Source organism: Clarias gariepinus, chromosome 3 (genome assembly GCF_024256425.1).
Source record: "Clarias gariepinus isolate MV-2021 ecotype Netherlands chromosome 3, CGAR_prim_01v2, whole genome shotgun sequence".
NCBI lineage: Eukaryota > Metazoa > Chordata > Actinopteri > Siluriformes > Clariidae > Clarias > Clarias gariepinus.
In genome coordinates this window covers 23,960,891-24,104,169 of record NC_071102.1, presented here as the reverse complement: position 1 = coordinate 24,104,169, position 143,279 = coordinate 23,960,891, and the positions used below count along the sequence as shown (strand labels likewise).

General features: G+C 39.8%; 9 protein-coding genes across 18 annotated transcripts; 6 read left to right on the top strand and 3 right to left on the bottom strand.

Moving 5' to 3' along the window:
• The first annotated feature begins 1,869 nt into the window (after nt 1-1,869).
• ubp1 (upstream binding protein 1) lies at nt 1,870-28,792 on the top strand. Its single transcript, XM_053491887.1, has 16 exons — nt 1,870-2,505; nt 14,365-14,516; nt 14,611-14,684; nt 16,438-16,543; nt 16,631-16,737; nt 16,833-16,985; nt 17,078-17,188; nt 17,986-18,099; nt 19,004-19,110; nt 22,339-22,390; nt 22,522-22,615; nt 22,698-22,788; nt 22,877-22,989; nt 24,030-24,172; nt 24,388-24,439; nt 27,344-28,792. The coding sequence occupies exons 1-16, from the start codon at nt 2,390-2,392 to the stop codon at nt 27,379-27,381; spliced, it is 1,623 nt and encodes a 540-aa protein (XP_053347862.1). The 5' UTR covers nt 1,870-2,389; the 3' UTR covers nt 27,382-28,792.
• A 1,360-nt stretch (nt 28,793-30,152) lies between these two features.
• On the top strand, nt 30,153-45,874 carry pdcd6ip (programmed cell death 6 interacting protein). Of its 3 annotated transcripts, none has more exons than XM_053492360.1 (18): nt 30,153-30,460; nt 34,346-34,394; nt 34,496-34,565; nt 34,695-34,822; nt 34,939-35,092; nt 36,452-36,552; nt 36,954-37,070; nt 37,924-38,146; nt 39,402-39,525; nt 39,847-40,024; nt 40,478-40,589; nt 40,748-40,917; nt 41,033-41,281; nt 41,474-41,608; nt 42,084-42,178; nt 42,781-42,901; nt 42,988-43,196; nt 45,134-45,874. In XM_053492360.1, the coding sequence occupies exons 1-18, from the start codon at nt 30,255-30,257 to the stop codon at nt 45,303-45,305; spliced, it is 2,613 nt and encodes an 870-aa protein (XP_053348335.1). In that variant the 5' UTR covers nt 30,153-30,254; the 3' UTR covers nt 45,306-45,874. The 3 variants fall into 3 exon arrangements, with proteins under 3 accessions (XP_053348335.1, XP_053348334.1, XP_053348333.1); XM_053492359.1 differs by having other exon boundaries at nt 36,939-37,070; nt 42,991-43,196; XM_053492358.1 differs by having other exon boundaries at nt 36,939-37,070.
• Nucleotides 45,875-50,235: 4,361 nt separating this feature from the next.
• On the top strand, nt 50,236-71,822 carry arpp21 (cAMP-regulated phosphoprotein, 21). 3 transcript variants are annotated; one of them, XM_053491346.1, is made up of 20 exons: nt 50,236-50,422; nt 54,387-54,654; nt 54,765-54,809; nt 55,703-55,771; nt 56,189-56,297; nt 57,133-57,211; nt 57,336-57,395; nt 57,489-57,626; nt 57,707-57,806; nt 59,816-59,911; nt 60,009-60,046; nt 60,162-60,221; nt 63,738-63,910; nt 64,453-64,548; nt 64,633-64,763; nt 66,705-66,788; nt 67,635-67,868; nt 69,442-69,526; nt 70,878-70,996; nt 71,082-71,822. In XM_053491346.1, the coding sequence occupies exons 2-20, from the start codon at nt 54,526-54,528 to the stop codon at nt 71,292-71,294; spliced, it is 2,058 nt and encodes a 685-aa protein (XP_053347321.1). In that variant the 5' UTR covers nt 50,236-50,422; nt 54,387-54,525; the 3' UTR covers nt 71,295-71,822. The 3 variants fall into 3 exon arrangements, with proteins under 3 accessions (XP_053347321.1, XP_053347322.1, XP_053347320.1); XM_053491345.1 differs by having other exon boundaries at nt 50,237-50,422; nt 64,633-64,787; XM_053491347.1 differs by lacking the exon at nt 60,162-60,221 and having other exon boundaries at nt 64,633-64,787.
• Nucleotides 71,823-74,192: 2,370 nt separating this feature from the next.
• zftraf1 (zinc finger TRAF-type containing 1) lies at nt 74,193-86,137 on the bottom strand. Of its 4 annotated transcripts, none has more exons than XM_053492776.1 (5): nt 84,910-86,137; nt 79,595-79,833; nt 79,262-79,473; nt 75,742-76,033; nt 74,193-75,653 (listed from the first exon to the last, which is right to left on the bottom strand). In XM_053492776.1, exons 1-5 carry the CDS (start codon nt 85,204-85,206, stop codon nt 75,638-75,640), a joined length of 1,056 nt encoding a protein of 351 aa, XP_053348751.1. In that variant the 5' UTR covers nt 85,207-86,137; the 3' UTR covers nt 74,193-75,637. The 4 variants fall into 4 exon arrangements, with proteins under 4 accessions (XP_053348751.1, XP_053348748.1, XP_053348749.1 ...); XM_053492773.1 differs by having other exon boundaries at nt 74,193-76,033; nt 84,910-85,362; nt 85,450-86,137; XM_053492774.1 differs by having other exon boundaries at nt 74,193-76,033; nt 84,910-85,298; nt 85,450-86,137.
• Nucleotides 86,138-93,816: 7,679 nt separating this feature from the next.
• dclk3 (doublecortin-like kinase 3) lies at nt 93,817-98,775 on the bottom strand. Its single transcript, XM_053491405.1, is given in 6 exon segments — nt 93,817-94,202; nt 94,285-94,452; nt 95,926-96,058; nt 96,140-97,686; nt 97,689-97,729; nt 98,762-98,775. Coding segments are annotated over 6 exon segments (2,289 nt in total).
• Nucleotides 98,776-106,047: 7,272 nt separating this feature from the next.
• fabp3 (fatty acid binding protein 3, muscle and heart) lies at nt 106,048-109,271 on the top strand. Its single transcript, XM_053491892.1, has 4 exons — nt 106,048-106,227; nt 108,165-108,337; nt 108,829-108,930; nt 109,080-109,271. The coding sequence occupies exons 1-4, from the start codon at nt 106,155-106,157 to the stop codon at nt 109,128-109,130; spliced, it is 399 nt and encodes a 132-aa protein (XP_053347867.1). The 5' UTR covers nt 106,048-106,154; the 3' UTR covers nt 109,131-109,271.
• A 426-nt stretch (nt 109,272-109,697) lies between these two features.
• Nucleotides 109,698-118,759, bottom strand: zcchc17 (zinc finger, CCHC domain containing 17). Of its 2 annotated transcripts, XM_053491891.1 has the most exons (9): nt 118,635-118,743; nt 117,586-117,787; nt 115,721-115,802; nt 115,564-115,621; nt 114,922-115,022; nt 114,677-114,768; nt 114,475-114,575; nt 110,296-110,414; nt 109,698-110,107 (listed from the first exon to the last, which is right to left on the bottom strand). In XM_053491891.1, exons 3-9 carry the CDS (start codon nt 115,793-115,795, stop codon nt 109,952-109,954), a joined length of 702 nt encoding a protein of 233 aa, XP_053347866.1. In that variant the 5' UTR covers nt 115,796-115,802; nt 117,586-117,787; nt 118,635-118,743; the 3' UTR covers nt 109,698-109,951. The 2 variants fall into 2 exon arrangements, with proteins under 2 accessions (XP_053347866.1, XP_053347865.1); XM_053491890.1 differs by lacking the exon at nt 117,586-117,787 and having other exon boundaries at nt 118,635-118,759.
• A 109-nt stretch (nt 118,760-118,868) lies between these two features.
• snrnp40 (small nuclear ribonucleoprotein 40 (U5)) lies at nt 118,869-127,156 on the top strand. The gene is made up of 10 exons (XM_053491889.1): nt 118,869-119,123; nt 120,682-120,811; nt 121,959-122,052; nt 123,522-123,687; nt 124,753-124,875; nt 124,961-125,081; nt 125,211-125,293; nt 126,558-126,619; nt 126,731-126,834; nt 126,929-127,156. Exons 1-10 carry the CDS (start codon nt 119,013-119,015, stop codon nt 126,976-126,978), a joined length of 1,044 nt encoding a protein of 347 aa, XP_053347864.1. The 5' UTR covers nt 118,869-119,012; the 3' UTR covers nt 126,979-127,156.
• A 4,257-nt stretch (nt 127,157-131,413) lies between these two features.
• On the top strand, nt 131,414-142,750 carry nkain1 (sodium/potassium transporting ATPase interacting 1). 2 transcript variants are annotated; one of them, XM_053491293.1, is made up of 8 exons: nt 131,414-131,429; nt 131,634-131,922; nt 134,410-134,547; nt 134,698-134,778; nt 137,152-137,349; nt 137,424-137,484; nt 137,592-137,673; nt 141,657-142,750. In XM_053491293.1, the coding sequence occupies exons 2-8, from the start codon at nt 131,854-131,856 to the stop codon at nt 141,664-141,666; spliced, it is 639 nt and encodes a 212-aa protein (XP_053347268.1). In that variant the 5' UTR covers nt 131,414-131,429; nt 131,634-131,853; the 3' UTR covers nt 141,667-142,750. The 2 variants fall into 2 exon arrangements, with proteins under 2 accessions (XP_053347268.1, XP_053347269.1); XM_053491294.1 differs by having other exon boundaries at nt 137,592-137,677.
• Nucleotides 142,751-143,279: the final 529 nt, after the last annotated feature.

The window sequence follows — 143,279 nt, the reverse complement described above, 5'->3', positions numbered from 1 at the left end:
CACAAAAGTACTATAGGAATTTTGAAAAAAGTCATAAAATATATTTTTAATTAGGCTGAAAAATTATACAATATTTACAAAAGTTAGCCAATTAAAATAGAAGGGTATTTAGATTGTGTAGAGATTTAAAATCAGGATTGAATTGTTAACCTTTGATCTAAAAGCTCAAAGGATATTTGTGATGCTAGATAAATTAAGAGTACTTTAATTTGCAGTACTTTCACACTTGTGTATGTATGATTCATTTAATAGTCCTGAAATCCTGGCTGAGAAGTGGCACATCACAACTTTAAATTAAGAATTAATATTTGATTTTTCAGTAAAAAAAAAGAAAAGTCTAAAAGTTGCAATTAACATAAAGGATCTGCTCGGACACATTTGCTACAAGTTAAAATAAGGGGGCGCTTTGATTGTGTGCGTTGATGTTTTGGCGTGCATGAGCGTGCGTGCAGGCCGCAGGGACGGGACGCGATGACGTCACTGCACGGGTACGTAGAGGGAGCGCTCAGTGATTGGTCCACGCCGTGCCACTAAGCGCTTCCGGTCTGTGTTGCCAGGTTTGTGTTGTGTTACTCCCTTCCAGATCTCACACTGCTGCTGAGTCCTTATTTTTGTTTGAGGTTGGGAGTGTCTTATAGTAGTATGCACCGGCCACTTTATTAGGAACATCTACACCGTGTGTAGGCACGAAAGCATACAGTAATGCAGATACAAGTCAAGAGCTTCAATTCACATCAAATGTCAAAATAGAAAAAAATGTGAATTCTTATGACCTGAACATTTGCATGGTTGCTGGTGCGATGGTGTCTTCCGCTGTAGTGCATCCTCCTCAGGGCTAACCGTGTATACTGAGATGCTTTATCATGCACAGAACTGCTGCCCGCTGAATGTTTTCATGGTTTTGAACTGCTGGCACATTATTGTCTGGTTAGATAATTGCATAAATGTTCAGGTGTACAGGTTTATACTAAAGTGTCATTTAAGTGTATATTAATAATATCCCAGAATATTTATCACTTAGGGCGGCATAGTGGCGTAGTGGTTAGCACTGTCTCCTTGTATCACCAGGATCAATTCCTGCCTTTGTGTTTGTCTGTGTGTGTGTGTGTGTGTGTGTGTGTGTAGTTTTATCGCTTTATCCTACATATATGGAGTCTGGAGCCTATCCTAGGAGACTTAAGGCACGAAGTGTAGTACACCGTGGATGGGGTGCCAATCCATTGCAGGGTTTACATACAAGTAAAACCCGGTTGGATGTTTCGGAAATCAAAAACAAACATTCCCAGAACTTTTTAAGAACCTTTCACTGTTATCTAGGACCTTTAGTTAATAACCTCACTTACTCAATCACTCATCGTCAATACAGCTTTATCCTGTATACAGGGTCGCGGGGGGCCTGAATCCCAGGAGATTTAAGGCAAGAGGCAGGGTACACCCTGGACAGAGTGCCAATCTATTGCAGGGCACACACATACTGTACTCACTCTCATTCATACAATGCGGGCAATTTGGGAACGCCAATCAGTATGTTTTTGGACTGTGCAAGAAAATGGAAGCACAAGGAGGAAACCGACCGAGCGCACCCAAGCTTTTGTCAATTAAACCCAGTTGGATGTTTCAGGAACGAAAAGCGAACATTTCCGGAAGGTTTTTTGCTAACCTAACACTGTTAGCTAGGACCTTAGGTTAATAAGGCTGTTTTTCTTTAATTATTTTATTTTTGAATACCTGGCAACCCTTCCGATATTGTGTGCGGCGATAGTTCCCCCACCCGTATTCCGGCGCGTGGCGACAGGAGGCCGTGAATGACGTCGAGTGAGTGTTTTTCTGGCTCCGTGTGCACTGACGCTCGCGGCGACTCGCCCGGACATGCTGGACTCCATCGCGGAGCTGCGCGCGCGCTTCGGGCTGGCGGCGGGGATTTGCGGCGGAGGATTCGCTGTGTGAACGTGCACATAAGACGCGAGTCGAAGGACAAGTGTGTGTGAGAGTGTGTGTGTGTGAGATGATCGATGTGGGTTAACGTTACCGAGAGGACTGTCAGCCGCGTCCGTGTTCACACCGCGGAGAAGTTACGGGTGCACTTTTTCTTGTTTTTGAAAAGACTGCAACATTGAATTGTTTGTATTTTTTTTAAATAATAGGTGGGAAAGAAAAAGAAGAAGAAAACAAACACAAACAAAGCACGCCTTTTGGATCGTGACGCATCTCCAGGCGCTGCTCGTGTTCAGAGAGATGAGGATGAAGATGAAGATGATGATGATGATGATGAGTTAACTGCATGGAGGAGCAGAGGGCCTTCACGGCCATACTGTTTCCCCTTGTGGATCTCCTACACCGAACCACCACCACCACCAGGCCCTGTTGAAGGAGGACTCCCTCGGACGCCATGGCGTGGGTGCTGAAGATGGACGACGCCACGATCGAGTCGGGGCTCGTCCACGACTTTGACGCCAGTCTGTCCGGAATCGGGCAGGAGCTCGGGGCTGGAGCTTACAGCATGAGGTACATGACAAGCACTCAGATCACGACTCGGTCGGTAGTCGTGACCGGTCGTAGCTTCCGTCGGCTTGAATGCTTCTTTCTGTAGTAGAGCTGCGACTGCCCTTTGAAGCTGTTTGGAATTTAAGTTGCCATGGTAACCAGCTAGACAGAACTGTTGTTGTTGTTGTGCAGTTTTACAATCTTAGCAGTCAGCCAAACCCCCAACAACACACACACACACACACTAGTGATAGCCTATGCTCACACACCATCCCAAAGAGCTTAATAAGAAGAAGTAAGCTGATGGATTATCAGGACACTCTTAATTAAACACACAGCTCTGTGTGTGTGTGTGTGTGTGTGTGTGGTGTTCCCCATCTGAAAAGCATTCAGGTTAGCGTTCAGCAGCTCTTTCTCTCTGTTTCTCTCTTTTCAACTTCACTTCCTGGAACAGTGTGTTCCTTTCTCTTTTTCCTGCAACATGTTCTTTCACTTGCAGTGACTGAGCACGCAACTTAAATACTAGACGACTAGACAGTTGAGAGGGGAAAAGAGAAAAAAAAATTACAAAGAAAAAAACTTTTTTTTTTTTTTTTTTTTGGAGAACACCTTCACCTTTTGGATGACATTATATATCAGATATCATGGCACCCAGGTCAGGAGATAATATCTCCATTCCAGCATGAGTTACGAGGCGTTATGTTAGCCGCGGTGCGGTTACACGTGCGGTGTTTCCTTAATCCAATCAGAGTTGTTCTGATTAGAGAGAGATACCGGCTTGACTGTTTACACGGACCCTGATCCGATAAGATGTGCTAGAAGCATTTCATCGCAATAACTATATGAGTAAAGGGCTTTTTGTCTGAACGTGGGTCAGAATTCACTCTTTCGGTGATATCTTAATGCTTCGTACATTATGGGACCCGAAACCAGTCTGTCTGTATGTCTGTCCAGCCAGATTTTGTCACATCATCCCGCAAAACTGGCAGGATAGAATTTAGTGAAACTTTTACAGTACTTGGGTATCTGCCTGAAGCCTAACTTGCGCCATAAATGACGTGTTGTTATTTTTTAATATATAAACAGTATATATGTATATTTATATCCACACTTTAATCTGTACACTTTGATCTCACACTTTAATCTGATGTAAAGGTAATAAAGGAAGAAGAAGGGTTTTCCCCACACTTCCATTTAATTCAGCTTTTTCAGTAGAAAACGATGTGTCATGGGAAACAATATTTCAGTATCTGTTATTCCTTTTAATTAAACGTGCATACTGCTCCTATAATTTTTAGAATTATAAATATAACAGAAAGAGGATTTTTACTGTTTATCAAGGGAACTAATCTCCCAGACTAAAAACTTATCACCTAGTGTTATCTAAATGTGAGGCAGAAATGTGGAAAATGAATATACAAAGTCGCCGTTTTAGAACGGGTCGGATTATTGGGCTGCGTCAAGCGGGGAAAAAAATCTTGAATAGAGGTTACTTAAGCGTTTGATGCAGTTGGCCTTTTTTGGTAGAAAAAAAAAGTTAACAGCAAAAACCAGAGCTAGTGAATGTAATAGCATTTCCACACACACACACAGAATATAATGAGAACTCACAGGACTGGGACTAAACAGCTGTGTGTCACTTGTTCGTGCGACTCATCAGAGAAAAAGGCTTTAGTGTGCTAGGGAGCATAAAGATTGGAGTTTGCAGCATGAAACGATGCTTCCATCATGCATAGTGTCCACTGTACAAGCCTCTGGAGACAGTGTTATGATCTGGGGTTGGTTCAGTTGCTTAGGTTTAGACTCAGCAACATTACATGGCAATAAAACAAAGTCAGCTGATGACCTGAATGTACTGAACGACCAGGTTATCACATCTATGGAGTTTTTCTTCCCTGACAGGCCGGGTATATTCCAGGTCATAAATTGTGAAAGAGTGCTTGTGGGAGCACGAGGAATCATGTTGACACATGAACTGACCGACACATTGTGTGCTGTAAACAAAGTGTGGATTAAGTTTCTTTATGTTTACCACAAAACACAATAGTTGAACACTTAAATCTGACCGATCAGATTATTTTTGGCAAAACTCGAATAATTCTCAATAAATATGGCTGTGACATGAATTTAATTTTCTAACGGTTTTTCTAATATAATATTGTTTTTATGGTACAGTAGCATCTCATAGACAGGAACTACACTAAAACTTTTTGCTTATTGAGAAAAGTAAACATATAATATATTGTTGATGGGGTGCATCAGATAAGCTGCAGTTAATTGAAATCTTTATAGTTAATATACATTCATATTACACTACATATTACGCCTTCATTAATATTATATTGACACTCCCATATACTATCATATGCACATTACATGTAGATTAAAATATATTCGACGTTATATTGTGATCTCCACCGGTGATACTCCATGAAAATAAACCAAATCTTTTCTGGACAAAATGGGAGTTTTTACAATTCTTTATGACAATAAATCATATTCAGCCAGCTTAACGCTGATCTACATCAACAGCTGTTGATATTCTAAGCTGGGAAAAGTGTACTACAGGTAGCTCATTGAAAAAAAAAAATCACTGAAATCAGTTGGGATGTGTAAATATTATTTAGTTTTTTATCCAGATAAGAATGTGTCTTCACTGTTTACTTGATCACAGGCCAGACTCGCCTTCATTAATATGGCAGACACATTGATGTGCTTTTGAGCGTCCCAGTGCAACAGCTCTACAGGGCAAAAGGGGCAACGTGAACCTGGGGAACTTTGTTATTCAATATTGCGAAGTTTAATCAAACCATGATGCAGATTTGCTAACACTCTTATTAAACATTAATGAATGGGAGTCATGGTTCAAAAGGTTTCCCAGCTCAGGGAAGTCATCAGGAGTGAGGAGTTTATGCTTTGACAAGGTGTCTGATAATAAACCAGGGATCGGAATCACTGGCACCTCCCGATACGATATTATCATGATATCACAGTGCTGACATGATTAATATTGCGATTCTGTTGGCATCACGATTTCATAAATATCCTGATTCAATCTTAATTATTATTTTTTTAAATCCATTTTTAGGGTTAATTTGTAATTTTTTTTGAGGAGTCGTAAAATAAATGCGTGTCAGGTTGAGTGTTGCTGTGAGTTAGATGGTTTGATGTAAATTGTCATTTTCATTCTCTTTACTGTCACCCGAACTCTGTTTAATGACATGTTTCTAGCTCTTTATTCTAAGCCTGTGTTTTCAGTCTGATGGAATTGTAGCAAACACACACACACACACACACACACACACACACACACACACTTATGCACATACATACACACACACACACACACACACACACACACACACACACACACTTATGCACACACACACACACACACACACACACTTATGCACATACATACACACACACACACACTTATGCACATACATACACACACACACACTTATGCACATACATACACACACACACACACGTATGCACATACACACACACACACTTATGCACATACATACACACACACACACACACACATACTTATGCACATACATACACACACACACACACACACATACTTATGCACATACATACACACACAAACACACACACACACTCACACACAAACACTATGCACATACATACACACAAACACACACACAATCACAAACACACACACACTGAGACACACACACACAAACATACACACACACACGCTCTCTCTCTCACTCTCTTACACACACAGGCTCACACACACACGCATGCTCGCTCTCTCACACACACATACACACACGTACACGCTTGCTTTCGTTCACACACTCACACACACACTTGCACATGCTCACTCTCACAAACACACCTGCTTGCTTACACACACTCACACACAGATGCAGTCGCTCACACATACACACACACACACACACACATGCTTGCTTACACACACACACATACACACTCACACATGATGGAAAAATCTTAATCAGCAATTTTCTCGGCTTGTTTTACACTCTGCAGGTTGTGTGTTGTGAAGCGCCTCTGTGTGGATCATCTGTTACATAAATCATATCAGCATTTGTCACAAGGGTTGATTGTTAACTTTGTAGCTCACCAGCCACTGGTGCTCGTTGTTTTCCATATTTAGCAATTTTACCAATTAAAACATCGGCCTCCAGTTTTTACTTTAGAAATACGTTGTTCTCTGTCTGGTAGCTTTCATTAAAGCCGTACTTTTATTGCTTATCTTTCCTTTTTAGCATTCTTTGATGCTGTAGGTCGCTTTACACACCATGAGCTACGAATAAATATATTGTATCATGATCATATCATGAGATGAGTTTTTAGGCAGCAACGTCCATCTGAGACAAAGAGCTGCTGACTTTCATGCTAGTACGAGTGATCAGTACGCCCCGATATTACCCGACACCCATGCCTTGTTTTAAAGATTTCCTCGTTTGCCTCGGCATATTTCACTTTACTGGAACTACCGGCTCAAACGTGTTCCACGCGACAACGCTCCCGCGCACAAACCCAAACGAAGATACGTTTTGTCCAAAGTCAAACTAGAAGTACTTGAGTGTCTTCCATGCAGTGCTGGCCTCGACCCCACTTAGCACCGCTGGGGTAAACTGGAACACTGACTGCACCCCAGTCTCACTGATGCTCGTGTGAACTGGAACTTATTATCAACAGCTAAGATTTAAACGTGGACTGGGATGTTCAGCTTGGTATTTAGGTGTCCACAAACTTTTGGTTCTATAGCGTATGATGCTGCTACTGTTATACAAGTTAAATTATACAGCAGGACTTTTTAGGGACTGAAATGTCAACACAAATATTTCACATTATTTAAAAAGTGGTTGCGTTTACTTTCCTCTTCTGCTTTGATCAGTATAGTGAAATTTAAGGCTGCTTTCTCGTTAGGCGCGATTGATTTGTACCGTGGCCGGATTTGATTTGTAAGTGCTTACCACTGTCCCTTGCGCCCAGGTCTTGGGTTCGATTCCCGCATCGAGTCTGAGTTTGCACTTTCTCCCCATGCTGGGTGAGTTTTCTCCGGGTTCTCCGGATTTAATCCCACAGTCTAAAGAAATGCAGATTAGGCTAACTGGTGTCCCCAAATTGCACGTAGATGGTCCACTCCAGGATGCTTTCCGAGAAAAACTCCATGACTTCTTATATATATATATATATAATTGTAACTTCTTTCCAGTGATAAAACAAAACTGCATTTAGGCTAATCAGCGGTGTTAGCTAGCACATATTTGCTTGGCCATCACATCAGCCAGATAGGACTATGGTAATAATTAACTAATGTAAAGTTACATTGACATTGTGACTCCACTAAATCAATATTATTTGAACTTGTGTCGTTGTGCTTTTTCAGGTCGGGACGAGGAGTTTTTAAACTCCAATATTTTGTTGATTTTTTCGGTAGGCATAAGAGGCACCCCATCCAGTAGGAAGTCTTTCAATCCAATGCATGAAAGCATTTCTTGCAAATAAGGCCACAGGTGTGTAACGCTATCTTCGTCACCTCCACATAGTTCACGGAGTTCGCAGAGTTCACCTCTGTAGTCAGGGTAGTCATCATCTGTTACTGTAGTTGTAATGTTAGCAGCGGAGCGTGCAGCATGATGGTATCAGTCGTTGTTGATTCTACTGTGGCGACGACGTGGGCCACCACCAGACGGAATTCGAAATTAAACTATCAAGATGTGAGTGAAATCAAGACAGAAGGTGTTTGACAAAAGTGAAGCAACAACCATTCAAGAATTATAGTTTTTGTTTTGTTTTTTTCAAACAGATGTACTCATTTTGGTGGGAGGGCTCATAAATTATGGAATAAAATAAGACAAAGTGACAAAGATAAGGGTTGGTTTCCTGTTGGTTTCCATGCATGGACATGACCAAATTCCTCTCGCGAGATGCATTACCAGGCCTTTACTGCAGCTGTCTTTGTCTGCTGCTTATCTGTAGGTCTTTCTTCCTTCAGTCTTGTCTTGTAAGTGAAAAGCATGCTCTGTTGCGTTGAGTTTCAGGTGACTGATTTGGCCGATGAAGAATACTTTTTTTTCTTTCGGCTTTCCATCATTCTGGAAAACAAGAGATTTTTTTCATCAGTCCAAATTTTCCCACCAATATCTAATGTACCCTTTCTGTTCTTGAGGGTTACCAGTGGTTTTGCACCTTGTTGTCAAGCATTTGTATTTCCCTTATTAAGCTGTCTCTTGACTATAGCAATGACACATCCACATCCTCAACAGTTTTCTTAACATGACTCAAAGTTATGAAAGTGTTGTTCTTCTTCACCATGGATATTGAATTCTTCGGTCAGCCACTTTACTTGTCTTCCGTGGTCTCCCAGGCCTATTGCTGTTGCTAAACTTGCCAGTTAATTCTCTCTTTTTAAGAATGCCCCAAACTGTTGTTTTTCATTCTAATGATAGCCTAGTTCACTCGCATACACACCTTTAGGGACCCTATGTTGAGAGTTTGTGTGAACATCAACCAAATGTTAAACTCAGGACCACCTCCTGGCCTTTTATCTGCTTGATTAGTCATTGAGTAATGATGGAACGGGCCACACCCGGCCATGCAACTGCTTGTTCGTCGTTTGTTCCATTATTTATGAGCCTCCCCGATGTACATGTGTGTATAAAAAATGGCTGAAATTCTTGAATGGTTAATGCCACATTTTTGTCAAACTGCTTGAAGTAAAGCTGAAAGTCTTGGCATCTTGATTTCAGATTCAGTGTGGTGTGACGAGGCCATATGGCAGAAAAACTTTTTTTACACATTTTGTTTTTCATTCGTGTGTCTTACAGTGTGCTGTAATTACTGTCTGTTTGAATGTCTTTTGGCTTACAGCTAAACACTTGGCCCTTTTTGTAGAAAACTCTAAGATATACATAATATATTGCTATTTGGACTAGAAATACAGAGAGAGATAATTTTGGGTTCTACACATCATAGCATCCTTCATTCGTTATCTGAGCAAAACAGGTTCTGGATATGGCTAGTTTTTGGTCTGGTTCATTTGTGCAACAAAGCATCAAACCACATTTTAGTTAACAGCTGCATGTCCTGCTTTAGTGTTTTTGGAGAGACACCTTTAAAAATAAATGTCAATGAATTGCACAAGAAAAAAGTTTTGTCTTTACATTGGTCAGAAGGACAAGAACAGATTGGACAAGAACTTGCTCTTTTAGTGATATCTTTACATTTCATATAGTATTGGACCCAAAACCAGTCTCAGAAAATTTTCTGTCTGTATGTCTGTCTAGCCAGATTATGTCAAAACTGGTTGGACAGAATGTATTCAAACTTCGGAAGTACTTCTGTATTTGCCTAAAGTTAAATCTGCACCATAAATGAAATCAAAATGTTGAGTCGAAGTGAAGTTACGAGCAGATACCGTATGTGCCAGTTTATAAACCGCAAGTTTGGACAGCGTACTGGGCATGCATAAAACTGTGGGCGCGTCTTAAATCAACCCCTGGACAGAATTAAATGAAATTTTGCAGTACCTGGATATCTGCCTAAAGTTTAACCTGCACCGTAAGTGAAATTAAAATGTTGAATAAATATGAACAGTTATGTGCCATATGTTTAACGCGCTGGAGTTTTGAGACAAAACTTCATCTTTATTCGAACTTCGATACTTTTTCAATTTCTTATCTGTGATTCACTCTCCGATTACTGAACAGGGAGTGTATTTGGCTGATGCCAAAAGAAGAACAACTTAGCGTAGACAAGATGTAAGATACTTAACCTTACAGAATGTGATTTCTTTGTATTAATAAGTTAGACAGAGTTCTGCCGTACAGAAAGACAGACAGACATGTACGTGAGCTTCAACCTGAAATAATAATAATAATAATAATATCACTGATTACATTAAAGATCAGCAGATTATTTTTAACTTTCACATTTTAACTTTTTCCACAAACTCTTTAACCGTACACTAGAAGTAAATAAATAAAGTGCAATAAAGCTGGAGAGAAAAAAAAACAACCTTTGGGTTATGTGACAGTATTTAAGGATACACCAGTTCTCTCAGGAAACTCACAAAAGCTTGATAAGGATGGAGCTCTGACTCGGTAACGGGTGGAGGATGTGACGTCTACAGCACCGTCTGGTAGTCTCTCTAACGGCAGGTTTACCTACAGCCTCGGCAGCATCCGGAAAACAAGTCTGGATCAGTCTGTTTGTGCTGGTATGCACCGCTGATCTGACTCGAAACTATCTGAGTGGAATCTCGAACTCACACACCTATTAACGTCATGCAAAGTGATTTTAAAAGTGAGTTTCTGGCCAATTGAAGTTATATATAGTATTACGAAAAATAAATAAATAAATAAAAGGGCTTTCCAGTTTTGTGCATTTGACTGTAGAACTGATTTCATCTAATCTAATCTAATCTGAAATATTTTAAGGTGAACAAGCAAAATAACTTTTAGCAGCTTCCTTTACCCACTGTGGAGTTTTGTCTTAACTCTTTTGTATATAACTGTGCAAACATTGTGCAGAGGAAAGACGTGTCAAAACGTCAACATGCTCAAAAACATCATATGATATGCATATGTACAGTACATATATGAGATCTGAATGATACAATATATACAGAAATAAATACGAAAACACATTTACTAAATACAATTCCATGGGTGAAATACAGTATACGGTACTGCAATGACTTACTGAGTACCTGGAAATCCCACTGTGTGGATTAGGGAAAGTATCAGTTGATTAATTTATAATCTTATACACTTTACAGCCAAAACACAGTATTAGTGCTGATTTGATTTTTTTTTTTTATGTCATGCATATAATACAGGAAATGTGTGTGCAATTAAAAAGCTACTTCTGAAGTTTATGCAACATGGAAGTCACTGATCTTGCTTTCCTGAAAATTTTAGTTGCTAACTTCAACAGTTTTAGTGAGATGATTTTATGTGTCCCAAAAATAGCCATTTTTCTTTTCGTGGTATACTGTCTCACTTTAAACAATAATCATTTAAAATAAGAAATTATTAACATGTCTTTGAGTATTAATACTAAAATTAATGTAAAAATGGACCTGTAAAATTCGTTGCTTAAATTAGTTTTTGGTAAAAGCTTAAAAATTAATTTTAAAAATCTGTAGTGTCCGTAACCATGTCCAAAATTCATGTTAGGATATTGTAACAATTTTGCATTTGAGGAAAATACACTTTTTCAGGTTTATGTCTTTTCATGTAAAATTTCAAGTTTCATCTGAATAACAGTTAAGATCAATAAAAGATTTAAATTTAAAAAAGTTCTGGACACAACATGAAAGGGCATTAAATTGTATTTAGCAAATGTGTTTCTTTTTATCTGACATCCATATTTACAAAAAAAAAAAAAAACGTAGCATGGATCGAAAGATAAGAAGCATTATGGTTTATTTTTTAAAAAATGGTGTTATATGGTCAAATAAAAAAAAGCAGCATTTATTCTTCTTACACAAATCGTGTCTCGCATTGAAACGAACTGAAAGTGCTGACGTCTTTGCACTTCCCTAATCCTTATCCTGCGGGGAGAAAAAAAAAAAAACTTCATGAAGTGTAACCAGAATCACGTAATACTGTTCATCAGAAAGAAAGAAAAAAAAAGGTTCTCTGATGCAATATTATTGTAAACCCTGCAATTTACTGTACACTATAATATTATTACCACATGCTTAACTTCTGAGTGCGTGCATTTGAGTCAGAATTGTATTGATTTATTTTTTTTTAGTTTGTTGTTGAATTTTATGTGTAGTCTCTAGATCAAATGTTAAGTGTCAGGGAGTATGTTTCTGTCGCACACATGAATACATACTCTCGCACACACACACACAAGCTCTTACGCTTCTTATCAAGTTTCATGTGACCCCACCCTGTCGCACTGCAGCTGCAAGTGTCTTCCTGCCCCTCCAGATATCGCCCCCACCGACCGCTTCACTGATAGCGCGAGTAACACTAGCCTCGAGGAGAAGGAATAGCGTTGTAGGAATTTGGCATTAGCGCGTGTTAGGTTAGGGTGGACGTGTACACGCTGAGTAAACACACACGCACATGCGGTCAAGGCAAATGCTGTGCGTTTATCGGGGCGTGTGGGTTGTGCCATTCCAGTGTGTTGGTAAATAAAATGTTCGGATGAGTGACCGCGAGAGAGGAATTACTGAACCTAATCAACTGTCAGGCTCGTGTGTGTTTGTGTGTGCGCGCAGACAGAGCAGCTGTGGTACGGAATGTTATATCACTGACTGTTCAGGTTTCAGGGGCAGGTTTCCAGGCTGCAGTGTGTGCCAGTACACAGCACGGCTCAGTGTGTACTGTGTGTGTGTGTGTGTGTGTGTGTGTGTGGACCGGAGATACTGCCAGTTTGCTGACTCGGCATCTTTCACATTTATACCCATCGTAGGTGGCATGCTCACAACCTAAAGAGACGGAAATGGCGCATGCACTGTTTTTTTTTTTGTTTTTGTTTTTTTTCCCACTTTTGTTAAATCTGGTCCAGCTTTAGATGATCCCATCCCTCCGTGTTCAGCATGTTAGGAAGCAGCAACATGACTCCCAGTGTTCTCCTGATCTCCTTTTCCAGCACGTGTTTCTGACGACCAAGACAAGAGTTTTTAGAAGGAACCGCTCGATTGTGTGTGTGAGCTTTATTCATGATGACATCCTCAGTGTTAAGCGATATAAAAGTTAAAACACAACTAACAGCTTCTTTAGTTCTTAGATTAAGAAGACACATCAGTAGCAGACACGTCTTTATCTTTTAAGAACCCGACAGGCCGGAGACGCAGCTCCAAATCAACCCACGTTTGTGAAATTTCATGACTGTGGTAACATTACCACCTTGAAGTGACTCAAATATATATATGTCTTTTACCCAAATATGACACAGATATTTTTGTTTGTTTGTTTGTTTGTTTGTTTTTTAATAATTTTTTTTAATTAGTTTTAGGTCGGGTCTGAGTCACTGTCGTATGTGGCCCTAGATTGGATATATAGTGTCAGTCAAAAGTTTGGACCCAGCTTTCGATATGTTTTTTAAAACCTTATAATATGAATTGAATCTGTTTCAGAGGCAAGTTCTTAAATTTCGTATTGAGAAACACACTTTCCCATTGGAAAAAATGTAAATACAGACAATTTGTTTCAGCCACCCAAAAATATTACCAATATTTCCAATTTTCAACACTATTATATTTTTGCATATAAAAATCACCAAAATATTTAAGAGTGACATGTAAATGAAGTAAAATATGAAGTAAATAGACATTAAACCTTAATTCATAATTCCTCTTGGCACCAGCTGCAATTGAAAGTGGTTCCCTTTTTTTCTTGTTACCGTCCTGCTAACATTCTTGGTCTCCATAGTGCTATGTCTCCACATTTTTAAACGGCTCCTCCTAATGTTATAAGGAACGGGCTGCATTTAATTACTCGAAAAAAATTTTTTTTTTGAAGGTTTAAATTTGTAACAAATTCAGAGAAGGATGCAATTTTGGGTATCGGGTGGTGATTCCCGTCCCTACAATTCGAGCATTCTTTACAGGTGGTAATTAGATGAGACTGCTCTGGTTGGTGCACAGGGTACGAGTGAGAATTTTCTAGGCAACTTTCACAGCTTTCTGTTTCATCAGATCTGAACAAGGTGTGGTGTTTAAACATGCTGAACTAGTTACAAGAAAGAGTTTCGTGTGTGTGTGTGTGGGTATGTGTGTTACTATGTAGAGGAAGGAGGGGGTTTCCACTGTGGTGTTTGTAATGTAAAGAACTGTTTACTTGGTTGCTATACTCATAGAATTTTTTCTCTCTTTCCCGCTCGCTCCCTCCCTTCTTTTCTCCACAGTGATGTGCTGGCTCTGCCCATTTTTAAGCAGGAGGACGGGAACTCCTCAGTCGAGTCGGAGAGTAAGAATCCTCCGTTTCAGTACGTGCTGTGTGCTGCTACCTCCCCAGCTGTTAAACTGCAGGAGGAGACTCTCACATACCTAAATCAAGGTACTTAAACTCGGCATGTGTTCCAGTTCCATAAACACTGATTTTTGTGATGTATGATCAGTTATGCACCGCTCTTCTATATTTATTATTTTAGGCCAGTCTTATGAGATCCGTCTGCTAGATAACAGGAAGAGGGGGGAGATGGAAGAACTCAACAAGACTGTGAAGGTGTGTGTGTGTGTGTGTGTGTGTGTGTGTGTGTGTGTGTGCATTTTTTTTTTATTATTATTTTTTTACTTAAAGCAGGAAATGAAGGGTTTTTTTCTGCTTCACTGTAGAATTGCAACTATTTTCAATGCAAAGAATTTAGAAGCTAAATGTAGAAGGGATTTAGAGGGGGGTTACTTAGTTTTTAATAATTTACAAACCGTTCTTGTTTTCCCAAAACAAGTGAGCTAGGACTCACAGGAGTGAATGGGTTTGTTGCGGGTTTCAAATGAATTCTTGTAACTTTAAAATAGTCCATTTTATGCTGAAGGTGACCCATCAGAACTATATGGACAAAAGTATTTGCCCAAACCATCTGCAATGACATTGTATCCAAATGCATACACTTTAATATGAAGTCGGTCCCCGTTTTGCAACTATACCAGCTTCCACTCTTCTTGGAAGGCTGTCCACAAGATTTTGGAGTGTTTCTGTGGATATTTATGCCCATTCATTCTGTAGAGCATTTATGAGGTCAGGCACTGATTTTGGACGAGAAGTCCTGGCTCGCAATCTCCACTTCCAGTTCCTCCCAAAGGTGCTCGATTGTGTTGAGGTCAGGGCTCTGTGTTAGGGCGAGTCGAGTTCTTCCACACTGAACTCATCAAACTATGTCTTTAAGTCCTTGCCTTGTGCACTGGGTCTTCGCCAAGTTAAAAGCATAGCATTTGTCCAAGATGTCTTGAACACTTAAATTCAATAATTAACAGGTTTGGCCAAATACTTTTGTCCATATAGTGAAAGTTTCAAGGGGGTGCATGAAAATTTTAGAGAGATACGGCCGCCTTATTTGGAATCAGAAAAATGGAAAAAAACATGTGCTTTTGTGATTAGACATGATTTAAACATGAGAATATTACTCAAATTAGTAATAATCTAGATCTCTCTCACTCAGAAGATTTAATAGGTAAAATATAATAAGATACATCCATCTATCCAACTAAAAACATCTGTAGTCCAACTAGAGACTGTGGAGGCCAGTGGTGACCATTGTACTTATTCCCATCTTTATTCCCATGTGCGCGCGCATTTTTTCATTCATTCTTTCATTACGGGCCAGTTAGCCTAATCTGCATGTCTTTGGACTATGGGAGGAAACCCAGAGACAACTACTCCACCACGCTGCCTAATAAGATACAAAAACAGGACAATTTCCCAAATCAATTCTACAATATACTTGCTCCTGATTGAAAATAATTAGATTTATCAGTTCGATTCAATTCAGTTAAATGTAAGTCTCCAGAACAGACAAGTTCGGTTTTGTCGTCTCTTAGTAACTTGACAAGCTGCATATTTTCCTCTCATTAACTTTAAAAGAAACTGAAAGAGAGGTTAATGAGGGAACAACAATTTTAAGGGCTGTTTATTGCCATTTAAACTTGGAGAGAAGTTCAACGTATTTCTCTTTCTCTCTCTCTCAAAGTACTAGGTGTTTGTTTTTTTTGTTTTTTTGTCGACTTACCAATTCAGATCTTTTTCAAATTATACTTTTATAAAATACTCAGTGTCCTTCTGCGAACAAAATATCAAAACCCTTGGAAAGCTTTCTCTAAGAAAATGGTCTCCTGTTAAGAAAACTAAACCTAAAACCATATTTCTTTTTTTTTTTCGGAAAAAAAAAAAATTTCAGCATCAGTAGTAGAAATGTTTGCCGTCTTGATATAGAAAAAGAAAGTGTGATGATGATGATGATGATAATGATTTGTGTGTGTAGAGTATAGTGAGAGTCGTGTTTCATGACCGGAGGCTGCAGTATATGGAGCATCAGCAGCTGGAAGGCTGGAAGTGGAATCGCCCCGGCGACCGTCTCCTTGACATCGGTAGATCTTCACTACAATGATTGAATAGAATTTTTTTTCCGCTCGTTTATGGAAATACTGAACAGTTTCATATCATATTTGCCGTAGATATCCCTATGTGTGTGGGTATCACTGAACCGCGCACTCACGCCTCCCAGCTTAACGCTGCAGAGTTTTTGTGGGACGTTTCGAAACGTGCGTCTGTATTCGTACAGGTAAGATGTAACACACACACTCACACACAATGTTCATGAGCCTTATTGTTCAGCTCATCTGGGGTAATTTTGTGTGTGCTTTTCATGGTGTTAAGGTGCACTGCATAAGCACAGAGTTCACGCCGAGGAAGCACGGTGGAGAGAAGGGCGTACCGTTCCGCATCCAGCTCGATACCTTCACACAAAATGAGAACGGAGAGTATCTGCAGCACCTGCACTCCGCTAGCTGCCAGATCAAAGTGTTTAAGGTAACGCTCATCATCACGACCCTGAATCCTGAATGCTGAATATTTAGGAGTAAATGCGTGGAGTTTGAGTCGCTGCTCGTCTCTGTGTGTAGCCAAAGGGAGCAGACCGGAAACAAAAGACGGACAGAGAGAAGATGGAAAAAAGGAGTGCGCAAGAGAAGGAGAAATACCAGCCCTCCTATGATACAACTATTTTGTCAGAGGTAAGTTTATCTTACAAAAATAACCACGCCGTTAACATTTAATATTTATGAATCAAAAACTCTAGTTGAACCAAACCAAAAAAAGCATCTTGATAGAGAAATCGTTTCCTTAAATGCATTGCTGTTGTAATCTAGGACTAAATTCGAATCGTTTCCACGCTATATGGCCAAAAGTTTGTGCACACATGACCCATAACCGGAGATCGCTAGTTCGATTCCAGGGTGATGCTGTAACCTCTCGCAGCCAGAGGTCTAGAGAAAGCTGATTGGCCGAGCTCTCATAGGGGAGGGATGAGAGGTAATTCGTACTCCCACGTTAATCATGGCTCTACAGCCAATCAGGGGCGTCTGTGAGCTCATGCAAGTGGAAGGAAGGAGCGGAGGGCGCTGTTCTCCGAGTGTGTTACTCCGCCCCAATGGTGCATGAGCAAGCAGTGCGAAAAGATGCACAAGGGAAGGGGGGCCGCTGAATTTCGTACCCCTAGTTGCCCACACGTTCCACCGTTTCATCAGGTGAATGTTTTAGCGCGCTGTCAAGAAGAAGGCACACTACAATTTTTCGTTCAGTAATAACAAACCTGCTCCAGCATGATAACAAGCACATGGTTGGCTAAGGGTGGAGTAGGAGATTGTAAGCTTTCTCAGATTAGGTTATTGTATGGTCAGGTGTCCAGAAACTCTTAGTGATTAAAGATTATTTGGCTAAACTGTAATCCTATGACGTATTCAGTGTCCATCAAAGGTTGAAATGATACTTAGATAATAGCTTGTGTGTGTGTGTGTGTGTGTGTGTATAGACACGTCTGGAGCCGGTGATAGAGGAGGCCGTGGAGCACGAGCTAAAGAAGTCGAGTAAGCGCACGCTTCCTGCGGACTGTGGAGACTCAACAGCCAAAAGCAAGAGAGGCAGTGTAAATACACACACACACACACACACACACACACACCTTCCAGCATACCTTTGGAGACTGGAAGAAGTTCAGTTCTGATTGGCTTGTTTGGATTGGAAAGAAAGCAGCTAATCAGAATTTACTCTCCAGTCCGCTCGGCTGGGTTTGTGCTGCACTTGTCGCGCTGTGCCAAGTTGAGCGAGTACAGAGCTGAAATGTTGATAGAGACCTTGCGTGAGCGAAAATACATGGAAAAAAAAATTTTATGCTTACTAATGAGGCACAAATATAACTCCATATTCCATATTGCAAGGATATGGGCTATGAGGCTATGAAGGGATGGCATAGAGAGGGACGGAGATGTGAAACAAGGAGCTCAGTGAATCACATGGGTCTACAAAGAAATAAGTGTGCCATCCGATCCGCACACACAACTTGGCACAGGTTTCATGCCGGATGGTCTTCCTGACGCAGCCCTGCCATTTTATCCGGGTTTGGGACCGGCACTGCATCCACTGACTGGGGCTTGGGAAATTGGGTGAAAATCTAACCACCCACGAGAGAAACCTACACCTGAGCCACCAGTGCCCTACAATGGAATAAGACTTGACCCATTTTAAACAGAAAGGAAATATATATATATATATATAATATATATATATATATATATATATATAATGTGTCAAGGCAATCGTTGATGTTGGGGTATACCGTCACGAATAACTGAGTGTATAGGAAACGCTGTGAGACGTGTATGGTCATTCTTCCCACCGAGACTGCACAGCCAGCATTTGCTCTTTTAAAAAAAAGTTTTATATGGCACAGATATCACACAAAGGAAACACATTTTTATGGTTGGTCACTGTGTGTGTATATGTGTGTAATATTCTTAATGGCTGTTTTTTTGTGTGTTTGTTGTCTGTAGTGTTCTCCTTGGCCTGACAATGCTTATGTGAACCCAAACACACCATCTCCAGCGACAACCTTCACCTCAACCACACCTAACTCCTACAGCAACACTGTTCCTGAAAGGTAACCAGAAACACGAGTACATAACCATTATTTAGTCACAGCACCAGTGCAACAGATCATAAAGCTTATAGTTTAGTTCGGTTTGCGGTCTTGTGCTGATCTTTTTGGATCACAAAAAAAGAAGACAAATTAAATCTTGCTTTATATATATATTACTTCCTGTCCTTCATCTTAAAATGAAAACAGTATTTACTATGTCTGATGTTTAAATAAAATATTTAAAGATGAAAAAAATGATTCAATACTTGTGATTTATTTGTAAATGCCATGTTGTTACAGATACAGTTATATACTGAGCATAGATGATGAGGCCGATATTGGCCTGAACTCAAATACAGTAAGTCCCCGACTTACAAACATTTCCGCAGATACGAACAACCTGCGGATCTACGAACGTTCGTAGATGTGAACAAATCGCAGAAGTAGCTCTCGTGTATTGTACAAAGAATAGACACTGCAGTGCACCAGATATTTACAATTGTACACATTATTTCCAGTGTGTAACTGGATGTATAAAATGTTTCAACGGACCAGTCCGGGAGCACGATGATAGAAAATGGCGTCCTGTTAAGCTGTCCCAATGGTGAATAATACCAATTTAGCAAAATCCTTAACGAATTCACAGTCAGAAACATTATGTCGCATTGTCCAGCTCCCGACGTCTTCCCCTTTAAACGAGGTCAGCTGAGCCCGCTGCATCACTGGGATCCCCCTCATGATTTAAAGCTGCAGCCTTGCCAAAAGTATAATGCGGAACCAAAATACCAAACCTATGTGTTTGGTTTCTTCATGCTTTACATTATATATTTGTGTCAAAGGCGTATAAGACTTACTTTGTCTGACTTACAAATTAATCCGACTTATGAACGTAGTCCTGGGACGGAACACTTTCGTAAGTTGGGGACTTACTGTATGCATTACGAAATATGCATCACTTTCAGATTTCTCTTCCTATCGGCTGTGACTGTGTGCAGCCTCGAGTCTCACAATTCATTCACAGATTCATAAAAACCTAGATGTAGATTTAAATTTCTGGAGCAACAACAAGACAAAAATTCTCTGAAAGAACTCCTTAAAATGACATGAGGGACCAGAATCGAAGCAGAGCTCATCCTCATCTGATAAAGGATGGAAGATATATAACAATCCAATATGCGGTAAAATAGAAACAGTATGTTAACGCATATTAATACAGCTTTATTGACTTAAAAGTATTGTAGAACGATACACATCACAGCAGAGCTAACACCAATGACTGAAAAAGCCATGTCTAAGTTAATGATTGGAAGGAAATCATTGTATTCATAACTGCATTATACACCGATCAGTAGGGATGTAACGGTATTGTAAATATCATTGTACCGCAATAGCAAATTTTTCTGATACTACCGTGGTCGCATGACTCGATAAAACAATAGGTCTAGCGGGAACTTCAATTTCCATCAGCCAGGCGTGGCCATCATCCTTTGCGATCTGTTTTCGCTACATATCCAGTAATGCGGAAATGGCGGGTGCTGCTAATAGCGGCGAATGAAAAGAAATGGAAATAGTCGAACCTAAGCGGGTGTCTGGGTTCAACCATTTCCATTTTTTTTCCTTCTCCGCTACTAGCAGCACCCGCCAAAATCGGATATGTGAAAGCATTTCGGTTTCTCTCTGAAAAGAAAGGAGAAAAGGTGACAGACAAAGAAAATACATTATGCAAGACCTTGGCCAAGTCAAATGTCTCTGTCCCAGCAACCTCAGTCCCAAGTAAGAGGGTTTTTTCTGTTGCAGGGGACATTGTAAATGCCCAGAGATCCCAGCTTTTACCAGATAATGTTGATATGCTAATTTTCCTTTTAAAAAAACTGTCTCTGTCTGAACAAGTGAGTGTGTGAGTGAATGAGGTGAGTCTTCTTAAATACTCATTCAGCACATGGGTCAGCTGCAATAGGTAGGCTGCTATTTTTTTCAGAGTTTTCAAGAATACTAAATTTAAACTTTTTTTTTTTTTTTTTACATGGTTTAATAATTTTTTGTTATTAAAATTGAAAAAAGTTCCTGTTTCAAAGTTTACAGATAGATGGCTAATTTGTATGCCATTGATATGTTCAGTGTTCATGTAAAAAATTTAATAAACACTTCTGGCACTTTTTTCGAGTCTCTTCATTAGTTTTGTTTTTCCTGTAAATGATTCAATAAATACCGTACCGTGCCATTCATACCAAGGTATTACCATACCGTGACGTTTTGATACCGTTACATCCCTACCGATCAGCCATGACATTAAAATGCAAAACATTAAGCACTATATCATTTACTGTAAGTTTCTCTTATGCCACTCTGGTCTTTTAGGGCAGGATTCGAGAAGATGTCTGGGGGTTCGCAGTGGTATCCTTTGGTCCCCACAGGCATAAATGATCCTTGGGTGCATATGATCCTGTGATCAGTTTACTGGTATAGAATTGATGATCAGTGGTGTTAAATTCCTCTGGCAGGGGTGTTTAATGTTGGGGCTGATCGGTACAATTTGACATTGAGAAGCACCTTAGTTTCCTAAAATACTTAAGTACAGTATGGATGATGTTTAGATGTGATATTTGCTGTATATGTGCATGAATGGGTGTTTAATAAAATGACCAGTACTGTGTACGTATGTACAGTACTGTTGGGTTCAAAAGTATTTGGACAGAGACGATGGTATTGAATTGAAGCAATCGTGGTGTGATTAAAGCTTTTTGTTTTTTGTAGCCTTTCAGCTTTCATTTCATAATATGGCATTGACAGTTTAGAAATTATTTGCACAACTATCTATTTAGACTTTTGAGGACCAGTCGTGGCCTGTTTCCTCTTTATTTTATTGCAAATAAAGGTGGAGTTAAGTATTGAGTTTGCATCATATAAACTCTTGATACACACCCCAAAGAGAGCCTGTGTGAGTGAATCAGGCCATCACAGGACTGAAAAAAAGCTAAAAAGAGTGAACTTCAGTAGATTGGTTCATTTTAAATCTCTTGCAGTGGGCTATAGAGAGAAAAATACAAAAATGTATAACTGTCCAAATACTTGGACCAGAGATGAACAAGGACTAATAACGTTTATATCCAAATGACAAAAAAAACTCTAGTTTCACCTCTATGTGGTAATCAGAACCTTTGTAAATCTTGTAAAAACCAACTCAGTGACACCTTATCCCTTCTGTTATATATCATTTTGTTTAATTATAATTTTCTTTTTAAATTTCAGTGAATCCTCTTCACCCAAGCACCAACTAGATAGTAGCCAGGTGGTGATGGAGGTCAGTCCTAGCTTTTCTTTAGATTTCTTTGTTTAAAGGAGTAATAAACGAGTGCATAATATAATGTGTTGTTTTTTATTGTGCTGCATGGATGACATTATTTCCCCCTGTCTTTAATTATAAATGTTTAGTCTTTAAGCCCGACCACTTCCACGCAGGATGTGCAGCAGTGGCTTCTGAAGAACAGGTTCAACTCCTATACCCGTGTTTTTACACATTTCTCAGGTCAGTCACTCTTTCTTCTTCTTCTTCAAGCTCTGAATTATACGGGAAGGGTAATTAATGTTTATTTTGTGTGTGTGTGTAGGTTCTGATCTACTGAAACTGACTCGTGAAGATTTGGTGCAGATCTGTGGGCCAGCCGATGGGATCCGTCTTTACAATGCACTAAAATCAAAGTGTGTGCGATAAGTGTGTTTGTGACATTTTTTGTATAGATAGTGAATACAAACAAAAGCTTACATACATGTGTGTGTGTGTTTACAGGGCAGTCCAGCCTCGGATGACTGTGTACGTGTGTCAGGAGTGTGTGAGTCCCCTGCTGGAGAGACGATGCCACAGCAAGAACGGAGAACATGGCAGTGCCACAGCCATAAACGGTGTGTGTCTTATTGTGCTATATACAGCCAATAAGACCTTAAACCCCAGTTGTATCTTCAGCACATCAGGGCCCGTATTCACAAAGCTTCTTAACCCTAAAAGTTGCTCCTAGTGACGGAATTCTAAGAAAATTCTTGGAATTATGACATTTTCTTATAAATTCCCCTTAAATTTAGGACTAAATCTTAGTAAAGATAGAAATGATTCGCCAAGCATCTTAGACCTAAAAACAGTTCCTAAGGAAGAAATTGTTAAGAGTAGAGAGGAGGACTTTTAAGAAGCTTAAGAGTTTCTATAGCAGAGAACAAAATAGTGGAAAGAAGAAATATTCTCCAAATACTGAACGTAAAGATAAAAGTAAACACTGCTCTTCTGTCCAGTTTGGTTTTCTTGTTGTTTTACTTCCTTCTACAGTACATTTCTCTTGATTGTTGGCTACATACCATCCAAAAGTTCATCTTAAACAGACTGTCCTACAATCATGTAAATTGGTAAAAGCTGAGCCATTTTTGCTCCCATCCATCTGAAATAGATCACAAGTAATAAAATCAGTATGGTAAATAAATGTAAGAACTTTAATATAGTAACTATTTTGTGGAAATTGGTTGCTTCAAAAGTAGATAAATTTTTGTACATTTGGTTGTTTAACTTTATTTTATTAAGTAGTCATGATTATACAATTTAATTATATACAAACATTGATTTCACGGTCTGTTCCATTATCATATATTCTATTTTCACAAAGATCAAGACCTTCACAGAGGTCAGAGGTTATTTTTTATTAACCAATCACAGCTCTTAAATTGCTGCATCATCCCTAGCAATGGTGTCGACCACACCGTCTCACTAAGATTTTTGTACTTTCCTTACTCAGAGTTGCTCTAAGATGTTTCCAAAATCACTTTTAGTCTAGGACTCCCAGCTAGGACTTTTTAGGCTAAAATAGGAGCTCTCAGAGAATTCTAAATAGCATTGTGAATAAGGGCCCAGATTTTTTCTTCTGAAAGTGTAACTAAATGTGTTTTTGTTTTGTTTAAAGTTTACCATGCGCTTTACCTCGAAGAGCTGACCGCTCATGAGCTGACCAGAAAAATATCCAATGTGTTAAGCCTGCCGCTAACCCTCATTAATCAAGTGTACAGGCAGGGGCCTACAGGAATACACATATTGCTCAGTGACCAGGTACACACACACACACACACACACACACACACACACGGTGCAGACGTATTTACATGTTTGTAAGTTGCAGAAGAGTTAAGTCCAACATCATAATTGTTATGCCTGCGTGCACACACACTGGAGCAAGCAGTGCTTATTTCTAATAAGTGCAACCAAATCTACAGTAAATGTTTAATAAGATGCGTGTGTGTGCGTGTGCACTGTTTTCATTGCAGATGGTGTCGAACTTCTCTGATGAGAGTTGCTTCATTGTCAGTATGTTAAGAGGTAATCAGGTTTTTTTTGTTTACACACAGGTTCATTACATAGTACAGAACATGAGCACATTTCAGTTTCAACACTAATTAAACTTTAATCATTAGCAATGGGAATCACTGGGTACCTCCCGATACCATATTATCACTAGACCTTTTTGCGATTCTATAAGTATCATGATTTTATAAATATCCTGATTCGATATTACATTTCTCGCTATTTTTGTTACAAATTTAAGCCTTTAAACTTTAATGAGTAATTAAATGTAACCCGTTCCTTTACCCATTTGGTTTCTCACTTAAAAACCAAGTGCAGCATTTAAACAATACAAACAAACTTCTAACATTTACATAACATTAACATTTAACTGAGTAGCACATATCTCTGTCCTCTCTGCCATAATTATTAGTTAGAAACGAACTTAGCAAATAATTCACTACAACCACACGAAATACAGGTAGTCCCTGACTTACAAACATTTGAGTTACGAATTTCCGAAGATACGAACGATTCTACTTCTGGTTCCACCACAGAAATAGCTCACGTGCATTGTACAAAAAATAGACACTGCAGTGCACCAGATATCAATATTTATAATTATATACAATATTTTTAGTGTGTAAGTGGATAAAATGTCTAAATTCCCGTATATTTGGGGGGTTGGCTTGCGGGAGAATGAGTCGGCCTCACCGGTTTCAATGAATCAGTTCGGAAGCAAGTTAATAAAAATGTCTGTCCTGTAAAACTGTCCCAATGGTGAATAATCCTAATTTAGGAAAATCACAGTCCAATACAGTGGAAAACAGCTCTGAGACAAATTGGCATCCGGGATTCCCCTCGCGATTTGAAGGCACGGAGTTTGAACATTCAATATATTAATTTCCTTAGCCGTGGTTATGGTTTTTGGCCAAATGCTTTCAGTATGCGGAAAGGAGACAAATTCAGTCGAATACATTATATATTCGTGTCAAAGGCGTATAAGACTCACTTCGTTGGACTTGAGAACAAACCAGACTTACAAACGAAACAATTATTAATTTGCTTCATAAAAGAAACTAACATAAGTAATAATATGTGTTAAATAGTGAAAGTAAGAGCAGTTCCACGTGTGCAATGTGACAAGATCTTACAGGTTGTGTGTACAACTGTGTGGCCTAAAAATCCACTTTTGTAGTGAGGTGTAGGGTATTGATTATAAACCAAAAACGGCTTTACTTTGCTAGGAAGCATAAAGATTGGACTTTGAGCAATGGAAAAAATCATGTGATCTAAATAGTGCGTATTGAACCCTGTTGCAGAACGATGGGTGCATTAGAATAAAAAGGGAGGTGCATGAAATAATTCACCCATCTTGCCTAGTGCAGGGGTAACTAAGGCTACGTTTACACTGTCAGGTAAATGTGACCCAATTCCGATTTTTTGCTCGTATGTGACACACATCGGATATGTTCTATGTCCGTGTAAACAGGAAAAAAACGCATGCATTCCGATATTTCGAGATCGGTTTCAGGCCTCCTTTATATGTGGAAATAAATCGGATATAAATCACATATGTGCTAATGTGATTGTCGTGTAAACAGACAGATCGGATTTCCTGAGTCATTGTGTTCTGTACGTCATTAAAACTGCGACTTCTTCGCATTTTAATGACGTAATGTTATTCTCCGGTGGAAGCGCGTGTGGAATTATAACATCGCAGATGACATGGAAAAGGAAAAGCACCCCCCCATTTAAAACTTATTTGGGCTAAATAACATTAAGAAATCAGTATTTGGTGAATGAAGCATATGCACAGGCTGCAGTTATGCCGTTTTTTTTCATTCTCCTCCGTTTTAAAACCATGGAGACGTTTGCGAACTTTGCATATATCGCAAAGCGTCAAGCATACTGTACTTCACCTTCGTCTATCTTGGCTAGTGTGGAGCGCAAGAACCTCCCTTTAAGTATGTGCGATGTTTCAGATGGTATGGCAAGTGTAAACACTTGTGTCGGATATGAGTCGTAGTTGAAAGAACGTGTAAACAGACAGTCAAAAAAATCAGATATAGGCAACAAATCAGAATTGGGCATCGAGACCTGCAGTGTAAATGTAGCCAAAGTGGCTAAGGTGTTGGATTACTGAACTAAAGGTTCCAGGTTCAAACCCTAGCACCACCAAGTTGACACTGTTGGGCCCTTGATCATAGACTTTAACCCTCAACTGCTCAGATGTACAATGTGATAAAATGGAAGGAAGTCAAGGCACTAAAAGGCAGGGTTATGATCTGGGGTCGCTACAGTTGGTCAGTACTAGGGTCAGCAATAAGTTAGATGAACGTACTGAATGACCATGTTGTCACATCTATGGAGTTCATTCCCTGGTGGCACAGGAATATTTCTGGTTCTGGAAAGAATTAGCCACCTCTGACCCTAAACATCCTTTAGGAAGTACTGAAGAAGATTTTCTGTGATTTCGGAGTGGTCCGATTCTCCCGTCATCATTACAAGATCTTGGCCAAGAACGGTTGCAGTGGAAATAAATGTTGTGACATTTGCATGAGGTTGTTAAAACAATGCAACAATGAACGAATGCATGCTGTAATCAAAAGACTTTGGGAGGTGGTGGCTCAACGTGTCAAGGCTCGGAGTCACTGATTGGAAGGCTGCCAATCTATTAACAAGAAGCTGAGATATGCAAATAATAAAGAAGTTCACTGTGCAATAATGTATGTAAGACTAAAGGCACGATCAGTGCGTGAGACCTTTTTGGTCTGTCTGTGTATCTAATTTGGTATATGATGTATTTCTAGAGTTGTCTGCCATTCCTAACCCAATACAAAGGCACACCTTTGAATAAAATTATTATTACATATAAAATTAATATATTTTGGGATTCAGCACACTGACGCATTTTTCCTTGTCCGTGTTTCCTACCAGACGACACCAGTGACAGATTCCATCTGGTTCTAAAGTAGAGGCGTTTTTGAAGACGAGCGGCTGATGTCACTGAGGTTCTCCCGAGCACTGAACGCAATGCTCCGTCTCCATCCTTCTCTTCCTCCCTCCCTCTGTCTCTCTCTGTGTATCTCCTGTGAGAGAGAGAGAGATAGAGCAGAGGTTGGTCAAGGCCTCCTACCTGTTAGAATCTGACTTCAGTGTATACATTGTTTCATATTGAAAACACTTTAACTGATGAAAATTTGTGTGTGTGAACGGGAAGGACAGCATGCATGTGTGTTTTAAAGATGTAGCGGGAGGGATGGAAGGATGGATTTAAATGAGGAAAAAGAAAAAGGAAAACAAAAAAAAGAGTAGGTTTTTCATGCACAGTCCTGAATAATGGGACAGAACTCATGAACTTGGTCACGAAACTTCCCCTCGATTTTACGGTTTGGTGATCGCACCATCTCCACTTGAATAGTTTACCATGCGTGATAATGGCTGTGCTTGTCCGATTGCCTAATGTACATGTATGTTAAAAAAGGACTGCACTTTTTTTTTTTTATTACTATTATTATTATACTTTTCTATTGTGATATTTTTTTTTCTTGACACCGTAGTGTCTGCACAGATGAAGTGATTCCTGTGTGTATGATCACCTGTAGCTTGTCGTGAGGTATAGAGTTCGGGCAGTGTTTTCATGCGTGAAGCTTTGATACGTAAAGTAAATTATAACGCTGTCTGTCTGCTTCTACCGAGACCAATCATCTCTTGGTGCCAAAATACCCGACTGTGTTTACTCGACGGCGTCAGACGACCGCCGACGTTTAGTCTGTACCTCTTTTTAGTTGACCAGCAACATTTTAAATTGAATGTGTATTTCTTTGCTGTAGTTATGATTTGTTAGAAATGGCAACGTGTATTTTGTCATATAATGTTTTTTTTTTGTTTTTTTGCCCCTCCCCATATTTGAGACTGATGTGGTTGGTTGGTTCAGCAGCTCTGCAGTGGGCAGCTTTGGCATGTACTGTGCATATATTATTATAATTTTTATTTTTTTTTTACCACTAAGCATGGAGGGCAGAAATGTTGCCTTCTTTTAATTTTGAAATAAATGACCAAGTCTGCACTGAGGTGAACATACAGGAGCTCCACTCTGCTGTACACGCTGGTGTGTTCGACGCCGTTCAGGATAAAGGCGGAGGCTGCATGCACCCATCCTTCACACTCCTCGGCGGCGAATAAAACGTGATGAAGACTCGGCACCGTCATCCTCTGTGGATCATATGGGCCGTCCTGTGTGTTTCCATAAGAGCAGTTATGGTACTTCCATATCACTGTGTCTTTAAGGAAGCCTGTCATGTATTGTAAAATGCTGGGATGTACACACTTCATGCCTGTAACAGAAATAAAATAATTTTAATATATCATGCTTTTGATTGCTTATAACGCCTACATTCTATTTTTCTTTTTTTCATTTACTAATTAGCATGTTTGACATTCTGATACACTTCATTATCATGTTTTATGATATTCTAGCATGCACAGTATATTACCTTGGAGATGGCGTGTACAGGGTGTTGACATTTTTGATTAACAGCACAATTCTGCCTTTGTGATAGTACGGCAGTTGCGCCAGGATGCAGAGCAGCTCTAATGTACATCAGTCTGATTTATGGTCAGCACCATAAATGGTTTAAGCACCAAAGAGACCAGAGTCATACTATTTTTCTAACAGGTGCTCCCACTCACTGTACCCCAAGGGTTTAGCTTAAAACAGAAGTTACACACGGACCATAATGTGACTTTTATTAAAAATATTTTGAAATATAGGCAGGTAAAAATTTTAAAGAGCATAATGAAAATATGGTCTATCTGCTTATCAGATAACAAGTGAAGTGACTTCAAATGATTATCTTACACTTGTCAAGTGGTGGAAAATATTAAGCAGCAAGTGAAAATTTGATGTGTTAGAAGAAGGGGGGAAAAAAGGAAAAAATATAATCAGATAATATAAGAAGACTTTAACTGGCGTGGCTTGTGATGTCCGAGGATGCAGTTGTTAAAACCCACCAAAGTTGTCTAAGGAAGGACAACTGGTAAACCACTGACAGGGCCATGGTCTCCCAAGGCTCACTGATGCATTGGACAGTGGAGTGAACGCCAGTCTGTCTGGTCCAATCCCAAAAAAAGGGATACTGTAGCACAACCTGTTGAAAATTTTTTAGCTATTACATGCTTGCTGCTTACGAGGCTTATCTGCTAGAGTGCCCATGATGACCCCTGACCACTGCTCAAAACAAGCATGTGAGCATCAGTACAGGGCCATGGAACAATGGAAGGAGATGGTGGGTCTGATGAATAAAACCTACTTTTACATAAGGTGGATGGCTGGGTGTTGTGGATGGTGTTCGTTTTTTTCTTTTTATAATCGGGGTGCAACCGTTAAATTGCATTACCGCTCCTTATTTACCCGGACTTTGGAAACAACAAGAGAGATTAGGGTATTATGACGTCACAATGCCCAAACCCTTAGAGGGTTCCCTTGGATGTGTGGTCTGCAATGTGAAGAAAGAGGACAAGGAAGAAAGTATTGGATGGCCTTTCTGATGGATACAGGACTAGAAAAGACGATTTTCTAGGTTTCTAGCAGGAAGACTGGGTTTAAAACATGTCTTGTGTGTTTTGAGGATTTTTATGTAACAATATATGTCGTATTGTATTGGCAGATTTGTTTTCAACGCCTTGGCTGCGCACACGGTGCGCAGGATTGACCCTCGTGATGACGTTAACACCATTCAGACGTCATTTGACAGCTCGCGCAGATTCAGGAAGTAAAAAGCGCCGTTGTTTTTGTGTCCTGCTTGTTTTCTGTTCTCCAATATAAAGCACATTCCTGCGGGCCGAAATGGCGACGTTTATTTCTGTCCCGTTGAAGAAGTCTTCAGAAGTTGACTTGGTTAAACCGCTGTCGAAATTCATCACCAGCGCTTATCCTGCGGGCGAGGAGCAGACGGAGTATCTACGCGCGGTCGATGAGTTGAATAAACTGCGCAAAAGTGCTGTGGGGAGGCCGCTGGACAAACACGAAAGCTCGCTCGAGGTCCTCTTACGGTGAGCGCCGCTAATGCTAATACCGATCTCACACGTGACATGTTTTATCCGCTAACATTTTCCTGATATTTTTTAGTCAGTCGCCGCGTTATTGTTTTTAGCCAGTGTAATATGATCCAGCTAAACGGATGCCTCCTAGCTTATTAGCTTGCTATTTAGTTCGTTAGCTTTGTCAGTTGGTTAACGGAAACTTCTGGATTGTTTGAATTTCACATTTTTATATTTTTAAATTAAGGACAAGTAGTGTCTTAACGGTTATCACAGGGTTACGTTCAAACAGTTGCGCTAGCTGTAAGATAAATTAGCTACGAAAACTAGCAAGCTAGCAAAACCTATCGCTAAGCCTTGTTTGGTGCACTACGGAAACGCTGACAAATCTCGAGTGGTTGCCAAAACTTTGTTTTATATTTTAAACTAAAATACTCTAAATAAAGGTTTTACAAGCAGGTCACAGTTTATGTTCGCAAAATGTTTTGTGTGTTTTTTTCATTTATGTATGTTAAAACGCCACACCTAAAGCCTGAACGCCGCAGTTTTAGGCTTAGGTGGTTGGTAAGTTAGCATTAAGAGAAGTGTCTGTGTGAGAAGAGAGAGTGTATCACACAGATTTTACTTGTTTTCTGGATTTAAAGTTTGTTTCCAACGCGCATGCGCAAGAAGTTTCCATTTTATTAATTGCTCATCTGCCAGATAACGTCAGCCTTTCCTCTTCCTGCCTCTTAAATCAGTCTAATAACTGTTTTATGGAAGTCATGAACTAAAGGCTGTTATTTCAACATACTCGCTAAACAATTAGGTAGTAACACGTTCATCATAAGTTCTATCTAATGTATGAAAAAATTTAATAATTTTTTGTGGCAGTATAAATGTATTATTTAAGGCCTTTATCTCTAGCTTGTTTTTAAGGTTGTCTAAGATTTTTATATAAACCTTGACACAGTGAAAACATATTTATTATTATTATTATTATTATTAAGTTGGCATCTTAAAGAATGCCTCTATTAAGTATGAAACTATTTATACAGCTATAATAATAAACTTCCTGGTTTTCCATGACTTACTTTTCCGAGCCAGGGGCATGATGTCATGTTAAACCATGAGCAAGCCTCGGATCAACTTGAGAAAGATAAATTGGCCCTGTTAAACCTTAGCATACACTCAGTCTATGCTTCTAGCTATTGTTTTTGTGCCACTGTGTAGTTTCAACACCTTTGTTTGAAGAGGAAGTAGCTGTAGTGATTTAAGTCAAACATGTTGTATGTTAGTAAAAACTTGAACGATTAGTGATTTGAATATTTCCTTTATAAAAGGAAAAGAGGAACCGGGATCCTAATTTGTTAAACAAAAATAGAGGTGCTGCTGAAGGGGTCTTTGTCTCGTTGTTTTTCTTAACGGTGCTTATAAATTATTTTTTTATTTTTCGTTCATGTGATAGAAATCCAGACATAAAAGGGAAACTATTAAAGCGTCTGATTAATAAGAGTGTCTGGCACAGGTATAATAAACAGTGTAACATTACTCCAAGGGTATGTGCAGTGAGGTGACCGCCCATGTTGTGAAAACACTGAAGGAGAATACGAAACGCTGCAGTGACTCATCACAAATGAGTGTCTCGGACATGATTTCCAACTTGCCTGACTGCTTCTGTGCAACTTTTCCCTGCATGCAGTTGACTCCTCCACAATCCATTAAGTTTCTCTTCTGTGGAAAGTGAATGAGCTGAGTGTTGCTGTAGTGACTGAGCTTTTTATTTGCTGCCCTCTTTCTGGGCTAAGATAAATAATGGATATATTTGCTCTACGGACACTAAAAAAAGGGTGTATTCTGTTTATATTAGGAGGAGTTTTTTTAGACACGCCTTCAGGGGAACCCCAATTACGTAGAGATTTATCTGTAAGAGAAGCTTAAAATAAGGGAATTTCTTGTCCTGTCAACACGCTTTTCAACATGCCACACCATACGAATCAGTGGACATTACTGTTTTTTTTTTTGTTCGTTTTTTTTCTCCTTGTGTTATTAGCATTACGTCAAAATATTTTAAACAGCCCAGTCACATGAGCCTGAGTCAGGCTTTTGTGTCACTGATCGTACCGGCTTAAGTTACATTTATCGAGGCATGTGCTTTTCTCATTCCAGTGTCACTGAGAATAAAACATGCACTATTATGCATACTGTGTATACTATAGAGTAAGCTAGTTTTAGACTCTCTACTAGTAGAGATGCTAAAGAGATACCATGAATAATATACTCACCTCAGGCTTTATGGTTTCTATTTATGGTTAGATTAGAACGTATAGGTTTAAAGGGAAGGATTGTGTTATTCTGTCACATAATCTTTGTCAGCTATGGACGTTTAAATCTTTTTATTTTTTGTATTAAACATTCCTGGATATGCAGAAGGCCTGTGTGTGTTTGCATTAGGGCTGCAGGATTTATTAAAATCACAATGAGATTATTTTGACACATATTACAATCGCAATTTAGATGGCGATATTTTACCATAAAATGTACCATTTTTAAAAAAAAATTAAATGTATTTATCTTTGCTAACAGCAAATAATGCCCAAACTATCTCACTAAAAGGATCATTTCCAATATTTTCTCAATTCTTAAGTCATAAAAGTATAAAATAAAGAAATATAATAAAAGAAATTATTGACCACTCTGCATAAATTGTCTGTATGTATATTACCTGTAATAAATTGCTGCCTTTTGCGATTATATTATTGCTCATTTTGTCATTTAGATTTTTATGCAATTTATTCTGCAGCATGAGTGTTTATGTGTAAGAGAGAGCATATCGAGGACTACAATGCCATGTTGACTTATCAGTTCCCCTAGGCCATATGTGATAAATGATTATTCTGGGATGTTGAAGAAGACCACAGGACGTATATGTATGGAGTCAGGACATACAAGGAGCTATGTTAAATTATTACATGTCATCAATCATTTAGTGTATTGTTCTTTAAACTATACATAATGTATGTGTTTTTCCTTAAACATGTTTGTAAGTCCCTGGTAGCACTCAGAGGTAAGGTATAGTTGCTAAGATAATAAGCAATTGCTGTTCAAATAAAATATTAAAATATATTATTAATAATATTTACTTTGCCCTTTTCTAGTGTTTGGTGGTGGGTTCTTGTTTTCCACCCCAGAAGAAACATTTTTTACAAAAAGAGACAAGAAAAGAGCATACTGTACAGACAAACACATGCCGTCAAGAGCAACATAGCGTTAGATTCAATGTAGATTTTGGGTGAAGATTTTTGCCGTACATTTTTTGATCCTGTGGTGGCAAATAATAATTTACTTAGTCTTATATATCTATTTATTTACTCATTAAAAATAAATGCATCAATTAAAAAATCTGTACTGCACAGTTAATCACGTAGAAATCGTAATATAGACCTGTGCAATTATTTAATTGCAAAAGGCTGAAATTTATTACAGTTAATATCTGTATGGTCAGGAATTTATGTCGATTTTGTAATAGTTTATGTATTCGTCTATTTATCAGAGTCTATAAATATTGGGAAACATTCTTTTATTAAGATCATTTGTGCAAATCAAATCATGCATCCCAATTAATAACCACAGAACCTGTTTGGCATGAAAAGAAATTAAAAGCCAGTAACAAATCCAATGTCATGTCAGTCTCATTAAATTATTTATTTATTTATTCATTAAATAGCAATTATAGCCACATACATCACTCAGAGTCAGTTATTGCACTGAATTTGAGATTAAACAGGACCAAGCACTTGGACATTATTGATAGCTCTAATCATATAATTTTCAACATTAGAAATCGTATTTATTGTTGGATTTATTTCATGCTTTGTTTCAAACTGATCTTTTTTTTTTTTGTCTTCTTCTTTACAGGTACTATGATCAGCTCTGTTCAGTCGAGCCTAAGTTTCCTTTCCCAGAGGTAATCTTTCATACATCTGTGTCTAAATGAATGCATCTATGATCAAATTAGTTACACGCACACTTAAACTTTGTATACACCGAGTGTAATTTGTGTTTCAGCTGTGTCTTACATTCACATGGAAAGATGCTTTCGATAAAGGATCTTTATTTGGAGGATCAGTTAAACTCGGTAAGTCTCACTGTCTTATGCAGCTTCAAATGCAATTGTGATATTAACCCACCTGACATGAACGTTGCAATTTATTACAGGACAAATACTTCCAGTATAGTTACGACCAGGTCTGTTCGTGTTTTTCAGCTTTGGCGAGTGTGGGCTACGAAAAGACTTGTGTATTGTTTAACATTGGCGCACTCTCCAGTCAGATCGCCTCAGAGCAGAACCTGGACAACGACGAGGGACTGAAGACGGCTGCCAAGTTCTACCAGGTGAGGGTTTCAGTTTACACACTAAACCCAAACCATTATCCATTTCTTGAATATTTAAGGTAAATGGTGGACAAAAGTCTATTGTAATCCTGTAACGCCGTTGTCTGTGTTTTTAGCTGGCGAGTGGTGCATTTGCACACATAAAAGACACGGTGCTGTCCGCTCTTAATCGGGAGCCTACTATGGACATTTCTCCAGAGACGGTGGGAACCCTCAGTCAGATCATGCTCAGCCAAGCACAAGAGGTCTTCGTCATCAAAGCCACTGCTGGTGTGTAACTGAGGTGTAAGCCTATAGGCTTTAAGCTTGTGACATTATTGTTAAATATTCTATGACGCGTAATCAAGCACACATTTAGAGCTCGTCTTGTGTGCATTTAAAATTTATTTTAATCATTAATGGGAACCACCAGGGCTGATACTGATCCAGTATCGTCATGATACCTAGGTACCATTACCTATTATGTAATTCTTTTGGTGTCAGTCTGGAGATACATGAATTGCCACACAAAAGAATTACAATATATAACTGAATCTATTCTTACCCTGCCGTCTTCGTTAATTAAACGCAGGGATGAAACTCTGGGTGCATGCCCATAACCTGGACATAATAAAGAAGCAATGTTGAAGAAAAAAAAAAATTTGACTAAGTCCCATAGTAACCAGTCACACATTATTTTGTCAATAGTGTGACAGCACTGACACCCATCATATATTTTTATAGTAGGCAGCGTGGCAGTGTATATTATTGAGCTCAAAAGAGATAACAGACTAAGAATGTTTCGTTTCTTATGAACATAAGCCAGGTGTCTCTACTGTAAAGCTGTGGCATTATAGAATACAATTGGTCACTATATAAAAGGGCAAAATGACAGACAAAAAGATTAAAAAAAATAGTTTTATTGCTTCTAAAGTAATTGTAAAGGCATTTTACAAAGGATTTTTTTTAAGAAAGTATATTTAACAAAAGGTTTAAAGCATATAAAAAAAATTGTCCACAGAAGAATTTAGCATTTCCAAATGTTAGTTTTGCCATAAATATTGATGCACACATACCTTCATGCAGTTATTTAATCAACCAATCATGGTACTGAAGCCCTGCAGTTACAGGTTGAAAGCATCAGGTAATGTTCATCATAAGCAAACAAACAGTTTCTACTGAGTGGGGCACAAACCAAACAAAAAAAAACTAACAATGAGCAAGTGGCAGTTGTGTAGGTCAGCTAGAAATAGCTAAATTTGGCAGGTTTGAGTTGCCTAGAAAGATCTCGTAATAAAATTACTCTTCACAACCAAGGTGAGCAGGAAAAGATCTCAATATGCACAACAAATTAAACCTTGAGCTAATGTGGTCTTGTGCTGCTTCTGATTACTGCATGAATGAGTAGGGTTGCAAGTCTTTCTTCTAAAGTGAACAACCATGTATTTTCTTTAAATACCAAAGTTTTATTAATTATTATAACAAATGTTGAAGTAAAATGTAGGTCATAGAAATGTGGGTAAGAGCTATTTCATTTAACTTCCGCTAATCTGTTTATAATTGGGTACATAAATCATAAATTAGTTAACTTTACATTTTTTGGTGCCATTTATTTGTTTGTTTGTCTGTTTATTTATTTTTACTCTACAGACAAGATGAAAGATGGCATCATTGCTAAATTAGCCAATCAGACTGCAGATTTCTATGGCGACGCGTTCAAGCAATGCCAGTACAAAGAGAACCTGCCCAAGGTATGTCCAAAAGCTGAGTTATCTACTATTACAGATGCATCGACTGGGGGTTTTGGTGCACACAGTACATGTCATTAAGACTGACACAATGCATGCAACCATAATGGGTGCACGTCTTTAATGGTCATTAGTTTCACACACATGCACACAAACCCGTTAAGAGTTCCAGTTTCTGCCCTCGTCTTTCCTCCCCACTGATCTGTGAGTGTGAACGCTGCATGAGCGTTGTGTGAAGGTTTGGTTGATGTTTGCTGAAGGTTGAGTGCTGATTTGCTGTTCTGTTCTCTCTTTCTGCGCCCTGTGCTGTGTGTCTGTGCTCGTTTGTGGCTGCTCGTGGTGTTTGTTCGTGGTTGCTGTGGTGTTTGTGGTTGCCTCTCCCTGGTCAGTATTTTTATTTCCAGGAAGTGCTTCCAGTCCTGGCTGCCAAGCACTGCATGATGCAAGCCACCGCAGAGCTCCATCAGTCCGCGCTGGCCAAGCAGAACAAACGTTTTGGAGAGGAGATCGCACGTCTTCAGGTAAGGGAAATAGAATACAGCATCAACTGCTGCATAACCTCCATATTGAAATGCAGAGAATAATTCGTTTCGGAAGCGTGCTTGTTTATCAAAACAATTGTATATCAAGGTAAATTTCCCTCATAACAAATAGTGGAAACTCAGACGATTTGTTCCACAGCCCCAAAATATTCATATAAAAATAATTAATACAAAATATGAAGTAAAAAATAAAACAAATTAACCTGCACTTTATCTTTAAAAAGAATCGTGGCTGTAGTGATTGAGACCAGAGAGAGAAGAGGGGGAATGGGGCTGCTGTATAAAACAACTTTCTCGCGCGCGCGCACACACACACACACACACACGTGTGCGCAGACAAAGGAAGCGACGGTGGCGGCTGTGTAGGAAGACTTTCTGACACACAAACACAAAATAAAAGATGCTTTATGCACACACACGTAGTCAGTGGTATAGTAAACAGTACACATGCGAACGGATGTTGAGTATACGAGTGACGCACACTGAGACCGAGCAGAGGAGACGATTACCCACATTTCAGCAGTGCAGGTGAGGAAAAAAAACATTGGCTTAGTTGTGATCACGTGATGCTCTGCGTCAAAAGGAGTGCATGCGTGCCACATGATACTTGATGATACTTGGTACTGGTATATTAAGACTCACTCGTTTATCAGGTCAAAATTTATTCTTAATAATTAATCTTGGCTCGTCTTGCGGAACACTCGCAAACTGGGTTACTCACAATCCAAGGTTTCACTGTGCAGTATTTAACTTGAAACTTTAACTTTTTTTTTGTAAATCCTAATTTGTGTATTTGTAATGATAAAAAAAATAATTTTTGTCAATTGTGCAGCATGGTGCAGAGCTGGTTAAAACCGTGGCCTCACGCTATGATGAATATGTCAACGTTAAGGATCTGTCTGATAAGATCAACCGTGCTCTCACAGCTGCAAAGAAAGACAACGATTTCATCTACCACGATCGCGTACCTGAGGTCAAAGACCTCGAGCATATCGGCAAGGCAACGCTCGTCAAGGCAACTGCCATTCAAGTACCACTTAGTCAGAAGTTCACAGGTGAGTCAAAGTCTAACCGATTGTGGGTTTCCTAACCCCACATCACACTATCAAAAACCAAGCTTTCAGTATTGGCGAGTAATATTTGCATTATGATAACGGTAATGCTGTCTAGATAATTCACAGCAAGCTCACACTACTGACTGTCAATAACGTCATGGAAACAATCCATGTACTTTGATTATCCAGTATATAATGTGTATCTGTCATGAAGCATACACTTAAAGAGCACTTTATTAGGAACACTGAACTCACTGTGATGTTAAAAAAAAAGAAACAAGTTTAAGATGACTTTTATTATGTGATACGGTGCTTTGTAATGCTGGAAGCAGCCATTAGATGAGGGTTAAACTGTGACCATGAAAGGATGCAGAAACAATGGTCAGAAACAATACTCAAAATAGGCTGTGGGATTCAAGCAACGAGTGAACAGACCAAAAGTGTGTCAATGAACTTTCCCCAACACCATTACACCACGTCCATCAGCTGGGCCGTTGACACGAAGTAGGTCGTGTATATAGATTCGTGCTGTTGGTGCAAATTTCTGACCATAACATCTGTGTACCGCAGCAGAAATCAAGGTTCATCGGACCAGACAGTTTTTCTTGTTTTCTACGCACCTGTTTTCTGCTCAACACAAGTGTATAGAGTAGATATATGGGATCATCTTAAATCATTGTGCCCATTCTCCATTGACCTCTCATCAACAAAGCATTTTCACCCACAGACCAGGCACTTACTGGATGCATTTTAATATATTTTTTCGATTGTACCTTTTTGAGTAAATTGTAAACCAGCCCAGCACGCACCAGCAATCATGCTGTAGACAAAAATACTTCAGTCACTTATTTGCTCACATTCTGATGATTGAAATTAACATTATCTAAAGCTGCTTGCCCACATCAGCATGATTTCAGACCACTGCCAGGTGATTGGCTGATCAGATAATTGCATAAATCTTTGTTTAGGGGGTCTGGTGTTCCTAATAAAGTGTTGAGTAAGTGCATATTATACAGTACATTTGTAAACAATGTGGGTGAAGCCAGTACACTCTTCTAAGTAGTACTGATAGCAGTTAATGCAGTGCAACTAAAAATGAATAAATAAATAAAAGTAACCTAACTGACCTCTAAGATTAACATGATCACTTTATCATTTATATTAACTGTGTAAGACTTTTAACTGTAAAGGATTGATTGTGTTTAATTTCCCTTATTTTTATTCACATGATTCATTTCTGCTTTTCTTTGTTCAGATATTTTTGAGAAGATGGTGCCTATGTTAGTGCAGCAGTCTTTAAGCATAGCCAGTTCCAGAAAGGCCGATCTGGTGAGCAGGCTTGTGGGCAGTCTGAGGGAGGCGACCAACCTCTGTAATGGGTTAGTTTGTAAGACTTGATTCTGGAATGTTTATTTAGCTGCTTGTTGTCCACTGTACATTACAAAAAATCTGAAAACTCCAAGGTCACATTCTTTTAGAAATGAAGCTTCGTAATTAAAGGAATTTATTTTTTTAAATGTTTTTTTTTTTTAGAAAATTATAGAGATTTTTTTATTTTTCACCAGACTTTTATATTTCTGAAGCAGTACATGTTCCACAATCTATAAACTATTCTGCATTATGTGAGTTAACCATGCTATATTTATTAAACTTGATTAGCTGTATCATGTTTGATTGAATTAGTTATCTTAATTTGTCAGGGTGTTGGCTTCTTTAAACCTGCCAGCAGCCATAGAGGATCTCTCTGGAGATTCTGTCCCACAGTCCATCTTGGAAAAGAGTCGTGCTGTGATCCAGCAGGGAGGCCTGAACAGCATTGAGCAGCTGATTAAAGATCTACCAGAACTGCTGCAAAGAAACAGAGAAATTCTGGATGAGGTTGCTGTCCTTCCCTCTTGTTATTCATTCCCTCTTTTTACATTTTTATATAATTGTATGAACTGTGTATAGTACCTGTCAGTTTACACACATTTAATTCAGTGGTCTTTCCTGAGTTTTCTTTCTTTCTACTTCTACTTGTCTTCATGAGAGCTAGTTTTATCATCATGGTGCTTGATTGGTTTTGCAAATGCACTTTTTCCTGAATAGCTGACCTTCGTGTCTTAAAATAACAACTGACTCTTAACTCCATACAGAATTTAAAATAAAAGATCCAGTATTGTTCTACAATGTAGAAAGTAAATCAGTAACCAAAAAACATTGACTTTTATGGTTTTTTTTGACTGATACTGTATATGTGAGACAATGGAGCAATTATTATTTTTTATATTTACATTTAATATTTAATGTATAAATGTTTAATTTAATATTTTTCCTCTTTTGATCTTATAGTCTCTTAAGATTTTGAATGATGAAGAGACGACTGACAATGAGCTCAGAGCCAAATTCAACCAGCGTTGGAACAGAACTCCATCTGGAGACCTATACAAACCCCTCAGAGCAGGTACACGCACACAAACGACTAGACATATGGTTAACTCAAACCCACACATGCGCATTACATCAAAAGGCTCGATATCTGATATTTGCACATATTTTCATAAAAACATCTATGTGCACGATTGTCATCTATAACATCTATGTGCACGATTGTCATTGTAGAGGGAGCAAATTTCCGAAACATATTGGATAAGGCTGTGCAAGCTGACCAGGTGGTAAAGGAGCGCTATAACACTCACTGTGAGATGATCGCTTTGCTCTGCAAACCGGAAAGCGAGTTGTGCTCTGCCATTCCTTCAGCCAACCCTGCTAAGACTCTTCAGGGAAGTGAGGTAAAAGAAAAATAAACAAAACAAAAAGTGATGTCAATGTACTACAGTATTCTACAGTCAGCATCATTTGTGTCTGGTGGTTAATATTCATGCACCTTTTCCTGTTACTATTTAGGTGGTCAATGTATTGAAAGCTCAGCTGATGCAGCTTGATGAGATCAAACGGGATCGCGAGGCACTGGAAGTAGAGGTCAAGGCAGTGACCTTTGACATGACGACGAAATTCCTCACTGCCTTGGCTCAGGATGGAGCCATTAACGAGGAGGCTCTTACGACCGGAGAACTGGACACTCGTTACGGCGCATACACACAGCGTGTTCAGAAGAACCTACGCTCCCAAGAGGACATACTGGCCCAGATACAGGTGTGCATTTTAGTAGGAACATGCTAGTATTACCTATATTGTGCAGGATAGCAAAAGTCAATCTGTGTGTTTACTTTGTAAATATATTGCCCTTTTTTTTCTTTCACTACTAACAATGCACCAGTTAAATGTTTGTTGTAACTGATCTAGGTGGATTGCTCTGGTCTGCTAATTTCTGCCTTTCTATTTCAGACGTCTCATCAGGAGTTTGCGGCACTTAAACAATCTAATGCTGACGCCAACAACAGAGAGGAGGTGTTGAAGAAACTGGCCTCAGCTCACGATAGCTACATTGAGATCAGCTCCAATCTGAGAGAGGGCACTAAGGTAACACATAATGTTAATGTAAAGTTAATGAAGACTAGTGGTGAACCTAACTACTAGGAGGGGAGAAAGTTGTCATTATTAATATTGAGTAATCAAGTATTTTTTAATATCATATAATCATTCATCCTCCTCTCGTTATTGGCAGACATATTTTTGACAGGCGAAAATATATAACCCTGCTACAGAAGCGCCACCTAATGTTGCTTGATGATTCTGTAATGTAAAATGTCAGTACACAGCCCTACTGAGATACAAACTTGTGTACAGAGTTTAGGAGCCATTATCTAAAAGAAGTAACAAAGTTAATCACTGTGCTAATGATGATAATGCATATTTATATTATTTTAGCTAAATATAGATTACAATATTCAGTTTGCAGCCTTAGCCTAATGATTCGTTTTAAAGGATAACTGAAATATCTTCCTACACTATATTAAAGTTAAAAGGTTTTTTTAACCTCTTGATTTTTTTTCAGTTCTACAATGATTTAACTGAAATCCTGCTGAAGTTCCAGAATAAGTGCAGTGACATTGTTTTTGCTCGCAAGACTGAGAGAGAAGAGCTGCTCAAGTAAGTGTGTGTGAGAGATATTTTAACCAGGATCCTACAGATGTTGGGAATTTGCTTTATCAAATGTAATTCTGTCCATTGCACTTTGAAAAAGTTACATTTGGTGAGTAAAGATGAGTAAAGAATTTATAACATTATTTTTAAGCAAAGCAGACCTATTGTAAAACAAATGTACACTACTTTGGCGTATAACATATGCCATGCATTATAGTTCTGCCTGTGCATACAACAGGTGATGAAACTAATCAGTTCTGGCATATCTGGCTGAAGAGATGAACTAATTAGAACCAGCTGGTTTACTTAATGGGTGAAACAAATGTGTGGTAGAATTTTTACTTTCTGAAGCCGATGTGTCCACACCTCTGCACAAAAATGGTTAAACTTGGGGATTCTCGAGTGAATTGTGAAACTGTGTGGTAAATTTCTGTACCCGAACTTCAGGAAGCAATCAAGCAGGCATGGATTGAATTGGGAATGGTTTTAAAAATTTAATTTTGCTTTTGTTTCAATACTTTTGACCCTCACTGTATGATTGACTTAGTATTCCCTAAAACTCTGGACCCTTTAATGAAATTTCTCATGCTTTGATATTTTCTTGACAGGGAGTTGCAGCAGAGTATCGCCCGTGAGCCGAGCGCTCCTTCATTTAACATCCCTGCTTACCAATCCACTAACCCAGCCCCTGCTGCGGGAGGCCCCACCCCTGCTCCCCGGACCGTTTTTGTGAGTTTCCATCACCCAATCAGATATGATTGTTCAAATAATTGATTTCTCTGATTATGATGTCACCGTTTCTGATGTGTCTAAAGCAGCCAGTGCAGCCTCAGGCTAAACCCCAGCCTCCAGCAAGACCACCACCGCCCAACTTGAGTGCACAGGCCACCAGTGGCAGCACCAGCTTTGTGCCTGACAGCCAAGCCCCACCTCTGGCCAGCTCCAATCCCCCACCTGTGGCACCACCCAGTGCACCAACACAGGCTCAAGGACCACCCTATCCCACTTATCAGGGATATCCAGGGTATATTATTCCTTTTCCTTCCCTCTTCCTTTTTTCCCCCCAGAACTATTCAAAAACCCCAGATTTAGAAATTAGTGGATCTCTTGTATGGATGATTTATATAGTTTGGTGTTTGTGACAACATTTATTATACAAATATAAGGTATATATTTTATATATATTAAAATATTTTAAAATAATTTAAAAGCCTCTTAACGAATTACAAATTAATCAGATTTTTATAAAACAATGTGCATAGACTGCATTAAAAATGCAAAATAAGGAGATAACTCAAAATCCCAGGATAGAGACAAATGTCTTAAAAATGTAATTGATGTTTTGGGTCCATTACCAATTTTTAAGAGTTGTGGGTGGCACGGTGGTATAGTGGTTAGCACTGTGGCATCACACACACTTCTTTTGGGTCAATTTGCATGCATGGTGGATTCCCTCCCACAGTCCCAAGACCTGCAGATTAGGCTAATTGGTGTTTTCAAATAGCCCCTGGTGCTTGTGATGGACTCTGCACCCTGCCTTTTGTTAGTGTTTCTGCCTTATTGATGTTCCTGATTGCTAATTAATCTGACTAGTAATGGTAGCTTCCAACTTTGGCCAGTCTGAGCCTTGTTTAATTCAATCCAATTCAATTTTATTTGTATAGCGCTTTTAACAATTGTCATTGTCACAAAGCAGCTTTAAACAATCACATTCCATACAAACTTAAATATTTATTTTGAATGTGTATGAATCACAATGGTCAGATAGTCCTGATGAGTAAGCCGTAGGTGACAGTTGCAAGAAAAAACTCCCTGAGATGGTAATAGGAAGAAATCTTGAGAGGAAACGGACTCAACAAGGAACCCATCCTCATCTGGGTGAATCAGAGAGCAGGAGTTGATCTGCATTCATACTGTGTGTTAGGTGGTATGAATGCAGATATATATATATATATATATATATATATATATATATATATATATATATATATATAAAATATTATTTTATTTATTTATATATATATATATATATATATATAATATATCATTTGTGTATGTTTAAATATGTGAATGTGTGTATGTAGATAGATAGATATACCGTACTTTCCGGACTATAAGCCGCGACTTTTGTTACACAATTTCAACCCTGCGGCTTATGCAGAGATGCGGCTAATGTATGCATTTTTTCTAACGGCCGCCAGGGGCGCTCGAGCAGAAAAGGTAAGAGTGAGACATGTGTTGTCGAGGAAGACGCAAGTCACAACCGCTAATAAACACCATAGAAGAAGAAATTTAACGTACGGTAACTTCGCGCGCTTTGTACATGAATAAAATTAGCATAAGCCTACCCTCATCATGGAAAATGCAAAAAGAAAAGCATATGACGCAGCTTTCAAGTTAAAAGTAATCGAGCTGGCCGATAAAGGCTCTCAGTGACTTTTACCGGTAGGTATGTGTTTTAGCGCTGTTAGCGCTCTGCTACCGTGCGTTACTTGCTGTGACTTTTACCAGTGTGTGTTTTTTTAAACAGCCCTGTTAGCGCTGTGTTACTTCCGTGTCACAGGCACTGTTTGGAAAGAAAAGCTAAGTTATGTTATTAAAACATTGAAAACTCTTTTTGTGTACCGTCTTTCTTAAATATCCCATGTTTCAATGTGGGCACATGCGGCTTATAGTCAGGTGCGGTTTATGTATGTACAAAATGGTTTTTCCTTTAAAATATGTACTAGGTGCGGCTTATAGCCAGGTGCGGGTTATAGTCCGGAAATTACGGTAATATGTTAGTTTTACAAAAGCCAGTTAAAAGTAAGAAAGGATCTCGTGGAAGCTACCTCAAACGCCTTCTGAATCTGAATACACTTCTCAAAATGTTCAGGGGTCATTTGAACCTTTTCTATGACTTTAATATCATGTAATTAATATGCATATAACTTATAATGTTTCTCTGTTTTTCTCCCTCAGGTTTTATCAAATGCCGATGGGTTATAACCCATATGGGTATGGGTATGGCATGCAGTACATGCCCTATCAGGCTCAGGGGCAGGCTGGTTACCCTGGAGGTGCACCTGTCCAACAGCCTTACCCATATCCCCAACAAGCAACCCAGCAACAGCCCTACTACCCCCAGCAATAGGCAGCAGTATCCTGAGCCTACTCCGTCAGCTACAGCCGTGCTGCCCCTGATATACTAGCACTCCTTGCTCTTACACTTTAATCTCTAACACTCTCTACTCCTCCTCTTCCTCCTCTTCGTCTTTAACACCTTACTTCTTCTGGGCGAAGATTAGAACACTAGAAGGACCAGTGGGATTTGCCCTGAAAACCCACGCCCACTCTCTCTTAAGGTTCCGAACAACGCTGTGCTCCGTTTGCGAGCTTCCCGATTCTCCCACTCGCACCCAAAGTCAAGCTGCTGGCCGTCTGCCTGCCGCTGTGTATACCTTATTTTTGTAACAAATATTGAATAGAAATACTCTAACATAGGATATGTAGATGTTTTCATACCAATATGAAAAAGATAATCAATAGGGAAAGAATGAATATTACTGTAACCTTACTCATTTCTCTTCATTGTACAATCAGCACTTTGGGGAATGGAAAAGTTTAACGAAATAGGCAATATCATGCCTTGTTCCTGTCTTTTCGAAGAAACTTTTTTTTGTTTCTCTCTTCTTATGTAATTAAAGCCTGTCTGATGCTAAATACGGCTCAGTTTCTCTATGGTAAAGCAATATTTGTTCCTGTTCTTTCTCCGCAGTCTTCTAATAAAGATGTGAGTATTGGATTGCAGCAGTGCTGGAATAAGGCTGCTTTTCAGGCAGCAGGTTTAAAATACATGCACATATGTTTTCCTTTTTAATTACGGAAGCCTAAAGAGACGAGGTTGCTTAAGCTGCCACTTTTTTTTTTTTTTTTTTTTTTTATAGTCATCTTTATGTCACATGAGTAGTGTAACAAGACTATATTGACTGAGATTTTTTTATTGGAAGTATTATTTAAAGATAAAGCCACCAAAGCATATTAAAACATCTGTGTAAGAAAAAGATCCAGTCCACCCCCCCCCCCCTTGACTGCGTTCCACAGTGTTCATGTGAATAAATAATGAACTGTGACACTGAACATCGTACTATTTTTAGTGTAACTAGACTAATAACACTGTGTTATTTCCTGTACCTAAATAGAACAATCATTATGTCACACCGGTAAATTCACATAAAACACACCGTGGTAAAATGTCACAGGATGTGTGGGAAGTTAACAGATAATAGTTCGGCTAATGATTTTACACAGATGAGTGTGTTATTTTCCTGTTTGTTTCGCACGCGTATACACGCGTAAATTGTAACCTTAATTTTGACAAAATGTCAAGTTTGACTAGGTGTGAGCTTTGGAAATTTTAACCACTAATCTAGCCACTACTCAAAAAGTACAACTGTATAATGTAAATTGATTTTTTTTTTTATTCAATTTTATTTATATAGCGCTTTAAACAATGATCATTGTCTCAAAGCAGCGTCACAAAAATGAAAAGAAAATTTATGGGTGTGTATGTGAGAGAAAAATGTGTCTAGATAATGCTAAGATTGTTTCTGATGAGCAAGCCAAGGGAGAAGGCGACAGTGGCAAAGAAAAACTCTGAGATGGCAATCAGAAGAAACCTTGAGAGGAACCAGATTCAACAGGGGAACCCATCCTCATTTGGGTGATAACGGATAGAAATTATATAACATCATGTGTATTATGCAGCTAAAAGTTATTTAAAGTAACATGTCCAGTTGGTAAGTCAGCAGGTGCAGAGGGCAGATGGGGTCTGGATCACTGGGAGCACAGGAGCAGGATGTGTAGCTTCAACCATCATAAAGCAGAATCCAGCTGGAGCTGGTACTTCTCTGGATCCCTCAGGATCCTCGCAGGGTTGGCCTTTGTCTACTGAAGCTGGCACAATCTCCAGATGCCTCAGGATGGGTAGAAAAGTTCAGAACAGATGGAGAGAATTAGCATAGTTGCCATTCAGGATAGGTGTACTGGAGTATGAGGTTATGGGATAAGTTACGTGTATGCCAGATTAAAGAGATTCGTCTTGAGTCGACTTTTAAACTTGGGAAACTGTGTCTGAGCCCCGAACACTGTCTGGAAGGCTAATTCAAAGCTTTGGAGCTAAATATAAAAAAGCCTTACCACCTTTTGTAGGTTTTGAAATTCTGGGAACTACCGGAGTCCGTAGTTTTGTGATCTTAAGGAGCGTGGTGGATTGTAGCGTATCAGAAGATTGGTTAGGTGTGTGGGAGCTAAACCATTTAAAGCCTTGTATGTAAGTAATACTATTTCGTAATTCATTCTAAACTGAGCAGGTAGCCAGTGCAGGGATGATAATATTGGGGTTATATGATCATATTTTCTGGATCGAGTGAGAACCCTGGTGGGTTTCTGCATCTTGGACTAACTGTAGCTTGTTTATTGAGGATGCTGGACAACCACCTAGTAATGCATTACAGTAGTCCAGTCTGGAGGTCATGAATGCATGAACTAGCTTTCGTAAGAGAACGATCCTCACTCGCTCGCTTCCAGTTACCATTTTATCCTGATGACGGTAGTGAAGGATCTGGAGCCTGTCCTGGGAACACTGGGCATGAAGCAGGAATGCACTCTAGATGACACACCAGTCCATTCTAAGGCACTGTACAAACATGCATTCATATCTAAAAGTGATTAAAGTACAATTAAATGTAACAGTTGACCTTAACCGGATTTTTTTGAGAGATCTGAGGAACCTAAGGAACCCAGAAGAAAACCCAAGCCAACGCTGAGACAGAGGATGTGCACAGATTAAACCCAGGTCCCTGGAGCCATGAGGCAGCAAAACTTACCCATAAGGCCACTTTTTTGTTCTGTTCCGGATCACTGTTTTATTAATCGGATTTGTCATTGTCTTTCCTGTGCATTCGTTTAAAAACTAGACACTTGTACAATTGTATTCCATGCTCTGACTGATCATCTCAAGATGAAACCTAAATGAAAACTATTCAGTAAAAACTTGAATGCTCGCATTTTGAGCACTTTCTCTGCATCTCTGTTGTTCCTTTGCCTTTCTGGTAAATTACCATCAGGGCACCTGTTCTTTCCTGGTGACGAGGCTACTGCCAGAACCCTCGCATCGGTTACCAAAAGTAGAATAGAAGCGCAGGTGTTTAAATGAACAATCTCTCTCCACCTCTCTCTCTCTCTCACTCTCTCTCTCTCCATGTGCTTACTGTAACTGCTTGAGCGGGAATTCTTTTTGAATCTGCGGAGAGATTTACTGAGGGATGAAATATGTTTATGCACGAGAGGTTGAAGGAGAGGCAGGTGCTGCATTGCTGTGGAAGTGCCAGTTCTATATGAATCTTTATCCAATGTGACCTCTTAACCTTTAAAAAACTATGATGTGGCTTTTGGATGACTCACCAATACATAAGATGTACAGAAATGCAACAGCCTTGTGTGTGTGTGTGTGTGTGTGTGTGTGTGTGTGTGTGTGTGTGTGTGTGTGTGTGTGTGTGTGTGTGATTAAATAACAAAAATTCTTTCTTGGCTCAAGGTCTCCGATAGTCTCAAACCCTGACAGACGAGCTTGGATGTGTGTATGTGTGTGTGTGTGTGTGCACATGTGCCAACATTGGGCGAGTGCTAGTCTGGACATTTCATTCCCATGCGGATGCAAGCTCAGGGGTCATTTACAGTAAATGGAGCCAACGGTCTTATAATATTTTGGCCCGGGGTCAGCAGTGCTGCATTTTAAACAGCATGATGTTATAATTAACGAAAAGTATTTAAAAAGGTTGTTGTTGTTGTTTGTCTTTGAATTATGCAAAACCTTTATTTGACTTATTATTGAATGCATATTTGCTTTAACACAAGAAGACCAAGAAGATGTAGGTCACATAAAAATAAAAATAAAAAACATTTTACTTAAAAAAACTTAAAGGCTTGTTATAAGGATTTGTCCAAGGATTTAGTATTCTGTCCCTCTCTTTGTCTTTTACCTCGAAAGACATGCTTGCCGTGCTGTCCTGCTATCTGAGACGAGTTCTAGTGATGAGTCCAGATTGCGCAATCATGCCACACCTGTGCTCGTCCATTCTCCATGAAGACATCTTCCTTTTTTTACAGCGGCTTATGTTTACTTTCATTAGAGGAAATTTACTGGCATGCAGGGGCGAGGTTAAAAGTACCGAGCGTCTCAGAGGCTTACGCTATGGCCCCTTCCCCGTGGAACACTCCATCATCGCTTTAGGTTCATGCTGCAGGGCGTTGTCATGTTCCGAGCCCTGGATCAAGCCATGCCCTCTTTATGGGATCCTGCCTGAAACATTCTAGAAACGTTGCACACGCTGGCACGAAAACCTCTGGTGCCCTTGCCTGTGTCTTTAGACGCATGTTGCAAGCTCACTTACTCACACATACCTACAGTAGTAGGGAAGCAGTGTCATCACAAGCTCTTTTGAAGCCACTGAAACACTTTCCTTTAATGATTTCACACTTTTGTCCTTCACATTCGCAAAGAAAAGAAAAGCAGAGCATGCTGCAAGTGCACTCATGGGTTTCCGTGATGTGTAAGAAAAGAGGGGGTTTGTGAGAAACTCTTACAACTCCTCGTCTAGCAGGTGTTTTGGGGTTTGGTGGCTACCACCTTGTGTGCGCTTGATGATGTTTGTGAGTGTGCTTGCTCATTTTTTTTCATGCAGCACGAAGATGTGCAAGAGATGCCTTTTAAACCTGAAACGCACACAAACTTCTGAAAAAAAAAAAAGAAATAAATGAGCTAATATTAAAAGATTAGATTAGATTCTGGTTAGATTCGATTTTAAAAGCAAATACAGAACTACAGAAATAAAGGGCAGTGCATTTGGGTACGGCTTGTGTTCTACTGCTAGCACTGTACTTTTTTTTTTTTTCACTCTTCCGGTTCCTTTTGCCTGACAGGTGCATTGGTGGTGTGTGTGTGTGTGTGTGTGTGTGTGTGTGTGTTATGTGAGAGTGTGTGTGTCTCTGTGACAGTGTGTATGTGCATGTGCATGTGCATGTGTGTGTATGTGTGTGTGTTTATGGGGTCGTGTTGAAAAGCTCAGGCACTTAAAAACGCTGTCACAAACAGAACAAACTCAGTTCCTCGAGCTGTCAGTGGCAGTAAACTGACTCACCCCTGCACTGCTCCTGACTCCTGACTCGGATCTCTACTGCCTCTCTCTCTCTCTCCTCACAGATCCCACGGTAAGCAAAATCTTCTGGATTCATTACAGGCGAGTTTCCATACATAGGACATAGGAATAGGAATTAACACTTTTTAGCAAAAAGTCTTCATACTTATAGGTTATATTATACATGTGTCTATGCATACTGCAAATTTTACTGAAAAAAATTCTCAACCTTGGATCTTCCTTTATGCCTTATATATATATATATATATATATATATATATATATATATATATATATATATATATAAATAAAATATTTATAAGATAGCACTTTTATTTTATTTTATAAAATATATAATTATGTTATATATATAATATATATATAAATTGGATATATAAAATTGGTTCATTAAAATTATGCCAGTACCCAATTATAATATAAAATAATGTTGTTTATCCTTATATAATACACTGTATGTGTATATTTGTATATATATATATATATATATATATATATACACACAACATAAATGTATTAAATTATTAATTTATTATATTATGAGTTTTTTAAGTGGACCGTCCTGGAATACAAAGTGCGATAAATAGTTAATAAGATTAATATTAAAAAATGTGGATTATTATTAGGAAATTAAACCCCACTTTCTTTGATCTGTTGCTTTTCCCCAAATTACCGGAATTGACGATGTTCACTAATGACTACAGCTCAGATTTCAGGTCATACGTGGACTTTTTATGTGGCATGACATCCAAAGACAAAATGATGGCTTTTTACTGTAAATGGTTAAAGTTAGAGAAGCTTTTTAAAAAAAAAATTTTTTTTTTTTTTTTTACACTAAATGGAAACTAGTTTCATTACAAGAAAAGTTCTTGTTTTATTCCTTCCTAATGTGGAGAGCTGTCTGATGATCTGGTGTACATTAAGTGAAGAGGGAAAGGAGCTGTTACTGATGACCATTTAAGTAATTCAGATGTTCATTAGTCTATTTGTAGGTCCAGTTATTTGTTGGTAGTCTATAAAGTTAGCGAAGCTCTTCACTGGAGACTGGCTCGGCTCGTCTCGTCTCGTGTCCATGTTAAACACCAGCTCGGGTATTTTTACTGAGCGCAGCTGCTCGGCTCGTTGTGCGTCACAGGGGTACAAATATAGCACACGCCGGTGTTGGCCACTACCAGGAATGCGACTCTATTTCAATTCAGCGGCTACATTGTGCCAGGACACACAGACACACAGACACTGGCCTACACTTCAAACACACCATTATAACTGTCCTGCATGCGGGATTATCATTCTCTTTCCTTTTCCTGAGATCACACACTTGGACGGTAATCGTATCTTACACAAGATCTCTCTTTCCTCAAGCTGTGCCACCTGTTCACTTCCCAAAGAGAGAGAGAGAGAGAGAGATGGAGACAGACAGACTGACAGATATATACAAACAGACAGACAGACACAGACAGACAGATTGATAGGATGTGTGTGAGAGAGAGAGTATGGAGGAGTCATGCATTATGAGATATTGGAGGCTTTACAGTGGAGGTCATTTACATTCTCGTCATGACTTCCTAGAAGCCCTGTGCTAAATGAGGAGCAAAGGTGCTTCTGAGGTTTTTGAAATGACAAACAAATAAATATATAAGCTGTAGATGCAGCATGTGTAGATTAGTGAGATGACTCATGTTAAGTAACGCATTAGGTCACACTACAGAACAGTCGTCCTGTCCTTTATGGCTTGCCACAGCAGGTGTGTGATTTGGCACAGGTTTAATTTATGCCAGATGCCCATCCTGATGCAACTCCCCCATTTTATATTGAGTTTGGAACCAGCACTAGGAGTGCACAGATTTTTGCAATCCCAGTAGCTGAATAAGGTGGATAGTGACCAGAAATTGAACTCGGGCCTTTGACATGGCATGAACTAATAATGCCCAAAACATAGAACGATCTGAATTTCAAAGAATGTTCACGGCACAAAGAGCAGTTAAACCAAATCTTAGTCAAAAACGGATTGATGGTTCATGTGAAAAGAAGGCTAACAGTGCTTCAACATACACAGTATTGTCAATGGTATTCGCTCGCCTGCCTCCACATGCATGGTCTGTTTTTCAGGAGTTGGGCTCGGCACTTTGGACAATTTCATGCTTTGAGGACGCCCCCCTCCTGTTCCAACATGACTGCGCACCAGTGCACAAAGCAACGTCCATAAAGACATGGATGAGCGAGTTTAGTGTGGAAGAACTTGACTGGTGTCCTGACCTCAACCCGATAGAACACTTTTGGGATGAATTAGAGCGGAGACTGCAAGCCAGGCCTTCTCGTCCAACATCAGGTGTCTGACCTCACAAATGCGAATCAAAAATTCCCATAAGCACATTCATATACCTTGTGGAAAGCCTTACCAAGGTGGGAATCAAACCCGAACCCTGGAGGTGCAAGACGACAGTGCTAACCACTAAGCCTCTTGAGACACAAATTCCAAAAATCAGCTGATCAGAGTGGAAGAGTTGACGCTGTTATATCTGCAAAGGGGGCGGGGCCAACATCATATTAAACCCTACAGATGAAGAATTTGATGTTACTTAAGTTCATACACAGTGTTCATGCGAAGGCAGGCGAGCGAATACTTTAGCCAATATGGTGTACTGTAAAACCTGGGTTTCCAAAGTCTCTATGTATACTCAGGCATTGGAGCTCTTTAAATCAGAATGAATTGGAAAAAAAGTTTTTATGTAATACAATCCTGATTACTTTGAAAATAATGAGTATGTCTTTTTTATTAAAAGCACAAAGGTCAGGTTATTTTGGAGCAGGGCTATTCAGTAGGAATTGATGCTCATAGCAGACCCACTATGTTCTTCAATAATGGTTCTTTTATGGTCCTTAATGTATTAATATATGGGTTGACCAAGCTGTCACCTTTTCGCTCTTAAACAAGACCCATAACCCTATCTGCTCTTGGGGTGCCATATCATGGCTGACCCCTGTGCTCTACAAAAACTTCCTGTCATGCTGGGAATGTACTGTATATGTGACAAGTAAAGTCTTCTTCTTCTTCTACTTGGACTCATTCATTCACTCACTCACTTTATCCTGCACACAGGGTCGCGGAGGGGGGGCTGGAGCCTATCCCAGTAGACTAAGGGTACACCCTGGATGGGGTGCTAATCCATCACATACTTATTCACACACTACGTGCAATTTGGGAACACAAGTTAAGCTATCCTGCATGTCTTTGGACTGTGGGAGGAAAACCCGAGTACCCAGAGGAAACCCACCAAGCATGGGGAGAACATGCAAACTCCATGCACGCAGACCGCGAGGCGGGAATCGAACCCGAACCCTGGAGGTGCGAGGCTACAGTGCTAACCACTAAGCCTCTTGGTAGACTCAAATTTCAAAATTTCAGCATTCAGAGTCAGAATGAAAAAGAAAATGAGCAAACCATTTCACGGTGAAGGCCGCAAGACGTTTCAGATGTCTCATTTGAACCTTTTAATTTGACATATTCCCCTGCGTACTTACCGCTGTGCTGCGTCATGCACACAATTGTATGAAGAGGGCAGTTTGTAAGACCACTGAAATGCCTAATGACTGGATGTATAAAGTTTTGTATTTGAGCAACAAATATATTCATTTATTCCTGTTTGTTTAGACTGATCATAGTCTCATTCAGTTACTGTTGAGTCTGCTAGCACATTCAGGACAATGCTATGGGAAAGTCCCAAAGCATTAATAAAAAAAAAAAATAGTACTGTATGTTAAGATAGTATACAGTAGCACCAGTTGTTATTTTGTCTGGTGAAGACGTGTTTAGAAGGACAGCATGAAACTCGACACTTAGTCTGTGTCTCACTTACACTCAGTTTATTTAAGCCGTTCACCAGTCTCACTGATTTATACTCTAATAATGAATCTCTTGCATAATGTAAACCGTCTGTCCTAATATGATATGTTGAATGTCCTTCTGTGTTTGATTCTCTGTTGATTCTTTCATTTTAAAGCTTGTCTTTTTCACACAGCTCCATCGAAGAAAGGGAAGGACTCCATTCATTTCTCTTCAGACTGATGAGCCTAAACAGCGTGATGTCTTCAAGTTCCACAATCAGTTATGGGATAAGTGACTGGTAGCTTTTACAACCTTAACATTCAAGTGTCAAGATGTTTGATGTAGAAACCGAAGAGATAAAGGAACTCCCGGAGTCTGGGGACACAGGGACACGTGCTACATGCTGCACCATGGACATGAAGGAGGAGGATCGCCATGACAACCATCCAGTCGAGGAGCAGGTGAAAAGGACTTGCTATGTCCAATGTTGTCTCTTGTAATGTGGCTTGACCTTTCCACCTCTACTCATCCTTTCTTCTCAATAAGTTCAATCTTCTCCTTTTTTAAACAGCAGAAGACAGATGCACAGCAAAAGCAGCTTAAAAGAAATCCAAAGGTATGTCAGCATACTACATACTGTAGTGGATTGCGCAATATTGCATGGTCTTTTGTATGTATGCGCTACATTAAAAATGATAAAACAGTGACTAAGTACCTTTTTTTTTTTTTACATTAATCTCAACTGCTCAAAATAATTGTCATAGAAAAGTTGTTGCATGGGTTTGCAACCCTCTGCCTTATTTAGCTTCTCAGCTAATTAAGACATGCTTCATGATGTGGCTTAAGTGCACTTGAAGTTAGAAATTAGTTGTTAGCTCTGTCGCCGTGCACCTCCAATTTAAAGGCTGTGATTTTTCATTGTTAGTTTTTTGTATGATCTAATTCCATCCATCCATCTAGGAACTTCTGTAGTCCAACTAGGGACCATGGAGGCCAATGGGGACCGCTGTATTTATTCCCATTTGTACAACCGTGGCAGGACCTCCGGTCAATATTCACACACTACAGGCAATTTGGGAATGCCAATTAGTCTAACCTGCATGTCTTTGGGTTGTGGGAGGAAACTGGAGAATACGAAGGTAACCCACCAAGCACGGGGAGAACATGCAAACTCCATGCACAGACCCCGAGGCAGAAATCAAACCCAGGCCCCGGAGGTGCAAGACGACAGTGCTAACCACTAAGCCGCCGTCCCGCCATGATCTAATTACTCCAAGCGTTCACATGATCTGACCACATTTCTCTCATGAAGTTGAAAATTCAACAATCCTGTTTTGGACAGTTCTTAAACCAATTTCAGTCATTTCAGCAAGCTCCTTAATTGTTCTCTTTGCTTGATGTATGCCAATAATTCGACATCGGAAACAATGAAACGTTAAGGTCTTGAACGTCTCTAAAAGAATTTGTAAAAAAAAAACACACAACAGTATGCATTATGTTTTACTTCAGGCCAAAGGGAAACTAATCAGGAGTTCAGCTGTGTGCGATGACTCTTCACCTACCGAATCGAGCAGCAAGGTAGGAATAAACCATTTTATCTCCATCACTAAGTCTAGCGTTCAGGTTGATTTGTGGTCTCGCAGGTGTACAGACCTGACATATTACCAAGAAGGAATGATTCATGTTTCCTGTGAAAAGTTGCACTTCGACAAACCGCAAAATCGACAGCAGACACCTGACATGTCAACACGATGTATGCTTTCTTAAAAGGAAATCAGCCAGAGTGTTTAATATTGCAGGAGGTCTGTGCTTCAAATACTGCAGGTCCGAAACACTATGTTTAAATATTACACAACTAGGGGCAAAGTGTTTCAGCAGACCATTTATTCACATAGTTATGTACCATTGCCGAGCTAATATTTACAGTAGTGTTAAAGACACTTGTAGTGTGAAAGAGTGAGTGACAACACTGAGTGTGTGGTTTGTGTTCTGTAGGACTCTGAGGGTGAAAGGTCACTGACAACCAACATTTTAGAGTGTGGAGAAGAGCAACAGGAGAATTGCAAGGACAGCAACACCACAAAAAAGCCAAGCTTATCCAAAGGTGACAATATGTGTATGTGTGTGTCTGAAAGCATGCTGGTGCTGATTTTATTATATATATATTCTTTTATGATGTACATATAATACAGAAAATGTTTGTGCTACTTCTGAAGTTTATGCAACATGGAAGTGACCGATCTTGCATCCCTAGGAAATGATTTTATATGCGCCCCAAAAAATGGCCCAATTTTTCAGTCAAACTGTCAAAGTTATAATCAAAGTTATACTGTCAAACAATAATCATTTAAAATGCTAATTATTTAAATTTTTCCATACAAGAATTTGTGTAATCTTCTAGAGGCATATGACCTGTTAAAATTGTTGCTTAAATAGTTTTTCCGTAAAAGCTTTAAAAAAAATGTGTAGTGTCCGTAACCACGTCAAAGTCATCATGCAATATCTTATCAATTTATACAAAATTATATCAATAATGATACACTTTTTTGGGTTTATGTCTTTTCATGTGAAATCTAAACTGGCCAAGTTTCATCTGAATGACAGTTAGGATCGTTGGACGATTTGAATTCATAAAAGTTACGGACACTACAGATATAAAAGGGCATGGAATTGTATTCGGCAAATGTGTTTCTTTTTATTTGCTAAAAATATAAACATGTATGTGTATTTACAAAAAAAGATAAAAAGCATTAAGTAAACTGTCTGAAAATTCATGTTTTCACTTTTTAGCACCAATACCATGTTTTGGCTGTGTACAGTAGTTGTGTGCGCGTACAGTATGTCTGGGATAGAGAAAGAAAGAGACATCATTTATATTTATTAGATTTTTTCGATTGTGTCCCAGGAATGTAAATATATTGTTTTTGATTGTGTTTCAGAACCAAGTCTGGAGTACACCGACTCAACAGGCATCGATTTGGAAGAGTTTCTGATTACCACTCTAAAGAGCAGTCCCAGGTAGCACGTATGTCCAGTCACAATTGACCCTGATAAAGTTGCTTGTGGTGCCCTCCATTGTTTTTTTTTTGTTGTTTTTTTAATAACACAAATACACTCCTTGTCACGGCGTGTTGTTCTGCAGGGACAGATTGATGCTGCTGAAACTGGAGCAGGACATGACTGACTTTATGACAGACAACTGGTAAGACTGTGCTGGTTTCCTGCCCTATACTGTAATTCCCCAAGCTGTCTTCATTCAGATTGAAACATAATGTACTTTGTGCTTCTGCTGCAGCTCTTATAAGAAGTTTCCTCAGATGTCCTCCTATCACAGGATGCTGGTTCACAGAGTAGCGGCGTATTTTGGACTGGAACACAACGTGGATCACAGCGGAAAAGCCGTCATTATCAACAAAACCAGCAACTCCAGGATGTGTGTTTACTGAACGCGTTTGCCAGTTTAGTTTAGTGTAACTGTGAGTGTATGTCCTGATGTTTTGTTTTGTTTTTCAGACCAGAGCAACGGTTTGCTGAGCACGTCCAGGAGGAGAGAAGCGAAGAGAAAAGGTCGATACTAAAGAGAGACAATAGCCAAGAGAAAGAAGACAGTCAGGTATACAGAACACACACATACTGTACATGGACACGCACACACTCGAACACATGTGCACGTGTTCTTTATCAGAACGATCACAAATATTTCGTGAGAGCCCCTTGCAGATGTGGAAGAACTTGAACACCAACCAAGACTGACTGTCGCCTTCCAGCTTCTGTGAAAAGTTACACTTAAACACACCACAAAGCCAATAAGTGTTTGCAAGAGTGATGAGCAGTTCTTTTGTGCGAAGATAATAAACTTTGGGATGTTCTGATGCATTTTAAAGCTGAAGAAACTTTATCCTTAGCCTCTATTAAACAATGATGCTTTACACCTATCATTTTAGAACTATTTTAATAAAAAACATTAGACATAAAATCGAACAACATTAACCGTCAGTCACCGTCTATACTGCTTTATCCTGTATTAAGGTTGGGGGGGATCCTGTCCAATCCATCACAGGCAATTTGGGAACAGAAATTAGCCTTATCTGGAAATTAGCCTTATCTGGCTAATCTGGCTTATCTTAGCCTTATCTGCATGCTTTTGGACTGTGGAAGGAAACCCACCAAGAGATGCACAGGTGGGAATCAAACCCTGACCCTGGAGGTGCAAGGCCATAGTGCTAACCCCTACACCACCGTGTCGCCTGAATAGCATTAAATCCATGGAAAATGTTAGAACAACCCTAAACAGACATTCTGTAATAAGGAAACATAGTGGCAAAAACTATACAACATGTGTATGTCAACATCACATAGTTTGTTGTTGTTGTTTGTGCCAGGGCAGACGTAACGTAATTTCTCACTATTTATTAAAACAAAAACTGATACCATCATAAAACATACTATTAAAACATGTATTAATTAATTATAAAAAGAATTGATTAAAGAGATTTTTTTCAATTACTAGCCTATATGTAATACTAAGGATTTCCTGATTAAATAAATTTTGTGTCCTTTTAATATGATGTCGTCCTCGATTATAATGATAATAAATATATAAATCCTTTTATAAGCTCCATTTTTTTCACGCTCCAACGCGACCCAATGACTGATGGGAATTTTTTCATTCCCTTTGAACTGAACATTTTCGCTCCCTGGGGTTTGGAATCACACTTAACATGGCTGAACACCCTAGGGAGTACTGTATACTTCGCAGGGTACTTCAGGCCATTTGGAACGCACCTATAAACATCTCCTTACAAAATAGTGTGTAAATGCCTTCTATTTAGAACATGTTAATTTTTCATCAGAGGGACAATCTGAAGACAATTTAAGGATTCTAGATACTGTAATAATAATAATAATAATAATAATAATAAAAATATATTTGTTGAATATTGTGGAATATTTGTTTTTTATTATTGTGTATAATTTTAAAAAAGTATATTATTGTTGTATACTGCATGATTAGTTCAGGCTATGCAAAAGCCCTGGGTTCAATTCCCACCCAATGCCCAAAACCCAGCCACTGTATGCAGTTCCGGGGCCAAATCTAGACAAGATGGAAGGGTTGCGTCAGAAAGGGCATCTGGCGTAAAACCTGTGCCATGGTGTGTGCGGCTTAGATTATCAAACCCCAGCTACTGGATGCCCATCCAATGCCCAAACGCCAGCCACGGGATGCAATGCCGTTCCCAAGCCTGGATAAAACAAGAGGTTTGCATCAGGAAGGGCATCCTATATAAAACCTGTGTGGATTGCATCATCTGCTGTGGCGATCCCTCAATACCAAAATCAACATACATGCCATGATTAGCAATATATATATAGCTACAGGAAATAAGCTGCTGATATTTAATGCCCCTTGTTTGCATTGCCCCTGATGCATTGGGTTAAATAGTACAAATTCGAAAGTTCTCTCTCTCTCTTTCTCTCGACAAATCTGTAAAAGCTTTAACGCATTCGGAATAATGTCCCAAACTATGGGTGATGCTCGAACACCAAGACTTAACGACAGTTAGCTCATTGTGTCACTAGATCTAGACTCTGATGGTTGTATTTCGGTGTATTTCGTTACAGAGGGGGCCACGGCTGAAAGAGCAAACGAAGAGCAAGTCTTTCGAGGAGCGAGAAGAAGAGTATCAGAAAGTCCGAGAGCGAATCTTCTCTCAGGATGTGAGTGAGCGTAAATGTCAAATATTACACTTAAAAGTACCCACCATACTGTACCTGAAATGTCCCCTCTCTTTCTTTTTCTCTGTTTCTTTTTCAGTCGGCCTTTCCTGCTCAGAGTGTATATATCGAGACCAGGTAAATACTGCTTTGCACTCTGGTAACCCTGCAACTGTGTCACTGAAAGCGTGGGTATCTAATGTTACACTCTCTCTCCATCCGTCTCGCTTTCTCTTTCTTCCGATGTCTACAGAGGTCCCGAGGACTGCTGTAATATGCACAGTGAGACTCAAAGGAGGAGACAGCTTTTTAGGTTAGTGAAGAAAGACGTTACCAAGGATAAAGGGACGAATGATTAATGATATCTGTAAACCTTTAAGTAGGAATTTATATCCTATAGCATCATCTCAAAGACCTTTCATATGGTTTCAGTATTAAGATATTCACTCAGCAAAAAAAGAAACGTCCCTTTTTCAGGACTGTGTATTTCAACAATAATGTTGTAAAACTCCAAATAACTTTACAGATCTTCATTGTAAAGGGTTTAAACAATGTTTTCCATGCATGTTCAATTAACTATAATCAATTAATTAACATGCACCTGTGGAATGGTTGTTAAGACCTTAACAGCTTACAGAAAGTAGGCATTTAAGGTCACAGTTCTAAAAACGCAGGACACTAAAGAGACTTGTCTACCAACTGTGAAAAACACCCAAAGAAAGATGCCCAGGGTCCCTGCTCATCTGCGTGAACGTGCATTAGGCATGCTGCAGGGAGGCATGAGGACTGCTGATGTGGCTAGAGCAATAAATTGCCATGTCCGCACTGTGAGACGCCTAAGACAGCGCTACAGGGAGACAGGAAGGACAGCTGATCATCCTCGCAGTGGAAGACCACGTGTAACAACACCTGCACAGGATCGGTACATCCGAATATCACACCTGCGTGACAGGTACAGGATGGCCACAACAACTGCCCGAGTCACATCAGGAACACACAATCCCTCCATCAGTGCTCAGACTGTCCGCAATAGGCAGTCCATGAGGAGGAGATGCACTGCAGTACTTCCATCAGCTGGTGGCCACACCAGATACTGACTGGTACTTTTGATTTTGAGCCTCCCTTCATTCAGGGACACATTGTGAAACATTTTTAGTTTATGTCTTATGGTGTTGACTCTTTAATGTTCATACAAATATTTACACATTAAGTTTACTGAAAGTAAAAACAGTTGAAAGTCAGAGGACGTTTCTTTTTTTGCTGAGTATATATGTGTCTAAGAATTCTGTAGGGTGCAAAGTCATACTGTTGCCTATTAATGTTTTTATAAATCCGACGAGCTTTTATTTATTTTTTTAGTTACAAAGGTTTGCATCCTCTATCTTTACATCATCCACGAGTGTTAGCAAGTATATTGTGAGACCTGACTTGTGTGTATTTTTTGCAATATACACTCACCTAAAGGATTATTAGGAACACCTGTTCAATTTCTCATTAATGCAATTATCTAATCAACCAATCACATGGCAGTTGCTTCAATGCATTTAGGGGTGTGGTCCTGGTCAAGACAATCTCCTGAACGCCAAACTGAATGTCAGAATGGGAAAGAAAGGTGATTTAGGCAATTTTGAGACTGGCATGGTCTGAGTATTTCACAATCTGCTCAGTTACTGGGATTTTCACGCACAACCATTTCTAGGGTTTACAAAGAATGGTGTGAGAAGGGAAAAACATCCAGTATGCGGCAGTCCTGTGGGCAAAAATGCCTTGTTGATGCTAGAGATTAGAGGAGAATGGGCCGACTGATTCAAGCTGATAGAAGAGCAACTTTGACCAAATAACCACTCGTTACAACCGAGGTATACAGCAAAGCATTTGTGAAGCCCCAACACACACAACCTTGAGGCGGATGGGCTACAACAACAGGAGACCACACCGGGTACCACTCATCTCCATTACAAATAGGAAAAAGAGGCTACAATTTGCACGAGCTCACCAAAATTGGACAGTTGAAGACTGGAAAAATGTTGCCTGGTCTGATGAGTCTCGATTTCTGTTGAGACATTCAAATGGTAGAGTCAAAATTTGGCGTAAACAGAATAAGAACATGGATCCATCATGCCTTGTTACCACTGTGCAGGCTGGTGGTGGTGGTGTAATGGTGTGGGAGATGTTTTCTTGGGACACTTTAGGCCCCTTAGTGCCAATTGGGCATCGTTTAAATGCCACGGGCTACCTGAGGATCGTTTCTGACCATGTCCATCCCTTTATGACCACCATGTACCCATCCTCTGATGGCTACTTCCAGCAGGATAATGCACCATGTCACAAAGCTCAAATCATTTTAAATTGGTTTCTTGAACATGACAATGAGTTCACTGTACTAAAATGGCCCCCAGAGTCACCAGATCTCAACCCAATAGAGCATCTTTGGGATGTGGTGGAACGGGAGCTTCATGCCCTGGATGTGCATCCCACAAATCTCCATCAACTGCAAGATGCTATCCTATCAATATGGGCCAACATTTCTAAAGAATGCTTTCAGCACCTTGTTGAATCAATGCCACGTAGAATTAGGGCAGTTCTGAAGGCGAAAGGGGGTCAAGCACCGTATTAGTATGGTGTTCATAATAATCCTTTAGGTGAGTGTACTGTATGTTTTATTGCCTTACAGTACAGTAAAGTAGTCAAAAGTTCGGACACAGGTTTGGATTTAATTTCTACATTCTAGAACAATACTAGATTTTCATTAGGATGGCTTCAGGTAATTAAACACAGTAGCACCAAAAACATCAACAGTCAGTTGTTATATTAAAATCCTTTAAACCCAACGGGACAGATATACCGTACATGCTGGCAACGAGGCATAAGTCAGTCAGAATTAAAAAGATGTATGTGTGCTTATATACAGTAGAAGCCATTCTGGTGTGTACTAATGGGAGAGCTTCAGACTTTTTTCGGATTTCGGATAAGTCAGGTAGAACCAAAGTTATCATCACTTTTATATAGGGTAAATAAAAAAAACACTACCAGAATATGGGAATGAAGTTGCGAAAATGTAGAACTCACAAAATGAGTATAAATTATTATAATTTTTTGGTTATAGAAACAACTGAAAACACCCACAGAAACATGTGATTGTGTGTATTTATGCTATTTCTTTGCCTTCGTGACCCCGTTTCTAATTTCTCGCTCAGTCGTGTTTAGGAAAGTTGACTACAATGGACTGAAATTCAGTTCATTACTGTATATTCCCTATATAAAATAATATTACAGTCACTATATATGTCACTTTATAGTGCACAATCCTGAGCTCTATATACACTATGATTTTTTTTTTTAAAAAGCAAACAAATGATGGCTAAATGTTCTGAGGGCTACGACATGAAGGTCAGGTGTTCTAGAAGAGTTCTTGCAAGAACAGTAATGTGTTGAGTGCATTTGCAAACCAATCAAGCTCCATGATGAAACTGTCTCTCATAAAGACCTTCCCTGGAAAGCAAGACCAAAATTTATCTTTGCTGCAGAGGAGAAGTTCATTTAGAATCACCAGCCTCAGAAATCACCAATTAACAACCAGCACCTCAGATTAGAGCCGTTATGAAGGATTTACAGAGCAGAAGACAGAGCAGACACATCTCAATATCAACTGTTTAAAGGAGATTATTGTGTTTATTTGAATTGTAAGAATACTGTAGATAATAATCAGGGAAGACCACTGAATTAGAGGGTGTGTCCAAACTTTTGACTGGTATATACTGTATATTGAAATATATACTATTATATAGTATAGTATATTATACTGTAAACAGTATGTGTTTGTGTGCAGGGGTAGCAGGGACGGATCAGGGCAGCTTTCAGGCAGCAGACAGAGCAGCTTTGAGCTGGAGTGTCACTGGAATGATCCTCGACCCTGGAGCAGCACTGACTCCGACAGTTCCACCTGGAGCTCCAAACCCACACACTCGCACTTAGACAACAATCCCAAACTCTGCAAGCCAGGTACGAGAAATATTTTATCCACATTGTGCTCTAATTCTACAGGATCTAAAATAAAAAATAACCATTTTGCAAGATGTAGCCCATGGCTGTGGACAAGATTACTATGTTACTATTTTTAAGAAGGGTCAAATTTTTGGACTGCATCAAGCAAAGAAAAGAAATGCAGTCAGAAGGAAAAAAAAATTAGGAATGAGCATCAAGATTGGACTTTGGTGCAATGGAAAAAGGTCATATGGTCTGATGAGTTCAGATTGAGCCTGTACCAGACTGATGGGCGTGTCAGGGAAAGTGATGCACCCATCATGCATAGTGCCCACTGTACAAGCCTCTGGAGGCACTGTTATGATCTGGGGTTGCTTCAGTTGGTTCTGATGAGTTCAGTTCAAGGATGGATGTGTGTGCCATCCTTGAAAATACACGCTGTAATCAAAGCAAAAGGAATTTCGGTTTAATATTAGTACTCAGGCAGTGTATCATAATAATATGAATAATATGATCATGATAAGCATATTGTTTACTAAAAAATTTTTTTATACTTTCAGTGACAGACACAGCAGTCAGTAATGGTTCCGCCTATGTTCTAGTGCCAACAGAGTCATCCATACTTCCTGGGACTATCCTACTCAACCCAAACACGGGTAAGCAGATATACACCATACTGTACACACTCGCACTGTGAAACAGTAAAGCTGAAAGACATGTACATGTGCCTGATATTTTAGGTCAGCCGTATTTAAATCCTGATGGAACTCCAGCTGTTTACAATCCACCAGTGAGCCAGCAGCCTCTGAGCAATCAGCTCAACACAATGCAGCCACAGGCCCCGCCCCCTCCCCAGCCACAGCAGCAACCGGTGATGAACCACTCTCTTCCACAGGTAGAAGGAGCTTAGCAGAGTCATAGTGGGTCATTAATAGGCCATATACTGTACTGCATAGGATGCTGATGGTTCTGACTCAGGCAGAACTAACTATGACATCATTACGATAAAGGGAGAGCCAAAAGGAAACACACACATGAGGTAATAGGGTATAGGATGCCTCCAATACCTGTGTACAGATGTAGGTTGTAAGTGTGCACTTAGGCTAAGGTGCTAATATAATTCTATGGGTGCATCTTGTTATTTGTTAGAGAAAATCTATATTATTATTATAATAAATAATAATTATTATTATGTGGTGGTGGTAGCATGCACCATTTGTGTGTATTTCCATTAAGTTTAAATTTCCAGTCATATTTTTTCCGTGTGAGCTATGTCATATTTATCTACTGTACAATATATCTACTGTAAAAAAAATAAAATATAAATATAAATATATTTCGCTGAGGCTAAACCACTGATAAGCTAATCAGTATAAGAGCATGAGCGTGTGTTATTGCTTTCATACTGTACACCAACTCTATGAACAAAAAAGTTTGAATAGAGTAACTGACACAATGCAAGTCACAATACAATATGGGAAAATATTTTTTGTTGTTTCAGTGAAATAATAGTTCCCAAAAATGTCACAGCTGTGTATATAGTGGTGTGTGTGTGCGTATGCGTGTTGCCAGGCAATGGACTGCCAGCTCATAGGAAGTTTCGTAATACTTTGTTTGTAACAAACGTTTGCTGAGGTTGTGAACACAGAGTGAACAGTGAGAGCTGTTTTACTAAACCTCACCCCTGCTGTAAAGCTGCTTTTCTAATCAAATCAGTGGAGTAGAACTAATGTTAGTTAACTGTACTAAGAATATTTAACACATCTATTAATTAGAATAGTTTTGGGGGTTCGAGCCCCAGCTCAGTCAGGTTGCCGCTGTTGTGCCCTTAAGCAAAAAGCCCTTAATCCTGCATGCTTCAGGAACGCCGTATCATGGCTGCCCCTGTGCTCTGACCCCAGCCCTGGAATATGTAAAGGACGAATTTCAAAAATAACAAATAAGTCATAACTTAAGTGTGGGCAGAAGTGTGCAGATGTGCATTGTCATGTAAGATCACGACTCCCTTGGACATCAGTCCTCTGTGTTTAATCCAAAGTTTAGGCTTCAGCGTCTCACTGTAACGAGCACGGAACTCTCTATTGATATTTTACTGATAATGTTCCAATACTGGCCCTTGGGAATCCCAGAAAACTGTAAGCATTGATAAAATGTCCAGCTGATGGTTCCGCTGAATTTTGGTCTTTTTATGAATTGGCAGTTGAGGATGTTTCTGTTGCATACTCTGCGGTTTACTCGAACGATCCGTACCTCGTCAACAGTAATAATTCGATTTAAGAAGGTTTTGAGTATCGGCCCAAATGTTTTTGCGTGCATATATTCAAATGCTTCTGGTTATGCTCTTCCATGGGTTGTTTGGGCACCGGGTACACCCTCAGACCACCAAAATTTTTTGGTGGACAGTGGACGGAAAGCACAAAAAGCATAGGACAGTGCGTCCAACAGAAGTTTTAATATAACCAGAGTGCTGATAATTTTTGACTCACCCTCGTACATATTAGTAAGTTTAATAAATGATTTAGTCACCACAATGAAATTATAAGTTTTAGAAATGATTTAGTCACTACTATGAAATTTTAGGTTGTGCATGTAGTTATGAGAGTGAAGATATATTCTGTATAGGTCTGGAGCCATTACTGTGTATTCTTATCATTCTATACCATTCATGTGATGTCTTATCATGAAGAGTTTTAAGTGCCCCATGGCACTTTTGAGTTGGAGTAGAGGACAAAAAATGTGTCCTTAAATAAAGTAATAAAGAGGATATAACAATTTTACTGTATGTGTCTAAACATCCCACTCTGTCCCACAGGTTCAGTACTCCGCTATGACGTACTGTCCTTCACAGCAAGTGTTAACTGTCTCTCCTTCACAGTTTCACACCACAGAGCAGAGTGTAAGTGTCCAAGTCTTTGTGTCTACAGTATATTTGTACCTATTTGTATAATAATGAGTATCATGAACTCTGATATGTCTGCCAAAATATGGTATTGTCCTAAAAAGTGTCTCACCTAGGTGAAAAAGGAAATTTTCAGATATGATCATATAAAAATTTTTTATAAGACTTAATGCTCCTTATCTCATAATCCATGCTTATTTTTTTTGGAAATATGCATACACATTTATATTTTTATTTTTATCAGATAAAAAGAAAACAAACACATTTGCTCAATACAATTTCATGCCTGTAGTGTCTAATAATTTTTTTCAAATTCAAACCTTTTAATGATTTTAACCGTCATTTAGATAAAACTTGGCCAATTTAGATTTCATATGAAAAGAGAATTATTCTAATAAGCAAAATTGTTAAGATATTGCAACATGAATTTGACATGGTTACGGACACTACATATTTTTTATCAGAGGAAAAATCCTTAATTTTGCACAGAATGCTTTAATATAAGTAAAAAAAAATTACAGGTCATATGCTTTTAGAAGCGTACTCCAATTTTAATCAATTCTCATAAAGAAACATGAATACTTTACATTTTAAATAATTATTGTTTGAAGCGAGACAGTATAACGCTGAAAAATGGCCATTTTTAGGGCAGATATAAAATCATCTCTACAAAACAGCTGAAGTTAGCAACTTGAAGCAAGATTAGTCACTTCCATGTTGCATAAACTTTAGAAGTAGCTTCTTTGGCTCACGCATTTTCTATATTATATGTATAAGTTCTGGCTGTGTATACAGTATATTCACCACTGAGAGATATAATGAACAGAGATGTTCTCTCTACAGAGGGAGGACTTTTCATCTCAGTTTGGTCACATGACGTTAAGTCATCAGTCTGTAGGTGAAACATCAGACTTGTCCACCTACTACCTGCCCGGAGCTCCGCCCCCACACAGCTACACACAACCCCAACAGAGTTACGCTCCGCCCTATCCTTCAGATAGCTACATGGGCTCAGGAATGACTCTGGCTACGCATACAGCAGGACCTACGCCGACCTGCGGCCAACAAACCAACCAGGTACCCTGGAATGCATTTCCTTCACATTTTAAATACACTGAATTTCCAGCCCTTTTAATGTCTGTATTTATTTTGTGTCTACACTCTTTGGCCTTATTAAGTACAGCTTGGATAGATGTTTGTGGACTGTAAGTACAGTACCAGTCAAAAGTTTGGACACATCTTCTAATTCCATGGTCCTGATTTTTATTTATTTATATTTATAAGGCGTAAAAAAAAATCTGCAATAATCTCCTATAAACAGTTGATATGGAGATGTATCTGCTCTGTCTTATGATCTGTAAATCCTTCATAACTAATTCTTCTAATCTGAAGTGCTGTTTGTTAATTGGCGACTTCAGAGGTTGGGAGCTCTAAATGAACTTCTCCTCTGCAGCAGAGGTACGTTTGACGTTTTGACTTGCTTCATCATGGTGCTTGATGGGTTTTGTAAATGCACTTGACACAATACTGTTATTGCAAGAACTTATCCAGAAAGGCTGACCTCCGTGTTTTAAAAAAACTACCGATGTGGCTGTTGTTACTCAATCACATAGCGCCATATGTGATATTTTATAGTTTTGAAATCTTCAGTATTGCTTTAGAATGCAGAAAATAAATCATTAAACAAACATTAAATCATAAGACGTGTGCAAACTTTGGACTGGTAACTGTATTCTGTTTGTCAGGAACCCCACTAACAGCCATTAATGAAAACATAGCTGAGCAGATAGTATGCAGGTGGATGGTCAGTCTCTGCACCAGTGACATGATCATAATGTTAGTAGGTGTAGCGGAGGTATGGGGTTACTGCTGGTTTGAAAAGGTCCAGCAATACAAAAAATCCAGCCAGGAGCAGTCATGCAGACGGAGACCAGATTAAACTAGATAGGGGACATCATGTAGGTGTGTAACCTGTAAGTCTACCTGTAAGTGACGATGCAAATACCGTTTGGGTGAACTCTGGACTTTCCTCGGTCGTGGAGATGACTGGCTCTTGCACTGTGAAGACGGTTGCTTCGTCTCAGGTTCATACTCTAACCCCCAGTTTCGTCACCATGGTTTCAACATTTTACGAGGCTGAGCTTGTTGAAAGTCCTCCAGATTTCGCTCTTTGTTCTAACTTGCTGTCGAAAAAGGGTCAAAATAGCACCAGTCGCACAGCTCCCGATGTACACAGGACGATGTCTTTTGGCACACTGACTTATGAAGGTCAGTTCTCCCTGTGACTGTGCGTGCAGCCTTGTGCTGCCATCTGTTGGCATGTTACAAAACTTTTTGATACAACCTCATACAGAGCGTCACTATGCTGAGGATGCTCTACCACCTGCATATATCGAAAATGGTGCTTCTGTGGTAAATAGTATCTGACACACTCTGCATAGCAATAGATCCTTTTATTTAATCTATTGAATAATTGAATAAACAGATCCATTTATCAATCTAATCAGTAGCTAAAAATGTCTAGAAACTGGACAATGTCTTTTCCTGGTGAAATGGCCAGTGATTGTAGCAATAAGGCATGTACACCCCAAAAATTGCCTATTCGATGTAAATCAAGTGTCATCTATATTGTTTTTTTTTCCTCTCCAAGGCCCCCATGTATAATTATCCTGCTCAGTGTGCCAACACATCTCAACAGTACGGACCAGCCAGCTACGCCACGCAGACTGGCACAGGTAGGAAATGTGTATGAGTTACACAATGCAGAGGGTTTCGTTAAGACATGCTCCTAAACTTGCATGAAACAGTATTCTTAGTTCATAAAATTTTGCTAGTTTTACAATTACTGTTATAACCAGCGATTTTCGTATTAAAAATTTAGATTTTTTTCATCAAACATATGAATCATCAAAGCACTAATCATCACTAGTTGTAGTAATTTTCAAATGTATACAAGCAGCAACAAATCATTTCTCTTTAAAGCAGTCTGAAACTGTACTGCATTGATCAAAACTATAATTATTATTATGCCATGCTATAATTTACCTTTTGAGTTTATATAGTTATATTATCAGGGGCGTTCAAGTCAATCTGGGACTTTTGATTGCGCAGAATAACAGAACACAGTTACACAGTTCTTTACGTCTCTATACTGTATAATCCCCTGCTACACTAATGTAATGCACGTATCCCCGTATTTTACTGGGATGACGCTGGCCTCCCAGGAACTCCTTTAACATGTAAAAAACACTAACATTTAGAAATGGCTTGGAGTGAGGTCAGGACTGCACTGTAGTGTGTGTACAGTTCTCACAGACAGACGTGTCTCTTCCACAAGTTTGCGACAAGTTATCTGTCGATTATCGAAGAGTAAGCGTTCTTCTCACTAAATGTTTATGGGACACCAAGGACTTGCTTTTCTGCATTCCAGTTCCATTTCATTTCAATTCAATTCAATTTTATTCCATTATTTGTACATATTGTACATTTTTTACAGCTAAAAGTTTCCTATATTTTTATACATTTGTATGATTTTTATCTTATTTCATGCTTCCTATTCTTTATTTGTAAATTCTATTTTTAATTATTAGGTCATGGGAGGTCGTACAAGTATTTCACTGCATGTCGTACTGTGTATGACTGTGTATGAGACAACTCAAATTCGAATATAATCTGAATTTGAATGGGAAAGACTGCAGCGGGCTTGCAGTTGATCCCTCGGCCTGGGATCGTCATTCACGGATGTACGTCCTATTTTGAAATGTTCACGCCATTCAAATGTTTTATTGCGGCTAAGACTCTCATCACGGTACTGTGTTCGAAGTCATCTGTAAATTTCAATCGTTTTGTTCCTTCATTGACCAAGTCCCGGTTTGACTTGAACAATCCTTGTTTCCCAATCCAAATTTCTTATATCACATAGTAATGTCATTCTCAGCGTCTCAGCGTATTATCTACTTACCATACATAAACCATACAACGCTGAGAAAGCAAGTGAAACATTTGCCAGAGGAGGGCAGTAGACGGCCACTGCTCTAAAAGCAGCTTTAACTGAAACTTTGCCCCTCCTCATTTGTCTTCCATCAGGTTACACTGCTCTCTTAACCAGTCAGCAACAAGCTTACTCGAACATGGTGGGAGCTCCAGTGTTACCGCAAACGCAGAACAGCATCCTTGGCTCCTACCCTTCTACGCCACCCTATCAGGTTAGTGAGTATCTAAACATCAACCTGGTGTCCAATTAGCAGATACAGAACAATATGTTCATATCTTGTGTTTCTCTTTCCTAAGATGGCCCCACCGTTGCAGCCGTACCCTTCTACAGTGTTGGTTTCCAACAGGCAGGCTGGGCAGAACCAGAGTGCAGGACCTCCAGCCGGAGTGTCAGTTTATTGCAACCCTATGAACCACTCGCCACCTCCACCTCTCAGTGTGGGCATCACCTGCCAATCAGGCAGCTGCAGAAATACGTGCAATAGATCCCAGAATCAGTGTTGGTACTAACACATGCACACACACACACATGTACTGTACACTCACACGAATTTAGCACATTGTAGCCGAGGGTCTGAGAACCACCATGCAGGAGTACTGTAGCCCTGGCATTTTACAAGTTAAATGTCTCTCCCTATTTCCCTCTCTCTCTCTCTCTCTCTCTCTCTCTCACACACACACACACTCTCACACACACACATAGAAATATGAAATCCAGAAAGAACCAGTATTTTCTACTCACCAGCTACACACTGTGGCGTTCGTTTAAAGTGTCAATCACTCCGTCGCACAACCGTTATTCAGAGAAGCAGCTCAGTGTGGGCACATCCAGCCTTTCCTGTTGATAGCATGATGTTTTCTTGGAAATGTTCTTTTACATACACTGACGTGTGAATATTTTGTGCCATTTGCGTCAGAACTGCTGTGTTTATTTCCATTACCTCCACCACTTCAATGTATAATACTGTGTGTATTGATATTATAATAAAATAGTTATTACATATCTTCTGTATAAATAAAAGAAACGTTTTGTCTGTACTATGGTCAGAACTTGATTTTTCGATGATGTCGTTACGTTTCATATGTTGGAGGACGTGAAACCAGTTTCAGAAAATTTGACACCCTGTCTGTCTGTATGTCTGTATGTCTGTCCAGACAGATTTTGTTACAGAATCACACAAAACCGTCTGGACAGAATTTAATGAGACCTTTGCAGTACTTCGATATCTGCCGGAAGTTTAACCTGCACCATAAATGAAATCGAAATGTTAAGTAAAAGCGATGTTATGAACAGTTATGTGCCGGATTTAATCATCTACATTAAAATAATCTACTAATGCGCTACTCACTCAATGTAAACAAACACCTGCACCGATAGATATTAATTATAAAAGCTAAACTGATTTTTTTTTACTAGGATCAGTTCATATTTTCACTTTCGCTGAAATAACAGCGCTGAGGTGGTGTAAGTAAGTAATTTTCAGACAAAACCTACTTTTTTATCAGATCTCCTTTTTGATTTCTCATCTAAATACTGTAAGAGCACTCTGGCACCCATCTGACTGGATGCAAAGCTGAAAGAGGCTTCTGCTGCTCTCACACACAATCCCAGTCATTTAGAGATATCGTAACATTTAACATACAAATCTGCAGTATATTAAACACAGAATCCTAAAACCAGAGATCTAAGGATGGATGGTCAGCTAACAGATTATATGATTAAACATGTGATCTCCTGGATCAGGTCCAGAATGAAGCAGCAATAAAAATGCAGTTAGAGCTGTAATAAATTGATACCCCCTGACGACGATAATCACAGAAACCAAACACAAACTAAAACGCAAACTAAAATAGCAAGTTACACAAAAAGCTATATAAAAAAAGTCTTTACAAAAAATATTTTACTTAGCATGGCTATTGACGTAATAACTGTTTTTTTTCTCAATTATAAAATTTTTATATATATACTGTATAATATTTCAGCTGAAATATTTTTGTGAATTTTTTATCTTTTTTAAAGTGTGGGCTGTGAACTTCATGTTGAAAGCTAATGCTCTAATTAGTCTTACAAGACTCATATTTAAGAATAAAGTTTGTACTTTTAATTGTGCAGAATAACAGAACATAGACCTGAAAGTAAAAACTCCCTTTATTTATCTATATAATTCCAGTGTTTCACTAGTACTTGGATACCATCAATGTAGAAAGTTTTCTCAGTATGCCGGATTCATGATCGGACTGCCTGCTTCAAGTCTGAAACGCTGGCCCCCCAGGAACACCTTTTGTGAAAATAGCTAGGAGCGAAGTCAGGACTGTACAGGGATATGGTAATAACTCCCAGCCGAGTTCCTGTTCCTTGTCTGGGATCTTCATTCTTGGCCTTCTTTAAAATTTTAAATGTTTTATTACGACCAAGAGTCTCAATACTATATTTTGCTTGAAGTCTTCTGTATCAGTTTTATGCCTTCATTCATTTTAAAGCTGCAAAAATAATGTATTGTAGCGTGTACTCATTTTCTCAAAATGTCTTAAAACCGCAATGAACATTTGTGTTTGTTTCACCTCTTCATTTTCTTTTCATGCGTCTTAGAAACACTGGCCATAAGACAGGACAGGCACCTAATGGGAAGCCAGTTCAGTACACAAACACACAACCCTTCAAAGCTAGTAGATTCTAATTTGAGAAATATACCTTGCCTTTACATTATTTATATTCATTTATCCATCCATCCATCTCGGAACCTCTGTGGTCCAACTAGGGACCGTGGAGGCCAATGGTGACCATTGTATTTATTCCCATTTTGTATGACAGTGGTAGGTCCTCATGTCAACATTTACACGTCAAGGGCAATTTAGAAAAGCCAATTAGCCTTGTCTGCATGTTTTTGCACTGTGGGAGAAAACCCACCAAGAATGGGGAGATCTGCATGCAGCTCTGACGTGGGAATCGAACCCAGGACCTGGAGGTGCATGCAACAGTACTAAGTATTAAACCACCATATACAGGATATATTGTATATACCAGGAGACTTTGGGCACAAGGCTGTTACACCTTGGACAGGGTGCCAATCCATTGTTGGGCAATTTGAGAACGTAGCCTAATCTGCATGTGTTTGGACTGTGGGAGGAAACCCAAGGGCTAACATGGAAATCCTTGCACTCAGACAGACGTGAGGCAGGAATCGAACCCCAACCCTGGTGGTGCAAGGCCGCAGCAGTGCTAACCACTACGCCACCAAGCCACTTCCATGTTACAGTTCAGAAATTGTAAGTGGGTGCAGCACTTCAGCTTCTTCTGCGCTCTCACACATTTACACAAGTGTATCATATATTTTTTATACTTGATGACACCATTAAAAAACAAGAATATGTTATACCAAAGAATATCGGACGAATCAGTGCAGAGACTTTCTGTTTCGATGAGCTTTAATAGAAAGGCACAAATACAGGCAGAGTGTAATGTGAGAATTAAAAGCTTTTTTGATACAGAAACAGGTTCAAACTAGACTCTTCGATATCGGACACGCCGTCGAGATCAGCTTCGCTTATCCCCCACCCCCCACTGAAAGAATTCAAGTATGTCAAAAACGGATCAGTTACAGTCGAGTACAACATGGCAGGGATGTGATTAGACCCTGTCTGGCTCTCTGATGCGTGTGAGTGTGTGGGAGTAGGTCGGGGGCAATCTGTTTCTATGGCGAGTAGATTCTTTGTTGCTAAGTGTAATGCGTCTCAGTTTGTGAAAAGTGATGGCGACGGATTAGCTGGTGGCGTACGGGGATCTGTGTGTGTGTGTGTGTGTGAGCGAAGTAAGAGAGGAAAAACATGAAAATGAAAATCAAACTCTAAATAAGATATAAAGCTAAGCTTCACAGGTTTCTTAAATAATATAATTGTGTTAAAAAATAAAACAAACTTAAGTTAGTTTTACGAGACTAGAATGCTACTGGGATAAACAGGTTCGCTCCCCACGGACACACGCCGAGAAGAAACTAAAAACATGCAAACTCCACGCTTGTGTGTTCAGAGGTCAGCGGCCATTTCGTTCCGGCTGCCTGACCTGCTGTACCTCAAGTAAAATGTCTCCCTTCACTTACAAAAATACATTTAAAGCAGGTGCAGCCCAGTTTTTTTTTCTTCTTTTTTTTCTGCTGAGATTTTGTGCGCGTGTCTGTGTGTGTGTGCATGTGTGTGTGTGTGTGTGTGTGTGTGTGTGCGCGTGTAAGCCTTGAGAGAGGAGGGTTCTGAGCAGGAGAGAACCACTGCAGGGGGACACACACATACAGTACCACAGGATGTCTGAAGTAACACTGCCTAAACTGCAGGCTGCTAAAAAAACATTCAATCCAGTGCTTCGTGGATCACGTCCCCAACAGGCCTGTCTGTCTCACAGTCACAAGAGAATCTATACACACACAAACACTCACATTCACACTCTCATGCTGAGATAGTTGACTTGTCTTGTCTTGTCTGTAGTGCTTTGTTTCAGGGTGTCTCATTCATACTTTGGTGCATGCACACACTTCCATACGTACAGTATGAATTGGGGTCGAGTCCCAATTTTTTTTTTTTTTAAACCTTCGGAGCGGTGATGAACAGAGACTGATTTTGTATCGGGAAAAAAAACAAACATTTCAATTAACCACATACAGGCGCACACACATACAGACAGACAAACAAACAAACAAACAAACAAACAAACACAGGCGACTGCGGGTTGTATAGGCCGTCTCGAAATAGCTTGTTCTCTCGTCCTTGTTCTTGTCGAGGTATGTGTGGTTCAGTGTCATTTCTTCTTCACCCTTTCTCTCCTTCCCTGCCTCCCTTCGCTTCCTCCGCTCCCTCTGTGTTCTTCACCTATTTCTGGATCTGAAAGATGAAGAGGCGCAGGTTGATGTTTTTGGCAGCCAGCAGCTTGTTGCACTCGACACTGTCGCTGATTGGGAGTGGCACGTACTCGGTCTCGTTGGCGTCGTTGGAGAAGACGTGGTGCTGGATGACGGGCTTGATCTTCACGTCGTCATACGGGCCCTTGAGCAGCAGGAAGGAGCACTCCAGCGTCGAGTTCACTTTGCTCTTTAAGATCAACTGGAAGGAGAGCGTGCGCTTACAGGAGAGGTTGGGGTTGCGCTCCGAGTCATTGACGCGGGCCTTCAGCACCCACGTCTGGTTGAGCACGGTGAAGCGTGGCGTCTCGTAGTACAGCCGGGTGATGAAGTCGTCTGTGCGGTACGGCCGAAACTGCACCTCTACACTCGGGAGAAAGTGAGAAGTGAGTTTTCAATATGCGGTATTATGTTGCATTAAAGGTGTGTATCTAATGCTGCTCTACAAATCAGTTCTTAAACCAAAGCAGACTGTTTAATAGATTTACTGGCGGGAAGCTGATTAACTCGAAACATTACGGAATTAAAGGTGCAGTATGTAATATTTTTAAATGATGTAATATTTTTTTAATATGCTATTTGGATATTTCATGCTTATGGTAATGTTTTTTTCCAGTCCAGCACTAGAAGAAAAGAGTGCTGTTAAGCTCCGCCCCCTGCCCTAAAAGAGTAACCTACAAGGTGCTTGTGGCTCAATAATGAGGGATGCAGCGGTACGGAGGAAAGAGGTGAGCTTGTCATTGTTTTAAGTGCAACCGCAATTCATCTTGCTTTCAAACAGGTAGTAATGTGGTACATTTTTTTTAAAACAATAAACAATATAAAAATGTCTTATAGAACCAGTCAAAAGTTTGAACACACCTTTTAGTTCAATGCTCTGTTTTAAGTGATTAATATTCTACATTCTAGAACAATACTTGAAATTTCAAAACTCTGGAATACAGTGGTAGGTCGGCACACGGACCCCGCGCCCTCACAAATTTTGCAAGAAATTTCCTTCAGCATGCGGAGCTTTTTCAGCACACGAGCAAACGTACTGTGCCGAGCCGAACCCGAACGCCGGCTAAAAACTTGTTCGCGTCATTGGAAAGCCAAGCAAAGAGAGTTTACTTTTCTTTTTTAGTGAAGACACCATGGGGGGACACAAATGTTAGCAAGGACGGTAGCAAAAAAAAAAAGGGAGCCGCTTTCCACTTGGTTTTTAAAGCATCCGGTGCCAAGAGGAATCGTAAAATTAAGGTTAAGTGAGGTTTAATGTCTGTTTATTTCATAATTTCCGTCATTTCCATGTCTTTTCTAAAGATTTTTAATTGTTTTTTAGTAATACTGTCTGGAACGGATTATCTACATTCATATCATTTCCTATGGGAAGATGCACGTTGCAATATAAAATTTCGCCTTAAGAACTCGCCTCCGGAATGGATTCAATTTGTTTCCGCTGTAAACAAGGTTCCAAGTTCCTGTAATACCAACAACAAAAATGACAGTCGATTGGTATTTTACGACACTAGTAAGTTTAAGAAGAGTGCCTGAATTGAATTGAATTACTGCTTGATGATAAATACACTAGCATTTTCCAGGTTAAACTAAAGTGTTCCAGCGGACACAAACTGTTAGTTTGTATATTCGTCTGAACACAGGCTATAGGAAGTGTTACCATATAGAGTATCAGGGAGCGCAATACAAAACATTACAGACATAACGGTCAGCTGTTCTGGAATAGTTCTTGCAAGAACAGTAATGTTTTGAGTGCATTTGCAAAACCAGTCAAGCACCATGATGATAAAACTGGCTCCCATGAAGACCAAAACGTTACCTCTGCTGCAGAGGAGAAGTTCATTTAGAGTCACCAGCCTCAGAAATCACCAATTAACAACCAGCACCTTAGATTAAAGCCGTTATAAAGGATTTACAGAGCATAAGACAGAGCAGACACATCTTAATATCAACTGTTTAAAGAAGATTATTGCATATTTTTGATGCCTTCAGTATTGTTTTACAGTGTAGAAAGAAATACAAATCAGGAAACCCACTGAATTAAAAGGTGTGTCCAAATTTTGACTGGGATGTCTATGCAAACAGTATCAGACATTTAAGTATAAACAAAAGGTATGATTAAACAGATTAAGCCATCATTTGCAACGATTTAAATATGAAAAATTAGACTTCTTTAGTTTTTTGTATCAGTGGAATCATTTAAATCCTGTATCCAAAGCAATGCAGTCTGTGGTATTTAAAGACGACGTTTTTGTAGGAAAACAGTCTAATGATGGGGTGATATAATGAGGCCCACATGAGTTCAAGTGTTGGACACTTTATAATAGTCTTTTTATTTCTTTTATGCATGTTTTGTTCCTCTTATATATATAATATATAATCGCAACATTTAATTCCATGGAACAACCACCAGACAAGTTCTTGTTAGGGCCCAAGCACTATGACATCAGCATTATGATGATGTCATCACCTCGCTATGATAGTGTTGATGTTATATAGGCTAGGTTATATAGGATATAGATGATGGGCCCAAGCTCCTGTCCCATTTCGCTCCGGGCGCACTAAAAAGATAGGTCCAAAGTTGCACGTGGCCGACAATGGGGCAGGTGCTTGGGCCAGCTCTTCGCTGCTTGACTGTATTTATTACTTGTTATAGCACATATAAACAGTAATTCACTCTAATACCTATATTTTTTCACTCTAAGTTGATGAATTAATAATAATGAACTTATAAAAAATAATAATGAACTAATAAAAAAATATATTAGAAAGCAACGGTGGGCGGTTCCAAGCACCCTGCGCCATTGCCACCTGGCCGCACCAGCGGGCACAGTGGGCACATGCATTTAAAGGGGGATATCCCAATACCAATCCCAATTATGACATCATTTTAGAAAAGGGGGAATGTTATGTTTAGACCTCCAAAAACGCCCCAGATGCTGGAAAAAAGCATCACACTATGATGTCATTCAATATGATGTCACATAGAAAGCTATTAACCACTTTTCACCACAAGTTTAAGGTTTCGACACGGCTGACTCGTTTGAGATAGTAAAAATCCCTCTGCACATTTGCATCCTCAATGTCTTTAGATCACAAATGCCCGGTTTGGTGGCGATCGTATAAACTCCCTAGAAATAGTATATCAAATTCCTTCGGATGCATTTTGGCAAATCACACAAAATAACTGACTTCCTGTTGAGTTGAGCAAAGGAAATGCAGTCCGAAAGTTGTTTAGCTCAACGAGCACTCGGGCATCCTAATGGCAGCAGATTCCAAGCTGTCTGCCAATTTGAATGAGTTTTTGAGCAAAATGTTGGGAAAAAAAATCCTTGGGCAAACAATAGGGCCCTTTACACACTATGACGACACAGGGCTGATCTCATAGTGCTTGGGCCCTAATAAATTAATACGTTAAAAATGCAGCTCATTATGTTACAGCGAAAGTTAATTTCGCTATAAAGTTATAAGTTACAGACAGCACTGTCCTGTGCTATAAACTACTTTAAAGAATATTAATAGTATTTGAGAAGACAAGCCTCCATACAACTGCATGCTTCAACTCCATGTGCTGTGTTTTTTTTACGCATGTACCTGTGAAACCGATCTTCTCGAAGCTCAGCAGGCTGAAGATGCTGTTATAGAGCTGCAGCTCTCGGCGATGGCTCTGATCCATCTCCTCCAGGATGCCCATCAGCTCGATGCCAGTCTTAGACGGGTGGCAGCAGTCGACCTCGTGGGCAGTTAGCTCGTGGAACGGCCCCTGCCACGGACAGCCGATCCGCTTGTATTTACATTGCGTAAGCCTATCCGAAGCCCACAAGCAGAAATGAGAGACGCTAACGCTAAACACGATTCACATGATTGATCGGCACTGTAATTAAAGGCGGGCTCGGCGGGCTGCTGAGGACGTGTGTTTGTGTGTACCTGTCCTGGCATTCTTCTGACTGGTGGTGATCCAGGCCGGAACGGGGGAACTGTTTCAGGCAGTAGCTGCAGTCCGAGGGCAGTTCGCTCACAGCTTTCTCTACTGCCAAGTTCCTGCAGCACAGGCTCTTGCTAATCTCACAGCGGCAGTTCGGGCACGTGGCCTGCTCTTCCTTTAGCCGTGCGTCCGCCAGCAGGTGGATGAAGCAGCCAGCGCACATCAGATGCCCGTTTGTACACTGACACAAAAACATGCTTTGATCAAAAAGACGGCAAACAGTGCATCCAATCGTTTCAGTCCTGATAAGTATAAAGCATTGGTACATTTTGATTTTTAAGTATTTTTCCGAGACTGCATGATTAATTCACATGATTTTACACAAATTAACGCTGAAAATCATCAAATACACAAAGCTGAGCAACTTTAAATTTAATGCATATTGAAACAAACTAAATCACAGAGTTGACAGAACTGTCATAAAATCCTTAGAGCAAACTGCTGGGGGCCCAAACACTAAGGAGGCCCCTGAAAGATGATCTTTTATAATCTCATTAAAACTTCTAGAAGCAGCAATATTTCTGGAAACTCCCATAAAGACACCCAGCCTTGTTGGCATGCGCGTGAAACATGAAGACAGGAAATTGAAAGAGGAAGAGCGAATAAAAAGAGCGAGAAACATGACAGCAGTAAGTGGAGGAAATGCCATGGGAGAAGGGATGGCAAAACTTCCAAAGCATGCAACGAGGAACTGGAGCTCAGTGAGGAGAACAGCAGGGTGAACAACTCGGATCTCCTTGTAGACTTTGTGATTTCCATAGCAGTTCCTCAAATTACCAACGGCTCAGCTACAGGTGGTTAAACATTAGCCAAATTGTTGTTTTTGAGCCTATGTGGCAATCCCTACATAGCAATCTAACTCATATAGAAGACTTTTTGGCAGTTGTATTTACCCTACAGGGTAAAGCTTGCTCATCATCTTTTGGAGCTTACAGCATGGATTAGAGACGTGATTTGTTGTACTTAAAAGCAGGGTTGTCTGGACTAGCAATAAATGAAAGCTGCATCTATTAATTACAAAATATGTATTATTGAAAACTGAATCAAACTAATAATATTAATTAATAACCAAGTAATTAAATTATAACTGTTGTTAACAAAAGATTTTTTAAAAATCGAACTTTTTTCCCCCTTTGTACACAGTATTTCACGTGACCACTGACACTATCACACTATAGATCTGTCCTTGACTACAGCTAGTATCTATCGGTCACGAGACTAGGTCACGTGCTCCCCCTCCTCATTCTCAACAATGTAAAAGTGATTGATCAAAGTTGAGTGGATTTGTTCTACCTGATACAAAAGCAAAAAATTGATTCGTCCCATTCAATCCTATTTAATTATTATATAAAAGATTCAGGATAAACATTTAAAGTGTATTTAAAAACACTCTAAACACCCAAAATACACAAATTACCCCTAATTACAGTATTTAGGACATTCTGGAGATTTTCTAATGCAACTTTTTACGACTTATAAACAATAAAATAAGTTATATGGTTTCAGTTGGAAAATAATATTACAAAAAAATCCATTGGAGTAAATAGTCTAGAAAGTAATAAAGGGAAAATATTTTCTTTTCCCTCTGAACACAAAGAATCTACAAATTTTCTGTGTTATTAAACATCAGATACATTTTGTGAAAATAAAAAGCAAGAAAAATGTAGTGCTAAATCACTATAATAAAATCCGTCTAAAATACACAGGATGTATTTTTTTTTATTATTAATATTACCATCACAAACCTTATGCACTTTTGTGCCAGGTCTAGAGAGAATACTTGAGCACAGTTATGAACACTAAAGAGCCCAACAGTGTTGTAAAGTGTCTCACTGACGTCAGTCACTTGGAAGAAAGACCCAGTGTGGTGTTATTCGGTGTGCACTAATAGCTAAGAGTGTTTAATAACCGTGTTTTTGACCGGTCGGTAAAGAATGTCCTAATGTAAAGGAATAAGAGGACATTCTTGGGGGAGGGGTACACAAGACCTCCTCGTGGATTGGCCTCAAGGAGATCATGTGATTCTAAACGGCCATGTTTAACCCCTGGGCTGAACAGCTGGTCAGGTCACGACAGTGCTGCCAGGTTCTCGATTTTCCTGCTTCTACATTTAAAATGCTGTCTAGGAGGATTTTTTTGTTTGTTCTCCACTTGTTTGGGGTGTAAATTAATTCACATTTTTTAACCTAAACCTGTAAATTTTACAGTAATTCGGTGTAGTCTTCTTATTCTTAACCGGTCTTTATTCATGACAATAAAAACCTGGTGAATTAATGATTAATTCAATTATAAAAAGAAATATTGCATTTTATTTTGCCTATTTGTAATTGAAATTTTAATAAAGAATACATTTTGCATCGACAGCCACAACGATCAATAAAAACTATCTATATGTACAGCGTTCAACAACCAGGCTTTAATTAGCCATGTCTGGCAACCCTGTCACAGTTACACATTCTCAGATAGGACAAATCTACACAACCACAAACTACATGAACCAATGAACAAAGGAATGTGTGTGTGTGTGTGTGTGTGTGTGTGTATCTGTCTTTGAAAGACACAAACAGGTCAGATTACCCTTAAGGAATTAAACATAAAAGCACATTCCCCTTCCTGATTCTTTAATCATCACATACAGTACTGTACAAAAGTCCTGTGCCAGCCCTTCTACATATTTTTGCTTCCAAAGGACCAGACTTTCTTGTATTTAATGTAGTCCAGGCTTCCTGCAGGACTTTTTGTCTTTCATTTTTGGCAAGTTTTTGGCACTCATACTCCTTCCAGTCCCTGTACCTAACCAATTTTAGAGGAATGTTTTTGTTAAGCCATGCAGTGAATGAATCATTCATTAAAAAAAAAAACATTTTATTATAAGGTAAGGTATGAACCAGTGAGAAACAGGTGCAGATGATGACAGATGATCAGAACGGTATAGATCGATTCAGTAATGAATTGTGATTCTTTTGTGTTGCGATTTATGTATCCCCACAGACTCATATATATTTTTTTTATTTATTTTATTCATATATGTTTGCTGTTTGCATTTGAGCTGGAAAAAGGTTGCAGTTCCTCTCTGATCCTACAGGTGGAGCTCTAAACTATTCACACGTTGGCAGTTGCATCCTGTGTGGCAGTTGCAAACTAGTTGCAAAGATTGCTCTGAATTATAATGAAATTCGCAAAATTGAATCAAGATATTTATAATATTGCAATACTAAACTGAGGTTTCGTGATAACATTGTATCGGCCGGGAATTAGTTTATATGCAAGTATTATTTGATTCCTAATTTTCCTATTGGAATGAATCTTTAAGCAGATCTAGTAGTAAAAATTCCAAAGCAGTTCCTGGAATTCCAGGTCACACTGAGGCGTGGACTATCCCTGAGACAAACAGCTGGGAATCTTAAAATAACCTTCTAGTGTTGACAGTGTTACAGTTCAATGCAATGAAAAGGTTAAAACACAAACAGAGTCAAAACCTGGGCCTCTGAAAGACGTCTTCGGGCTGAAGATCTGTCTAGAACAACCCTTTCATTCTAAGCCTAGGTGAGCTCTTGTGCTTAAAGCCACTTAAGGAATGTCAACAAAGTATTAATAGCTAAACCGTACTCTCTTAAAAACATAACACATTTTGGTGCATACATGGGATCATAAACTAGGGGTGTTTATTAACCTCTTGCTTATCTGTATCTATGACTCTTATTTACATTTGGTAGACAACCTTATCCAGAGTGACATACATTTTATCTCATTATACATCTGAGCAGGTGAGGGGCTCGCTCAAAGGTCCAACCCTTGTTCCTGAGGTTTGAACCTGGGACCTTCCGATCAATAGTCTAATTCCTTAGCCACTGTAAACTCCATTACACATATAATGTTTAATCAACCCATGCAAACTATAGGAATCTGGCTGCTTTGTGTAGGTTAATTTATAAACTGACTACTAAGTATTACCATATAAAGGCCATGAGTAGACAGGACGCCCAAGAGGACCCCCATCAAAGGAAAAATGTCCTTGGCAGACAGCCCAGTGTAATAACCTGGTACAGGGCCCAGCATTCCTCCTGGAGTCCATGGGTATGTACTGTATGTGTATTGTACATCTGGCTTGTGTATCTAGTGCACATCTGCAAATACACTATATGGACACAGGTATCTGCCCAAACCTGCAATGACATCCAAATACACAGTACTTGGCCCTTCTTTTGCTGCTGTAACACCTTCCACTCTACTTGGAAGGCTGTCCATAAGATGTTGGAGTGTTTCTGTGGGAATTTGTGTCCATTCATATTGTAGAGCATTTACGAAATCAAGCACTGATGTTGGATGGACGAGAAGGCCTGGCTTGCAATCTCCGGTTCCAGTTCATCCCCAAGGTGCTCGATTGGGTTGAGGTCAGGGCCAGTCAAGTTCTTCCACACCGAACTTATCCAACTTGATACAGTAAGTCGTCTAGCGCCTTAGCCACCTGAGCAACATTTAATGTATTCTTACATATAAAAATAATTCCCCTTGAAGGTAGCTAGGGGGCATACACCTATCCAAACTTCCACCCAGAAGCTTTTTTGGAATTAATCTTGCAGTTCAGCACATCTGGCGACGTTTCCTCTGTCATCTTATTATCCGCGCTAAACGTGTGTATTATCACAGACAAGGAAGGTAAACCACGCTGCGATTATGGGAGGCCATTAGGATCAAACTTAGGATCAAAAAATTAGTAACGTATTGAAATTTCTTTTAATCACAAGCATGCCGCGTTAATATTGGCAGCCCTAATATTGTATAGACAAATATTACTCACTGTCAGTTGGGGTCGCGGGGGCCTGGAGCCTATCCCAGGAGCCTATCCCAGGAGGCACGAGGCGGGGTACAGCCTGGACAGGGCGCCAATCCATCGCACATACACTCATTCACACACCATGGGCAATTTGGGAACGTCAATTAACCTAACCTACATGTCTTTGGACTCCGGGAGGAAACCCACCAAGCGCGGGGAGAACATGCAAACTCCATGCACATAGAAACGGGAATTGAGCCTGACCGGGAAACGAACCCAGACCAGGAGGTGCAAGGCGACACAGTGCTAACTACTACACCGCAAAAAATATATATTTAGGGGCCTGATTGATTGGAACATCTGAATTCAATACTTGCCAGGTTTGAACCAATACTTTTGAAGTGTATAAAGTGCATTACATTATTATAACATAATAATATTGTGAGTGTGTGATGAATGCTTTGTGTCATGAGTGATCACCTGATAAACCGAGGCTTTAGGGAGGTCCAGGCACACGGTGCAGCACAGGACAGAGTAGAGGCGCTCCTCCAGCTTCCCCGCTTCACCCTCCTGCAGTCTCACGCGCTTTTTGGGCGGCGCATCCGGATCAGGTTCCGGACCAGAACCGGAAACGGAACCTTCTCTCCGCATGCCTGATTCTTCCTGAATCCCGGATAAACCCGCACCTGGGGCCACGGCCTCCGGCCCGACCCCTAAACCGGCTGAGGAGGAGCCTGGAGCGGCCGCCACCTCGCCTCGCTCTTCCATCGCAGACATCCGCAGGAGTCCCTCTTATTATTTACTCTATTATTATTATTATTATTATTACTGTTCAGTCCGTGACACGTCAAGCCGAGTATAAACTCCTCCTTAATAACAACAACAACAATAATAATAATAATAACAAGGTCCGGTTCATATGTGAGCGAGTCCCTGATGGAAGGGGGGAAGTAAACACCACCTTTGAGACGAGACGGGGTGCAGATGTGAAATGAAGTGCATACAGATGTGAAGGCGTACCTGAGCTCCACGCAACAGGAACGCGCGTGGGACCACCGCACCGACAGCACGAGTCTTGTGGTTGGATCTCGCTCCAGCTGGTGACTCTCCGTTATTCGGCTGTGACAGGCAGTGCGACGTCCTCTCCCCCTGCCAAACACACGCGCACACCGACACGCACACTCACAGTCACGCGCACACGCACACGCGCGCACAGTCCGGTCTCCGTTCGAAGCCTTGCAAGCTGCTCTTTTTTTGCTCGCGTCTCTTCTTTTCTTTCCGATAGTTCATCCCTGGTTCTTCACTGCCATCTTTGTTTTTTTTTTTTTTTTTCCTCGCTCTCTCTCTCACCCCCTCCCCTGCGCGCGTCCCGTCCCGGCTGCACCAATCAGAGCCGCGTTTACACAAACCGCGAGGTATTAATAGCCAATCGTGGGTCCGGTTAATAGTTGTTTACGGATTGTTTTGCCCATAGGTGTCATGGTTGGTGTCAGCCAGTCCTTCGTGTCTTCGCTGATTGGCTGCGCCGCGGACCCGTGTTTCATCAGATGACTGTCAGTGCTGTGTTACAGCCCCTCGCTGGGAGAGGGAGGGGGCGAGTTTAAAGGGGACCCGCTCGCGCATGCGCGGTCGCCTCCTGCAGGTCAGCCTCAGTAAGGTGACCACGGACCAGAGAGACAGAGATGGATGCGACAAAATGGCAGCCTCAAAGACCCCTCTGTTCTGGTGTGTTTTGCTATTCACGAAGACAACTTGATTTTCCATCAAGTTTCAAACACCCTTGCCACAAAGCCCTACTAATGTTTCCCCCCAAAAATAATAAATGTCCTGACACGATACTATCCATTCGACAAATATGTATACTGTAATGCAAAGTTTTTAATTATAAAACTTTTAAACTGGATCTATTCAACACTGTATCTGTATACACTATATTCACACATTTGCTACGGTTTGCTACTTGGACAACAGAAGTTCCTAGATGGATGGATGGATGAATATATATACACTAAACGGACAAAAATACAGTATTTGGCCAAACCTGTTATTTATCGAATTCAGGTGTTTCAATTAATCCCCAGTGTCGGGCAATCTTAATGCTTTAGCATACCGAGACATCTTGGACAATGCTACGCTTCCAACTGTGTGGCAACCGTTTTAAGAAAAGAAGGCTCTTTCCTATTCCAACATGTACAAAACAAGGACTATAAAAGAAATAGCTTGATGAAGAACTTGCCTGGCCCTAACACAGAGACCTGACCTCAATCAACCCCATCGAGCACCTTTGGGATGGACTGGACCCGGAGATTGCGAGCCAGGCCTTCTTGTCCAACATTAGTGCCTGAACTCATAAACGCTCTACAGAATGAATTCCCACAGAAACACTCCAAAATCTTGTGGACAGCCTTCCAAGAAAAGTGGAAGCTGTTTTAGCTGAAAAAAAGGTTGGACTCCATAGTGAAATATATGTATTTGATACAAATGTCATTGCAGGTTTGGCCAAATACTTTTGTCCATGCATATATGCATATTGATCCTATCATATTGATAGATTGAGTCTATGGTTACCTGTAAATGGAGTGTGCGGTCAACTCAACTGCAGCTCCTCACTCTGCTTCTATGTTCGCCAGCCCTTTCCTCTGACTGTTGCATGCGCTATCGAGTGCTATCTCTGCAGTCTGATCCGGGGTTTTAGTAGCCCATCATTAACCTTATGTCATAGTTTGTGCGTGTCACAGGTGTTTCTCTCTAAATTTCATAGTAAGTAGCATTTCATCAACTTTTATGTCCCCGCGGAATAAAACACTAGGCAGCGTCGTTCACGGCGAAAACTATGCATCAGGCCGAGCTCATAGTTACTGAAACCCTGGATTAGACCGTGTCTACAGCATGATAAGCGATAAAGAGTTGACCACATGTTCCATCTACAGGTAATGGTAGCACACAGGCATCAGGATCTGCACGCGGATGGAGTTGTGGGTACACATCGACTTTACCTATAAAATTTACAGCCTTAATCTGTATTTTTTAAATTCATTTATGAATAATAATTTCTGCTTATATTAAACAATGTCAGTAAACTTGAATCTAATTTAATCTAAAAGCATTTTTCCTAATTGCATTATAACCTTGTTTAGATTTGTGTGTCATCATTTATACTTCGTTCTTCAGGTTAAAACCATGCAATTGAAGCGTGCAATCAATTAGACAACTTTGAAATTAGATCACAACTAGATTTGTAAACCTGTATTATAAGAACCAAAGATATAAGCATAAAATTGTTTTTGATCATTTTCTGCATTTCTACATTTAAACGATCTAAAATACATTATGAAAAGTGATACTGTGTTTACAGTTACGGCATGGTTTTAGCAGCTTACTGTATTTCAGGCATTTTTTGCCTGTTATGGAATGAAACATGAGAGTATCCTGCTATCCTGTATCCTGACGTGGTCTAACAAGATTGACCAGCCTAGGCAAGACAACTGACAGTCTATCCATTTTTTTTTTATGTAGCCTCCATGATTTTCATGTGGGGGGTAGACAGAGGCAATAGGTTGGGTGGTTTAGGGTTCATGGGTGTTTCTAATCACATTTTGGGATTTTGGTAGAGCTGCATTTTGACAATGCCTATTATTAAAAGTACTGTATAAATAAAAATTTACTGGAAGTGAATTGAACTGAACAGCAGTCCCCTCAGTTCTAAAATTAACCATAAAACACTTGTAACATTACATGCAAATGTGTTATATTAGATATTAAATCTGACATACACATTGACTGGTACTTGTTGGTAGTTTAACAATACTCCAATAACAGCATACTAAGATGGTAATAGATCACAAAATAAAAGTACTGATAATATTGATTGAAATAAATGTATTTGAACACACATTATTCCAATAAAGTAAGAAATCAGTCACTGATCTTTAGTGCTCTCTGTTATTTTTTTTTCTTACCCAGCCTCATTGTACAGTTTATGATTATTTTTTATTATCCTACTGCTACGGTGATGATCAGCCAAACATTTTCACATATAACTGCAAATAAATATTCTTCTTCTTCTTCTTTGTCTTTCGGCTGTTCCCTTTCAGGGGTCGCCACAGCGAATCATCTGCCTCCATCTAACCCTATCCTCTGCATCCTCTTCTCTCACACCAACTAACTTCATGTCCTCTCTCACTGCATCCATAAATCTCCTCTTTGGTCTTCCTCTAGACCTCCTGCCTGGCAGTTCCAACCTCAGCATCCTTCTACCGATATATTCACCATCTCTCCTCTGAACATGCCCAAACCACCTCAATCTGGCCTCTCTGACTTTATCTCCAAAACATCTAACGTGGGTTGTCCCTCTGATAAACTCATTCTTAATCCTATCCATCCTTGTCACTCCCAAAGAGAACCTTAACATCTTCAGCTCTGCTACCTCCAACTCTGCCTCCTGTCTTTTCTTCAGCGCCACTGTCTCTAAGCCGTAGAGCATCGCTGGTCTCACCACTGTCCTGTACACCTTTCCTTTCATTCTCGCTGATACTCTTTTATCGCACAACACACCTGACACTTTTCTCCACCCATTCCAACCTGCCTGTACCCGCCTCTTCACCTCCTTTCCACACTCTCCGTTGCTCTGGACCGTTGACCCCAAGTACTTAAAATCCTGCACCTTTTTTACCTCTGCTCCCTGTAGCCTCACCGATCCTCCTGGGTCCCTCTCATTCACACACATGTATTCCGTCTTGCTGCGGCTAACCTTCATTCCTCTGCTTTCCAGAGCATACCTCCACCTCTCCAAATTTTCCTCCACCTGTTCCATGCTCTCGCTACAGAGCACAATGTCATCTGCAAACATCTTAGTCCATGGGGACTCCTGTCTTACCTCATCTGTCATCCTGTCCATCACCAGAGCAAACAAAAAGGGGCTTAGAGCCGATCCTTGATGCAGACCCACCTCCACCTTAAACTCTTCTGTCACACCTACAGCACATCTTACCACTGTCTTACAGCTCTCATACATGTCCTGCACCACTCTAACATACTTCTCTGCCACTCCAGACTTCCTCATACAATACCACAGCTCCTCTCTTGGCACCCTGTCATACGCTTTCTCTAAATCTAAAAAGACACAATGCAACTCCCTGTTACCTTCTCTGTACTTCTCTGCCAGCATCCTCAAAGCAAATACTGCATCTGATGTACTCTTTCTAGGCATAAAACCATATTGCTGCTCACAAATGCTCACCTCTACCCTTAACCTAGCTTCCACTACTCTTTCCCACAGCTTCATTGTCTGGCTCATTAGCTTTATACCTCTATAATTGCCACAGCTTTGCACATCTCCCTTGTTCTTAAAAATTGGCACCAATACACTTCTCCTCCATTCCTCTGGAATTCTCTCACTCTCCAAGATCTTGTTAAACAAACTTGTCAAAAACTCTACTGCCACCTGCAAATAAATATTCTATCGTTGATAAAATAGATATTATATTTTAAAAAATTTGGGGGGTGGGGGGGTTGACTATAAAATTACGTGAAAGCAGAACAAAAGGAATAGCGACGATGCTGTTCCTTAGCTTTTGCTGTAAAATAGTTTTTACTTGTTCGGTCAGTCAGTGATGTTTGTAGAGAGTTAACATTACAGCAAATACCTAGAAGGAATTTAACATCATTTAAAAGGCAAATTCTGATAGTTTTCTATTAGATTGATGTGACGTTATTTTAACGGTTATGTAAAACATTCACTGGCATATTTTGGAATCAACATATTTAGTTTGAAGTTTAAATATCCTTTAAAGATTATATATTGATAATAACAAATGATCCCATTAATTATACCATACTGTAACTGCAATATTCATAATTAACTGTTATGTTCAAACAAATAATACAAAATTTTCATTATTTTCACAAACCTAATATGACCTTTATTAATACAAAATTATATATATATATATATATATATATGGAAAATACTATTTGTAACAGATATACAATATCACAATGGGGAGAAGGAAAGAGGAATCCCAGAGTTCAGTTACAGGGTCATCTGTTCTCAGCAGCCAGGCAAATGAAGTGCCTAAAATGGCTGCCTTTTGTCCACACACACACACACACACACATTGGCACTCGAGTTACACACACCAAGCTCCACCTCCATTACCTGGATTCCAACTCTGATGTGTTTCATACCTTTGGAGAGACTTTCATGATCTTTCGGACAGTAGCTTCACGAAGACGTAAAACACAGTGGACGTGCATATTTTGTTTGTTCTCTTGCTCTCTATTGCCAGCACAACTCAACTAAATGTGAACCAAAAATACTTAGATAGCTTAATTTTTTACACCAGGTTCTACAACTGAGTAAAGGACCAGCGCTAGTGCATTATTCCCATTTGCTCATTTCCCCGCAAAGTACAAATAGCAATAAACTCACAAATTCCCAGCACTGAATTCACATGCTGAATGTTAAATTAAGACCCTACACTGTTTACTTACAGTGAATTAACAATGGCGGTTTTACTCTGCGACTTTGACACCATGTTGGCTCGCCTAAAAAAAATCAAAAAAAAATCTGTACTGTCAATGTGTCAATTTTAACTTTAGATAAATTATGATATTGTTCTTCACCGAGCATAGCAAATGCTCAAGATGCTGATACAGTTCTTTATTGACGATAAGAATCGCTTAACATTCTGATACTGCGCTCTATTCAGGTTGAAACTCAAATACACCACAGGGCACAAGGGGTTTACAATTAAGCAACACTAATCTGTAGCATCTGGGGAAAAATTGCATGTCGTTGCATCACAAATTTAACGGACGAAGCCACTTCTTGACATTTATTCAAGTATTCTTGCACAATAGCTTTCTGTATAACCTCTTTTCTGGTGCACTTGAACAGCCGCTTGTTATTTCGCTTGTTATTTTCTCCCCTGCCATGCGGAAGGTCCGGGTTCCAATGCCCGAACCCCAGCCAATAGACTCCCAAGCCCAATAGGTCCGAAGCCCAGAGAAAATGGGAGAGTTGCACCAGGAAGGGCATAAAACCTGTGCCATGTTGTTGTATGGATCTATGGCGAGCCGTTGATGGGAGCAGGCGAAAGATTAACAAACGGATAGACTAACTGCCATTTCCACATAATGCTGGAGAGCTGTTGCTGGACACAAGGCTGGCATTGAGACTTTCTCATCATCGAGAGCATGCATGCTAACTAAACTGCAATTTACAGTCATGGCCTCTTTGGCCAGTGTTTGCCAATCCCTGTGGCACAGTACTGCTGCACGACAGTGTCTACCATCTCACTGCCTTGACTCAGAGTGTAGGCAGCTTTATGAGATATATTTTAGAGATACATTTACATTCACCTTATTTATCAGAAGTTTGTGCCAACGTGGCCACGGTGTTCAGCTTTAGAGAATAAGAAGCAGGTGGGAGAAATACTGTATAACACTCTCTGTCTCTCTCTCACTGAAGGGCAGTTCGTACTTAATTCGTCTAAATTCTATGGTTCATTACACTGCTGCATTGCGACTCACAGAGCTTGTGTTTGTCTCATGCCCACTCACAACTCTTCTTTATTCCAGTGTTTCAATTGAACTCACTCTTTCCTTTCACAGATAGCTTCAGTTCCCACTAACAGTCATATCTGCCATTCGTTTCACTCCCTGCTATATGTTATGCAGCATCAAGGCCAAATAGTCCAGCACTATTTATACAGCCTGTGAGATCCATACATTGTCACTGGAATTGTGCTGGAGTTAGGGAAATGCCCCTTGGGTTAAAAACATAATGTAAAACTACATTGAATACATTGCCTGGCCAAAAAAGAAACTAGAGTGCACAGAGGAAACCCACCAAACACAGGGAGAACATGCAAACTCCATGCACACAGAATCGAACCTGGACGGAAATCGAACCCGGGCCCTGGAGGTGCAAGGCGACAAAGCTAACCACTACACCACCGTGCCACCTGGCGACAATTCTTTTAACCATAATTGATGCAACGAGTAGCTTTTAATTCCTTAAACAACCATGTCGGACATATTAAATGGTCAAGGAAAAGATGTTATTATGTTTTAAAGTGTCAAATTATTGGCTTGGCTCAAGCAAAGAAAACAACTAAATATACAGTAGATTGCTGAATTTACTGGAATTGGTTTAATGTCATGTGGTCTGATAAGTCCAGATTGACCCTATTTAAGAGTGATGGGCACATCAGGGTAAAAAAGGAAGTGATGCAACCACCATGCAAAATGCCCACTGTACAAGCCTCTAACGCAGTATTATGATTTGGGGTCACTTTAATTGGTCATGCATGTCAGGGCTCAGCTCAGTTGATGACCTGAATATACTGAATGAGCAGGTTACCACGTCAGTGTATTTTTTCTTCCCTGTTGGCACAGGCATATTCTAGGATGCCAATGCCAAGATAATTCAAGCTCAAATTGTGAAAGGGTTTTTGTGGGAGTATGACTCCTGAACCCTAAACTCATTGAAAGTCTTTAGGATGTGCTGGAGAAGTGGGTCCAAAAATTGCTGCAACTCTGGATGAAATAAACATTACATAAGACTGTTGAAAAATACCACGACAAAGGCACAGTGTAATCAAATCCAAAGGCGGGAGAAATGATAGATAATTAGACATAAATTGTGCTCTAGTGTTTTTTTGGCCAGGCAGTGTATGCTGTTCATGCTGGGAGAAAAACTTTTGCAATTTGGCAAGGAAATGATAAAAGGGAGACACTGCACTGAATTCAAAAGCACATTGCATTGGTCAGTGGTCCACAAATAAAATGAATTAAGACTTTTATTTCTTTATGTGCGTATTATACTATTACCCTGTAATAAGAAAACATCCTTCATAATAATCTTAAAATGTATTTTTTTTTAAATAACAATAGGAAGTTGTTTTAATTAAGACATCTAACAATAAATGGCCTGTGACATAAACAAGAGAAAATGAGTGTTGGCTTTGAAAAGGATTTCTATGAAATTTAAGCTTCACCATTAAGTGAGTTTTGTCTAAACAGCATTTAAAAATATATATATATAATTATATAATCATTAGAACTAGAATTATTTTTATCATTGATTTTAATAAAAAAAAAGTTTTATGGTTTATATATAAATATATATATATGAATATATTGATATATTGTATTGATTGTTACAGATGCTGAGTTTTTTTAGTCGTGTAAAGTATTCCAATCATATTGCGAATGTCATTAATAGTAATGTTACAAATCTTATGGTATAGATTTGAATAAACACACAGGTCTCTGCTCAGCCTTGTGCTTTGCTTCTAATGTCCTGTGATAACACGGGATCTGATGTATTCACCACCATGCTCATTTCATTATCTCTACTAATGTGGGTGTCCAAGTGCTGGACTACTCAGGTGCATCTGCTTTTTGTACTAATACTGATACCTCCAGCATGTGACCATTCCTGTTGCTTTCTCTTGCTTGTGATAGTTTCTCTGGACTTTTCTGGTCCACGTTGGTTTCCCTGTATTTATTTGTGTCCCCTTCAGTCTGTGCCACTTGAGCTATTTCTGCTGATGTATCTACTTTCGGCTGATTTCCCAACGCCCCGTGTTTTCTGCGTCCTGATTTAGTTGTTTCCTTCTTGCTGCTGTTGATGCTTCTGGGGTCTGTCGCCTCCTCCTGGACACTCTGTGCAGCTGTCCGAAGCCAGTCGTTCTGAAGAGTTTGACTGGCTGTCAGTCTCACAGTGGGGTTCACTTCTAGCAGAGCCCTGATCAAAACTTTAGCTCCTGAAATAGACACAAAAAAAAGAAATAAGAGCTACTGTGGATTTGAGGTTAGAGGAGCAGGTATGGAAGTTCAGGGTCGCACCCTCAGACACACGGTCCCAGTAAAGCGACGGAAAGTGGACCTCTCCTTTCTGGATGAGATGAAAGAGTTCCTCCTGATTGCGTTCTGGACTGCGGAACGGAGGAAACCCACTGAGCAGCACGTACAGGATCACACCCATTGCCCAGACGTCCACTGCTACACCATACCCTACAGTACGTGCAATACAAACACGCAGGTGAGCGGGATACGAAATCCTATGCACACATTCACAGGTTTACAGGTTATGAGGTTTATATATCTTACAGTGTGAAACCTGTATATATATATACCCTGACAAAAGTATAAGCTTGTTTGCCTTCACATGCATATGAACTTGAAGAACATCTAAATTCTTAATTTATAGGGTTTAATATGATGTTGGCCCCGCCCCCTTTGCACCTACAGTACTGTGCAAAAGTCTTAGGCACCATATTATATGCTGTACCAATTAAAACCTAACAGCTGTTTTCTTATAAAACTGCACAAATCTGTGTCTAAAACTCCTGATTTTATGCAATGAGTTTTCACTCCTAATATTGACTGTTTATTTTATTACTCTTTATTGCTCTTTAAAGAAGTTTATCTTATGCAGAAGTGTTTTCAAAAGCTTATTTTGCTTATGCCATATTTTTTTATGTGCCCAAGACTTTTACACAGTACTGTTAGGTTTTACTGAGCTTGCTGGAGAATATGAGTTCTTTTGGTAACTTTGTCACACTCGCTCCTTTCTATTTTTATATCAATTCCAGGAGCGTACATTAGGTTTTTTGTTTCCATCTGAAAACTGGTCGGTCTTGTACTATATATTTTTTCTTTACAGCCATGTATATATTCTCCTGTAATGTTATTTATTTATTAATTTTTGAGGTTATATATGGAAATACCCAATGATTTTGTACATAATTATGCAGACATGATAAACATATGGAACAAAATTGGTACGACATATAATATGGTGCCTAAGACTTTTGCACAGTACTGTATAACAGCTTCAACTCTTCTGTGAAGGCTTTCCACAAGGTTTAGGAGTGTGTTTATGGGATTTTTGACCGTTCTTCCAGAAGCGCATTTGTGAGGTCAGACACAGATGTTGGACGAGAAGGCCTGGCGCGCAGTCTCCGATCTAATTCATCCCAAAAGTGTTCTATTGAGTTAATGTCAGAACTCCAGTCAAGTTCTTCCACACCAAACTCCTTGTCTTTTTGGACCTTGCTTTGTGCACTGGTGCGGCATTATGTTAGAACTGGTGTGGGGTTGTTTTTCAGGAGTTGGGCTTAGTTACGGTGAAAGGAACTCTTAATGCTTTATGCTCCCAACTTTATGGGAACAGTTTGGGGATGGCCCCTTCCTGTATCAACAAGGCAAAGCTTGAGTCCTGAGTCCTGACCTGAGTCCTGACCTCAACCCGATGAATTCTGACCCCAGTAATGCGCTTCTGGAAGAATGGTCATAAACACACTCTTAAACCTTATGGAAAGCCTTCCCTGAGGAGTTGAAGCTGTTAGATATAAGAATTGGATGTTATTCAAGTTCATATGCATGTGATATAATATATATACAGTATATACAGCATTTCCGTGCCATCAAGGCGACATGAATATTTAACCAAACTCAAGTTTTTATTACAGTGTATCATCTCACCTGTCTCAGCAAGTATTTCAGGAGCCACATATGTAGGTGTTCCACACACAGTGAAAACTGGCTCTGTCACTATCATGGCTAATCCGAAATCAGCCAGCTTTAGATTTATACCGCCATTGCTGTGACGTTGGACCTTGAAAAAGATTTTTAAGAAGTATTTAATGATCTCCAACTATAAACAATATTTATAAAAGTGCATCTACTTATTCCTCACTAGAAGGTTTTCAGGCTTTATGTCTCTGTGTACGATGCTCTTGTCATGGATATACTCCAGAGCCTCACTGATGTCCTGAATCATCCCAGCTGCACAAGGCTCGCTGAATTTTCCACACTTGGCAATGGCATCAAACAGATCGCCGCCAGCCACCAGCTCCATTAACAGGTATACGTGTGTGTCTGTGTGATGCGCGCGGAATAGCCGCACTAGGCGCGGGTGTGCCAGGCTGCGCAGTAGGGCGATCTCGTTCTGTATCATGTGACCTCGGCCCTGCAGCTTTGCCTTGTCCACCGTCTTCATGGCAAAGGTTTGGGTGCAGCCACGCACGTGGCACTTATACACCACCGCAAAGTTCCCATCTCCCACCACACCCCCAATGTCATAGTGACGCTGGATCTCCTCCAGTGAGACCTGCACACCATCAGGTGGGAGTTCCTGCCACAGGTCTTTCTGCTCTACCAATTGAGTTTCAGGCGTGTCCTGTTCTACCAGGGTTTCTGCTTGGGCCCCCAACTTTAGCACTTTGTTTTGGAGGTTGTTTGGATTATTTTTCAGATCGTCTGTTTCAGTCTTTTTGATCTGCAATGGGTTTTTGATCCTATTATCTTGGGAAAGAAGAGCTTTGTTCATATTATTAGACTTTTCCAATTTAGTTGACTTCTTGCTCACGATTGGAGGAATAGGCTGCCCAACTCCTCTACAGCTTCGGCAATAAACTGGCTCCTTCTTCCTTTCTGTCATCCTCCTTTCCTCTTTTGTTTGAGGTTGGTGTGCTCTTCTATCCTCCCTTTCAACCCATTCTCCTCTCTGCCTCTCTCTCCTGCCCGTGTCTTTGTGCTTAACTTGTGCTTGGAAGGGCTGCAAATGATTGGCTGGTGGTTGGGACATCGCTGCCTCAAGGGCCGCGTTTAAAGAGGAATCATCTTGGGGGACATCATCATGGAACCCACTATCAGTCTTAGCAGCTTTAGGCCTCAGGATCTGCTCCCACAACCTCAACAAGCTTTCACAGTAGCCTGGAATACCAGGATACAGCTCATGCAGTGCAGCCTGTATTTCACCAATGGACGGACGGCCGACTCCAAGGGCCAGGAAGGCGTTGCCAAATCGGAAGAATTCAGAAAGGCTGTGTATCTCTTGCCCAGCAGGGCTGAAAAGGCGCCGAGCGCGAGCGCTGTGCCAGCACGGGAAGCCGAGAGCTTCTGACACGTCGGCCATCAGCAGCTCAAATGTCTGTACAGCACGTCGGTTTAGCAGCAGAGAGATTTTCCGCAGGTTGTGTTCGCCGCATGGCCGAACCACTGTCACAATACGTGGGCGCACAGGACTAGATTCTTCGTGCCGTCCATGATAACCGCTTGCTCTACGCAGCACAGGCTCCTCCCACCTACAGGGGCCAATTCCAACCTTTTCCAAGGGCCTGTAGGCTGCAGGACATCTTAGGGTCTTGGAGCCGAATGTGTACGAAGGGAGACCTTGTCGAGGGGCAGCATTCGGACACACAGGCAGTTTAGATCTTTGGTCTGAAAATAAAACACATAAACATGGGTTTGTAGAGATTGCTTTGAGGTACAAATGCACCATGAGCTTCAAGTCTGGTTGTTGCTCTGCTTCAGCTCACTCACTCACTCATTGTCTATACAGCTTTATTCTGTATACAGGATCATGTGGGGTGCTTAAAGCCTATCCCAGAAGACTTAGGGCACGTTGCTGGGTACACCCTGGACGGGGCGCCAATCAATCGCACTCATACACACACTCATTTACACACTACGGGCAATTTCGGAACGTCAATTGCATGTCTTTGGACTGTAGGAGGAACCCAGAGGAAACCCACCAAGCATGGAGAAAACATGCAAACTCCATGCACACAGACCAGACGGGAATCGAACCCATACCCTGTAGGTGCAATGCGTCAGTGTTAACCACTAAGTCAACGTGACACCATGTTTCAGTTCATACACTCAAAAAAAAAAGAAAAAAATAACACTGCATCAGCTTTGCTTTAGAGGGTAAAAAAAAAGCTCACTATGGAATTAAGGAGGAAGTTCAACATTAATAATTTAGCGCAGGTGCACATCGAGAAGAAAGTCAGAGCCCTGTGGATTCTCAAGTGGCATCTCATTCTCCGGGGGAAAAGAAAAGGATCAAATCTGATTGAGTCAGATCCGCTTACACTGGGCACAAAGGCATAAATAAAAAAAAGATTTTATTTAGTAACGGTTATACAGTACTTTGTGCATTTCAGGTCTAGTCTTGTATGTATGTGTCAGAAGTGAGTAAGAAGTGATCAAAGAAGCAATAAAAGGGCTTCTTACGTCATTACATTAGTGAAATCATTTTATGTCTATCTATCAACCTGTCGATCTATCTATATCTATCTATCTATATCTATATATTTGTGTGTGTGTGTGTGTGTGAGAGAGAGTTTTAATTATATATATATTAATATATATAAGTTTCTCAGTAGCTTAATAACTTTTCATTAACATCATAGTAAACTCTATTTAGGCTTAATTAATTTCTAAATATGACTACAATCAATGGATTATTTAAGATCACAGTTTGCTGGTTATTCTTTCTTGAATCCAGCATCAATCCTTATAAGCTGTACCTTACCTGCCACTTTCCATTTAGGCCTGTTTGTTGCATCTTGCACCAGGTTTCGGCTCCACATGCTGTCCCCTGAGTCAGCGCTCGCGCCTGGAGCCTAATGCGCGCGCCTGGAGACTAACGCGCGCGCCTGGAGTCTAACGCGCGCGCCTGGAGTCTAACGCTCGCGCCTGGAGCCTAACGCGCGCGCCTGGAGCCTAACGCGCGCGCCTGGAGCAGACCCTTACAGCCATGAACGCGACCTAAACCGACCGCGCGCGCGGAGATCGCCTTTACGCACCGGCGAGGCGCCTTTTCCATGTCAAGTGTCTGACTTCAAGATGAGCAAGAAAGGCAACAGGCGGCAAAGTTTGACGAAGCATCCCTGCATAATTCACCACCGAAACGCTTCAACGTGCCAAACGCGGTAACACGGGAATGAGGAGAGCGCGCATCTTTTGGCCAGTCTGTGACGCGCGATACCGGATACACTACATCCTGCTGCAACTGCGTCTCCGAGGTAACACACACACACACATACACGTGCGTTTGTCTTATTGCCCTCATCACCTTTATTAACAGAGATCTCAATGCACATGTTTGTGCAGCCACCACCGAACACCATTTCCCATGCAGGTAGGTGGTACAGGTCAGGAAACAAGAAACAAGGCTTCCTCTCAGAACAATTCATCACACAGCCTGAGCAGTGCCACAGGCTGATCCCTCCATGCCATACCATCCCATGCCAACAATGATGCAGTAATTCATGCCCAAGGATTTGTGCCCAAGTATTGAATACAAAAATTAACATATGTATTGTAAATCTTTTGATGATTATTATTATTGATCCTGGATTTTTTACATTTCATTCATATATACACACTACCGTTCAAAGGTTTGTGACCACTTTTTAATTCCATGATGGTTCCTGATTTTTATTTCTTTCTACATTGTGAAGGCGTCCAAAAAATGCATTAATCTCCTTTGAACAGATATTGAGATGTGTCTGCTACTTATGCTCTGTAAAGACTTCATAACGGCTCTAATCTAAGAAGCTGTTAAATGGTAATTTTTTAGGCTGATAACTCTAAATGAACTTCTCGTCTGCAGCAGAGGTAGGTTTTGGTCTCACCCTCCTGGGATGGTCTTTATGAGAGCCAGTTTCATTATGGTGCTTGACGGAAACTGTTGTTTTTCTTGTTGTTACATAATTACCTAATTCCATGTGTGTTATTTTATAGTTTTGAAATCCCCAGTATTGTTGTAGAATGTAGAAAATAAATCACTAAACAAAAATGAAGGAATTTGCAAGTGACCCCAAACTTTTGAGCGGTAGTGTATATAGTAGTGTTTTCCAGGCTTTCTGAAGGCTTCCCTGTAACTGACTGACTTCTGATTCATGTTTTTTGTTTGTTAAGCCACACAGTAATATGAAATATCATGGCTTAGCATTGTTGGAGATTTGAATATTGCCTCCGGTCTGTGTGGGTTTGAGTGTGTGGTTTGCATGTCCTCCGGGTACTCCCACAATCCAAAGATGTGTTTCGAAATGGCTCATAGTGTATGATTAGGGTGTGACTGAGAGTGTGTGTGTGTGTGTGTGTGATGGTTTGGCATCCCATTGTGCTCTGAACCCCCTGGCACAGGCTCTAGGCCTGTGACATCCCTATACAGGATAAACAGGACAGAAAATAAAAAACAAAATGAAAGGGTATATATATATATATATATATATATATATATATATAATAATTATTATTATTATTATTATCATTTTCCCTCCCCAAGTAGATATTACCCAGATGTTGTGGATTTTTTATTTTTTTTTGGTGCAGGTTATCATCACATTTTGTGTGTGTTTGTTTGTGTATATATTTTAGGGGGGAAAATTTAACTAGGTACGATGTCTTCCAATTCCAAAACTGCAGTCAGATCAAATGTAACTAATAAGTACTGCTGTATTGAAAGCAGATCAAAGCTGTGTCTTACTCAGTTTCCCTCTTTTGTTTTCGTTCCACTTCCCCCACTGCATACCTCAACCACAAACCTTCATTCTAGCACTTTGTTGTTGTCTCCATGGTTACTTTTCAAAAAGGGTCTGATCTATTGTGTCTCTTTTTACTCTTCTCTGAACTCCACACATGTCATCCTGGTCTTAATGATGTGTGCCCATGCCATGAGTGTTTGGTGTTTGCATCCTAAATTTCCTCCAGGGGGCGACACACATACAGTATGTACTGAGAACCAAAGCAAGGATCTCTAATAATAATGAGTCCTTTAAATCCTTTAATCCTCCACGTGCACAAGCATGTTCATATCAGCTTAAGTAGCACTACATTTCTGCACTCATATAATACCCATGTGTGATTTCCATCTGCTATCTTTCCACATTCAAGATGAGTTTAACCTCTCACCTCTTTCCCTACAGGTCATTTTTTTTTACACACAGTCTCTAGTAGCTGTTCGTGTCAGCTGTCAAACATGTGAGCGCAGAAACGAGTCACACTCGTCGTTTAGATACACTAACAGTTTAAACAAGATCAGTATGTGTTAATTAAAAGGGTGTGGAAGGCATTAGTGAGCAATTATTGGTAGACATGAACAACCGCAAGCTAAGATCACACTGCAAAGTTTATATACACAAGCACGTGCCCTGAACTTTCACTCTGGGGCAATTTATATAACAGCGCAAAACTGCATTACTGGATTTTATATATAAAAATAACAATAAGGTTTTGTCTGTACTTTTTTAATGATATAAAAAATTTCCCTCTGTCTGTCTGTATGTCTGTATGTCTGTCCAGTCAGATTTTGTCACAGCATCAAACAAAACAGGCTGTACAGAATTTAATAAAACTTTTGCAATACTTAGATTTCTGCCTGAAGTTGAACCTGCACCATAAATGAAATCAAAATGTAAAAGTAAAGGCGATTTTAAGAACAGTTCCGGATTTAGTAATCTATTTTAAAATAAGCTACTAATAAGCTACTTGCTTAACGTAAACAAAGACCTGCATTAATAGATGTTAATTAGAAACGCTAAACTGAACATTTTTACTGGGATAAGTTCATATTTTCACCCCTGAAACAACAGTGCGGTAAAAGTGGTAAGTGTAAGTATAAGCAGTATAAGTATAAGTGAATTTTATATACAGTATAATGCTGCATTTATTTTAAGACAAAACTTCATCTTTATCCGATCTGCTTTTTCAATTTCTCATCTGCAATTCACTCTCCAATTACCAAACAGGGAGTGTACAGTATTTGGCTGATGACGAAAAAAGTACAACTTAGCGTAAACAAAGCATAAGATACTCAACTTTACTTTAATTTCTTCGTATTAATAACTTAGACAGGGAGTTCTGCCGTACAGAAAGACAGACAGACATGTTTGTGGGCTTCAACCTGAAATAAAGTGATAAATATCACTGATTACATTAAAGCTGATCAGATTATTTTTAGCTTTAACCTTTTACCTATTTCTACAAACTCTTTTTCAGGCCACGACAGGTACTTTTGCTATTTTTGAATAATCGTTGGATTGGATTGGAAACAACCATTCTGAATAAGTCTGTATGCAAAATTTAATTCCTGTTGAACCAAAAGCAAAAGCAAAAAATAAATAAATTAAATGTTGCATGATTCAGATTAATATTTGTGCAAATCACATCCACATTTACACAGGGATTAAAGCATTATGCATCAGAAGTATGAAAATGACAAAGTACTAATTTCAGCATATATTCTGCAAGATAATATAATAAATAAGATAATACTAAAGCCAGCAGACAACTTAAGTATAATATTTCATAGCTTGCCTTTAGACTTTTACTGACTTTGATGAACTAATAGGATATGAGACACAGAAGAAGGGAATGTACTGTATGTGTGTGTGTGTGTGTGTGTGTGTGTGTGTGTGGGTGGGTGTTACAAATGTGCACATGACGAAGCATTAAACTGATTCCATAGAAGTCTGGCTATTAGTGCTATCTGTGTCTTGATTAAACTGGAAACAGGAAGAGGTTACCCCCCCCCTCCTCCATACAAAATAATGAATTTGGAAATAAGGTGGGGTCCAATGAGATGGAAAAGAACATGCAGATATTGTCATAGGATTGTTTTGTGGCTTGGTTTGGAGCATTGCTGAGTTCAGTTTATCTCCAGGTTTGTATGTGAATGATTTCACGTCTTGGCCTTGTTTGACCACATGAACCTGCTGACCATGAGAAGCACAACAGAGCACATGCGCAGTCACACACATCTGATAACAATCTCCAACAGTATGTTAACCGCTATAAATAATTCAGAACTCAGCTTGAACATCGCGGTACGATTGCAACTTTATATGCATTTAGATTTCTAAGCATTTAACAGTGTGAAAAGGTAACTTCTGGATAGCGAGAAGAGCGAAGAGAGCGTGCTGAAGGAAAATTGCACACGTCAAAGTCAGGTCAGCTGCCTCTGCATTGTAAATTCAATCCCATGCTTCAGTGGCAGAGCCTTGAGGTGTAGTGTTACCTGGGCACTGCTTAAAAGTCTGTTACACCAACCACACTGATAGCAACTACGGCTACACTCTCTCCCTGATCTGAGAAGGAAACTCCTAGCCAATATAAATACCATTGGTGGGAAGCAAGAAATACAAAGATCCCATGTCAAATCCACACAGGTTTGTGAATGACAGAGAGAGAGTGAGATTATAAGAGAGAGAGAGAGAGAGAGAGAGAGAGAGATGGCACTAAGATTGAAAAACAGGAACTGAAAATACACCAAGGCATTATTATTATCATTATTACATTCCAAGCAGTAATTATTTATCTTCAGTAATTTAGAATCACCAATTTGTCGGCATTGGTGACTTGGTGGTAGGTTCCTCGGCTGCCATGCTGAAGCACCACGTTCAATTCCCACCGAATGCCCAAACCCCAGCTACTGGATACACTGCCAGTCCCAAGCATGGATAAAATGGGAGGGTTGTGTCAGGAAGGGCATCTGGTGTAAAAACCTGTGCCAAGTTGATGTGCGGATCAGGTGGTCCGCTGTGGTGTCCCATTGACGGGAGCAGCCGAAACTCCGACAAGAATTTACATACGGGGATGTTGTTGAGAACTCCAGCGAGTACCCTCACAGACATATGAAGAACATGTACAGTGAGAAACCCGGGGTTTGGAGATTGAATCATGGACTCTGGTGTAGTAGGGACATGACCACTACCTGTTGTTCCATCATGCTTTCATGTGGGGGTACTCATCCAAAGTCTGGTCAAAAAAAGGCCATTAGAAAGCATTGAGTTTACCACAAAATTACGACTTTACAGGCGGTTGAAGCCACAAAGCTGTTTTTAATGTATAAACCAATGTTGCAACCAGGCAAGATGCCTCATACAAATTTGAATACAAATACTGATTCCAAGAAAGTAACCAAAGCTGCAGTAAAACATTAACAGCAGTTACGTGATTGAATAACAGAGCCACACATTGCAATGACACCCTTGATTCATATCTAATTAAATTATCTGTAGTAGATAAATAACACTTGGAGTCATGGAACATGGCAGGATAGTTTCCAAGGTAATTTAATAAACAGTACACTTTGAGAAATTTAGTAAAATTTTGGTTGTTCTCTAAATCTAAAATCTAGGACACCCAATCAAAGCTGACTGAAAGATGACGCTGTGTTGACTGATTTTTATATTAATACTATGATACATAATTATTCGGTGCCTTAGTGGTTAGTACTGCACCTCCAGGGTCCGGGTTCGATTCCCACCTTAAGTCCGTGTGCATATTCTTTTTGTTTAGGTCTCTGTGGGCCAACTAGGAACCATGGAACTTGTATTTATTCCCATTTTTTACATCTGTGCTAGGACCTCCAGTCAACATTCACACACTATGGGGAATTCGAAAATGCCACTTAGCTTAACCTCCATGTCTTTGAACTGTTGGCAGAAAAATTAGAGTATCCAAAGGAAACCAACCAAGCACGAGGAGAACACGCAAACTCCACGCACACAGACCCGAGGCATGAACGAACCTGGATTTTGGAGGTACTAGTTGACAGTGTTAACCACTAAGTCAACGTGCTGTCTATTTTTGTCACACATCATCCATTCCTTTTTTCCTCTAATGCACAAGGGATTAAAAATATCACATTGTTCTGTGAGGTTTTACATAAAGAATAATAATAATAAAAAAGCTTCATCCTTGCCATATTCAGATTGTATTTCTAAAAAAGAGGGAAAACAGGCGATTAAAATTTTTCTTTCTGAAATAAAAAAAGAATTAATTGAGTTAAAAAAATGTTTTATTCATTACTCTTTATGTAAAGCCTCCCAGTACAACGTGGTATCTTTAATTCATCATGAGAGATGTAGACATATAGAGTCAGCTAAAAAGATGTATACATACTTCATGGAAAAGAAAAATAGTACAATGTGTATTATATTAATATGAATGGGCGGTTCCATCTACATACTACATCTACATATAGGCTGATACTATATCAGACTGGTTGTATCTGAGCCCTTGGGCTGAGGGATCTTGCTCAAGGCAAGGGTCCAACAGTGGCAACCAGGCGGCATTGGGACTTAAACTAGGGACCTTCTGCTCTGCAGTCCAATACCTTAACCACAGAGGCACCCCTGCCCCATTATATTAATATAATGTTGTAGTTGTTGGTGGTGATGGTCTTGGTCTTTCGGTTGCTCCTGTCACCACAGTGGACCATCCGGTCTGCACACGCAAGCTCGGCAAAGGTTTTCCGCCGGATTCCCTTTCTGAGGCAATCCTGCCATTTTATTTGGGCTTGGGACCGGGACTGCATCCAGTGGGTTTAAGCATTGGGTGGGAATCGAACCCGGGCTTTTCACATGGCAGGTGAAACATCTACATGAGCCACTAGTGCCCTTCATTATATAATCTAATATTTTATATATATAAGATTTATTTTATTTAAAGATTTAAAATATGTAGGCTATAGTGTGTATAGAAACTGTCTAGATGGATAGATAGGGGAAATTCTTTCTCTTTTGTCTCCATGTCTTTTTTTTTTTTTTTTTTTACAAACGTTGCTCTGACAGTGTCGGTCTTTGTCCCTCTTTCTCTGCCTCTCTGAAATCCAGCTAGTGTTAAGACAGCTGCTGTTGTCCACCATCCCCCCAATCTGTCTTTCTCTTCCATTTCTTCTCTGTGCATGCTTTCATGCGTCTGTTTTTCTATGTCTTTTGCATTCGCCCCTCCATCACTCCTCCCTTTTCTCAGGCAGGCGCTGACGTCACGAACAGCCGGTATATATCAGCCAGTAAAAGCGCAGGAGCTCATCGGCTCGTCAGCCTCCTCCGCGTCTCTTCAGCACTTCAGCGCGCGCGTGTTCTTTCTTCCTCTGTCTCTCTCTGCGGGCGCACGCGGTTCACTGGGCAAAGATGGCAGAGAGTTTTGTCGGCACGTGGAACCTTAAGGAGAGCAAGAACTTCGATGACTACATGAAAGCTCTGGGTGAGTGTGTGTGTGTGTGTGTGTGAGAGAGAGAGAGAGAGATAGATAGATAGATAGATAGATAGAGGGAGCAGGTGCTTGAGTGGCCTTAAATGCAATCTTGTGCAATGTCCATGCATTTATTTATTTTTTGTGAAGGCACATCATCCTGGTGTGTGTAGGTGCGCGCGCGCTGCAGTGCAGGGTGGTTCCTCTGTAAGAAATACACGCGCGCGCTTAGTTCACACCCACACAGCTCAACTGGAGCACGTGGGCCTGAGAGCGTGCAAGTGTTTTTCCCCCCACTCTTGCACAGATTTTCTTGCTTTTGCAATATATATATATATATATATATATATATATAAAAACTCCTCCCAGCTTTTCCAGTGTGCACATTTGATCTCTGATCATGATAAAGAAAAGAGAAAAAAAAGCACTCTAGTACAGGTGGATCTTGGCTACAAAATGATGTGGATCATCACACCAAAAATAGATGATGGGCAATGGTCTTGTTTCAGTGCTTTTTTAAAAAATATATATTTTATTATTATTTTTATTGAGGTGCAATGAGAATATCAGAGAAGCACATTTCACACACCATGCCTTGCAATGGATTGGCACCCTGTCCAGGGTGGACCCCGCCTCGTGCCCTACCCAAGTCTTCTGGGACAGGCTCCATGCCCCCCACCCCCGGATACAGGATAAACCGGTATAGACGATTTCACACACCATCTTAAGCATTCCTTGAAAGAATTATGACTTTGACATGAAATGTGTCAAAGGTCCCAAGGTGCACTCACGTGCTTATTCATACAGTAGGGAACACCAGTTAGCTTGTGGGAGGAAACCCCATCAATCACAGGATGAAAATGCACACAGACTCCGAGGCAGGAGTTGAACCTGGATCCTCTTGGCATAAGGCCACAGTGTTAAGCACTATGCCACCATGCCACCTCAATTTTAAACATCTAGTTTACTTTCCAGGAACATTGACAAGGAAATAATAATCAATCCTGCTTGTGGCAGTCGATTTCAAGCTGCTTGTGTTGACTTGACTTCGTTGTGTTTTCATGCAACACGTTCGGACCAGCAGCGCCACACCGACTCGCCTGATATTTAGCACATAAACATGATTGTAATGTAAAAAAAAAAACAAAAAAACTGCTTGAACCAGCATAATGCATTGTGTTTACCAGTAAGCATTGCAACTAGCAAGGTCATGCTTTCAGTGGCACTTGAAAGACTAGCGGCACTAAAAAAACAAAGCAAATTTTTAAATTAATTAATTTTTTTCAATAAATAACCGATCCAGCATGGGTGAGTGAGACATCAGGTCCACGCAGTAGTACTTGGGTCTGTGGGAGTAGCCTTGAAAAACAGACTAAGAGGTAAAAGGTGATCGCGAGCAGGTGCTTGGTGGTGTAGGTCATTCCCCTTCCCCCCCTCCTAGTGAGTGTGTAACAGGAGTGAGTCAAGATGACTGGGCATGTCGTGAACTCTTAGACTCTCACAAGGTTCCAACCTTGTGGCGTGTAGCTCGCGCTGCAGAACAAATCAATATTCAGTGCTTACTCTGGCTATCGGCTGTAGACCGCTAATGTTGGTTCGACCCTTTTGACCGTTCCAGACTTTGAAACTAGCAAGGACCGTGGTCACCCATGGTTTACCTAGGAATGTTGGTCAGGGTTTGGCTCTCTCTCTTTTTGTGTGATTTTGCGATTGCAGTAGCATCAGTAGGAAATTTTCTTTCGTTATTTTCGTCCGGTTATTGCAACACACAAGCGTTCATGGTTTTGATCAATGTCTACTTAAATGGAGAATCGTATTGACGTACCGTGTGTCCAGAGTATAAATTTCAATGTACCACCGTATTCATAAATTCTTTTTGTCCTCTTTAGATTTTACTTGCATTGTATTTAATCGCTTTTTTATTTTATTTTTTTGTATGTGTGTACTAGGTGTCGGTTTTGCGACACGCCAGATTGGCGGTTTAACCAAACCCACCACCATCATTTCCCTCGATGACGGCGTTTTTACACTACAGACCGTCAGCACTTTCAAGTCTACAGAAATCAAATTTAAGCTGGGAGAGGAGTTCGACGAGACCACAGCAGACGACCGTAAATGCAAGGTACATTCCGTTTCTGTACGATAATCAATGTTAAATACTGTACGAGCTTCACACACCAGGCTCCTCTACTGAACTGCTCCCCTGTTGTCATTCTTACAAAAGAGCCTTTGTGGACTAAAGCCACTGCTGTCAGGGTACAGCCTCTCACTGTAACAGGAACTTGTTCAATATTTTATAAACCCATCGGTGTAACCATTAAAAACATGTTATTTTGTGGGATGCATTGTGACACTTAGGTTGAAAAATAAATAAATAAATCCTCACGAAAAAAAATCCTTCCTGGATCCCATCAACTGGGTGATTTAAATTTTCCATTTTAGTTGTTGCTACGAAGACAGAAGCGGTGGAAGGTTCTCACCCATGTGATGGTATTCGGGAATGTTTTTCCATCATGGTGTTATAAACAAGTATTATTACGAAGATGAAGAGATCTTTGTGTAATGATGTTTAAAACAAAATGTAATTTAATGGTTTATACGTGTCGGTTTCAGTCACTGGTGACCCTTGAAGGAAACAAGCTGATCCACACTCAGAAGTGGGACGGCAAAGAGACGACTCTCGTCCGAGAAGTGGACGGTGACAACCTCATGCTGGTCAGTACCTCGTGTCCAAGTTTTAGCTCGTGGTGATCTTTGCTGTCTGAGAACTATTTGTATTATTTGGAGTCACACCAGAATTTTAGGTGTGTTTGTGGTTTGCTGATCAAACTCATTATTATTGTTTTTTTTTTTCTCTTTGACAGACGTTAACCCTTGGGGATGTTGTGTGCACACGGCACTACACAAAAGGGTGAAGTCCTGAGGTTTCTCACACAACTGTCTTTGTTCCTACTGAAAAACAAAAACCCCTTTCCCTTGTCAGACATTTCCAAAAGTTGTTAATAATCCATAACGCAAAATAAACAAAATAAAACTTCAAGCTTGCACCTCAAAAACATGACTTCATTCTTGTTTTTTTTTTTTTCTTTTCTGATGTCATCTACTGTGAGCACATGTTCTTCTTATTGAATTCCTTACGTAACTACTCGTGCCATCACGAATCCATCCACATCTATTCCTGTTAACGTTTCCAGCAGCAGATCCAAACTCCCGGCGTGCTCTGCAGCGTGACCGCGTGTTTGCAACGACTGTGTGCTGTATGTCTAATTTAAGCCTGTTCCTTTATCCGTGTCACGTGTGCGTTCCGTGTTCTAATTCAAGCTGATGACTGGCTTCTGTCGGTTCACTGGGTAAAGAGGTCATGTAAGGAATGACCCACCACGACCCTTCACCTCCAAATCTCAACCACTATATAGTCACAGTTTTATTTAAACAATAAAATAATATTAATGTTTTGTCAGTCAATTTTTCTTATAACAAACTCGCGCTTCAATATTTTTATTTACATAATTTGTTTTTCTCCTCTGCGACAATTTGGAATTGACAATAAAATGATCAGCTTTTCAGACACAAGCAGGAAAGCTGACCGCTCTAAGATCAGTACAGACATACATTTGTTTGAGACTGAAGGTCCTTTTGTATGTACGTTTCCCTCTCAAGAGCGCGCACACTCACGGATACACACAAATGACTTGTACATCTGGCCGTGTGTACTCCGTGACCCGAGCTCCAGAGTTCATTTGTGAGTCTTGTGCTTGTGCTTCTTGTGCTTCTTCTTCTTTTCCGAGTGCGTATGGGAGTGTCTCGATCTTTTGGCGTCATCACCGCTGTCGGAAGATGAGTTCTCCCGCTTTCTCTCTTTCTTTTTCTTCTCTTTCTTGGCTTTCTTTTCCTACAGCAGAGAGAAGTCAAAGAGCAGGGGTGAGTTACTGTACACAGTATGTGCAAGCCATTTATCTGAAATACCAAGAACTGTAAATAAAATTGATGCTTTCGACTAAAGCCAGGTATTTTCAGAACATCTGATTGATGGATGAATGGGAAGGAAAAATCGATTGGAGCTGAGGGGCGTGTTGTGACCTTCTTTCTTTTCTGAGGCTCTGATTGGATAGGTTGGCTGGTTGGTTCCTCCTCCTCTTCTGGCACCAGACTGTACTGTTTCTCCCCTGGCTGTGAGAAACAGTCCTTCGCAAAGTGACCTAAAAGCAAACACATGCACGGAAATGAACACGCACATACACACACCCGTATCTGGACCTTGGGCCTTTGACATACTCTGATAGTCCCATAGAGCTGTTCCCATACAGATGTTTCACCTTAGATCAACTCATAGCAATGCTGGGAGGACATAAAGTGTTTACACAGCTTTTCAAGAAGTTAAATTCCAATGCATTCCCAGAACATGCACATACAATAATCAAACTTTTCCTCTCATGACGAACATAAACGAAATGAAATTTAAAATTTCAGTCAATTAAAGTTGACAATCAACAAAGTGTAATGTTAACGAATAGGTATTTAATACTTGTGGAGGGCACTACCACCTGCCAAAAAGCGAAGTACAGGGGTAATAACAGATTAACAGAGGTTGTGTGTTACAGGAGCATTACAATGAATTTGGGGCGGGGTGGAGATTTTGGTGCTGTTGCTGAATGGACACACGTAAATGTTATCGAGTCAACTTTTGACTGAAAGCGTTAAACAATTCCCAGCTGACAAAGTTAAGTACAAGGGCTGTACTGATGGTATTTTTCTTTTTTTTAGTAACCAACATAGATCCTTCCAACTGCACATGTTTGTAGTGTAACTCTTCCTTGATATCAAGTACCAATCAAAAGTTTGATCACACCTTCTAATTCTAGTCCTGATTTATATTTCTTTCTAAATTTGTAAAACAATATTGAAGGCGTCCAAAATATGCAATAATCTCTCTTGAACAGTTAATATTGAGATGCGTCTGCTATTCATGATTTGTAAATCCTTTATAACGGCTCTAATCTGAGGTGCTGTTTGTTAATTGGTGATTTCTGAGGCTTGTAACTCTAAATAAACTTCTCCTCTGCAGCAGAGGTAACGTTTTGGTCTTGATTTCCTGATATGGTCTTCATGAGAGACAGTTTCATCATCAAGATGCTTGATGGGTTTTGAAAATGCACTTGACACAATACTGTTTCTGCAAGAACTGATCCAGAAAGCTGACCTTCATGTCTTAAAATATCATCAGACTGTTGTTATTGTTACTTAATTACATACTGTAATTCCATATTTGTGATTTCAATGTTTTGAAATCTCCAGTATTGTTCTAGAATGTGGCAAAAAAAAATAAATTAATAAAAATCACTAAACAAAGATCATTGTGTGTCCAGACTTTTGACCGGTACTGTACTTTTCATCACAAGTTGTGCATTTGCGCCATCGTTTAACCCGACCAAGTCCTCTTCTGAGGTATTTTGGTTCGATTCTAAGCCTGTTTAAACTTGTGTAGATGATATGATAGACTGGCAGCACATGCAGGTTGTCTTCCTGCCCCGTCCGTGAATTTGAGCAGGATCACATTGTTACTGAAAATGGAATAAATATTGATAATTGATGATTAGTTGTAGTGATTTAATTTTTCAAGGGCAGGTAAAAAGGATGTCTATACAGTGTCTAATTTTGCATATTAGAATGTGTGCTTCACTTTTGTCTGACAGGTTTTGTTTATGTGATTTCTTGATTTAACAGGTCTGGCAGTAACCGGGCCTGGATGTGGCACGGTTTGGATAGTTTTTGTTCCCTTAATAAATTAAATAATCATTTTAAAACTTTTTTGTTTTGTATTTTGTATTTACTCGGGTTATTGTTGTAAATCATTTAAAGGGGTCATACAGCACTACATGCACTATTTTAAGCTGTTTGGACTGAACCGTGTGTTAGGAGACTGCGTACGATGATAAAGAGCCGCCCAGTGGTTTTCTTTTCGTTTATTACAGTAACATCCCCCTTCTGAAATCAGGCCAATCGCAAAAGCCTTGCCTTGTGACGCCACACCACAAGAGGGCGTTCCTACACAAGTTGATTGACACTGGTGTTTTAGCAAAGACCCGCCCCGAGTGAGAAGACGCTGTCGGCCATTGTTTTTTCGCCGCTGGAGCAAAATGACGCCTAAGCGAGTGTTGTGTACAGTTGTTGGGTGTAATAGCGAACACAGCAGTCATCATTCACTACCTAGGGTTAGGTATCTGAGCCACTGAGGACGCAGTGGCTGAATTTAGTTTTTAAAGCTAACGTCCCCGCTGATTTACCTAAATGCGTTCATGTTTGCGATAATCATTTTTCACCAGACTGCTTTATAAACGCGGGTCAATATAAAGCAGGTTTTACTAGGAAGCTGCTCCTAAAAATCGGATCTGTACTAACCCTTAGTGTTCCTGCTTCATCTTCACCAGGCTCAGTGAGTGTGATTTATTTTACTATGACTCTTTGCAGATCGCCTTTTCTAATAATCACGATAAATGCGGAGTGTAAGTTAACTTATACTCTAATAGAACATGGTTATGGCTTCTTCTCTATGTACATCCGTCTCTATATAATCCCTAATCGCCCGTTTATAATAAACAATGCATTGAGGTGATTGTCTAGTTGCAAACTGTGTACGTAGTCGGAAAACTATATTATGCTTACCTGGCTCAGCAGAGGTCATGAGCATTTAAATTAGCATGTACTGAAACAGGTTGCTGAGAACAGAGCTAGTTTTTACCAGGTAAAAGTAGTGTTTTTTTTACACAATCCTTTTGAATTTTTAATTAACGTATAATACAAACTTTTCATTAGGACCCTAAAGATCATATTAAAATTTAATGAAAAATATAATGTGTAGGACCTTTAAGTGTGACAAATATGCAAAAAAAAAAAATAAATCAGGAAGGGGACACACACTTTACCTTTTCTAAAAATTCCACTGACTTATTTGTATGAATTGTTTTTTAAAGGAAAATCATTTGCTGTTACATCAGGGATTTCTTCAGAATTTTTGAAGATGACACCACTGACAAGAACAGACGCATTAAGAAGTTAAAAGGAGGGAAAAACAGCACTGAAGACAACCTGCATGGGAAGCCAGTACATCATATCATACACAAGTTCAAGCATGCTCAGAATCGAACCAAAGTACCTGGAGTCTGAAAAAAATCAAACCCTAACAAACTTAATGGTTAAGATTTACAGAGGATTTATCTTTTTTTTAATTTTTTATAAAGTGTCACATTGCTTAGCTTATCTATAATGCAGTAAACATGTAGGAATGATAGTAGGGGTGTGTATGTGTGTGCATGGACTATATACACTGTAAATAAAACCTATGCTGTTGGTTTATGATGTTCATTTGCTTAAATAAGGAGGTAGTCAATAATAAATCAGTACATTTTAACTTTGTTTCTGGTTTAATTAAATTGGGCCCAAGCACTGACATCATAGTTTGTGAGGGCCCTCTTATTCTTCTAAAGATTTTTTTCACCATCTGAGGCTTTTTGGGGGTCTTAACATGCTTAAAAACTTATCTTGTTAATGGAATCTTGTGCCATTAAGATGCCTGAGAGTCTGGGTCGCGGGCGTGGCACGCCTTAAACTTATGCTGAAAAGTGGTTAATAACCTTCTATGTGACATTATATTGAGTAACATTATATTGAGTGACATCATAGTGTGATGCTTTTTTTTCCAGCATCTGCGGCTTTTTGGAGGTCTTAATATAAAATTCCTCCATATTTGGCATAGTCGTGTAGTGGTTAGCACTGTCGCCTTGCACCTCCAGGGTCCGGGTTTGATTCCCAGCCAGGGTCGATTCCCTTCTCTGCGTGCATGGAGTTTGCATGTTCTTCCCGTGCTTAGTGGGTTTCCTCCGGGTACTCCGGTTTCCTTCCACAATTCAAATACCTGCAGATTAGGCTAATTGGTATTCCCAAATTTCCCATAGAGTGTGACCTGCGATGGATTGGCACCCTGTCCGGGGTGTGCCCTGGGTCTGCCAGGTATGCCCCTTTTAAAATCCGGGTGCCCATTGTCTCTCTGGTGCCCCCGGGTGGCGATGTTGCAGGGTGCTTGGGCCCACTCATCATTGCTTGCAGCTATATTTTTTGTTGTTTTAAAATTTTTTTTTTACATTTTTTTCATGTCGGTCTTGGCTCTTAACCTAAATTGGTTACAGATTGGGCATTCATTTAATTTCATTGGGTATACATTTCATCTAAAGAAGAGATTCTGGTAACGGTATTCACACTTACCTGTGCATCCACACTTCTTACAGGTAGTATTGAGCACGGCCTCTAGAGTGATCCTTTGACTTGTGTGATCCCGGAACTGCCTTCGCCTGCGTGCATCCTGCCTGTATGTGTACACACACACACACACATTAATTTGCATGTGTAAGCACTAATACAGTACCTAAAATTGAATAACAACAGTGTTTAAATAAAAAACACGTACTCAGCCATCACGTTGTTGGGATCCAGGTCGCGCCCGGTGCCTTGATTAACAGCTTTCATGGAAAAAGCCAGCTTGATTTTTTCATCATTAATCTGGCACACAAAAGGAAAATTAAGCACAAGTGTTTTTTATTACCTAATCAATATTGACTGACAGAAATAATGAATAATTAATAATAATATTCAAAAATTAATGAATAAATTTACCCACAGCATATGCAGTTCATAATAATGTTTTGAGTTTACCTCTCTGCCTATGACTTTAATCCACACTTGCTCACCAACATCAACAATTTCAGAAGGATTCTCCACCCGGGTGGCAGACATGTCATTCTTATGGACTAGGCCTGTAAAAGCAGAGATACGTTCTATGAAGTGTGTTTGAGTCAAACAGGGACTTTTGATTGTACAGAAGTGTAAAAACCACCTTTATTTCTCTATATAATCCCCTGCTACACTAATGCACGTATCCCGGCGTTTTACTAGTTGCGTGGAAGATTTTTTCCAGTATACCAGTGCCATGATCGGACGTTTGGAACACCAGTGTCCCAGGAACCCCTTTAGTGGCCCAAACATGTAGAAATGGCTTGGAGTCATGGATCAGGACTGTACAAGGATGTGGCGATAACTCTCAGCCGAGTTCCTGTAATGTGCAAGTGGTGTTGCTGAATGAGTGTGTGTACCGTTCCCACAGTCTCTTTCTTAAGTCTATTCTCAGGCATCAGTGCATTCCATTCTCTGAACATTCACAGGAACGACAGGGGTGGGATCTGAGGCCACCTCGTTTTTTATCATAAGTTTGAATTGGCTACCTTCTTGTAAAAAAAAACAAAAAACTGTAACAGCACTTAGGATTTATTAAGCAATTCTAAGTGTTTGCCAACTTACCATGCTTTCTGTAGCCTGGAATCTTTACAAAAACACCATATGTTGTAAGAGAAACCACCTGCAAAAGAAGAATGTGAAAGAAGGGGCGTGTTTTTAAAACATACACACCCATTCACATGCACTTCATGTCTTTAAATTAAAGCCAGATATTGCTGACCTCTCCTCGTAGAACGCTATATAGCTCGGGTAGTCCATCCAACCCAGCTGGCTCTCTGCTTCGCTCGCCTTCCATCGCAACTCTACAAGTAAAACACACAAAAGCTACTACTTTTACCATCCCTATTAATAACGCAGTTATCTCATAATACAGTAGTCTCAATAACTAGTCTAAAAAAAGGATCAACAAAGAACTGCCACCACTGCCCAGATGTTGTTTTGTTTGTGGATAATTCATACAAAAACATGTGCTACAGAAATGGTAGTGTGTGTTGTGTTGTCTTGGTTGCACAGCAATGCTGTGAAATAATCAGTTTCTTAGATTTCTTTTGTTACAGGTACGGGTATTGGTGAGATGAACGGTTTTGTTTCAAGGATGTTTTGTTTTGTTTGTGAACTGCTGACGATATTTCTCTCTAAATTCAAAATATAACTATTGTTATTTAGAGTGTATTTTTAAAGGAAATGACATCATCACAACACATCAAAATAGCCCAAGATTATGCAGTATTTGCAGAGCTTTAATAACTCAAATAAAACAAAATGCAAATAATTTGAAAACAAATTGTGTTAATGCATGGGCTAAATAACATTAAGAAATCAGTATTCGGTGGAACAATAACTGGAACAATGCATTTTGGCATGATCTCCACCGGTTTTTCACATTGCTGTTAAGTAACTTTATACCACTCTTTTTGCAAAAAAAAAAAAAAAAAAAGCAAACAGCTCAGCTTCGCTTGATGTTTTTTTGACCATCCATCTTCTTGATGACATTCCAGAAGTAAATTGCAGTGCGCTCTATTTTTATTTTACAAAGCTGTTATTGAGCTCTTATTGTTGCAAGAAATAATAAGTGGGCCCAACTGCCTTGTACCATAGACCGCCGCCGCCCCCTAAATAATTTTAGTCACACAAAGTTATTAATCACTTTACAGCATAAAACGACTAACCCATTTAAGATTTCACAAATCCCTCTGCAATTTTGCATCCTCGATGTATTGAGATCACATAGGCCTGGTTTGTTGGCGATAATATCAACCCCCTAGGAGGAGTACAACAAAATCCATTGGGTGTGTCCTCAAATAAAAACGACCCAAAATAACAGATTTCCTGTTAAGTCGACCCCATGACTTGCAATGTGAAAGTTGTGAGCTCTAAATGTGTACCGGGTTTCGTGCGTGTACGTGAAAGTGTGTGTGAGCTATGCATCAAAATCTTCTATGAGGGCCCTGTGCCACACCTGGGGCCCAGACTCTCAGTTATCCTAATTGCAGCAGATTCCAACCTGTCTGCAGATTTTCATGACTTTTTGAGCATGTTAAGATCCAAAAAAAGCTGGATGCTGGAAAAAATTATCCTTAGAAGACCAAGAGGACCCTTACACATTATGACGACATACAGCTGATGTCATAGTGCTTGGGCCCTAAGTAAAACATGATTCGTTTATTTTATTATAGTACTAGAGGAATCCTGCGTCTCCCCGTTTTTGCTACCGTTACATTTAGTGAGAAATGCCTGTGACATTAGGGTTGATGATGATTCTGCGTTCTGTTACGTCACAGTATGACGTAAAACTTGATGATGATGGCGAAAGTGTGTGTGTGGGTTACCGGGATAAAGCAGAGGAAGAGTTCAGGGCACAGAACAAGACAAGACAGGATCAGTAAAGGATGATCTGGAAAATTGGCTTTAAGAAGCTGGGAAGGTGGGGGAGAAACAGACCTACAGTTGGAGGTAATTTAACCAACCTACTGGATTCTAACCGCTGTTACACAGCAAAAAGAGAAAGAAGAAGACTACCGTTACATTCAGCGAGGAACGCCCCTGACACACTTGGTGTGCAGTCAAGTCACTGCTACTCCTCACCTTGCTCCAATGTTTCGCCAGCCACTATTTCTGCCCGTCGTATGCACTGTCGGTTTAGACGCTCCACGGTCTGAACCAGAGTTTCAGTAGCTACAGTAGGAGCTTGGCCTGACGTTCCCATTTTCACTGTAGACGCTGACTACTGTGACAGTCACAGTATGACATAATAGCTAAAGATGACAGTGCCAACCCCAACTACATGCTGAGTGGTACAAAAAGGAAGAAACGTTTTGAGAAGAAAGTGTGTGTGGAAGAACTGGATGAAGCAGATAAAGAGTTTAAGTTACAGAACAAGCCAAGACAAGATCAAGGAAGGAGGCATTTGATGTTTGGTTTTGCCGGTTTGAAAAAATTGCCAGCTTTAAGAGGCCAGGAAGATGAGGGAGAATGAGACCTACGGTTGGAGGTAATGTAACCAACCTACTGGATTCCAACCGCCGTTAAACAACGAGGAAGAAAAAGAAGCAGAAGCTGATGGCCTACCTGTACAAACACAGAATATACAAACACACAGAATTTGGGGTTTATACTATATGTAAATAGATAGACAGATAGATAGATAGATAGAACCAAGAAGTGATACCACAGAACTTGTTTCTCCCACATGCACAATTTCCTAAAAAATTTAGGGACACCCTGTAGTCACAGACATAATGTGTTTAATGAAGCAGTCAGTAAGAATACACAATGTTTATTAGTCCCAGCACCTTTGCTGTATCTAATACACTCATAACCCTGCAACACACACATCATCATCATCATCATCTTCACTGTCCTGAGGGAAGAGTTAGTTTGTCTGGTCACTTGACACACAGGGTTACAGGATGCTGACCACAAATGTGCTTCATTCATTAATTCTTATTCTACAAAATGCATTTGGCTGTATTTAATCCGAGATTGTGTTAAATATATACTATAGACATATAAAACGACTTTAATTAACTTAAACGCCCATAAGTGAGGCATGCATGTTACATTGTATATATATTATATTTCAGAATACTACAATCGTTTTACAAAATCATTCGAAGAGTTAGTGCAAAACTTACCTCTTTCGTTACGTTTAACTTTTTTATTTCCAACAAATTGCGAGACGGAATAAAAGACGCTGAACTCGCATTCATATGTAGCGCAGAAATATAAACATACAAATGTATTCCTATAACGTGCGCGCACAATGATTTTACTTCCGGTTCAATGAGCTCTGGCGAACTGACGGCAGCCAATAAGATTGCTTACAGAATGAACAAGCCAATGAGAACACGTCGTCTGGACCGGAAGTGATTCGTAAACTCGAGTGAGCGCTTAATGGCGGATGGTGGATGGTGAACTGGTGGATTCATACAAACACGAATTACGAGAGAAACCGCAAAAAATCCTTTATTATTATTATCTGTTCGCCTCTCAAACTGCAGCCGCGTTAAACAATGATTGAAGCTGTGAAGCGCGGCGCCGATATGGCGCTCGTCCCCGCGGACGTGAAGAGGCCGAGGACCGAGCTGGTGGCTGCGGCGCAATCCCAACAACTCTCTGCAATGGTACTGATTGTGTTTGTCACTGCATTAATACATTATGGAGACGAAAAACAAGCTCTGTTTCACTGTCTTATACATAACCTGATAAATGCTTTAATAATATGAGGTATCTAGGCGGAGAGTTACTGCTGTAGTGCACACTTGGTAGCAGAAGAGGAAGTGATTTGGGACGGACCCCAGGGTATATTTCCCTGTACAGACGACCATAAAAAAAGCAAATATTTTTTTTAATACTAAACTTTCTAATATGTTCAGTTGTAATACTGTTAGGTATCAACTTTTGAGAAAATTTGGGAGCAAAATGGTCAATTTGTGCTGTTTTAAAATTACTTTTAATTATATATGAGGCCTTCAAAGCACATTTATGTACAGTCTTTCACATGGTGAAAATATTAAAAGTAACCTTAATGTGATGTGCAGCCGCCAGATCCCAGGTTCGATTCCCACATCGGACAGGGTCTGCGTCCATGGAGTTTGCATGTTTTTCCCCGTGCTTGATGGGTTTCCGCCGGGTACTCCGGTTTCCTCCCACAGTCCACAATCCTGGATCAGATCTAAAGTGTTTGATATTTCTTGATTCTTTGAAGCATGATGGAAAAACATATAGATCTAGCATTTGAGCACATAACAGACTCCTACAACATTGTCAGAATTAGTCACGGTCTTTCAGGACATTACTCGTTACTCTGATATTGGACATTTGGGCAGCACTTTGGTGTAGCAGTAAGCACTGTGGCCTCGCACCTCCAGAATTGAGGATTCGCTTTCCGTCCTCGGATGCTTGGTCGGTTCCCTCTCCAGTCCAAAGAGATACAGGTTAGGCTAATTGGTAGGGATGGGAATCACCAGGGAGCACGCAATACATTATCCCGGTAACCAGGTGCCGATTTGGTTTGTATTGGGATTCTGTAAATATCATGAAATATCATATTTTTTAGAAATATCCTGCTGCAATATTATTAGAAAAAAAAAAATTCAGGTATCGTTGCAATTCTGAACAGATTTGGCAAATAATTTAAAGCGTGCCATATGCAGGAATATAGAGGCATGGCAAGATTTTTCCACCTTAAATTCAAGCATGTACAGAAAAAAAAGTATTTGGAGTCACAAAAGTATCGTAAAAGTATTGTGATATGTAACTGAATTGATCACTACTTGCATTATGTGTATATAGCTATCTGTATAATTGCGATACTAATTGCAGTCCCAAATTGCGTGTGAATGGCAATCAGGCGTCAAACTGATGAGTAACTGCCATAGAAACGACTGATGTATCTCCAGGGCGGAGAGCATCCGTCGCTCGATGTGCCGGGTGGCAGGTAGACGGACCAAAATACCCCCAAAAATTAGACATTTGGGATCGGTGCAAAAAATACACAAAGGTTGTAATTTAATTCACCTAACTTTACTCTTAAAATCTGATCTTACCCAGTAAATTAAATCTAAATAAGTCTGTCAGGAAGTCTGTTGTTTTTAATAATTGATTTTGCCCGAAATAATCACATCATTATCTTAACAATTTCCTTACCTTTCTGTTTGTGTATGTGGTCTGGTTTCGTAGGGTCCTCCACGCACCTCCAGCTTACAGGCTCCTATAATGTTGTTGTCTGGGCATGAAGGAGAAGTCTACTGCTGCAAGTTCCACCCTAACGGTTCCATGCTCGCTTCTGCAGGATATGACCGCCTCATCTGTAAGACATGTTACTGAGTAAATTAAACACTACAGTTTGTTTATAGTTTTCCTTTTTTGCATGTCATGCATTGACGGGATTATCTCAGGATGGCCCTAAAAAGGAGGTTTTATTAAAATGCTCAAATTGGTCACGGATTCCATTCTGCTCAGGGATAAGCAGATAATGGTTTTAGTAAAGTCTGTCCACTCTGCAGTCCTCTTGGCAGGCATTTATTTTAATGTGTAGTTAATAGACTTTTTTTTGTTTTATTATTGTTTAGCATGTCCAGTGTTTATTTTGTGTTTTACACATACAGTCAAAAGTTTTGAAACACCTTCAAAAAAATATTTGTGACTTTTATTTTCTACATTCTAGAACAATACTGGAGATTTCAAACCTATTAAATTGCAAATATGGAATTATGTAATTAATGCCATATGGATTAAGTACAACATCATACTAATGATAACAAAATAATAAACATTATTTTAAGAGACAAAGGTCAGCTGTTACTGATCAGTTCTTGCAAGAACAGTATTGTGTCAAGTGCATTGATGCAAAACCCATCAAGCATCATGATGATAAAACTGGCTCTCATGAAGAAAACTCTTCCCAGAAACTCAAGACCAAAACGTTACCTTTGCTGTAGAGAAGTTGTTCATTTAGAGTCACCAGCCTCAGAAATCACCAATTAACAAACAGCACCTCAGATTAGAGCCCGTTATGAAGACTTTACAGAGCATAAGTAGCAGATACATCTCAATATCATCTGTTCAAAGGAGATTATTGTGTATTTTGGATAAACGCCTTCAGTTTTGTTTTATGGTGTAGGAAGAAAGAAATATCAGGAGACCATAAAGTTAAAAGGTGTGTTCAATCTTTTGAATGATAAAGTTAATATTTTATTTGACTGTAATTCTTTTACTCCTGTTTTACAGGAACTTGTTGACACAGTTTTTAAACAAGTAAATCCAAATTTAGTTTTAAAGTTAGGAAATTATCTAGTTTAAAAATATATATGTATAAACTGACTCTCGGCATGAATATAGCTGTAGAAGCTGGCATGGTGTTAAGAAAAGAAAGAAGAGAGTCAAAGTTATAGTAATGATTCAGTTTTCTCTCTATATAAGAAGTATTTCTGAAGTCCTGTTTGTGTCCTGTCCAGTGTTATGGAACATGTACGGGGAATGTGAAAACTTTGCCACGCTAAAGGGCCACACCGGAGCCGTCATGGAGCTTCATTACAACACAGATGGCAGGTTTGTATTTTTGTGAGCTGATGCACAGTTATCGTATAACATTCAGATTTTATTTCTATTTTTTTTTATGTTGATTGAAGTTTTATGAGCAATTTGGACTCTATGAACTTTATGGTGCTTTAACATTTCGGTCCTTTTGAATCGAACACTGATTCAATGTTTCAAATGAACTCCTGCAATGCAATAATAAAAGGCAATCTGACCCTGAATCAACCCATTTACAGGAAGTGAAGCATTCTGCTGTCTGTCTCTGTCTTGGGTTGCAGCATTTTGTCAAATGCCTAGAGGACTAGTTTCCTCTTCTCCACAATTTAATTTTTTTTGTCGTTTGTTAACCTACATTACTGTGCAAAATCCTCGTTTATTTATATTGAATTAATTTATATCAGACATTAAATTAAGGGAATTACAACAAGTGTTATCTCTTTTAACTTTGCATGATAATAAAAAGACAGAGACAGAGAGATGAGGTTGAGAGATAGTGACGTGTGTGTAAAGTCTGAGCTGACCTCACAGCGTGGCTCTTAACTGTGATTAATAACGATTGTTGCGAATATAACTTTCCTCTTGGTGTAATATGATGGCTGTTACATCTACAGTACTGGGCAAAAGTCTTGAGGCGTCCCTCGTTTCTTCACATTAGATTAAATGAAATAGTTTTTTTTGTGGACAGTACCGTACATAGCATCCAGCTTATTTTTTTGTTTTTTAGTTAAATTTTTTTATTTATTACAATTTAAACTCAAACCAGACCACATAGCAAAAAACCCACAAAGTATAAATTTCACTCTGATGCAGACTCAGCAACCGGGCCAATAAGAATCTGATAAGAAGTGAGTCTAAAACAAATACACATGTGGTGCACACTGGGACAAAAAGCTGTAGTACCGCAGACGCGATATGAATTCTAGATATAAAAAAAAAATGCTGGTTTTAGATCACAAATTCTATTAATCTAGTTATGTACATGATTATTTACTATTTATTTAGGACAGTGTAGGGGTTAGCACTGCACCTCCAGGGTCCGTGTTCGATTCCCACCTCGGGGGCTGTATGTATGGAGTGTGAATGTTCTCCCTGCGCTTGGTGGGTTTTCTCCGGGTGCCCTGGTTTCCTCCAACAGTCCAAAGACATACAGATTAGGCTTTTTGCTGTTCCTAAATTGCCTGTAGTATGTGAATGAGTGTTGTGTGTGACCCCGCCTCATGCCTTAAGTCTCCTAGGATAGGCTCTAGGCCTCCGGCGACCCTGTATACAGGATAAAGGGGTATAGATGAGTGAGATCCTATTTGCTCATGTCTTTTCTGGAGTACCTATATATACTTTTGATGCCATTTTTCTGTTTTTTGTTATCATCCCCCTTCACACATGCTTTTTTGCACATGAGCATCAATGCCTCCAGTACAAGTTGAATCTTGTACAGCTTTTTAAGTGTTTTTTTTTTTTCTGTGTGTCTGTTTCCCTGCCAGTCTCCTCTTTTCAGCCAGTACAGATAAGACCGTTTGTGTGTGGGACAGCGAGACGGGCGAGCGCGTGAAGCGACTCAAGGGCCATACCTCTTTTGTCAATTCCTGTTTTCCGGCTCGCCGTGGTCCGCAGCTGGCCTGCACCGGTAGTGATGACGGAACTGTGAAGGTAAGGCAAACAGACAGAATTCATAATCGAGGTGATCATTAAAATCTGTAAGATTTTGTTGTACGGTGGGAGGAATTGCGCAGACTGAATCTGAATTTCTGTTTAATTTGGATGGGTACTGTGTAGTGTGAATGAGTGAAATTTTTATTTGTATTTAATTAAAGTCTTGGGCCTTCGAGTGGCGCAGTGGTCAAGCGCTCGCCCTATCATCCGGAGTTACGCCACCTCGTGAACGAGAAGTTCGAAAAACATGCGGTTCGGAGGAAACCCGTGATAGTCTTTGGCCCTTCCGACTGAGTGGTAGTAGTAGCCTTAATGTGGGAGCCCCCTAGGAATTGGACACTCCCACTAATTTCAATAAAAAACAACAGTGAATAGGACCTGTTGCTCTAATTCAAGGATGTTCAGCTGTAATAACTGGTTTCTCATTTCCGCAAGGAAGCACATGTTTATTGGTTCCCTTTCTGTCAGAGTAGAAAAGGACTAGACCATCACTACTAGCCTGAGAGAAAACGGCAGAAAATAAAATGAAAACTTCCTCAATCGCTGACCAAGAAAAAGTTAAAAAGTCAGCAATCAGCTGAAAAATTTATAAACGCTTACAGTTTTCTGGGATTCTCAAGGGGCCAGAAGTATTGGAACATCAGCGGGGAAAAGGTTCACTAATCAGCAGTGCTCGTTACAGCAAGACGCTTATCGAAGACTTCAGATTTAACAGGCATGACGATAATATTGATATTAAACACTGTCAGGTGTTAAAACGTCCTCCCTATAGTCCTGATCACGCTCCATCAGACTTTGATCCCCTGACACAGCCGTACGAGGACGAAGACTCGCTTCCGATGAAGAAGTGAAGACAGCGGTGCATTTGTGGATCGCAGATCAGCAGTAAAGATTTTTTATGCGGGAACACGAAAGCTTGTTGACAGACGGACAAAGCAAGGAGATTGTCTTTTTTCGGCAATTTCAGTAAAATGACCTCTACATCCACAGGGTGAATAATTTATGACTCGCGCTCGTATAAATGTTTTGTAAAGAATTGGTTGTTCTTTTTGTTTTTTTTAGTTGTGGGACATCAGGAAAAAGGCGTCGGTTCATACCTTCCAAAACACGTACCAGGTTCTAAGTGTGACCTTCAATGACACCAGCGACCAGATCATCTCAGGAGGCATCGATAATGACATTAAGGTAGGACATCCAGGTGTCGCAGACATGTTCACACGCAGCCTCGGTTTGTGTTTGGCTCTGGTTTTAGTGTGTGTGTGTGCTGCAGGTGTGGGACCTGAGACAGAATAAGCTGATTTACAGCATGCAGGGTCACGGGGACTCTGTGACGGGACTCAGTCTCAGCTCTGAGGGGTCCTACTTACTGTCCAACTCCATGGACAACAGCGGTGAGTATGTGGTTTTGGTGTGTTTGTGTGAGAGAGAGATGCAGGATCCGTGTGTGTGTGTGTCAAGATTATAAATACTGCGTGTTTAAACTCTTTTTAAAGATGATTTCTCTCTCCTCTGTGGTTTAGTACGCGTTTGGGATATTCGTCCATTTGCTCCTAAAGAAAGATGTGTGAAGATTTTCCAGGGAAATGTCCACAATTTTGAAAAGGTAATTCATGCAATCAGAAGAAAAAAAAAACAAGCAAAGCAAAAAGTACAGTAGTGATGTTTGTCTTGTCGTGTAATAATCAATTGTGTTTGTCCATAAACTACACAGTGCAGGGGTGTACAGGGAGGTATGATGATTCTCATTTTTAACTGATTAATTGCAAAGATGAGCAATTTTTTTAATGCATTTGGAGGTATTTGATAAATAGCCAGTTGTACGTGTAAACTGTCTTGAACGTCAATACACACAGTTTATTAATTTCTACTATTTTGCAGTCTAAACAAATATACTTTTAAGTAAAACTATGTAATATATTTTGACTTGGAGATTAATTTAGTCATAGTCAATGAGCTTTTTTTTCTTCCTTTTTTTTTTCATTTAAAGTAGTTAGTAAATCTATTTACTTTACTACGTAGTGACCCATACGGGAACTTTTTTGGAAAGTGTGCGTTACATCTGGAGTAAAACTAACACAGCATTTTATAAAAAGAACATCGTACCAACAGTCCAACATTGTGGTGGTAGATTAATGTCTTGCTATAATTGATGGAATCAAAAAGAGAAAGTGAAAGTCCAGCCATCAGATCAAGACCTCAAGCTCGAGCTCACTTGGGTTAGGCAGCAGGACAATGATTTGAAACAACATGTTTACCTTTTAAAACAAAATTAAGGATTTGTAGTGGCCTATTCAAAGTCCTGACTTAAATCTGATTGAGATGCTTTGGCAGGACCTTAAACAGTGGCTAAAATAAAACAATTCTGCAAAGAAGGGTAAGCCGAAATCCCCCCATAGCAATGTGATCGCAGTTTTTGACTTCAAGGGTGCCACAACTTATTATTAGGTTTAAGGGGGCAATTAGTTTTTCACACAAAGCCAGGCAGGTTTAGATTAGGTTTTTTCCCCCCTTGGTAATGAAATCAATATTTAAAAACCTTGTAAATTTTGTATTTACTCCGGGTATCTTTGTGAGATATTAAAATTTGTTTAATCAGAATCATTTAAGTGTGTCACACCCAAAACACGTCCCGAAAACTATCCATGAGTATAATCTCTGGCCTCTGCAGTGACCTGACTTGTAAGCGGTTCCCAAATACACATCAGCTTAAGTATTTCATCTCTACTCACTCACACTACCATTGTATCTACCATTCTTTGATCTTATCCATTCTCCTGAGATCACCCGTCCTAATGACCAACTGCACATCCTGGTTGTGGAAAACCGGTGCATGTACTGAATGTTTTATGAATTTCTTTTGTCCAAAGAATCTTCTGCGCTGCTCTTGGTCACCAGATGGCAGTAAGATAGCAGCAGGCTCCGCTGACAGGTAAGACAGTGTATGTGTGTGTGTGTGTGTGTGTTCTTGCATACGCGTGTATATGAGAATTCAGACGAATGTCTGGTGTACAACTGTGCATGTGTTGTGTTGTTTTTTTAGGTTCGTGTATATCTGGGACACGACCTCTCGTAGAATCCTTTATAAGCTTCCTGGACATGCAGGATCAGTCAACGAGGTGGCCTTCCATCCTGAGGAGCCCATTGGTAAATTTTTCCTTCGTTTTTTAACTTTATTCTGTCTGTTGTGTTCTGTTTAATTACATGGTGGATATATATATTTTTTTTCTTTCTTTTACAGTTCTATCTGGATCCAGTGATAAGCGCCTCTACATGGGGGAAATTCAGTAGTGTGTGTGTGTGTGTGTCTGTGAATGTGTGTGAGTCGTGATAGTTTGGAATATGGGTGGGGATTAATGATGCTGAGAAACAGAAGAATTCAATTTGCAGAGAGTCCTTGGTTGTGGATAAAATGCTGAGCTCCTTTTTGTATGCTTTTAATAAACGTATTTTTTTTTTGGAGAAATGAGCTTTGGTGTTTCTTTTCTTTCTCGTTAATATCCGCGTCTCCTCTCGCCGCCCTGTCAGAAATGCTAAATTATTTCTTAACACAATGGACCCGTGTTGGTTGGACAATCTGAACTCAAGTTTATCATCTCCGAGGATACAATATTTATGTCCACTTCATGGCACATGGCACTTTTAATATCTGGCCAGTTGTGTTGATTAGTTTCTAGTTTAAGACTGTTCAGTGTTTAGAGCACTGTACTGATACAGGTGTAAGTAGTATCGGTTTCAATTTCATGAAGACAGATCATCTCTAACAGCAGGACAATAAATGTATTTCACAGATGTTTCTTTGTGATCCTAATTTCAAATTTGGATTTATTATTATAATTTTTTAATTTTTGGATATTCTCCTTCAAATAAAAACTCCTTCATGTCCTGCGAACGGATTTCGGATCCTCAGCGTCATGTTCTCCTATTTCTTTGCACTTTCTCCAAAGTCTGTTGTAAATTCTGTGCTCATTTTTCTCTGTCGAATGAACACCGGACGTGAAACTCGGGAGTCACTTCCTGAAAACCTAAAAAAAGCCAAACCCAATATCAATTGGTTACTGAACTCCAGATATCCTAAAGATGCATCTGCCTTTAAAAGGCATCATCCGTCAAGCTCTGAAAATAAGCTTAATTACAATCTGCAATGAAGAAAACAATCATCTGTCTGTCTTTTTTTTTTTTTTAGCCAACAGAGCGTCCATCCACCACCCCCCCCCCCCCCCCCCCCCCCCCCCCGGCCGCCCTTCTTGATAAATAAATAAATATAAGAACCAAAACATGGGAAGGTGGAATGACATCATCTTGTCAAATAATAATTGCAATTATAGTAATTATGATGTTCTTAAGCTGTTCAACATTTTAGATAAATTACTGTCATGTGGTTTTCGTTTGTGATGCTGTTCTTTTATTTTCATACTTTCTCGAATGGGTGAAGCCCTGGAGGTATGAAACGCTGGCAACGAAAGAAAAAGAAACACAAAAGCTGTGTCATACAGAGAGTTGGCATAATAATATTTATCTAATAGTAGATAGTTACTGCCCTATGACACAGAAACCTTAAAGATGAAAAACATTGTGCAAAAACATTAGAAGTTATCTAATACTAGTCTGTTTATGTATGGTGGATCAGTATAAACTGTAAAAATACAGTAGGAATCAGCAAAGTTGGCATTGGAAAACTGATAAATATTGAAGAAAGCAGAGAAAAGCGAACTAGTGACTGCATTCGTGCATTTCTGCTTCCTTTGTGGTTACGAGTTTGTTGGTATTCTTTATTTATTTTTTGAGCTGATATGTCACAGAGTCTCTCTCTTGTCGCATTGTGTCAGTACACATACCACAATTATGGTGTCATGCTTACTCTCTTATTAGAGCCCATACTGGCACTGAATGCTGAAAACCTTAATGCTGATCCAGTGGGGCAGTTTTAACCTCGAGGCAGGGGGTCATAACAGACTGCATCCATTGAAGCAAACTATTTAACTTTACATTTAGTAAAACTAGTGTTGCACAATGCAGACAGAAATATCAGTCAAATCCGTGATCGTGGATTAAGATTGGGCGTTTGCTTTTAATGTTAGTAACGATATGTTCGAGCTCACAATATTGACACTCAGCAATATTACTTAAATGGAGATGACTTGAACTGGGAGCCAATATTATATTGTTATCCATACATTAAGGCTTTGAATGGATTTCTAGTTAATATAATATCATTTCTTAATTACATGATTATAAATAATTACAGATGGATTAGCCTATTCACCCATCCATTCATTTATCTATATATGCTGATTATTTTTAGGGACAAGGCAGGGAAGGTACTGGATGGGCTGCCAACCTATTATGGGCCACAAGCACATACTCAATCACTAGGAAACCCACCATTCATGGGGAAAACATGCAAACTTCACACTCAGACTGGAAGCGAGATTCAATCCCCCAACTTTGAAAGGGCGAGGCGAACCAATAAGCCACCTCGCCACAAAAGCATTTTTTAATTATTATTTTGGTCCATCCATGTGCCATCTGGTACACTGGGCGACAAATACTCCGCACCCTGGAGTTATGTCGGTAATTTCTGCGGCAGTTGCTTAAATGGTCAAGTTGCCAGCTTGACGCCCAATTGTCATTCACACACACATACACACATACAGAGAATTTGGGAACACCATTGTAGCTTAACTTGCATGTTTTTGGACTGTGGGAGGAAACCGGAATACCTGGGGAAACCCACCAAGCACAGGGAGATACAAATTCCATGCACATAACTCTTCCGAGGAGGGAATCCAACCCCCCATCCTGAAGGTGCAAGGCAATTGTGCAAACCAATAAGCCACCGTGCCACCACAAGCTGGATAAGCAAATAATAAAAATTGAATATAGCAAACTTTTTTTCATCTATTTTGTGTAATTTGTACATTTAATTAAAAAAATGCATGCTTGGCATAGTTTCTACTCAAATGTCTAATAGATGTATCAGTAGGAAAAAATATCAGCACGAATAAGGATCATATCTACATGCCATTTCACTTAGTATAATTACCGAGCCCCTCTATATGCCATCTGCCCCAGGAGCAACTGCAAGGCATATTTTCTATGATTCAAGGGAGGGGGCAAAGCTCAAAGCCCCACCTTCTCCCAAACTTCTTTGTTAGAAGATTAGGACTTTTCCCAGAATCCATTGGGTGTGGCTGGTAACTTAAGCAATGTTTAAACTATGGTGGAAATGCATACTAACTAGATAGATACAGTAACTATTTACTGTACCTGGGGAAAAATAATTATGTGATCCTCTGCAGATTTTGTAAGTTTGTCCACTTACAAAAAAAAGAAGGGTCTATAATTTCTATCATATGTTTATTGTAAAAGATAGAAACAAAATATTAATATGACTTTGATGCCATGTATTGTAAATCTTAAATGAGAACCTCCTGAAGATGGGTCAGGGATGGGTCGTCCAGCAGGACAATGACCAAAAAAATACCACCAAGGCAACAGAGGAGTGGCTCAAGAAAAAGCGCATTAAGGCCATAAAGTGGAAGAGCCAGTCTCCAAACCTTAATCCTATAGAAAATTTATGGTTGGAGCTAAAAGTTTAAGTTGCCAAGCAACAGACAAGAAACCTTAAGGATTTAGAAAAGATTTGTAAAGAAGAGTGGACCAAAATCCCTCCCGAGGTGTGTGCAAAACTGGTAACCAACTTTAAAAAACGTCTTACCTCTGTGCTTGCAAACAAAGGGTTGCTCCACCAAGTACTAAGTCATGGGGATCAAACACTTATTTTACTCACTGAAATACAAATCAATTTATAACATTTGTCTCATGTGATTTTTTATTAATATTCTGTCTCTATGCTTTAAAATAAATGTAGGATAAAATAAAAAGGAAAAGAAAAATAGTATGATATATATTATATTGATATAATATTCATAATATTATAATTTATATCACTATAGAACATATAGCAATAAATAGTTGTTAATAGTTTTTCTTTTCCTGAAGTGTGTATATTGTAATTTTTTGGCTGAATTTCTCTCTCTCTTTCTCTCTCTCTCTCTCTCTCTCTATATATATATATATATATATATATATATATATATATACAGTAAATAACTTATATAACTTATACCTTTAAGTGTAATTTGTCCCTTCGCAATAAGTGATATAAAAAGTGCTATATATATATATATATATATATATATATATATATATATATATACTTTAAATGTAATTTGTTCTTTGCTTATATATACATCATTATATATATTATTTTTAAGGCAGAAACCTGAGCAGCTCCTGTAATGTACCCCATTTAAGGCCAGGCATTCATTCTCCATGTTCTATACTACACTTTAGGGTTGGGGTGGGGCTAGGGGGGGCTAGGAGGGATGGAGCTCTTTTCCTTTGTGTTCATTTGCCTGGCTGGCGGAGGAGGAGGAGGAGGGAGAGAAGGAAAAGGAGACGGAGGAGGGAGAGAAGGAAAAGGAGACGGAGGCGCGCTCCCCCGCGCGGACTGCTGGGAAACTTGCACGAGGGTTTGGTTTCCACCCATAATCCCTTTCTCTCGCCCTCCTGTCGGTGTTGACAAAGAGCTGAGCGGGACGGAGGGATGCTCATCAGGGAGGTTCAGTCTCAGTTAAACCCGTCTGTTTAAAAACCGGCCCTTTATTATTATTATTGTTATTTGTAAATAAATTCAGGACGAGGAAAAGACCGGAGAGAGAGCGCGCGCGTGTGCGGTAAGTAACAAAGGCGTGCTTTGTGCACGCGCAGATTTTTTTGCGGTAAAAAAAAATTGTACACCCCCCCTCCCTCTCTTCACTCTGCTCGCGTGTGATGGCTCATCATATGATGCTCATTTGTGCAAGTTCTCTCTGTGTGTGTGTGTGTGTGTGTGTGTGCGCGTGTGTGATGTTCTTTGTGTGTTCTTGGTTGGACTGAAGGCGTGGCTGACCCGGTGCGGTCGGCTCCGTGTGAGAACAAAGTCACCCGCAGACAACGGCTATGATCAACAGCGCTGAGGTACTGACGCACGGAACCGCGGCTTCGGCCCGCTGGGCCCCCTGACGGCTCGGGTGGACGAATAACGGGAACACGGCCGCCACGCTGGACCTGAACGGAGAGCCGTCGTTCTCGCGGCGCCTCGCGGGGCCCAAGCCGTGCATGAAGCGCGAGAGCATGGGCCGCTGCGACGGGAGGTGCACGCTGGTGGTCATCTGCTCGTTACAGCTGGTAGGTGTGAACGGTTGTGTTCTGTACTCACATGCTGACTGAATGAGAGACTGTGATTGGCTTTGTGAAAATCTGCTCTAGGTAAAAACGGCAACACTCTGATACATTGTATCAATATTAACCCAGACTTCAAGACTGTTCCAATACTGATACATTGTATCCAAATATTGACACATAATATCAATACATTGTATACACTTTAGAACGGTCTTAAAGCCTTTGGTTTATTCATTCATTCATTTGTTGAAAAGATGTAGGTTCAAATCCAAGCACTTGGTATAATTAAAACCCTTAAAATCCAAGCTACACAGATCGGTGCCAGCAACACAGCATAGGTCAATGACATAAAAAAAAAAAATCAAAAATCTATGGAAGCCTTGCTGGTGTAAGGCTTAAGACATCAAACCCCTTACGTATTTGGGTTTTGGGATATGTCAGGTAGAACAAAAGTTAAGTTTATAAAGGGTCACTATGTTTATAAAGGGTTAGTTTTACCATTACCGGAAAACTGGAATGATGTCGCGAAAGTGTAGAACCTTTAAAAATATTAAGCGTATTTATCATTTATTTATTTATTTAGGTCATAGAAACAATCGAAAACAACCAAACAAGTGTAAAATCATGTGCATCAGTGCTATTGTTTTTTTTTTTTTTGTATATTTGCCTATACGACTAATTTCTTTTTTTTTTTGCTCAGTCATGTTTGTATAGTTGGTTAAAATGTAATGAAATTAAATTAATTTCATCGTATTGCCTACTTGGGGTTGCTAAAAGGATATATCACTCTATACTGCACAATCCTTATGTTTATTTTAAAAACAACAACAAACAGCAAAAAAAAATGGCTAAATGCTCTGGGCTTTAAGGGCTACCACCTAATCCGCTTTTATAATTTTCAATTTTAAGTGTCTTTGTATCAGCTAAAGAAAAAAAATGTGCAAAGAAAGGGATTTCTCTGAAATGCTGATCCTATCCATCTGCCCCATATTACACTGCGAAAATAGATTATGACTAACATGACACAGATTTTTCCTGGAATTTTTTCTTTAAAAAGCAGCTACTATGTATTATTTAGCAATTATAATGACACAAATTGAAAATGAATGTAGTTCCAAAATTACGTCTGGGCCTGCTGAGATTTCCAAGGGGTTGGCATACATACATACATACACTGGCGTCAGGCCTGTCATGTTTCACATCAATCAGCAACACAAGCTTGAAGAGAACTGGAGGACGTCATTATTGGATCAGTGTCAGGTATCGGGCAGTACTCGGAACGCTGATATCAGTAACGTAACAACAATCGCTGCGTGACCAGAACAGATTCCGTGGAAACTTTTATTGCCCCGGATCAGAGTGTATGTGTATGTTTTGTGAGAGAGTGTCCATGTGGCAGGGGGGGATCTCCTGAGGTAGGGGCTCTTTTCTCATAGGGCTGTGGGCTGGGGCTCCAGGCAGTTTCCATGGAAACAGCTGCAGCAGAGCGCTTTGGGATTGCTTGTGTGTGTGCGTGCATGTGTGTGTGTGTGTGTTTGAAGGGCCCATTGCATTTGTCTGCCCCTGGCCTAAATGGATGACCGTGTTTTATTGGTCTTTTTTACGGCTGTGCAGGCCACAGATGCTTGATTGGTTATGGTAAGAATAGATGAGTTACAGACGGCTAGTTTTAACCCCTTGCATTGAATTGCAATCATGATTTCTACCATACATTATCCATATAATAGTTTTATATATATATATAAACAGTAGTTGTGGATAAAAGTGTCAGTCGACCAGCTACGGACTGTTGTTTCGATTATTTGCAGCTGACACTGAGGCACACTGTGGCCAGTGTCTCTGACACTCTTTGTACGATTGCTTTGTGCCCCCTCTCGTTTTTTTTTTGTGTGTGACTGATCCACCGAACGTGTGCCAAGCAGCCTGTTTGTTTCTTGGACGCCTGTAGCTGGTTTGAGCTTCAGCGGTTAATCAGAGCCAACAATACCAGACGTCGAGTTCAGGGCAGGATGCTGGGTCTGCTATGTAGGCCAGGTCTGTGCTGCCACAGCCTGCTGCTGTGAAGGCTGCTTAAAGGAGAGGTCGCACTATTTGTGTATGAGTTAAGGTGCAAGAAAATAAGTTAAAATGGCTACATCATAGCATATCTATTTTTAAAACCGAACAATCCAATGTGTATTCACCAGTGGGCGTCTAGGATGTCAGGCTTATTAATTATTCATTCTCAGAATCCACATGAACAGCTTTTCTGCGTCATCATTCCACAGTTTGATGGAGGTATATGATTAGAACACATACACTTGGGCGCAAAGGTTTGCATTTCTGATTTACAATGAGAAAGTTTCCTAAACAGATTTTTCTTCTCAACTGTTTTGAGCTTTATGAAGACAGTTGCATTTTGACAATTCAATACTTTAACGGTAGTGCGTTTTTATTACAGCAGGCTAATGTACATTAACTTTTTTCATGTGTACATTTGTGTATTCGTAGCTGGCTGTGCTGCAGAGGCAGGTATTTGATTTCCTGGGCTATCAATGGGCTCCCATCTTGGCAAACTTTCTTCACATCCTGGCTGTTATTCTGGGAGTGTTCGGGACGGTGCAGGTCCGCTCACGATATCTTATACTGGTAAGTACACACCCGCATACACAAAGTGAGCTTCTCGGATACTAATGAGAAGACTCTATCTCCTGTAGAAGCGCCTCGTTTATGTGTTCTGTGTGTCTAGTGCTTTGTGGTTTGTGTTAACTAATGTGCATTTTCTTTGTGTGTGTTCAGTATGCAGTGTGGCTAGTCGTTTGGGTTGGTTGGAATGCTTTTATTATCTGCTTCTACCTGGAGGTGGGCCACCTGTCTCAGGTAAATAAGACATCAAAGGTCAGCTCTGTTATTATTTGTTTTAAAGAACTGATGTTTTGTACTTTGGGAGTATTTTAATCACACGAGTCCTGCAACACAGTGAGTAAGTCAGTTGACCAGTTCTGCATAATACTCGTAACTCATAACGGCCCCCATAGTATGGCACAGGGGTAAAGTGTTCGCCAATTCATCTGGAGATTGCTAGTTTGTTTACCGGGTGATGCTGAACTCTCTCAGCAGGGGTGTGGTGGGAGGCACTCGCATCATTCACGGCTCTACAGCCAATCATGAGCTCACACAAGCGGAAGGAGCGGATAGCGCTGTCCTCCGAGTGTGTTACACTTAACAACGCAATAGTCTTTGGTAGTTGTAGCCTTAATGTAGGACCTAGTGGCGGATGGGAATTGGAAATGACGAAAGTTAGAGGGAAAATAATAATAATTATAATAATAATACGCATATAAACAATTAAGTAATTGAAATATTAGATTGAACACGTCAAGCAGACTTAGATGCAACATTATTGCTTCTCACCCAGGATACAGTAGACTTAAAGTCAACACGTGAACAAAATATGCACAATCATTTGACTGCATGCAAGAAAGAGAAGAAGGCTTTAAATTTCAACCATCTACAACTTCGCTAAAAGGCTGATTTATTTTTCCATGTCATTCAGAGAACACGCGAGGCTTTTGGGAATGGGCATTTGCATAAGCATCTGCCATCATGCATGAAAGTAACCTGAACATGTCCGCCGGGGGCCAGAAAATCTTGAAAAATGAGAAACGCGCAGTGTTCTGAAATCCAAGAGAAAGTGGATTTCAGAACGCTGAAAGTCACCATTACCGAGTAGTAAATCAGAGATATAATGCTATTAAGTGTTTATAACAGGTATACCGTGAACAGATTAACAAGAGTTAACACGTAGAAATTTTTAAATGGTGTTGAATATGGAAGTCACATAGCTCATGTTGAGAAGAGAAATTTTAATGACCTGAAACACATTCATGTTCGTGCCGAAAAATATCCAGCTGCAGACCCGTTTTATCTCAGCGAAAGAAGCCAGATGTTACATACAGTGTGTATATATGGGATCTCCTGATGTCCTGATGCACACTCTGCCTTTTTATACAACAACTACAGACTGGTTACAGTCTTGCGCTTATAGAGCTTCCTTGAAGACACTTGAAGTTAACCAGCACATCCTTTTTTTTTCTTTTTTTAACTGTTCTTCATGCTGCGTCACAAAGCTGTGCAGGCCACTCAAAGGACGGCAATATCTGCTCAGGATACACGTGCACTTACAGATGCGTGCAAAAAGTCTGGTGTTGTTTTGATCGACGGGGAAGAGAGTGCATAGAGCACATGGGCTCAAAGAAAGCAGAAGCTCTCCGGGTTTCTGGCCGAGATGGCTTTGGACGATACAGATGTTTGTACGAGCGCAGAATAGTGGCATGATTTCTTTTTTTATTGTAGAAAAATCTATTAGTTGAAAACTGAAGAGGCACGGATTTGTGCGGCAAAACACAGCGTTGAGCGATGAGAACAATTGCTTATGTGGAAGTTTTGCCAGTGTGTGTGTATGTGTGTGTCGATGCATTAAATAGTGCATTTGCAGTTTTCTGCTGTGTCTTGTCAAACCAAAGTTTTGTTTTTTTTTTGCATAACTTCTTATCGTTACCGGAATATGGGAATGACGTCGCAAAAACTTCTCAAACAAAATGCTCACATTATCAGTATAAAAAATTCTCACATTATCAGTATTTTTTGGGTAAAACAAACGACTGAGAACAACCTCAACAACACATGATCGTATTCATCTGCGTTATTTCTTTGTCTGTATGACCCATTTTTTATTCTTTTGCACAGTCATGTCTGTACAGTTCAATAAAATGAAATAAAATTCAGTTGCCTAGGATGTCACTCTATATTGCACAATTCTGGCCCCTTTATAAATGTATTAAAACATAGTAATGCAAAAATAATAAGGAGAAGAGTTTCTAAGAAGCAATGTCTAGAACCCGACGCCCTTTTCTACAGGGTAACAGAATACAGTATACGTTACAAAACTAGATTCCCATCTGAGAAAAAGACAGAAAAAAAGTGTTTGGGATAATTAATGCCATATATCTTTTGCATTATTGCGTGCCAAGGTGAAAATGCGTAATTAGATTTTAAACATTTGTTTTATTGCTACCAGATTATTCATATCTTAAAAGTAAGTATATCGAATAAATTCACTCACTCTATAATCAGGTTTTGGAGCGTCCGAGCAGAGAATCTTAACCGAGGGGTCGTATTTATTGGATCATCAATGATCATAACACATACTTATGTTTTCTGTTTTCTTTTTACCCCCACACCTACGTATAGGATCGAGATTTCCTGATGACATTCAATACCTCTTTACATCGCTCCTGGTGGATGGAGAACGGGCCTGGTTGCTTAGTTACAACAGTGCCTGACTCCCCTTTGGCTCCACAAGACCATCATGTGATCACGGTCAGTGGCTGCCTGCTGGACTACCAGTACATAGAGGTGGTCAGCTCTGCCCTGCAAGTGTTCCTCGCAGTAAGTGGCACGACAGAAATTCTACAGTTCGGATCGAAAGTGACTTTTGTGACTGGAATCTGTTTCTCTTCCAGCTTTTTGGCTTCGTATATGCCTGCTATGTTAGCAAAGTCTTCCTGGATGATGAGGACAGCTGTAAGTGTTATCTGCTGAACAGATTATTAATATGATCACAGACGCACTTTCTTAACACGATGCCCACAATAGTTTCCGTGTGTTTCGTCTCTCTGCGTATATTACAGTTGATTTCATCGGTGGGTTTGACTCGTATGGGTATCAGCCCCCACAGAAGAGTTCCCACCTACAGCTGCAGCCTCTTTACACGTAGGTAACCTCATTTTAATACTTCAAAAAAGTATAGATAGAGGGGTATTTGTAAAATGTAACTTCATGTACCTAAAAATAAACGGTGTACTAAAGCTTGTGCTAAGAAAAGCTTTCTGTTATCTCAGTGTTATTGTCGGTGTCTCAGCGAGCATAAGGAAATACTCGAGCAGTTTCTCTCCGTCTGCTAATCTTCCTCTAAAATAGTAACTGGGACTTCTTGTCGAGCTTGCGAGTGAGAAATACAAGAAAATATAAAAGAACAGAGTCTCATAACATTAGAATTGTACACTGATTTTAACATCACCGATAAGCGTTTAAGCTTTACAGAAGCAAACTCCTGTAGACTTCTCGTTTTGCGTATAATAATATCAGGTAAAGTAGATGTTTTTAAATTAAAGTTGCTAGGATCAGTAGAAAAGGCGATAGAGGTAGGGATGAGAAAATCGATTCGGTTATGTATTATTTTATGGCCCATCTCATATCCTTGTGACTCCAAAGTCATTTTTTCATTAAAAATAAAAAAAAAACTTTTTTTTACCTTTTTTAATAGAGATGAACCTGTCAATCGGTCCCTGCCCTGAATTGGCTGTTTTTCGTTTTGATTGGCCGCGATCGCTGATCAGCCTCGGATATAAACGACTCTGTACTGAGCGCAGAAGTTTTTAAGTGCCGCGACAGAAAAACATTTTTATGGCATTACATCATCAAAAATCGCACATGTTAAAAGCCAACAATCTGCCTTTATCTCCAAACTCTGTGAGCACATTAGTCTCAAAACCCACTCATTACACACGCTTACACATTATCCTCAGAACACTGCGAGCGCTAATTAGTCGGAAACTGCATGCATTAGACGCCTCAAAAATTGGGTAAATTTTTTTAAATATTTGTAAAATCATGATACGTAGAATTAAAGATAGATAGATAAAAAGAATTGCTATTTTAATCAAATAGGCACTGAAGTCTGTTGATAATATCATATCAGGTAGTGCCTCCCATCCCTACAAATCTGTATCAAATGAAACACAATTCCTATGAGATGAAATAACATCTGCATAAGAATAAACGCCCTAAATAAAAATGTTTTGGGTTAAACTCGGCAAGGAGTTAGAATTGTAATTTTATTTTGTCGCATACACAGTCATACACAGAATAATATGCAGTGTACCATGGACAAAAAAAAAAAAAAAAAGAGTATAAAAGAAAATAAAGTTAATATATATTCAGCAAAAAAAGTCCTTTTACAGGACTGTGTATTTCAACAATAATGTTGTAAAAATCCAAATAACTATACAGATCTTCATTGTAAAGGGTTTAAACAATGTTTTCCATGCATGTTCAATTAACCATAATCAATTAATTAACATGCGCCTGTGGAATGGTCGTTTAGACCTTAACAGCTTACAGAAAGTAGGCATTTAAGGTCACAGTTCTAAAAACGCAGGACACCAAAGAGACTTGTCTACCGACTGTGAAAAACCCAAAGAACCCAAAGAAAGATGCCCAGGGTCCCTGCTCATCTGCGTGAACGTGCATTAGGCATGCTGCAGGGAGGCATGAGGACTGCTGATGTGGCTAGGGCAATAAAAAAACAGGGAGACAGGAAGGACAGCTGATCATCCTCACAGTGAAAGACCACGTGTAACAACACCTGCACAGGATCGGTACAACCGAATATCCCACCTGCGTGACAGGTACAGGATGGCCACAACAACTGCCCGAGTCACACCAGGAACACACAATCCCTCCATCAGTGCTCAGACTGTCCGCAATAGGCAGTCCATGAGGAGGAGATGCACTGCAGTACTTCAAGCAGCTGGTGGCCACACCAGATACTGACTGGTACTTTTGATTTCGAGCCTCCCTTCATTCAGGGACACATTGGGAAACATTTTTAGTTTATGTCTTATGGTGTTGACTCTTTTAGTGTTCATACAAATATTTACATTTACTGAAAGTAAAAACAGTTGAAAGTCAGAGGACGTTTCTTTTTTGCTGAGTATATAAGTTAAAAGTTATACAAATATTGAAAGCTTTTAGCTGTAAAATGTACACTATGTACAAGTCATAAAATAGAATTCAAATGGAAAAGCAATGTGCAGTCGTGAGCAGAACAATGTGCAGAAGTTCCAGATGTGCAAAATGTAGACCAGGTGCAGATGTGTGTAAAATGAGCTGATTGGTGTATGAGTATGGAGAGTCTTATTGTGCTACTGTTGAGAGAACAAAGAAGGCAGATCAGAGTGTCTAGTCTTTTGTGATGTTATGATTGAGAAATTGAAGAAGTTCTTAACCGATTAAGCCCTAATTAATTTTTAATAAATTAATACAAGAGTCTTTATTTCCGTTTTTATTTATTTCAACCATTTTTGGAGGCAGGCTAACAGCACTGACCGTCACTTATTGATTAGGCATACCGTGATGGTAATTATTTATAAACATAGAATAAATATCCATTAAAAGACTTACTCTAAAATACCTGAACGAGAACTGTCCATGTCCCTGTCTCTGTCCACACCAGCACATTAAGGAATTCGACATCGTTTTGGAGTCAAACCACCTCCGAATTATATGAACCAGCGACAAATTGGAACAAGCCGTATATGTGTGTGTATGTAACGTCTGTACAGAAAGTTATTTTAAACCTTGCGCATGCTTGAAATGTTTTAGGTGTCTGCGATTTCTCCCACGCTGTGACACGCCATGGTGACAAACTTCCTGTGGATCTCCCTCACAGGATCTCGAGATTACACCGGTTCTGAATCGAACTCGGGACGGTGCGAAAGCCCGCTGTGTTCTTCCCCTTTCTATCAGAGCCACATCATGTATGTGAAAGAGAGTATTAGATGATTTCCTCCCAGTTTGTTCGTCCTGTGACGTTGCTCCGGGCAGCAGTTGGAAAATATGCGGAGGCTGACTTTGTGTCATAGCTTTCACCCTCACTGGCTGCTAGCTGTCGTTTAAAAGAGAGAACTTGCGAGTGCGACTAAAATTAGAAGAAAATCAGGGATAAACAGATTACGCAAGAAAAAGAAAGGTTTTTTGTAATCTTTTGATTTTTTGTTCTTTTAGCCATGTTTTATAATGAAGTTATCATCGTGTAAGACAATAAGATGTTCCATCACTTTTCTGTATGTATTATATGAGCAGTGAAAGGTCACAGTGGCTCACTGCTTAGTGTGGTGAACGTCTAGAGTGGCACAGTGGCGTAGCGGTTAGCACTGTGGCTTTGCACCTCCCGGGTCGAGGGTACAATGCCCGCCTAGGGTGAGTTTGCATGTTCTCTCCATGCTTGGTGGATTTTCTCCCACATTCAAAAACATGTTTAGACTAATTAGCGTTCCCAGTGGCGGTGTCTGAGCAATGTGTGCCCTGCGATGGATTGGCACCCTCACAAGGGTCTCTTGGGTTGGGCTCCAGACCCTCTGCAACCCTGTACTAGATTTTCATTTTCTGTTAAAAAAAAATTTTTTGTTTGCTTAATTGAAACCGCATCTTAAATAGAAATAAATTAATTGTTTATATTTGGATGCTTGCCCTTATAAAAAATAATTAAAAAAAAAAACATTTGATTTGAAGATTTGCATCTACATTTATATTGACGCATGAAAAGTCTAAGCTGAGTTGGTTGTACTGATGTTACACACACACACTCTACCAGCCGGGCCTAATTTTGCTAAGCGGCGTAATTTGCTACCTTTCTCTACTGTATGTTCTCATTCTAATTCTTTGTTTTTTCATGTTCCGTTTGGCCGTTTTAAGACTTTTATGTGTTGCTCGACTTTTTTTATTTGTCCAGAATCAAAAACCCACAGCAAGACTGACTCTTTCTCGATTGGGGTGAAGACCTATAATTGGGTGCCTTGGTTTAAAAATAAATAAATAAAGTTATTCATGTCCAATTTCTTTTTTTTGTGAGCAATTTCCCTCTGGGATTAATAAAGTTCTTAAATCTTCTCTTTTTTTCCCCCTGTGTCCAGGGCTGGGTAGGAAGACACGGACGCTCCCGGAGCAGAACCCTTCAGAGATGCTGTCCTGTGCATTGTGGGTTACAGTGTATAGTTCTACAAAATTGTCCGTGTTTATCTGAAACTGTCTCCCTCTGCTGGCAGAAAACATAAACTGCAGCACAGACACTGTGCATTCAGTGAGTCACTGTGAGAGAAAGCTTGCTGTGGGTGAAAGCTTGTAACTGCCACACCACGTGTTTTACAGTATGTCTCTGTGTACTTAGACGTTCAAAGTGCACAAACTATTTAGCAAATTCGAAATGCATAGTTCTGATTTATTCCAGTTGTATGCAGTTCGACTGAAAAAGCCACAGAGCGTTGCAGTCGACTTGGTGTGCTTCCACTTTTTCTTCCTTTAAGATGTTTTTTTCCCCCCATTTTTTTGTGTTAAATGCATACAAATTGTCTGATCAGAAGACAATGTACATTTGACCATGGCCTGTGGGGGAGGATAAAAAGGCAGGCAAACCAGTAACTGACAATGCTATTGTTCTGCCTATTTGCCTAGGCATTGTGGGGGAAGATGTGAGGACTCGATCCTTTTGCCATGTGTGCATTTGTGTGTATGTTTAGTGTTATTTGCGGGGAGGATAACATTTGACCCAGGTAACCTTTGAACCTTTTTTTCTGAGCTGCTCCTTCAGCTCCTGTGTGTGTGTGTGTGTGGGAGAGATTTTTTTTTTCTTTATACTATGACTTAAGCCAATACAGTGTAATGTTTTAGGTGAAAATTTTAGATTGGCTAGTTGTGTAGTTGGGGAATGTCGTAGGATTTTCTGCATGTAAATATCAAAGATTGTAGAGAGGATGTACATTAGTGCGGCCCTCACTTGAATGTGCACAAGTAAGTGTCTGTGTGAGTGGACTAAACGTATGTCATGGTCCACTCTAGGATGAATGTGAGTAGCCATTATTGTTTATTTGTAAACCACTTTACAATGAATATATATATATATATATATATATATATATATGTATGTATTTGTGTATATGGCTGAGGCTGGGAATAATGAGACTGTGAGGGTGTGGGAGTTGTTGGAAAAAAATAAACTCTTTTTAGGATATTCCATATTTTTGTAGGTATTTCTTTCAAAGAAAAAAAAATCAAATGTTTCATTTTTTTCATACCATGATGGTGATCGATAAGGTAGTAGTAGTGTACCCAGTGTTTCCAGATGCTTCTGTGTTTGACTTGAGGAAGCATTACATTCTCTGAAATAACAGTCATAAGTATATACTATATTACTATAATATTAATATTAGTCTTAAATTCTTAAATATTATGCTTCACAGGCTTTTCTTACAAAAAACTGTAAACGGCAAACGGTTATAAGCCTCACTGCATCTTCACACACTTACAGAAACTTTTAAACAAATTTCACAGTGCACTCCCTTTTTCATTTTTACTGCTGTTAAGTAAAGTACACCTGCTTAGAGCAGGGTATCAGTTTTAGCCCCCTGTTTTGGGTAATATTTTTTTAAGTACAGTGCTGTGCAAAATGTATTTGCGAGCCCCTTCCTGGTGCATATTGTCACACTTAAATCATATGTGTAAATTTCTCCACAGTGACTTTCACAAGAAACAACTGCAAT

Bases quoted from the DNA above. Each gene is read 5' to 3' on its own strand.
- ubp1 (XM_053491887.1), top strand. From the start codon at position 2,390: ATGGCGTGGGTGCTGAAGATGGACGACGCCACGATCGAGTCGGGGCTC. The intron at 14,685-16,437 runs GTGTGTGTGTGT...TTGTGTGTGTAG, and splicing joins AACTCAACAAGACTGTGAAG to AGTATAGTGAGAGTCGTGTT. The intron at 19,111-22,338 runs GTAACCAGAAAC...TTTAAATTTCAG, and splicing joins AGCAACACTGTTCCTGAAAG to TGAATCCTCTTCACCCAAGC.
- pdcd6ip (XM_053492358.1), top strand. From the start codon at position 30,255: ATGGCGACGTTTATTTCTGTCCCGTTGAAGAAGTCTTCAGAAGTTGAC. The intron at 34,566-34,694 runs GTAAGTCTCACT...CGTGTTTTTCAG, and splicing joins TGGAGGATCAGTTAAACTCG to CTTTGGCGAGTGTGGGCTAC. The intron at 34,823-34,938 runs GTGAGGGTTTCA...CTGTGTTTTTAG, and splicing joins CGGCTGCCAAGTTCTACCAG to CTGGCGAGTGGTGCATTTGC.
- arpp21 (XM_053491345.1), top strand. From the start codon at position 54,526: ATGTTTGATGTAGAAACCGAAGAGATAAAGGAACTCCCGGAGTCTGGG. The intron at 64,788-66,704 runs GTAGAAGGAGCT...TCTGTCCCACAG, and splicing joins TGAACCACTCTCTTCCACAG to GTTCAGTACTCCGCTATGAC. The intron at 66,789-67,634 runs GTAAGTGTCCAA...TTCTCTCTACAG, and splicing joins TTCACACCACAGAGCAGAGT to AGGGAGGACTTTTCATCTCA.
- zftraf1 (XM_053492772.1), bottom strand. From the start codon at position 85,206: ATGTCTGCGATGGAAGAGCGAGGCGAGGTGGCGGCCGCTCCAGGCTCC. The intron at 79,474-79,594 runs GTACACACAAAC...GGCTTCGGATAG, and splicing joins TCAGAAGAATGCCAGGACAG to GCTTACGCAATGTAAATACA. The intron at 76,034-79,261 runs GTACATGCGTAA...TCCCGAGTGTAG, and splicing joins CGAGAAGATCGGTTTCACAG to AGGTGCAGTTTCGGCCGTAC.
- fabp3 (XM_053491892.1), top strand. From the start codon at position 106,155: ATGGCAGAGAGTTTTGTCGGCACGTGGAACCTTAAGGAGAGCAAGAAC. The intron at 108,338-108,828 runs GTACATTCCGTT...TGTCGGTTTCAG, and splicing joins CAGACGACCGTAAATGCAAG to TCACTGGTGACCCTTGAAGG. The intron at 108,931-109,079 runs GTCAGTACCTCG...TCTCTTTGACAG, and splicing joins ACGGTGACAACCTCATGCTG to ACGTTAACCCTTGGGGATGT.
- zcchc17 (XM_053491890.1), bottom strand. From the start codon at position 115,795: ATGGAAGGCGAGCGAAGCAGAGAGCCAGCTGGGTTGGATGGACTACCC. The intron at 115,622-115,720 runs GTCAGCAATATC...CTTCTTTTGCAG, and splicing joins ATAGCGTTCTACGAGGAGAG to GTGGTTTCTCTTACAACATA. The intron at 110,108-110,295 runs GTCACAACACGC...TCTCTGCTGTAG, and splicing joins AGCCTCAGAAAAGAAAGAAG to GAAAAGAAAGCCAAGAAAGA.
- snrnp40 (XM_053491889.1), top strand. From the start codon at position 119,013: ATGATTGAAGCTGTGAAGCGCGGCGCCGATATGGCGCTCGTCCCCGCG. The intron at 125,082-125,210 runs GTGAGTATGTGG...TCTGTGGTTTAG, and splicing joins CAACTCCATGGACAACAGCG to TACGCGTTTGGGATATTCGT. The intron at 126,620-126,730 runs GTAAGACAGTGT...TTGTTTTTTTAG, and splicing joins GCAGCAGGCTCCGCTGACAG to GTTCGTGTATATCTGGGACA.
- nkain1 (XM_053491293.1), top strand. From the start codon at position 131,854: ATGAAGCGCGAGAGCATGGGCCGCTGCGACGGGAGGTGCACGCTGGTG. The intron at 134,548-134,697 runs GTAAGTACACAC...GTGTGTGTTCAG, and splicing joins GCTCACGATATCTTATACTG to TATGCAGTGTGGCTAGTCGT. The intron at 137,485-137,591 runs GTAAGTGTTATC...CGTATATTACAG, and splicing joins CCTGGATGATGAGGACAGCT to TTGATTTCATCGGTGGGTTT.